This window comes from Pseudorca crassidens, chromosome 4 (assembly GCF_039906515.1).
Source record: "Pseudorca crassidens isolate mPseCra1 chromosome 4, mPseCra1.hap1, whole genome shotgun sequence".
In the NCBI taxonomy this organism is placed as follows: Eukaryota; Metazoa; Chordata; class Mammalia; order Artiodactyla; family Delphinidae; genus Pseudorca; species Pseudorca crassidens.
The window spans coordinates 4,515,790-4,633,901 of record NC_090299.1 but is presented as its reverse complement, the minus strand read 5'-3'; the positions used below and the strand labels follow the sequence as shown (position 1 = coordinate 4,633,901).

General features: G+C 47.6%; 3 protein-coding genes and 3 long non-coding RNA genes across 7 annotated transcripts; 5 read left to right on the top strand and 1 right to left on the bottom strand.

The window, feature by feature from the left end:
• Positions 1-1,133: 1,133 nt before the first annotated feature.
• RAB33B (RAB33B, member RAS oncogene family) lies at positions 1,134-17,580 on the top strand. The gene is made up of 2 exons (XM_067735041.1): positions 1,134-1,533; positions 14,770-17,580. Exons 1-2 carry the CDS (start codon positions 1,285-1,287, stop codon positions 15,208-15,210), a joined length of 690 nt encoding a protein of 229 aa, XP_067591142.1. The 5' UTR covers positions 1,134-1,284; the 3' UTR covers positions 15,211-17,580.
• A 13,051-nt stretch (positions 17,581-30,631) lies between these two features.
• On the top strand, positions 30,632-32,827 carry LOC137223385 (MORF4 family-associated protein 1). Of its 2 annotated transcripts, XM_067735040.1 has the most exons (3): positions 30,632-30,785; positions 30,903-31,337; positions 31,830-32,827. In XM_067735040.1, the coding sequence occupies exon 2, from the start codon at positions 30,941-30,943 to the stop codon at positions 31,322-31,324; it is 384 nt and encodes a 127-aa protein (XP_067591141.1). In that variant the 5' UTR covers positions 30,632-30,785; positions 30,903-30,940; the 3' UTR covers positions 31,325-31,337; positions 31,830-32,827. The 2 variants fall into 2 exon arrangements, with proteins under 2 accessions (XP_067591141.1, XP_067591140.1); XM_067735039.1 differs by lacking the exon at positions 30,632-30,785 and having other exon boundaries at positions 30,792-31,337.
• Positions 32,828-54,038: 21,211 nt separating this feature from the next.
• Positions 54,039-78,570, top strand: LOC137223383 (uncharacterized). Its single transcript, XR_010942844.1, has 3 exons — positions 54,039-54,968; positions 77,115-77,335; positions 78,343-78,570. It is a non-coding gene; the product is annotated as an uncharacterized lncRNA (long non-coding RNA).
• Positions 64,414-67,245, top strand: BLOC1S4 (biogenesis of lysosomal organelles complex 1 subunit 4). The gene has a single exon (XM_067735038.1). It carries the CDS (start codon positions 65,481-65,483, stop codon positions 66,132-66,134), a length of 654 nt encoding a protein of 217 aa, XP_067591139.1. The 5' UTR covers positions 64,414-65,480; the 3' UTR covers positions 66,135-67,245.
• A 296-nt stretch (positions 78,571-78,866) lies between the features above and the next one.
• LOC137223381 (uncharacterized) lies at positions 78,867-87,992 on the bottom strand. The gene is made up of 4 exons (XR_010942842.1): positions 87,677-87,992; positions 86,197-86,923; positions 83,150-83,272; positions 78,867-82,364 (listed from the first exon to the last, which is right to left on the bottom strand). It is a non-coding gene; the product is annotated as an uncharacterized lncRNA (long non-coding RNA).
• LOC137223382 (uncharacterized) lies at positions 87,945-96,037 on the top strand. The gene is made up of 3 exons (XR_010942843.1): positions 87,945-93,767; positions 94,252-94,310; positions 94,855-96,037. It is a non-coding gene; the product is annotated as an uncharacterized lncRNA (long non-coding RNA).
• The last annotated feature ends 22,075 nt before the right edge of the window (positions 96,038-118,112 follow it).

Here is a 118,112-nt window from a genome sequence, read left to right as displayed (position 1 = left end):
CTTCTGTGTGCGCTCAGTAATATTTAATGGCTCCGCTACCGTCACCCAGGCACGAAGGCACAACTAGGGCACAGTGGATTTTTTGTTTGTTTGTTTTGTTTTTACGGTATGCGGGCCTCTCACTGTTGTGGCCTCTCCCGCTGTGGAGCACAGGCTCCGGACGCGCAGGCTCAGCGGCCATGGCTCATGGGCCCAGCCGCTCCGCGGCACGTGGAATTCTCCCGGACCGGGGCACGAACCCGCGTCCCCTGCATTGGCAGGCGGACTCTCAACCACTGGGCCAACAGGAAAGCCCAAGGCACAGTGGATTTTACTCTCACCAGAGAGGCCGTCTAGTACCAGCTCCCGGGTTCAATGCCGCCAAAGGGTCCACCTGCTCTACCTCTTGGGCCGGTGCCCCGCGCCTAACGAAAGCCTCCGCGCGGAAGCGGCGGGCGGCCTCCAACTCCCGCCCGCTCACTGACAGCCATGCTCCTGCCAAGACTCAAGCTCCGCGCGGCCCGACGCTCGCTTCTAACGGCTTCCCGCGCCCGGCGGGCCTCCGGCGGAGCCTCACACCCCCCAGCCCTCCACCTCCCCAGCCCCTGTCACTGTCCCAACACCCACGGTCCCGAGAGCCCGGAGGAGGCAGGGAGAGCAGCCGGCCCCCAGCTGCAAGCCAAGGGAACCCGCCTCCACCTCCAGGTCCGGGGAAGCCCCACCGATACGTCGGTGAGAGCGCCGAACGCGACGCCCGAAGCTTCCGGAGACCTTACACGTCCTCAGCAGGCACACGCCCCCGCCGAAACGGCTCTTCGGCCCTCTCGCGAGAGAGTGCCTGGTGGCACCTCCTTCCCTTCAGCAGTCTTTCTCTCCCCGCCCCCAGAGTGCTCGCGCGGCTTCCTCCGGGGGGCGGGAGCCTTGGACGTGGCGGGGCCCGGCCAGCCAGGGTGCCGGGCCTGGGGCGCTCTGCTCGGCCTCTCGGCAGCTGGCCCTCCGCGCCACCTTCAAGCCCCCGACAGGCGCCGTCCCTTCCCAGGTAGACGGCGCAGGCCTGAGTGACGCCGGGGTGGAGCCGCGGGCCGGGCGGGAGGGTCGGCGAGGCTGGTCTGGGGGGACGCCACACCTGCGCGGGGCGGGGTGGGGCGGGAAGGTGCGCACGCGCGCTGGCGGCCCGGAGGGCGGTGGCTCCCGGAACGTTGAGCGACGGAGCCCGCGGACTGGGCGAGCTCGCCGACGGTGGCGTAATCTCCCAGCCTCTCTGCGTCTCCTTTCCTCCGCCTCGGTTTGGGGCGGGGCAGGAGAATGGCTTCGGAGATGGAGTCGTCGCTCGAGGCGAGCTTCTCATCCAGCGGTGCGATGTCAGGGGCCTCAGGGTTTCTGCCTCCGGCTCGCTCCCGCATCTTCAAGATCATCGTGATTGGCGACTCCAATGTGGGCAAGACGTGCCTGACCTACCGCTTCTGCGCCGGCCGCTTCCCCGACCGCACCGAGGCTACTATCGGGGTGGATTTCCGAGAACGAGCGGTGGAGATTGATGGGGAGCGTATCAAGGTGAGCGGATGACAGACTGTCAAGGAGGAAGGCTGTCCCGGGGATGACAAGGGTCCCAACCGCTGCGTGGGTTAATTGCTGGCCCGGTGCGGGGCGTGCGCTCCATCTTTTCAGACGCTGGTGTGGAGATGGGAGTTGGGGATTGGAAGGATCTGTATATAGCAAACTTCTAAAGCAGTGCTTCTCCAACTTTGATGTGCATGAGATTTGCCTGGGGATTTTTTTTTTTAAGTAAATACAAATGCTAATTCGGTCGTGTCTCAGGTGTTGCAGATGCAGCTAGTCTGTGGACGACACATTGAGTAGCCAGAGTGTAGGGCGTATCCACTGACTCATGGGCTGTGTCTCACATGCTGGGAGTTAGTGAAGTAAAACCGAAGGAAAAACAGTGAAATTTCTCAAGCATGGGAAGTTCATTTAGGAAATACTATTTGTTAAACATTCATGTTAGCACTGCCCTAGGTACTGTGGAAGTAATGCCCCTTTGCCTTTGAGGAAGTACTTAGATCTTCTTTTGCATACAGTTTTGTTACAGTAGTTTTGGTATGACACTGAGTTGTTGAGAAGAACCTGTTTTCCTGCAGAAACATTCTGTAATTTGTACTTGGTTTCTACTTGGGTTGCCAGAGCACATTCTCAGTGCCACCCGCTTTCAAGTCTTCTTTAAGTCTTATTGGTGGTTCCCGAGACTGGAGACACAGTAACAATGGAGAAGGTAGTAAGCCCAAGGCCAAGCCTGGGGTTCTGAGGGGTTGCAATGGGGACGTTGGAGAATAAGGATCAGTGACAGGGCTGAGGCCTCCTGATGATGTAATCCTTAGACACACTTCTTGAGTCTGAGCCACCACTAACCCCTCAGCTACCTGCTGATACCATCCCTTAAAACACGGGGACCCGAGGAACTGCTCTGCCTTCCTTATACTGCATTTATTTTTTCACTTTAAATTAGGATGTTCATCTTTACCTCAGTCCCCCATGGGGAAAAAATAGGCTCACTTCATTCCCATCCTCACATCCTTGAGGCACAAACAATTTATTTTTTAGTTGCCTAACCACTGCCTCACCTTCCCACCCCCAAAGGGGTTTTACTGCTAATGATAGTAAAGGAGAAATAGGGTTGAAAAGACGTCAGTCTTCTGTAGGCCCTTTTGCCTTTTAATCTTTTTTTTTTTTTTTTTTTGCGGTACGCGGGCCTCTCACTGTTGCGGCCTCACCCGTTGCGGAGCACAGGCTCCGGACGCGCAGGCTCAGCGGCCATGGCTCACGGGCCCAGCCGCTCCGCGGCATGTGGGATCTTCCCGGACCGGGGCACGAACCCGTGTCCCCTGCATCGGCAGGCGGACCCTCAACCACTGCACCACCAGGGAAGCCCCTGCCTTTTAATCTTCACTTTAATTTTTCATTGTCCCATTCAAGCTGTGAGTGGTGGTCCTTTGGGTGCACCGTATTAGTGAGTTAAGAAAGATTTGTATACATTGCAAAGAAAAAGCAGAATAAGAGGCTCGTTAACATCAGAATTAAGTTGGGCCCAGGAACCTTTAGGGGAGGAAAGTAGTGGGACTTCTTTCTGAGGTTTGAGAGGGAGTTGGTTTGGGAGAAGAAGGAGTTCTGAGAAAAAGTGCATGGGCTTTGGCGCCCAACTGACCTGGCTCAAATCTGAACCTGTGAAAGGGCTGTGTGTCCTTAGTAGATGATCAGCTTTGCCCCAAACTGTCCCAATTTTAAAAGTGAAGTCCCACATTCCCAGGAGCTCCCTCCGTCTCGGGCAAACCGGGGTGGTTGGTTACTCTAGTCGCTAGGCAGTTTCCTTAATCTTTCGGAGACTGTTTTCTCATCTGAAAAATTGGGATAATAGTACCACATCAGGCTAATATGAGGGATAGATGAGAACGTATATAAGGCACCTGGCTCCATAGTTGGTCATCTTAAGAAGATTCTTCTTCCCTGGTGGTTTAACATCACTTTTTCTCTTTGGCACCATCAGTTCTGCAGCTGCACAACCAGAGAGTGAAACAGAGATAGAGCAGGGCATAGGCACACAGCTGAAGGGAAGAGAAATTCCCCTCACATGGAAGCAGGATAATAACAAAATAGAGGGGATGGAGGCAAGGGAGGAGTTGGGGTTCAGTGGCCCTTTACCTGCCTCCGGGTTGCCATTTATACTTTAAGATCACAGATGAATCAGGTGCAAATTTAAGAAATACTTACAGCATATTAAAAGTATATAAAATATGTCCAGTGCGTAACATCGAAGGCTTAGCTACTGGGATTAGCTAAGTGAGATACTGTGTTAAATGTTTTGTGGCCTGGAAATTTTTCAGAGAGCATGTCTTACAGCAGTGCTATTTCAGAATCACTTAAAATGTTTTACGAAATGTAATTAAGTCTATATGTGTTAGTCTGTCCTAAGTGCTATATATGTATAATTGAAAGAGTAAGATCTTGTTTGCAGAATTTTGGAAGTTAAATAAAATTATAAAATTAATTCCTTCAATAAAAATACATTTGATTTTCAAATCGAGGCTCTAATCCTTATGCTCCTTCCTTGTGTGTGTATCCTCATAGCCGTACCCCTTTCGTATCAGCGTGTGAGGACGGCAGACACCAACAGAACCATTAAAGCCTAGTGTTGGATTTAATCTCTTTCTCAACTAGGGATCTTCAGTTCCTATTTGAACTTTGAGATAGCTTACTTGTTATTTGTAGGGATATGCAATTTTCCCACGTTAATATTAACTAAAGGAAAGCAACCAGGACTTCCTGCCCCATTGGTCAAACATTTAATGAGTAATTGTTGGAAAGAAGACATTTTGTTAGGCACAAAGTATTATGATTCAGTGCAGGAATCAGCAAACCATGCTTGAGGGCTAAATACGGTCTGCTGCCTGTTTTTTTAATTTGTTTTTCTGTTAGTTTTTTTGAAGTTGGAATATGGTTGACGTACAATATTATGTTAGTTTCAGGTGTACCACACAGTGATTTGATATTTGCATACTTTATGAAGTGATCACCACAATAAGTCCAGTAACCATCTGTGCACCGCTGCCTGTTTTTATATGGCCTGCAAGCTAAGAATGATTTTTACATTTAAAAAAAATAAACTGATTTATTTGGCTGCGCCAGGTCTTAGTTGCAGCACGCGGGATCTTCTAGTTGCGGCATGCGGGAGGAGCTTTTAGTTACGGCCTGAGAACTCTTAGTTGCGGCATGCGGGATCTAGTTCCCTGACCAGGCCCCCTGCATTGGGAGCACGGAGTCTTAGCCACTGGACCACCAAGGAAGTCCCGATTTTTACATTTTTAAATGGTTGGGGGGGAAAAAATCGAAGGAATAAGATTTCATGACAAGTGAAAATGTTATGAAATTTAAATTTCAGTGCCCCTAAAGAAAGTTGTACTGAAACACAGCTCGGCTCATTTGTCTACATATCGTGCTTGCTTTTGCACAACAGTGGCAGGGTTGAGCAGTGGTTGTGGTAGAGACTGTTAGGCCTGCAAAGCTAAGACACACAGAAAAAGTTTGCTGACCCTGATATGCTCCGTAGATGATTTGCTGTCCTAGATGGGGTAAGATTTATATACCTAAAAAGATGACTAGCAGGGCTTCCCTGGTGGCGCAGTGGTTGAGAGTCCGCCTGCCGATGCAGGGGACACGGGTTCGTGCCCCGGTCCGGGAAGATCCCACATGCCGCGGAGCAGCTGGGCCCGTGAGCCATGGCCGCTGAGCCTGTGCGCCCAGAGCCTGTGCTCCGCAGCGGGAGAGGCCACAACAGTGAGAGGCCCGCATACCGCAAAAAAGAAAAAAAAGATGACTAGCAAAATCAGGCAGTAGGTGAGCGCCAAGTTATTGGTTTGGTTGTCGGTGGAAGAATCGTTCTCACTTGGAGGGAGATTTTGATGGGGAACGCCAGCAGGATGCCCCAGCAGGGTTAAAGGTTCCCGTGGGCAAGTGGCAAGTGAGAAGACTGCGAAGGTTTTGGTAGCAACGTTTCTGAAGAGTTTGGAAAACAGCTAGGATGTAGCTTGATTTTGTGTGTGTGGCAAAAACGTCCAAGTGTTCTAGGAAGATAAATGTGGCAGCGATTGAGGATGAATCCTGAGAGAGACTCGCTCTGCCCCGTGACCTGTTTTTCTATCTACATCCTCTCCTTTGGAAGTCTCTTGACTCCGCCTGTCACTTCTATGAGGATAACTTCCAAATCTTTGTTTGGCCCAGACCTCTCTCCTCCTCTGTCATTCTGCGTTTCCTGTTGTTTTGTAGACGTGGCTATTTGGATAATCGCTCCCTCCCCTCAAAGTTCCGAAGTGAGTTCCTCGTCCCTGTCAAATCTGCCTCTGCTGTTTCTCCTCGACGTGACCTAGGTGGTCCTGGTGTTACCCTCATCCCGGAGGCCTCGCCTCTCTCCTTTGCTCCCTAAATCCACTTAGTTTTCTACCTGGATGATTTCTCTCATTCACCCTTCCTTCGGAATCCTAGTTCATCTTTTCTACCCTCTGCTGTGTTGCAGCGGCTCAGCTTCACCCAACCCCAGTCCTCAATTAATCTGTTTGCAACGTTGTTGCCAGATGCCAGCTGAGTGCAGCACTTTGGGGAGAGTATCTCCCCTGCCTCAGGGGCTCTGAGTTTCTCCATTATTTCGTAAAGTTCCAACTTTTAAAATGAACATAAGGCCTTCCTTCTCTTGCTCCAGACTTCTTTGCTAACTTAACATTTTTTCCCCATTAATTTCCTTCAAGTACCCTATAGTCCAGCCAATTATTTCCTGATCCCTATGTTTTCCTCTTACATTTCCCACTATTTGCCTGGAATATCCCCCCTTTCCATATTTCACCACATGTAATTCTTCCTTATTCAACTCAGTGTGTCTGTGTTAGGAATCTCCCTGCCTCTCATTCTCAATTCTATTTCTTCCTTCTATCAGCTTCCTTTAGCACCTTACCTGCGCCTTTAAACTCTCTCTCTTTCCTCATTGTTCTATATATGCATCCACCTCTTTTTTTTTTTTTTTTTTTTGCGGCACGCGGGCCTCTCACTGCTGTGGCCTCTCCCGTTGTGGAGCACAGGCTCCGGACGCGCAGGCTCAGTGGCCATGGCTCATGGGCCCAGCCGCTCCGCGACATGTGGGATCTTCCCGGACCGGGACACGAACCCGTGTCCCCTGCATCGGCAGACGGACTCTTAATCACTGAGCCACCAGAGAAGCCCTCCACCTCTTCTATTAGGTCTACTCCGTCTTGCTCAGGACAGGGCGTGTGTCTGATAACCCCGTAGACGTCTTCCAGTGTGTGGCTCAGTTTCTAAACTATGCAGGACTTGGATAAGTGCTGCCTACTTGGTGGCAGCAGATCCATTGGTAGGCTGCTCTGGAAATCCGACTCGGCGTGTATAAGGGAAGCTAGTGAAAGAAAGAGGCGGTAAGAGAGGCATTTTGATGATAAAGCCAAAGGCTTCAGTAACTGGCTTTTGGTGATGAAAGGACTCACATGGCTGAGGGTGTGGGTCTGGTTGACTGGAGGTAGGTATGCCTTCAGTAGAGATGAGAAATACAATGTGGAAGATGGAATTTTGAGAGGCTCCGTAAAAAGTTTTTTCCTAGTCATTTCTTTGTTGAGATGGTGGTGTACTCAAATGGAAATGTCACATTCGCAGCTAGAAGTGTGGAATTGGAGGAGATAATCATGAATATGAAGTTGAAGCTGGAGAGCATAGATAGATGAGAACGAAATGCCCGATTTGGTTAACACGCACAGGGAGCGGAGTAGAGCTTTGTGTCATGGCGCGATGAAGATGATACGCAGTGAATGCTGAAGCCAAAGGTACATCAGATTATTTCCGCTTCTCCATTGTTCTGTCATGATCTTTATTAAAAGTAATCTAATGTTTATAAGTCAAAGCATATTGTATAAGACATCATCTCATACCTTACCTTACTAGAATTAAATTGATAATTCATCTTCAAGCGTGGTGATGGGGCGTCCCTGGTGGCGCAGTGGTTGAGAGTCCACCTGCCGATGCAGGGGACGCGGGTTCGTGCCCCGGTCCAGGAAGATCCCACATGCCGCGGAGCGGCTGGGCCCGTGAGCCATGGCCGCTGAGCCTGTGCTCCGCAACGGGAGAAGCCACAACAGTGAGAGGCCCGCGTAAAAAAAAAAACAAAAACAAAAAACGTGGTGATGGTGGTTAGGGAGATACCAAATTGGTCCTCTTGATTTGATTTGCATTGGAATTCGGAGAATGAGAGTATTAACTGTTGGGGTACCCTAAAAAGAACCTTAATTTGTGACTCCTTAGCTCAGAAAACTTTAGGAGGTTTGGGTCTAGTCTGACAGAGATTCTGTATTGCAGTGGTTTGGTGAGGCCTGTATGGTACAAGCAATATTCATTTTCACAGACCCAAGCCGTTCTACTGTCTGAAGTGTCCCTGGAACCAGGCCGGAGGCCCATTCTCCTTCCAGCCTGATTGCAAAAGCCTGTGGTTCTTGTACCTCGTCTTTGAAGGTGGCAGCGTTGGTGTGTGTACTCAGGTGGTGAGATGTGATAGAATTATTTACTTTCCAGGAATCTTTAATCAGTAATCAAGATCTTTTGCTTTAGAGTCTGTGTCAGAACTCTACTCAAAGTAACAAAGCAAAATGAAAATTTATTGTTTCACATAACTGGAATCCCGGAAGTAAAGTTCTCTTTCTGCCAGTTCCAACACCAGTTCTAAAATGGAGACTCCTTGGTTCTGATTGGGGATTGTGACACATGCCCATCCCTAAACTGTGGTGGTGATGTGGAGACGGCAGTGCCGGAATTTACAACCCAGGGCTCCCAGCTCTTGCTTCCTTTCTCTCCCTGCTTACTCTCTTCCTATTCCTTTCATTAGGCTATAATTCAGTTCTTCCCTTGAAGTATTCCTTTCAAATAGTCACACAAAATTTGTTACTTCTCCTTGTTAGGGAAGCTAAAAACCCCTAAAATTTAAAATAAATTTTAAAATTTGCCATTTGGATCTATACATCAGATATACATATTTCTACTCTGTATACCCAAAGCAAAAAGAGTTCTCTTGAAATGTTACTTACACTCCTTATGATGTTGATTTACATCATCAAGTTGTTAATAGAAGCTTTTATGTAATTACCAGATGATCTTTTATATAGGCTGCTTAGAAGCAAAAATAATAAAAACGTGTTCTTTGAAAGAACAGGGGAAGAGGAAATTTGATAGCTGATCCAACAAAGAAAGGTCATCTGGGCTAATACCTTCATCCTTTTCAGTCAAGCAAAAAAAGCATTAAATCAGTTTAGCCAGGTCGTTTCTCATTTTGGTCATAAAACTACTAAAAAGAGCTTTCATGAACAGTAAGAATCTGCTCTTTGGGACTTCCCTGGTGGCGCAGTGGTTAAGAATCTGCCTGCCAATGCAGGGGACACAGGTTCGAGCCCTGGTCCAGGAAGATCCCACATGCCGCGGAGCAACTAAGCCTGCGAGCCACAACTACTGAGACTGCGTGCCACAACTACTGAAGCCCGCATGCCTAGAGCCCGTGCTCCGCAACGAGAGAAGTCACCGCAGTGAGAAGCCTGCACACGGCAACGAAGAGTAGCCCCCGCTCACCGCAACTAGAGAAAGCTTGTGCGCAGCAACGAAGACCCAATGCAGCCAAAAATAAATAAATTTATTAAAAAAAAAAAGAAAGAAAGAAAGAAAATAAGAGGACAACCTACAGAATGGGAGCAAATATTTACAAATCATATACCTGACAAGGGTCTAGTGTCCAGAATCTATATGTGTACATGCACACGCACACACACTTTATCAATAATAAAAAGAAATAATTAAAACTGGGCAAAGCATTGAATAGACATTAAAAAAAAAAAAGACTCTGCCCTTAGTATTTAGCAATTAGGTTGTCATTTTTGTTGGAGCTTGATATTGGAATTTAAAGTAGAGATTCATGAAATATTATTAATGTATATTTTATATTACCTTTATGATGTTTAAAATGGGAGTAATATCTTGTAGAACCACCTATGAGCCATTTTCTTTCTTAAGATATTATTAAACTGGGAAAAATTGCTTTGAAAATACTTCCTAACTTAATATTTCCCAGGACGAAAGCATGTCACTTCCTTAGGTTCCAGAGTGTCATTTTCTCTTTTTTTTTAAGCGTTGTGAACTACTCCACTCATAGCTAACGCTCAAGATGTTTCTAGGTTATCGTGAGGTTTGTTCCCCACTGGGTATCTATATGTGTCTCTCTCTTTCAGTCAAAGCTTTCTCTAGCCTTCTGTGGCTGACAGTTTTTATTAGTTGTCCTGTCCTTTCTTTGCCGGGTCTCTCACTGCTCCTTCCGCAGCCCGCTTGCCCTCACCTCAGTGTCCTGTGCAGACCTGAAAGGCAGCAGGCAGCATGACAGTGTGTCTGTGTCCTATGCCTTCACTGGTTCTAGCAATTCGGTGAGTGAAATTTTGAAGCTTCCTTTTAGATACACTCGGCCCTCCAGGGGCAAATATATCCATGGGGAAATAGTTGAGGAAAAAAAATTCCGGAAAGTTCCAGAAAGCAAACCTTGAATTTGCCCACTGCTGGCAAGTATTCACATAGCATTTACTTTGCATTAGGTATTATAAGTAATTTAGAGATGACTTAGAGTATTCGGATGTGTGTAGGTTAAATGCCAGCACTACGCCGTTTTATATAAAGGACTTGAGCAGCCGTGGATTTTGGTATTGGGGGGGTGCTGGAACCAATCCCCCATGGACACTGAGAGACAGCTGTACTTCTTTGTGAGTGCCTCACTTAACATAGTATTTACTTTTACGGTTCTCCGATAAAGTGTGCAGAGTTATTATTTATGACTTCTTGTTTCCTGGGAGTCTTGATATGGTTAGAATGTTTTGAGCAGGACTGATGGGAAGAGGGTTACGTTGAGTCAATCCTAGCCTAAAACAAGCAAGTGGTTTTCTTAGGGATAAACATCCTAATCGTCACCACTTGCATTTATTGAGGACTTCTACGGTTCTTTGAGGCAGGTCTAAATTCAGCATAATTTTTTTTTAAACTTTAGTTTGTTAAAACAAATAGAAAAAATGTATGTTTGTTGTGGAAAACAGAGAAAAGTAGAAATAAAGGGGGACATTGCCTTAAAGACAACCATTGTTAATGTTTTGGTATATTTCCTTTTTGTATGTTTTTTATTATTCTTTTAACTTAAAAATATACTCTGCTTAAAACATTATAAATCATTCTTCATCGATGAAATGATTTTTTAAAATTAATTTTTATTGGCATATGGTTGATTTATAATGTTGTGTTAGTTTCTGCTGTGCAGCAAAGTGAATCTATTATACGTGTATCCACTCTTTTTTAGATTCTATTCCCATATAGGTCATTCCAGAGCATTGAGTAGAGTTCCCTGTGCTATACAGTAGGTTCTTATTAGTTATCTTTTTATATATAGTAGTGTGTCTGTTTCAGCCCAAATCTCCCAATTTATCCCTCCCCCCTGCCCCCCGCTTTCCTCCTTAGTAACCAAAGTTTGCTTTCTATTATACATCTGTCATCTGTGACTCTATTTCTGTTTTGTATATAGATTCATTTGTATCTATCGATGAAATGATTTTTGAATACCTGAGCTGCAAGAATGTTACTAAAAGGGAAAAGATCTGTTCCAATTTCTCTGGACAGCTTTTATGTAGGTCATCCAAATTATTCCCCAAATCTCTTTCTGAATGTTAAAGAGACGGTTTGAAGTGGGTTTTGTTTTCTCATTCTAAAAAACTGAGATATTTAAGATTTGAAAATATACAATTCAGTGGTTTTTAGTATATTCACAAGCCTGGGTAACATCATCACTGTCTAACTCCAGAACGTTTCATCACCCCAGAAAGAAACCCTATACCCATGATCAGTCACTCCCCATTCCTCCCGTTCCCTCAGACCCTGGCAACCACTAGTCTACTTATTGTCTCGAGGGACTTGCCATATAGTGGACATTTCATATACATGGAATCTTACAGTGTGTGGCCTTTTGTGTCTTGGCTTCTTTGGCTCAGCATAATGTTTTCAAGATTCATCCATGTTGTAGCATGTGTCAGTACTTCATTCCTTCCTATGGCTGAATAATGTTGCATTATATGGACATACGTTTTATTGATCCATTCATAAGTTGGTGGACATTTGGGTTGGTTCCACCTTTTAGCTATTATGAATAATGCTGCTATGAACATTTGTGTACACGTGTTTGTGTGAACATATCTTTTCGGTTCTCTTGGATATACACCAAGGAGTGGAATTGCTGGGTCCTAGGGCAACTGTCTCTCTCTCTCTCTCTTTTTCCCCTAATTTGTTGAAGTGAAACTCAAATAACATCAAAGTAACTATTTTAAAGTGAGCCATTCAGTGCATTCATAATGTTGTACAACCACCACCTTTATCTAGTTTCAAAATATTGCCATCACTCCAAGTAAGAGCCCTCACGCATTAAAGTTTCTCCCCATTCCCCAGCCTCTGGCAACGACCAGTCTGTATTCTGTCTTTATGGGTTTGTCTATGTCAGATGTTTCATACAAGTGGAAGCATAGAAATGTGACCTTTTGTGTCTGGTTTCTCCTCAGCATACTTTGGAGGCTCATCCCTGTTGTAGCAGGTGTCAGCACTTCATTCCTTTTTTTTTTTTTTTAAGGTCTTTATTGAATTTGTTACACTATTGCTTCTGTTTTATGTTTTTTGGTTTTTTGGCCACGAGGCATGTGGGATCTTAGCTCCCCAACCAGGGATCAAACCCGCACCCCTTGCATTGGAAGGCGAAGTCTCAACCACTGGACCTTCATTCCTTTTTATGGCTAAGTAAAATTCTGTTTAACTTGCTGAGGAACTGCCAAACTTTTCTAAAGTGGCTGCACTTACATCCCCACCGGCAACGCATGAGAGGTTCCACTTTTCCACATTTCTGCAAACACTTGTTATCGGCTTGCATTTGTGTGATGGCTAATGATGTCGAGCAGCTTTTCGTGTACTTATTGAACATTTGTATATTTTCTTTGGAGAAACATCTGTTCACATCCTTTGCCGATGTTTTTAATTGGGTTATGTGTCTTTTTATTATTGAGTTGTAAGAGGTCTTAAATATTTTGAATACTAGACCCCTAACACATGTATTATTTACAGATATTTTCTCCCATTCTTTGAGCTGTCTTTTCACTTTCATGATAATGCCCTTTGAAGCACATTTTTAATTTTGATGAAGTCCAGTTTATCTGTTTTTTTCTTTTGTTGGTTCTGCTTTAGGTGTCATAGCTGAGAAACCATTGCCTAATCTAAGGTCACAAATATTTACCCCTATGTTTTCTTCTAAGATTTTTATGGTTTTAACTTAAATTTAGATCTTTCATCCATTTTGAATAAATTTTTGTATATGGTGTGAGGTAGGGGTCCAGCTTCATTTTTTGCATGTTGGCCCAGCACCGTTCATTGAAACGTCTGTGCTTTCCCTCACTGACTTGTCCTGGCACTCGTGTAGAAAATCAATTGGCCATAGATGATATGGATTTATTTCTGGACTCTAAGTTCTGTTCCACTGATCTGTATTTCTAATCGTATGCTGATAGTACACCGTGTAGCTTTGCAATAAATTCTGACATCTATAGCTTGAAACAGTTTTAGTTGTATGCTGAGTGTTTTTATTCTTAACATGTTAATTGGGATTTAAAAAAAGTATTTTTCTTAAAAAGGAAAGTTGTATTTTTAAAAAATTATAATTTAGGGCTTCCCTGGTGGCGCAGTGGTTGAGAGTCCGCCTGCCGATACAGGGGACATGAGTTCGTGCCCCGGTCCGGGAAGATCCCACATGCCACGGAGCGGCTGCGCCCGTGAGCCATGGCCGCTGAGCCTGCGCGTTCGGAGCCTGTGCTCCGCAACGGGAGAGGCCACAACGGTGAGAGGCCCGCGTTACGCAAAAAAAAAAAAAAAAAAAAAAAAAAAAAAAAAAAAAAAAATTATAATTTACTTTATCAGTTCTTCGCGTAGTTAGTGTAGCTAGTCTATGAATGCTTATTTTATAGGGTCTGAAACTAAATTTTACTTTTACTGTTGAGGAGGCAAAGGCCTAGTGGTGTAAGTAACCTACGGGTGGATACACAGTAGGTATTTAATAAATTTTTCTTGATTTAAATAGTCTTAGATGTTATTAGTTCTTAATTTGCTGACAACTGTTTGCTTCTACCTCTGATTTATTCGATACTGAGTCTTTATGGCCCATCTGTCAACTGTGTTGCTTACATCAAAAGGGGGTATTTTTTAACAACGTACTTTGTGAAGTGGTCTCTAGGAGTGCATCAAGGCAGAACCTGTACTTTCCTGAGTAAATGCGACTGTAAGCGGTAAAGGTTTTAAACAGTGTACATAGCAAATAATTTTAGGATAGCACTGAGCTACATGTAAGAGAAATTCAACTATGGTGATTTAAGCATGTAAGGTTTTATTTTTCTCACGTAATAAGGAGACCAGGGGCAGCAGCCTGTATGGTGGTACGCCGTCAGCAGTATTCTATCTATGCTAGACTTCTGCTCTGTCATTCTTGTGTGTGGCTTTCTTCTTTATGCTTACAAAGTGGCTGCTGAGCCTCCCAGCATGATATTCCATTCCAGGCAGAACGGGTGTGGTGAGAGAAGTGCAAAAGGCACGTGCCAAATGCTCTGTCTTTTTTTTTTTTAAAAGATTTTTTTTAATGCCAAGAAATTCCCATGTATTTTTATTTATTTATTTATTTTATTTGCGGTACGCGGGCCTCTCACTGTTGTGGCCTCTCCCGTTGCGGAGCACAGGCTCCGGACGCGCAGGCTCAGCGGCCATGGCTCACGGGCCCAGCCGCTCCGCGGCATGTGGGATCTTCCCGGACTGGGGCACAAACCCGTGTCCCCTGCATCGGCAGGCGGACTCTCAACCACTGCGCCACCAGGGAAGCCCTAAAATCAATTTTTGAGGTATAATTTTTCTAAACAAACTTGATTTACTGAAATTAAAGTGCTAGATTGAAGTCTTTGTTCTGACACTTGCATTAATGATGAGGTAACGAGACTAGTATCATGACATTTGGATCCCTTAAATAACACTGAAAAGGCATCATGGAAGGGAGCAAAGTAGTATAAGTGAAGAAGTAGGAAAGACCATGCAAAGGTGGTTAAAGTTTTCTGTATGTATAATTGGAATGAAACTTTCAGTTTTCCTCTTTTTTTCCCCCACTTCCAGATCCAGTTATGGGACACAGCAGGACAAGAACGATTCAGAAAGAGCATGGTCCAGCACTACTACAGAAACGTACATGCTGTTGTCTTCGTGTACGATATGACCAACATGGCGAGTTTTCATAGCCTGCCATCTTGGATAGAAGAATGCAAACAGCATTTGCTAGCCAGCGATATTCCACGGATTCTTGTTGGAAATAAATGTGACTTGAGGAGTGCCATTCAGGTACCCACAGACTTGGCACAAAAATTTGCTGACACGTACAGTATGCCTTTGTTTGAAACCTCTGCTAAAAACCCCAATGATGATGACCATGTGGAAGCTATATTTATGACCTTGGCTCATAAGCTGAAGAGCCATAAACCGTTAATGCTTAGTCAACCCCCTGATAACGGAATTTCCCTGAAGCCTGAACCAAAGCCTGCAGTGGCGTGCTGGTGCTAAATCACAGTCTTTATTGTGCAATCTAATTTTGACTAAAGAGGTACTTCGGAAGTGTGGCAGCGATAAGTCATAGAATTTAATCGCAGATACCACGGGGCATCCTGACACTTTACTGTTTACCGTCGCCATGCTCATTTTTGTATTTTGTGTCTACTTCATCAGGTTTGTCACTGCGACAGCACAAGGGAAAAGTTAGTTTTCAGAGGTTGGAGTGAAGCAGAGGTAGGGTGAATCAGAGCATCTTTCCATTGAGAGCCCCACGAGGAGGCTTCAAATGAGAGTATGGTGGGATTTTAAGAGTCAGTGATTGTTTAATCCTGTGTTCCTGCAATTGAAAAAATATAGTAAGGGTTTAGTATACTTACTCGTATGTGCTTTGAATGGGAAGTGTTCTCAATGGGGTAAAAACTGGTATTTGCCTCTCCCTAGAGTTCTTTCTTTGTATTATTAATGTACTTAAATGCATTATTATTGGTACATTTTAGAGCCAAGACTTTAGTTCCAGTGGAAGGAGAGAGCCTAGAATGTTTTCTGGTTCTCAGTCCATAAAGAATGACCTTTCCAACAGTTCTAGATGCTTAATATTTCAAATCACTATCAATCAGGTCTACAAATAAAAAAATCATTGTTATTTTTAAAAGAGTAATTTGAATTGTTTTCTTACTAAACTCTACACATTATGCAAAAGTAAATCAGATAGTAAGGTGCTTTATACTTTATTTTGATACCTTTAAACATTGAAAAACTAATTGAAAGATTTGAGGAGATGTAATTTGGGGGAAAATAGCTAAACATGGTTCCTGGCTACCACAAAAGACCTATTCCTGGCTTTTGGTCAAGCTGTGTGTCAGACATAGTATCTCTTGCTCTCCCCCGGCCCCCAATCAATTTAATGCCTAAAGGCTGAATAAACAAATCATCTTCCGTTTGGATTGTAACTCTGAGGGCATACCTGTAATTGCTCTGAGTCTACATTTTATTTCTGTAATAGTACATTACAGTACTTCTGTTGTTTAAATCTTTAAATTTTTATGGTCACAACAAACTGCTCCTCCTCAGTATAAAAAATAAATTAGATATTGAAAAATATCTAGTCTATCCCTTGGTGGTAGAAAGAATATTTCAAAAAGTTTTTTTAGCCTAATTACTTTTATTTTGAATTTAAGACTTTGCACATAGGAAATAGTAAGCTTGCATGTGAAGCTATTATGTGAATGGAATGTAAGCCATGAACTTTATCTGAAGTGTGCACATTGACTAATTCTGAAAGATTGCTGAACTTAATAATTTTAGAGGAAATTAAGCCAAAAGATGATTATACTTAAAATATTTTTAGAATGTGGGAAACCATTTAAATATGTGATGTAATCTAGTTTAGGATTTTTTGTGTAATCATGATGGTGGTCCTGACTGGATAATTTACTTATGAAAACAAGATAATTCTATTAAATGAACTAATGGAAAGTAATAATTACAGGAAATAATTATTCTGTTTTAAACATTAGAGCTTAAGGAAAAACAAATTGGCTTTGTTTGCTTTTAAGAAGATTAATCCATTTTTCTTATCATGGTAGAATTAAAAATGGTTTGACTCTGTCTAAATTAGTGTTGATTTGCAACTATTTTTATAGTAAAACAATGACAGCTGTTATAATTGTCATGGGCGGAGCAGTTTTTTAAAGAAGGGAATCTGTTTATTGCTTATCAAAACATTTTCTAAAGTGGGGGAAGAAAGTTTACAGACTTTCCAAGCACTTTTTTTTTCAGTGCTGTTATTACTCATGTTTTTAAAAAGGTAATTTAACTTTATTTCTTTTTGTAAGAAGTTAGTAGTAAGTATCCTTTAAAGTTCTGTAAAAGGACTTATTTTTTCACTTTAATATTTATTTTAAAATATTTGTATCCCATTTGTAGTGATTTATTGTTTTAATTTTTTCTACATTTGTTTTTACTTTTAAAAAGAACATACTGATCAGTTGAATGGGGTAAAGCTTTTAGATATTTTCCAGAATATTTATAAAACACAGACTATTGAGAAATCACTTACAAAATGGTGGCTATCAAACAACTAATTATTAATTTTTAAAGCACAAATCACACATTTTGTAACTCCTGTATGAATTTATTTTAACTGTGACCTTTAGTTGAAAACCTCAGCTATGTTTTGGAAAAGTCATAATTTGAGAACACCAAAGGAAACGAATCAGATTCTAGTGAAGTTAGCTATTCGTGACAATGCTGTATTGACAGTGTATTGCTAGTACATTTCCTCATGAAATCTAAACTAGAGTTAAATAATTTTCTTATGGAATAGCATCACTGTAACTTTACCCTCATGAAGTTCAATAAACCAGCTTTGGCATAAAGAAATTGTGGTTTATTTTCGTTTGGTTACTAGGTTGAGCATAAAATAAAACAAACAAACATCTCTGGTTTTCCTCTGGCTTCCAGGTAGTATGTAATCCATTAGAATCAGACGGACAAAAGCTAACCCATTTGGAAATACATTCAAGGTTAAAGAACTTTTCGGGAAAAAACCCTAAGTATTAAAATTAGCTGATAGGGTAGCTTTTTTATTTGTAAGGCTGAGTAATCCAACTTGTTTAAGAACAAACACTTCAGTGCAAACGGCACATATCACAAGAGCGGTCGGCATCTGTATATTTAAAGGTTGAAGAATTTAGCAGGATGAACAACTGTAAAAAGTGAGAAGGAAGAGAAGGGAGTAGGTGACAGGTATAAGATTACAGTTTCTGCATTCAGATTTCTGATTTAGTCAGGCTCTTTCGGAGAATGTTTTGTTTTTAGAGACTTTTTTTTGGCTGCATTGGGTCTTCGTTGCTGTGCGCGGGCTTTCTCTAGTTGCGGTGAGTGGGGGCTACTCTTCGTTGCGATACCAGGCTTCTCATTGGGGTGACTTCTCTCGTTGCGGAGCATGGGCTGTAGGCTCGTAGGCTTCAGTAGTTGCAGCACACAGGCTCAGTAGTTGTGGCTTGCGGCTCTAGAGCGCAGGCTCAGTAGTTGTGGCGCACGGGCTTAGTTGCTCCGTGGCATGTGGGATCTTACCGGACCAGGGCTTGAACCCATGTTCCCTGCATTGGATTAGGGTTAGGGACTCTGAAGTTCGTGCTGCTTTCCCTGGTCAGTTTATTTCATATATGTTACTCTTCTGTTCACAAACACAAAATTACATTATTCATGAAAGATTGCTTTTTAAATAATCAGACAATAGGTTGGTCAAATCTTTTGGGGGGCAGACTTGCTAGAGCCTGTGTGGCAAATACTAATTCACTTCATTTGTTGGAATAACCTGGTTTATCAAACATTTGTGTTAGGCAGTGAGCTACGTAGATGAATAAGACTGTCCTTGAAGAACTTACAACGTAATATATAAACAAATAGGAATTCTACAGTGTACTGTGGTAAATGTAACTAAAGAGGCAAATATAAAGGATGATAAGCACAGAGACTGGCGTGATCAGGTGGCTTCGATGCAGAGGAGGGAGTGTGCGGTGAGATGAAGGGGTGGTCAGAACACTGGGTGATGAAGCCAGCAAGGCAGGTTGTGACTGAACCGCCAAGTCGCCATATGCAGTGGAATTAGGACTGACTTAGGTGCAGGTATCAGGAACTCAGGTCACATCCGTCTACAAGGGGGGATTTATTGTCAGGAGTCTGACTTGTCTGACGTTAGACTCCAGGACAAGGATGCAACTAGACCCAAAGAAGAGCTGGGATTGAGGACTCGGTCTCCTACCTCTGGGCTCAGCTTTGCTGCCCACCTTCATTCTCTCTCTCTCTTATAATTGGATTTCTCCACTCTTCTGGTTCACTTGGCAGAAAACATGGCCAGTAACCGCTTCTGAGCTTTTGCACGCTGCAGGCATCCAAAGAGAAATCGACCGAGTGTCAGTCCCAAGTCAAAATGTCTAGGGTGGCCTGGCCAGAGTCAGGTGCCCGGCCCAAGGTCAATAGCCAAGAAAAGGTCAATTACGGAATTTCCACATTTGGGGGGAGAAGGAATTTGGGGGAAGGGAAACAAAAATGAGAATAGCCACACAAAAACATTTGAGCTTTACTCTTTAGACAGTGGGTAACTAGTGAAAGCATTTAAGCAAGGTAGTAAGTGAGACCGTCAGATTTATGCCTAAAATTCCAGTGGTGAGGGGAAGGCTATGTGGGAATGGAGCCATGGTGGCCAGTTTACTGTTATAGCCTAGAAGAAAGAACTTTCAGTGGGAAGTTGACAGAAGAATAATGCCATACAGCACTTTTCTTCTTCTGTCTGGCTTATTTCACTTCGCATGATGCCCTCCAGATTCATCCACGTTGTCACAGATGGCAGGATTTCCGTCTTTTTAAGACAATAGGGACTTCCCTGGTGGTGCAGTGGATAAGACTCCAACCTCCCAATGCAGGGGGACCTGGGTTTGATCCCTGGTCAGGGAACTAGATCCCACATTGCATGCCGCAACGAAGAGTTTGCATGCCACCATTAAGGATCCCGCCTGCCACAACTAAATAATGAATAAATATTTTAAAATGAATGAATATAAAAAAACAGTAATATTCCTCTGTGTGTGTGTGTGTGTGTGTGTGCACGCGCGCGCACACGTGTGTATCACATTTTCTTTATCCGTTTATTTGTCAGTGGGCACTTAGGTTGTTTCCATACCTTGGCTATTGTGAATAAAGGCTGCAATGAACATGGTAGTACAGATATCTCTTTGAGATAATGATTTTGTTTCCTTTGTACGCCCAGAAGTGGGGTTGTTGGATCATATGGTAATTCTATGTTTAATTTCTTGAGGTATCCCATACTGTTTTCCATGGTAGCTGTACCAGTTTACATTCCCAGCAAGAGTGTACAAGGGTTCCCTTTTCTCCACATCCTTGCCAGCATTTGCTGTCTCTTGCCTTTTTGTTTTTGTTTTTTTGCGGTACGTGGGCCTCTCACTGCTGTGGCCTCTCCCGTTGCGGAGCACAGGCTCTGGACGCACAGGCTCAGCGGCCATGGCTCACGGGCTCAGTCGCTCCGCGGCATGTGGGATCTTCCCGGACCGGGGCACAAACCCGTGTCCCCTGCATCGGCAGGCGGACTCTCAACCACTGCGCCACCAGGGAAGCCCTTGCCTTTTTGATAATAGCGATCCTAACAGGTGTGAGGAGATATCTCACTGTGGTTTTGATTGGCATTTCCCTGATGATCAGTGGTGTTGAGCACATTTTCATGTACCTGTCGGCCATTGGTATTTCTTCTTTGGAAAAATGTCTATTCAGGCTCTTTTCCTATTTTTAAATTATTTATTTATTTACTTTTGCTATTGAGTTGCATGAATTCCCTGTATATTTTGGATATTAACTCCTTATTGGACATGTGGCTTGCAAATTTGCTGGGATTCCATAGGTTGCCTTTTAATTTTGTTGATGGTTTCCTTTGCTGTGCAGAAGCTTTTTAGTTTCATGTGGTCCCACTTGTTTATTTTTGCTTTTGTTGCCTTTGCTTTTGGTGTCATGTAATCATTTTCTTAAAGAAGGTCCACCATGTGAAAAAGATGTCAAGTCTCCCCAAACCCGGATATTCATCTGAAATGAATATATTCATTCTGTGGGATACCTGAGATCCACAAGTGGTTTATTAGTGTTCCCAGCATTTATTTCTGCCAGTCTCTGTGCCATCGCATCTGCTCTAGGTTTGGCTTATTGACAGAACATCCAGTTTCTCAAGGCAGTAATTCATAAACTTCTTATGCAAGTGTAAGATTAGTAAATGTTGTCTGCTTTGTGGAATCTGTTATCTCATTGTATATCCACAGACATTATAGCACACATTTAAAAATTCTGAAAACTCTGGGAGCTTAATCACAAATGGTCACGTGTACCATAAACTAAACAAGGAGGCGCTCCCTAAGCCTTTGTCCTTCTTCCTCTTCTCTTCTGGCTGAACACCCTTTCCCTTTATGATCTCATCTTCAGAAGGCACTTGATTCCAGAACGCACTTCCGGGGCCTGGACTTTGCCCCCGGATTCCTGTGGGCCATCTTCCTTTGTGGGTACCAGTGACACACCCAACTAAACAATATCCAAACTCATAATCCTCCTCCCTAAACTTACTTCGTTTCCTGTGTTTCTTCAAAACCTCCAGGCTCTATTTGGCTTCCTTTCCTTCACCTCCCATATCTCGTCTTCCACCAGGATCTACTGTTTCCACTGCTTCTGATCCTTGCATTTGCGCTTTTCTTTCTGAGAGGCCACAGTCACTGCACATAGACTCTGAGGTCCGGCCATGTGGGGACTGAATCCCAGATGTTCTAACAGAGTTGAAACCTCTCAAGGCTTCAATGTCCTCTCATTTTTATTTATTTATTTATTTTTTGTTGGCGGTATGCGGGCCTCTCACTGTTGTGGCCTCTGCCGTTGCGGAGCACAGGCTCCGGACGCCCAGGCTCAGCGGCCATGGCTCACGGGCCCAGCCGCTCCACGGCATGTGGGATCTTCCCGGACCGGGGCACGAACCCGTGTCCCCTGCATTGGCAGGCAGACTCTCAACCACTGCGCCACCAGGGAAACCCTGCCCTCTCATTTTTAAAGGGGGCTGACGATAACTCATGGGGTTATTGTGAGAATTAAATGAGTTGATATACGTGTAATATCTAGTGTTGTGTAACAGATTTCTCCAAAGCTTAGTAGATAAAACCACACTTGTGTTATCTCTCACTGTTGCAGTGGGTCAGCAGTGGAGGTGCTGTCCGGCAAGGCAGTTCTGGCTTGGGTCTCTCATGAGGCTGCAGTCATCTAACAGCTGGGGTTAGAACAGCTGGCACTCCTCCCGATCTCCTTCTGTCTGGTATCTGAACATGGTGGCCTCAGGGTAGCCAGACTTCTCCTACGATGGCAGGAGGTGCCCAGAGCAGAGGCCCAAGATACACCTACAGAAGCCCCAGGGTCTTTTCTCACTTAGCTTATAAGTCCTGCTCTATTGGTCTTGAATGGTGATCACAAAACCCTGCCGGGGTTGAAGAGCAGGAGACATAAACTCCAGGTGTGCGTGGAGGCCTGTCAGAACACTTGCGGACCTTTTTTAAAACCATCAGAGAGTGACCATAGAAATGTTTTGTACCATTCAGATGACTCACTGCTTATCTCATGGCAGAGTCGTTAAAAGATGAACTGAAAGGTGTGCTGCACATTCTTCTTTCACAAAAAGACATGATGCACAGTATTGACCATTTCTATAATGACAAGTGTCTAGAATATATTTCATACTAAGGAATATGCTAACTTAATAGTTATTTTTAGGAAAACAAACACACTTTGTCTCTTCCTGGTGGGTGTTGGAAATGTTTCCATCTGATACGCTTTTCTTTCTAAAGTCTGTGTCACCTATAAGAATTCTCCTGTGCGAAGAAATAGAAAATATGAACAGACCGGTCACAAGTAATGAAATTGAAAGTGTGATTAAAAATCTTCCAACAAACGAAAGTCCAGGACCAGATGGCCTCACAGGTGAATTCTATCAAGCATTTAGGGAAGAGCTAACACCCATCCTTCTCAAACTCTTCCAAAAAATTGCAAAGGAAGGAACACTCCCAAACTCATTCTATGAGGCTGCCATCACCCTGATACCAAAACCGGACAAAGATACCACAGAAAAAGAAAATTACAGGCCAGTATCACTGATGAATATAGATTCAAAAATCCTCAACAAAATACTAGCAAACAATCCAACAACACATTAAAAGGATCATACACCATGATCAAGTGGGATTTATCCCAGGGATGCAAGAATTCTTCAATATATGCAAATCAATCAGTGTGATACACCATATTAACAAATTGAAGAATAAAAACCATATGATCATCTCAATAGATGCAGAAAAAGCTTTTGACAAAATTCAACACCCATTTATGATAAAAACTCTCCAGCAAGTGGGCATAGAGGGAACCTGCCTCAAAATAATAAAGGCCATATATGAAAAACCCACAGCAAACATCATTCTCAATGGTGAAAAACTGAAAGCATTTCCTCTAAGATCAGGAATAAGACAAGGATGTCCACTCTTGCCACTATTATTCAACGTAGTTTTGGAAGTCCTAGCCACGGCAATCAGAGAAGAAAAAGAAATAAAAGGAATACAAATTGGAATAGAAGAAGTAAAACTGTCACTGTTTGCAGATGACATGATGCTATACATAGAGAATCCTAAAGATGCTACCAGAAAACTACTAGAGCTAATCAATGAATTTGGTAAAGTTGCAGGATACAAAATTAATGCACAAAATCTCTTGCATTCCTATACACTAACAACAAAAGATCAGAAAGAGAAATTAAGGAAACAATCCCATTCACCATTGCAGCAAAAAGAATAAAATACCTAGGAATAAACCTTCTAAGGAGGTAAAAGACCTGTACTCAGAAAACTATAAGACACTGATGAAAGAAATCAAAGATGACACACACAGATGGAGAGATATACCATGTTCTTGGATTGGAAGAATCAATATTGTGAAAATGACTATACAACCCAAAGCAATCTACAGATTCAATGCAATCCCCATCAAATTACCAGTGGCTTTTTTTTTTACAAAACTAGAGCAAAATATCTTAAAATTTGTGCAGGGACACAAAAGACCCCAAATAGCCAAAGCAGTCTTGAGGGAAAAAAATGGAGCTAGAGGAATTAGACTCCCTGACTTCAGACTATACTACAAAGCTACAGTAATCAAGACAATGTGGTACTGGCACAAAAACAGAAATATTGATCAATGGAACAGGATAGGAAGCTCAGAGATAAACCCACGCACCTATGGTCAACTAATCTATGACAAAGGCAGCAAGGATATACAATGGAGAAAAGACAGCCTCTTCAATAAGTGGTGCTGGGAAAACTGGACAGCTACATGTAAAAGAATGAAATTAGGACACTCCCTAACACCATACAAAAAAAATAAACTCAGAATTGATTAGAGACCTAAATGTAAGACTGGATACTATAAAACTCTTAGAGGAAAACATAGGAAGAACACTCTTTGACATAAATCACAGCAAGATCTCTTTGATCCACCTTCTAGAGTAACGGAAATAAAAACAAAAATAAACAAATGGGACCTAATGAAACTTAAAACCTTTTGCAAAGCAAAGGAAAACATAAGACAAGAAGACAACCCTCAGAACGGGAGAAAATATTTGCAAACGAATCAATGGACAAAGGATTAATCTACAAAATATATAAACAGCTCATTCAGCTCAATATTAAAAAAACAAACAACCCAATCCAAAAATGGGCAGAAGACCTAAATAGACATTTCTCCAAAGAAGACATACAGATGGCCAAGAAGCACATGAAAAGCACTCAACATCACTAAGTATTAGAGAAATGCAAATCAAAACTACAATGAGGTATCACCTCACACCAGTTAGAATGGGCATCATCAGAAACTCTACAAACAACAAATGCTGGAGAGGGTGTGGAGAAAAGGGAACCCTCTTGCACAGTTGGTGGGAGTGTAAATTGATACAGCGAATATGGAGAACAGTATGGAGGTTCCTAAAAAAACTAAAAACAGAATTACCATATGACCCAGCAATCCCACTACTGGGCATATACCCAGAGAAAACCACAATTCAAAAGACACATGCACCCCAGTGTTCACTGCAGTGCTATTTACAATAGCCAGGTCATGGAATCAACCTAAATGCACATCGACAGATGAATGGTTAAAGAAGTTGTGGTACATATATACAATGGAATATTACTCAGCCATAAAAAGGATCGAAATTGGTCATTTGTAGAGACGTGGATGGATCTAGAGACTGTCATACAGAGTGAAGTAAGTCAGAAAGAGAAAAACAAATATCATATATTAACGCATATATGTGGAACCTAGAAAAATGGTACAGATGAACCGGTTTGCAGGGCAGAAATAGAGACACAGATGTAGAGAACAAATGTATGGACACCAAGGAGGGAAAGTGGTGGGGTGGGGGTTGTGGTGGGATGAACTGGGAGATGGGGATTGACATATATACACTAATATGTATAAAATAGATAACTAATAAGAAAAAATTATGTCTTTAATTAAACTGAAATATAATTCTGACAAAAAAAAAAGAGACCATTATCCTCTAGCACAGTAGGTTTCTAAAATGACAGACATCTGTAATGTTCCCAAAATTATCTGTAAAGCCCTTTGTTTCTCAGTTTTAAAAAGTAAAAAAAAAAAAAAAATTCTCCGGTCTGAGCATGTTGAAGGTTAGAATTTTTCATTCTGTTTAAAATTTTTCCAAATTAAAACTTACACTAGACTTTGGATCCATTTGTTAAAATGCAGCAGTTAGTTTGCAAGAACGAATTGGGGAGATGGATTTCTAGCAAATGATTTCCAGTAAAAAACCTTTGCATATCTGGTGGGTGGAACTGAGAACTCAGCATCAGGGCTTAATAAGGCTGGTGGATGACCTTCTTCTTCTATTTGGACCCAAGGATCTTTGTGAGGTTTGTTTTTTTCTTCTTAACTTCAGTAGTCATTAAATGCAGGTATTAACGTAAGCTAGTTATAAGTAGACCTTCGCCTTGCTCTATCATGAGGTGTTAAACCAAGGTTTTCAAAATAATGAAGCATATTTAATCCCACCACTTTCACTGAAAAATATTATCAGCTAACTAGGCCTATGTGTGTGTGAGAGAGAGAATAAAAGACTTTTTAGGACTATGTGAAAAGAAATAATTATTTAAAACTATTAAAACTACTTCATCTGATCCCTTAAATTTCTGTCTTGTGTATGTTAATCTACTTAATGTTACCAGTACAGATTGTGACTATAGTTTTAGGTGAACCAATGAACATGTACTGGAAGTGTTACTGCACCAAACTTGGGTCCACTCACCTGTGTGCAGTAAAGCCAAGCTACTGACACCAGCTTGTGGCGAAGGAAAGTGCAGCGTTTATTGCAGACGCCAAGCAAGGAGTCCAGGCAGCTAGTGGTTAAAAGACCCGAACTCCCTGAAGCCTTTCAGGGAAACGTTTTTAATGACAGGGTGAGGGAGAGGGGTTGTGGGCTGTGTGGTCAGCTCGTGGACATTCTTCTGATTGGTTGGTGGTGAGGTAACTGGGAGTCAACATCATCAACCTTCTGGTTCCAACGGTCTGGGGTCTACAGTGCTTCTTCTGGGGTCAGCTAACGTCTTCCACCTGGTGGAGGTTTCGGGATCTGCAAAACAGCTCAAAGGACATGGCTCAGAATATTATCTATAGACCCTGAGGAGGAACTAAAGGTCCTTGACTTTGTTGAATGGCTAAAGTATTATTATTTTGTCTGGCTTGAGTGTTTTCCTTTTTTTCTGCATTTTCTCACTTCTCTGATTAAATTTATTCTTTGACTAAAGTGTTTATACAAGCAAAAGGCAGGTGGAGGACGTGGGCGGGGATCTGTTTGGGGAAGGCCTCGTGGGGTCCTGCTGGGTCACAGGAGTGCTGGTCACACACTTTTTCTGATAAGGGCATCTGGTCTGAAGAGCTTGAAGACCACTGAGGTACACACTTCCGTCAGCGTCTGTGAAGTGGCCTGAGCCGATGGCACGCGTGTCCTCTTCAGCTTCGTGGCTTTGTGGCTACGTGTCTCTTTGCCACGTGGGAAGAGGCAGAGGCAGGAGCTTGGGGGTTCGTGCTAGGCATTCTCCCCTCGATTCATCCCTCCCTAGGTTATTACAGGGGGAAGGAGGAGGAACTACTTTCAGTAATTCCGCTGATGGTAGTCTTGAGTACGTGTGATAATCTCCACATCTTCGCAGTATCTAGTCTTTGAATGTCATTTGTTTCTTCCACAGTTACCCTCTTTTCCCAAAGTGTTCGCCATTTGAAAATCTCTCATATCCCTAAGTGATTCCTCTTGATTCGTTGATGATTTGGTTCCAAGGGCTTTCAAGAGGAAACTTATTCCTGATGTGATGTTTGACACCTGCTTGGTGAAATGAGCAATTCATGCCCAGCACGATGCTAGAGCAATACTGCATTAAGACTTTGGTGAGAACATGTGTCTTCTGGGAATTTTGTTACATGAAGTCACTCTGCTTTTAACTCCTTTGCTAAGCTTTAAAAAAAACCAAAGCAGCCTTTCTTAATTTCAATGAACCTAAAATACCGAAGTCCTCATCTTTTTCTCTTGTATCTGATGGCAAGCAAGCTTGGGTTCCGCCAGCTGAACCTGGACAAGACCCCTACAAGCCATGTTACATCTCCCCCAGCCTCAGTTTCTCCATCTGCAAAATGGGGCCAATAATGGGCCTATAATAATACCTGCTCCCTTTTATGCCTTAACACAGTTATTATTAAATTGATTTATGCTAGTGAAATTCTCTTAGAAGAGTGAGACTTCTTTCTTTTTCCATTGACGAAATCGTTTCTAATACGGGAACCATCATCCCTGCATTTCCCACAGCCAGAATCGTTTTTGGCCTTATGAATTGAATTCAGATCCGCTACTCCTGATGTCGGATATCCTCCACTGCAGAAACAAAACAAACAAAAATCCCTCAGACTCTTCCAAACTGGTTGTGTCAGTTTGGAGTTTCTGACCAGCGCAGAGAGCCTTGCTCAGGTTACATCTCGTTACTGTCTTACAGGTTGTTTCCCTCGGAGGTGACCCATTAACACTGGGTTGCACAGGCAAGACACTCTCACCCTTGCTTCCCCTGGGGTCTCAGGACTTCTTACTTCAGCCCAGTTTTTGGAACTTGGGCAACAGCAGCTTCCTCTGGAAGGGGGAGGTCCCGGGCTTAAGTGGGTTTCTACTGTGGAGGCTCTTCTCTGGGTCACCCTCTCCTATCTCCTGCCCCCAGCAAGCTCTCTTTACCCTTTAGGCGGCTGCTACACAGAGCCCAGGACGAAGGAGCTTTCTGAAGCCCCATGAAAAATTTTGAGACAAAAAAAAAAAAAAAAAAGGATTGACCCCAAAATATGAAAATAAAACAAAATTAAGAATAATTTAATTTGGACTTCCCTGGTGGCGCAGTGGTTAAGAATCCACCTGCCAATGCAGGGGACACGGGTTCGAGCCCTGGTCCAGGAAGATCCCACATACCACAGAGGAAAGAGGAATAGGGTTGAAAAGACATCAGTCTTCTGTAGGCCCTTTTGCCTTTTAATCTTTTTTTCTGTGGCCTCTCCCGTTGTGGAGCACAGGCTCCGGACGCGCAGGCTCAGCAGCCATGGCTCACGGGCCCAGCCGCTCCGCCGCATGTGGGATCCTCCCGGACCGGGGCACGAACCCGTGTCCCCTGCATCGGCAGGCGGACTCCCAACCACTGCGCCACCAGGGAAGCCCATCCATTCACCTTTTGAAGGATATCTTGATTGCTTCCAAATTTTAGCAAGTATGAATAAAGCTGCTAGAAACATCCATATTGCAGGTTTTCGTGTGGACATAAGTTTCCAATACATTTGAGTAAATATCAAAGAGCACATTTGCCGTGTGGTATGGTAAGAGTACGCTTCGCATGATGAGAAACTGCCACTGTCTTCCAAAGTGGCTGCACCATTTTGCGTTCCCACCAGCAATAAATGAGAGTTACTGTTGTTCCACATTCTCACCAGCTTTGGTGTTGTCATTGGGCTGGGTTTTGGCCATTTTAACAAGTGTGTAGTGGTATCTCATTATTTGAGCCATTTCTTTACTTTCACACAAAGAATTTATGAGCTAGCTGCCTCTGATATATCAAGAAAGCCCTGAAGTTGGATTTTTACAAGAGCAACCAGATATAAAGAACCGTGGAAAGTCAACAAAAAATAAGCACTTTACCTATGTCTAAGCTTGGTATTTACAAAACATTTCGTTTTCTTGTTATTTTGTGTGTGTTTTTTTTTTGCGGTACGCGGGCCTCTCACTGTTGTGGCCTCTCCCGTTGCGGAGCACAGGCTCTGGACGCGCAGGCTCAGTGGCCATGGCTCACGGGCCCAGCCGCTCCGCGGCATGTGGGATCTTCCACAGACCGGAGCACGAACCCGTGTCCCCTGCATCGGCAGGCGGACTCTCAACCACTGCGCCACCAGGGAAGCCCTTTACAAAGCATTTTCATGATTATTGTATCTCTTCATTATTAACTCTGCTATATTCAAAACTGGGAGTTGTGTCCATTTTGACTGGAAAACAGAAGCCAAACCAATGCACCTGTGCAAGCTCTCCTGACATTTTTATTGCTCTTTTGTGACTGGGTCAATAGGCTATGAAATTAACTTATCTTTCCTTAAAATTTTGTATTAAGTGAAGGGTAAAGCAAATTTACTAACATATGCCAAGTTCTGCTCCAGGCTTTAGAGACATAGAGCTGAATACGTCCCTCAAGGAGCGTTCGACCCGACAAAAAGGCGTAAAGACTAGGCCAGTGGAACCTCAGGATATAACAGACCAGGCCTTTTACCCTGGAGATGGCGGAGGGGGCGGGGGGGGGGGGCTTGGTCTGGTGAAAAGACACCCAGACACGTCTGACCGTTATCCGAAAAGGAACAAAAATAAGCCTGTAAGGGGCTTCCCTGCTGGCTCAGGGGTTAAGAATCCGCCTACCAGTGCAGAGGACACGTGTTCGAGCCCTGGTCCGGGACGGATCCCACACGCTGCGGACCAACTAAGCCCGTGTGCCACAACTACTGGCCTGTGCTCTAGAGCCCGCCAGCCACAACTACTGAAGCCCGTGTGCCTAGAACCCGTTCTCCGCAACAAGAGAAGCCACCGCAATGAGAAGCCCGCGCAACCGCAACAAAGAACAGCCCCCACTCGCCTCAACTAGAGAAAGACCTGCACGCAGCAATGGAAACCCAACGCAGCCTAAAATAAAATAAAAATATATTTTTTTAAAAAAAAAGAGGAAGGAAAATAAGCCAGTAAGACATTAGGGAGGGGTCCAGTCGTGGTAGTAAACAGGATGGGGCTATCAGCGATGGACCAGGAATGTCACATACTTTGAGTACATTATTACGTAGGGCTGTTCCCGTTTACTGTAAGAAGACAGCGTTGACATCTTCAAAAGATGGAAACCCTTTAAGAGAACCCCTTTAGGAGGAGGGAGCACCAGAAGGGCTCACCTCCAAAGCCAGGGTAGCGGCCAGGCTCAGCACGAGGGTGAAGCGAGAGGGGCAATATGAGAGTGCGCGCGTACGCGCGTGGGGTAGCCGCTAGGCGCACCACAAGGGTGAAAGGGGAGGGGGATAAGGGAGTTCGTGCGTGCGCGTCCGCGCGTGCGTGGGTAGCGGAGGCGAGCAGCACAGGGTGAAGGGGGAGGGGGATAAGAGAGCTCGTGCATTCACGTCCGCGCGGGCGTGGGTAGCGGAGGGCCGCAGCGCGGAGGAGTAGGAGGAGGGGAGGAAAAGGGAGAGCGTGCGCGCGCGCGTGGGTGTGGGTGTGTGCGCGCGCGGCCGTGGTAGAGCGGATTGCGTCGCCCTCTATTGACGTGCGCGCGCCCGCACCTAGTTCTACCAGCGGCGTGACCGTAAAGAGGCACGGCCGTGTCGTGAAAGGGGCCGCAACACGCAGGGCGCTGGTTGACGGCCGCGACTCCATTTTGTCCTCCGGTTCGTTGCTCGTAAGTCGCTTGTTTCCGTGGCTTCTGTGAGGCTAAAAGTTTAAAAGGGTAAAAGTTTTAAAGAATATTCTGGAAGTGTGTTGGTAAGCATAGCGAGTCTCCATTTTCTCTCTGCAGCCGACTTGTGTCCTGCGGTTCCGGAATAGCGGGGGAAGATGCGGCCCTTGGACATCGTGGAGCTGGCAGAGCCGGAGGAGGTGGAGGTGCTGGAGCCCGAGGAGGACTTCGAGCAGTTCCTGCTCCCGGTCATCAACGAGATGCGCGAGGACATCGCGGCGCTGAGCCGCGAGCACGGGAGAGCCTACCTGCGGAACCGGAGCAAGCTGTGGGAGATGGATAGTATGCTCATCCAGATCAAGACGCAGGTGGAGGCCTCGGAGGAGAGCGCGCTCAACCATCTGCAGAACGCGGACGACGGAGTCGAGGGCAGAGGGACCAAACGGTGCGAGAAGGCGGAGGAGAAGGCCAAGGAGATCGCGAAGATGGCAGAGATGCTGGTGGAGCTGGTCCGGCGGATAGAGAAGAGCGAGTCGTCCTGAAGGAGGGTCGGCGGTAAGGCGGGGACCGGCGGGAGCCGCACGGAGGTCCCAGGCGTTGCCCGACGCTTGGGTCAGCTTCGGGGACATTTATTTACTAATGATCCGCGGGGGATGGGAGTTGGGAGAAGAGAATAAAAGCGTGCTCAGTTTTCATTTTAGGAGGTGTTAGTAGGTACCGTTTATTTATTTTTGTTACGTCTGTGGTAATTGGGGGGAACACTTTGGTTGGTTGGTTGGTTTTGACTTGTACGTGTTTGGTTGAAACCAAAGGTCACGATCAATAGGATAACTGTAGGGTAATAACAAAATCACGGTACAGGCCATTGAGCAAAGGGGGGTAGAAATACAGAATTGTCAGAGGGAAGGCCATTATTGGACGCTTCCAGATTTTGCTGGAAGACTGGAAGGGGTCAGGTGGCATGCAGAAGAGGTGGTGTCCTGCGAGGCTGAGTTTGTGAGGGTTTTCTCACTTCCTAATGATGAGTTTCTCCCAATTGCACTTCAGGTTTACAGCCAGTGGATTCTGGTCAACTGATGGAGATTGGCTGACACCCTGGAGAAGCTGAAACCAGAGAGCCTTTTGTTTTCTCTTTTTTTCTCTGTCCACTCTGTCCTCACACTACGTTTCTGCTATGGTCTGTGGTTAATGACCTCAGTATGAGTTTTGACTGTTAAATGTTTTTGTTTGGGGAGGTACCTTTGATTTGGAAAATGCTCTCACAAGAATTAGGGCCTAGATTGTAAGCTGTCGCAGCAGTCACATTTGTTCCTGGGCTTTCGTTATTTCTAAATTTTTGAGGTGCTTTGCTCTTTCTTGTGTGACCTGATAGCTCCCTGGAACTTTGGGTCTGTGTGTAACAGATGAGACTCAGTTGGAGTTCTCCGGCTCTGAAGGTGTTGAAGGAAATGCATTATTTCTGGAAGACGACTCCATGCAGCGATTGCCAACGAAGCTGAAGAACGGACCAGACTTCAATTGGGAATGAGGAGGGGGCTGATCTGGCTGGGACTGATGAACCAAAAGAAGGTCTGCGGGATGGTGTTGTGTTTGGGGACTTTAATTTCTATGTGAGACCAAAGGAGGAGAGATGTATTTTGTTCAAATTTTAGGTTTTATGCGGCACACTGATGTAACTTGTCTGGTCAGATTGTTTGGACAACGTAACTCAGCTTTATGTGACATGGAACCTAGACTAGGAGACGAGATAGGTCTTGGTATTCTGTGTAATCGATGTAATATCCTGATGCATTTCAGGGGATTCTGGACATAAAATGAAAGCGATATTTGCAAAGGCCCTTGAGGGTCTGGGGAAGAAAAGCAAGGGCTGTCTGTTTTGGACCCTAAACTGCACAGGGACTAGGTGTCTTCAAGATTCATAAGTTGTCTAGCTGTAAGTTCATTTCAGTAGCAGACCTGACAAGTATTTGAGGTCAAAACCCTACCGTGTGTTTAAAAAAAATTTTACCATGTTAATAAAAGTATTCATTTGCTTGAAAAGACAAGGCTTAAAAGGTTATTGACTGAGAAATATTGTTTCTTTAAAAATGAAATTTTTCTCCTTGAATGTTACCTTCGTTAAATGGGGGGTGAATTTCTTATGGTTTTGGAGGCTCTCAGTAAGCCTTGATCGTAGGGAAGGTTCATCTCTCGTGCTGCTGTGGAAACTGGCTGAGGAAAGAGCATGCAGTTGTCCCTCCTATCAGCAGTGGGTTGGTTCCAGGACCCCCCCCCCTTCCCACAGATACCAAAATCCAGGGCTGCTCAAGTTCGTTATGTCAGATGACATAGTACAGTCGGCCCTCCAGTCCTCTGTGTCTACAGTTGAGCATCCCTCAGAACTTAACCTGTATGCTAATTTTCACCGTAAAGTCTGCTTCCTGGGAATCCAGCTGCTAGCAAGTGTGAAACGATAGTAACCATGTGTCTGTCCCAAGCTGGATACCGTGTCTTAGAGCACTGAGTGGGGGAAGGCAAGGAAAGTATTTCAGAGCAAGTAACTGATGACCTTGGCCTTGAAGGATGGGTACAGCTTCCAAGGAGGAGGAGAGAATGGGGGACATCCCACACATAGGGAACAGTAGGAGAAAAAGCCAGCAGTGGGGAGGAGTGGATATGATGAATAAAGAACCAGGAAAAACAACCACCAAAAGCTACATTTGCCAAAAGTGGGACCTGTGCTAAGTAGACTACACTTCGTTCTTATTTCACTAGTTTTCCAGTAATTCTTTTTTTCTGTCTCAGGATACCACATTTCATTTGGTAATTTATTTTTAGAAGATGTAATACAAATGGCACAATTCAAAAGAAAAAAGTGATCCCGGGCTTCCTTGGTGGCGCAGTGGTTGAGAATCCGCCTGCTAATGCAGGGGACACGGGTTCGAGCCCTGGTCTGGGAGGATCCCACATGCCACGGAGTAACTAGGCCTGTGAGCCACAAGTACTGAGCCTGCGCGTCTGGAGCCTGTGCTCCGCAGCAAGAGAGACCGCGACAGTGAGAGGCCCGCGCACCGCGATGAAGAGTGGCCCCCACTCGCCGCAACTAGAGAAAGCCCTCGCACAGAAACGAAGACCCAACGCAGCAAAAATTAATTAATTAATTAATAAACTACCCCCAACATCTTCTTAAAAAAAAAAAGTGATCCCCTCTTCTCTCTAGCATCCTAGGAAGACAGCCATTCACCAGTGTCTTGTATATCCTCGCAAATACTGTGTGTTTGCACATGTACATATATAACTCTCCAATCTTTTTTGTACGTAAGTAGAAACACACCTGTGAATGTTCTTCTTTTTTTCCCCCACTTAAAACTATAGTTTGCAAGTTAACCCTAGCCGAACATCCAGACCCGCTTTCTTTTTTTACTGGCTGCATGTCCTTCATTGTACTATAAGTATTCAGAGGTGATTCTTACACACCCAGAAGTTTTTGAGAACTATCGTCCTAGATTATTTTCACCCCTTAATTCCTCTTCCTTGTGATTTCAGTAACAATTGCAATGCAGCCAACAATGCCCAATTTCCCCTGCTCCTGAAATCAGTCTCGGCTTGCTAGCAGCTGGAGGAGCGACTGAATCTTGTGTTTTCTAAGCAGAGAATGTGGTAAGGATCCATTCTGAGAGGCAGTCTTACCGGGCTGTATAATATTAAATTGAGTCTAGCTAGAGTTGCCAGGATTTTTATTACAGACCCATATGTCCCTCATGGGCCCCAGGCTCTCTCCGTGCCCTGGCTGTTCAGAGGTCGGTCATGGAAAGCTGTGCAGAAAGGCCTGTTGCGGCTCTTGGACGGCTTCCTGACGCAGCAGAGGCCCCATGAAGCTGAGGTCTATCTTTGCTGTGACGAGTGTCCTCTTGCGTCAGAGCGCTATTACAGAAAGAAGCGCGGGGGCTGCGGGAGCGCGGAGGTCTGGGGAGGCGCTCAGGAAGAGAGGAAGTGGGTATTATGTAACAACCTCTGAAGAGACACGGATGGAGGCAAAGTGTGCGGGATGCTCAAACTCTGCCGGTGCCCCCTGATCAGAATCAGGCCCGGGAGTTCACAAAGTAGTGCTAAAGAGGCTTCTGCGTCTGCTTTCATCAGCTGAGATGACCCCTGGGAAGAAAGCCGATTTCACTCTAGTGGACACTACAGTAGGACTGGCAACAGCCACGGACGCATTCAGCTCTGGGGCCGGGGCCGTGGGGAGCCTTAGTGAAAGTCTGACTCCAGGTGAAGGGAGGTGAGTCTAAAGTGTTTTTAACCTTGCCAGAGATAAAGCCTCGGGAGCCCAGGGGGCTGGGAAACAGGAGACCTGGCCCCCAGGCAGCCTGCTCTCTGTGTGATCTTGGGCAGGTACTGGCTTGTCTCTGAGGTTCATTTCCATCCCTGGCATTCTGTATGACTTCTAGATAAAGCTCATCTGCGGTAAAAATGCCGTAGGTATCGTGAGTGCTGTTCACCAAATAAATTCCAATTCCTCATCTTTCACACGTCTAGTCAGATTGTACTCCCTTGCCCCCCAGTGGTGGTGGTGGTGGTGGTGGTGGTGGTGGTGGTGGTGGTGGTGGTGTGTGTGTGTGTGTGTGTGTGTGTGTCAGTCATTCTAGCCGTGAATTGTGAGGGAAAGTAACATACAGTCACATCCAAGCCACAGCCTCCAACATGAGACCCTCCAAGGTTCTCTTCTGACACAGGGACCAACAACCTTCAAGATGGTGGTGCTCCTTGCCAACCAATGCTGAACAGGCAGCACCAACAAGGAAGAACCTGCGTTATTTTAAGTCACTGAGATCTGGGTATTTTTTGTTAGGATGACACAACCGACACTGAGATGACTGATACTTTCATCCTTTTCCTATCCTGTGTTTGGATGAAAGGCTTGTCCTTCTCTCTGAGGCCTATATCCTCACTTTTCATCACATGTCCCACTAGCTCAGGGCATTGTCTGAAAAATGATCTTTCTTACTCATTCATTCGTAGCTGTTTGCTCTCCTCTGCCCTCTTTTTTTTTTTTTTTTTTTGGTGGCCGCGCCGCATGTCAAGTGGGATCTTAGTTCCCCGACCAGGGATCAAACCCGAGCCCCTTGCATTGGAAGTACGGAGGACCACCAGGGAAGCCCCTCCTCTGCCCTCTAATGACTCCAAGGCAAAAGAAAGCCCAACTTCACCCTCCCCCTTCCAGGCAGCAGATAAACACGAGATTCCACCATCTTCCAGAGATAAGGGGGGATTTGTTATCTGCTTAACACTGTAGCCAGATAACTATAAATGCAAACAGGGCTTGCTTCAGTCGCTGCCCAAAGTAAGACCCTCCCCTGGTCACTTCTGTTTTCCCCTTCTCTGATCCCCGTAGTGCTCTGTAGTTCCTTTCTCCTGATTTATATCCCTATTCCTCCTTCCTTCAAACTCTCTGTGATTCACAAATCCTCCCATTCTGTTATTCCCAAACTCGCCTGTATTTTTTGCCTCTTCAAAGAACGTTTCTTTACCACCTATAACAGTTGAGACTGGACTCCCCCAAGCCTTGGACTTTCCTGCAGTCTCACTGGTGATGGTCCCTAGCAACACCCAAATGATCAAGGGCTGCATTTTTTTTAAACATCTTTATTGGAGCATAATTGCTTTACAATGGTGTGTTAGTTTCTGCTTTATAACAAAGTGAATCAGTTATACATATACATGTATCCCCATATGTCTTCCCTCTTGCATCTCCCTCCCTCCCACCCTTCCTATCTGGCCCCTCTAGGTGGTCACAAAGCACCGAGCTGATCTCCCTGTGCTATGCGGCTGCTTCCCACTAGCTATCTATTTTATGTTTGGTAGTGTATATATGTCCATGCCACTCTCTCACTTCGTCCCAGCTTACCCTTCCCCCTCCCCGTGTCCTCAAGTCCATTCTCTACGTCTTTGTCTTTATTCCTGTCCTGCCCCTAGGTTCTTCAGAACCACTTGTTTTTTTTTTTAGATTCCATAATATGTGTTAGCGTACGGTATTTGTTTTTCTCTTTCTTACTTCACTCTGTATGACAGACTCTAGGTCCATCCACCTCACTACAAATTACTCAATTTCGTTTCTTTTTATGGCTGAGTAATATTCCATTGTATATATGTGCCACATCTTCTTTATCCATTCGTCTGTCGATGGACACTTAGGTTGCTTCCATGTCCCAGCTATTGTAAATAGAGCTGCAATGAACATTGTGGTACATGACTGTTTTTGAATTATAGTTTTCTCAGGGTATATGCCCAGTAGTGGGATTGCTGGGTCGTATGGTACTTCTATTTGTAGTTTTTTAAGGAACCTCCATACTGTTCTCCATAGTGGCTGTACCAATTCACATTCCCACCAGCAGTGCAAGAGGGTTCCCTTTTCTCCACACCCTCTCCATCATTTATTGTTTGTAGATTTTTTGACGATGGCCATTCTGACAGGTGTGAGGTGATACCTTATTGTAGTTTTTAGTTTTTTGTTTTTTTCTGCGGTACGCGGGCCTCTCACTGGTGTGGCCTCTCCCATTGCGGATCACTGGCTCTGGACGCACATGGCTCAGCCGCCATGGCTCACGGGCCCAGCCGCTCCGCGGCATGTGGAGTCTTCCCAGACCGGGGCACGAACTCATGTCCCCTGCATCGGCAGGTGGACTCTCAACCACTGCGCCACCAGGGAAGCCCTCTCATTGTAGTTTTGATTTTCATTTCTCTAATGATTAGTGATGTTGAGCATCCTTTCATGTGTTTGTTGGCAGTCTGTATATCTTCTTTGGAGAAATGTCTATTTAGGTCTTCTGCCCATATTTGGATTGGGTTGTTTGTTTTTTTGATATTGAGTTGCATGAGCTGCTTGTATATTTTGGAGATTAATCCTTTGTCAGTTGATTTGTTTGCAAATATTTTCTCCTATTCTGAGGGTTGTCTTTTCATCTTGTTTATGGCCTCCTTTGCTGTGCAAAAGCTTTTAAATTTCATTAGGTCCCATTTGTTTATTTTTGTAAGGGCTGCATTTTTGACAGAGAGGAGTGGAGGGGAAATAAAAGGAAACAGGAGTAAGAGGTTGGGGTTGTGTTGAGGGCGTTATTGCAGCCATGACCGTGCACAGTGAGTGGATGCTGGGGACGTGCAGAGCAGGGGAGCTGCAGGAGAAAGCCGTTCAAGGGAGCTGAGGGCCCAGTGAGGTTTTAAAAAGGGTGCCGGGCTTCCCTGGTGGCGCAGTGGTTGAGTCCGCCTGCCAGTGCAGGGGACACGGATTCGTGCCCCGGTCCGGGAGGATCCCACATGCCGCGGAGCGGCTAGGCCTGGGAGCCACAACTACTGAGTCTGCGCGTCTGGAGCCTGTGCTCCGCAACGGGAGAGGCCGTGACAGTGAGAGGCCCGCACACCGCGATGAAGCGTGGCCCCCACTCGCCACGACTGGAGAAAGCCCACGCACAGAAACAAAGACCCAACACAGCCAAAAATAAATAAATACATTTACAAAAGGTGCCAGGGGCTGCCCTGGTGGTGCAGTGGTTAAGAATCCACCTGCCAATGCAGGGGACACGGGTTCGAGCCCTGGTCTGGGAAGAACCCACATGCCGCGGAGCAACTAAGTCTGTGCACCACAACTACTGAACCTGCGCTCTAGAGCCCGCGAACCACAACTACCGAGCCCACGTGCCACAACTACTGAAGCCCGCGCACCTAGAGCCCGTGCTCCGCAACAAGAGAAGCCACTTCACTGAGAAGCACGTGCACCACAACGAAGAGTAGCTGCCGCTCGCCACAACTAGAGAAAGCCTGCACGCGGCAACGAAGACCCAGCACAGCCAAAAGTAAATAAATAAATTTATAAATAAATATACTTATTTAAAAAATAAAAAGGGTGGTTGCGACTGTAGTGAAAGCGATGGAAGGATGGGGTCAGAAAAGAGGAGGGCCGAGCAGGTACCGAGCAGATTGGGGGCAGTAACAAGCCCTAAGTCACCCTTGGGAATGAGTGGCCAAGGGGCATGGAGTTGCTTATTGGATATGAAGAGGCCAAGGACCTGGGGGCCCAGGTGTGGAATGGTGACCGTGTGAGCATGGAACTCACCTAGGATGATGGCGGCAGGATATGGGGCGGGAGGAGAGCCAGGAGCCAGCTGGGAAAGCCTGCAATGAACGAGGGGAATCCAGTGGGTTGGGGGAGGGGGGTTGGAGGATGACAAAGGAAGAGGGCGTTCAGATGAGCAGCAAGGCTCCAAAGGCATGTCACATTAGACAAGAGGGGGGACAAGGTAGTGTAGCCACTGCCAGGGGAGGAGGCTGGCCCCAACTCCTGAGCATACGTGAGGAACGCAGGGAAATGAGCAGCTTTCCCTCCACAGGCCTGAGTACAAAGTTGGCCTAATTCTCCGTGGACAGTCCAGCAAGCAGCAAGGTGGGGTGGAGGGCAGGAAGCCGGGCACCCGCTAGCAATGGCTCACTAGCTCCTACAGGCCCAGGAGAGGGCTTGGGGGTGGAGAGCGTTATGGAAACTTGTCGTGAAATTTAGCACCCGAGGCTCTTACTTGCTTCATCCACGGGAGAAACAGGAGTGACAGGCACTGTAAGTTTAGTCCTGAACTTAGTCTCTGAAGGAGGATGGGCATGGCCTTGGCACGAACACCATGATTGAGCCAAAGAAGCAGCAGCTGAAGGTCGTCGCTCAACTGTGCTTCCTGAGTAGCTTCTTTGAAGGAGGTCAAAGAGGCCGCCACTACTGGTCATTTGGGGTTGAAAATGGCAAGGATGTCTGCACCCCAACCTGAAACAGTTATGAGACGGCTCCAGAAGAAACTGTCTTCCAGTTGAGATGAGACCGAGGCCCCAAGATCTTTTTCAAGCATCTCCTTTAAAGATTCTTTCCCAGACAGTGAATGCCAGCCAAGCAGCAAAGACCAGATGATAACTGTCACCTTCCTATCAAAGCCACTTGTTCACATGGACACCACTGAGCTGAAAGAACCAGGAAGGACAGGGCACAGAGACCACTGAACAGAAAACCAGAGTCTTCATGAGATTTTTGTCTGTGATTACCGCACATTGGAGCTAACTGAAAGTAAAGAGACAGGAATCATCGTAGGGTATTGAAGAAATTACATTGCCAAAGGAATTCCAGGCCAGGTGTGGCAAATCCTGCAGTCGTCCAGCGTCTGGAGGAACTCCTGAGTCTGGCGCTTGCAGCAGCAGGAAGCAGGCTTCCAGAGCTGCCTTACCGGGACTTCCTTGGTGGTGCAGTGGTTAGGAATCCGCCTGCCAGTGCAGAGGACACGGGTTCAACCCCTGGTTCAGGAAGGTCCCACGTGCCACGGAGCAACTAAGCCCGTGCGCCACAACTACTGAGCCCACGTGCTGCAACTACTGAAGCCTGCGCACCTAGAGCCCGCGCTCCGCAACAAGAGAAGCCACCACAATGAGAAACCCGCGCACCGCAATGAAGAGTAACCCCCGCTGGCTGCAACTAGAGAAAGCCCACGCGCAGCAACAAAGACCCAACGCAGCCCCCAAAATTAAATAAATAAAATGAATAAATAAAAAAGTCTTCTAAAAAAAAAAAAAAAGCTGTGTTACCCCAAACAGGTGCACTTCCCAGGGCATATTTCATACATGGCCTGGGAAGATGAGAGACAAGGAAGAGACTCCCTTAGATGAAGCATGGGAAGCAAAAGCCTTCTGAGGTTCTTAGTCTAGTTATGTTATAAAGTTGAGAGTGGCCCTGTGTGCTGGAACGCTTAAACAGGTCAGCCGCCGTCACCCCATTTTTTCACACAGTGCCCAGGAGACAGGCTTCCAACAGGCCACTCTGAAGCCAACCTTCTTTGGCAGACAGGGAGTCTGTGAAGTCCCAGGCATTTAGGGCTGCGTGGGTGGGACTGGGACAAGGTGGTGGTTAGGGGTGGACAAGTGGACGAGGCTCGGGGCCCGGTCCGCCCACCCCCAGCTTTAATCAGAGCAGTCCAGTATTTATCTGTTTCTAGGTAGTAGCTGTGTGGCCTGGGGCCACAGCACGTTCCTGTGTGCCAGATACCACAAGTTCTTGAGATGTACTGGTCATTTAATCCTCACACAATCTAGGAGGTAGACAGATAGTATCCCTGTTTTAGAGATGAGCTCAGGTAATTTGCTCACGATCACAGAGTAAGTGACAAAGCCAGGACACAACTGCGCAACTCGAGTCCGAGCCCAAGTCCTTAATCTCTACCGGTTTGCCTCCCAACTGACATGGGGTTGCTCACACCCTCTCCTTTTCTCTTTTCCTTCTATTTATCTCCCACGTTGGCCTCTGCACTTCCCCTCTGGTCCTCTCCAGTTCATTCTCCACAGAGCGGCTGAGTGATCATGAAGTACACATCTTAGCATGTCAGTCCCCTGCTTAAAAACCTCAGTGGCCCCCATTTCTCTTGGGATAAAGGCCAAGGTCCTTACCCTGCTCCCTTCTCATCTCGGGCCACTCTCCTGTTTCTTCTCTGCTGTCAGCCACTCCGGTCTAGTTCAGGCCCTCAGGTGCTCTGTGCCCTCTCCCGCCCTGGGGTCTTTTTGCACACACTGTGCCTCTGCTTGGACGGCTCCACGCCGTCCTTCCCCTACCCCTACCCCTGTCCTAGGCGACTCCCGTTCATGCTTCAGAACGTAAATGTCTCTTCATGGAGAAACGTCACCTACTACTGTCTGAGAACATCAAGCCCCCGGGGGATATCCTCTCACAGATTGTCATGACTTTTTACGATAAACAGCATTTATCATGGTCTATGATGATTTATTTGTGGGATTATTTGATTAATATTTGCCTTTATGCTAGACTGTGAGTTCCTTGGGTTAAGGAGCTTCTTTGTCTTGTTAACAGTGTATTTCAAGCACATTGTCTGGTTTATATTAGATGCTCAATAAATATTTGGAGAATGAAAAAAAAAAAAAGGAAGAGCCTCCCTGAGTAGTTCCCCTTAGAGAGCAAAAGCAGGAGGTGCTGCATGGGCTGAGCTGGGTCTTTTCCCTCCCGCCTGTGGACTTTAAGGGCTCCTGTCAGCTAGAGGTGCTATGTGCCTCCCATTCTTCCCTTTTCTGAATGCAAGTCGTATACAGATGTCTTGTACCAACTCCTAGGCAGGTGGTTTCCCCTAAAGGGAGCGATCCAAGAGAGACAGAGAAAGCACAGGTGAAAGCTGTAATCTTTTTTTTTTTTTTTTTAATTGCACCAAGGGGCTTGTGGGATTTTAGTTCCCCGACCAGGGATTGAACCTGCGCCCTGGGCAGTGAGAGCGCAGAGTCTCACCACTGGATCGCCAGGGAATTCCTGAAAAGCTGCAGTCTTTTGACAACTGGGTATTACAAGTGAAACGTACCATCACTTCTTCTGTATTCCTTCAGCAAGTCGGGCCCACGCTCCAAGGAAGGGGAATCAAGTTCCCCCACCTGGGACTTCCCTGGCAGTCCATTGGTTAGGACCGGACGCTTCCACTGCAGGGGGTGTGGTTTCCATCCCTGGCCAGGGAACTAAGATCCCGCATGCTGCATGGCCAAAAAAAAAACATAAGTTCCACCTCTGGACAAGGGAAGTAGCAAAGAATTTGCGGACATATTTTTAAAACCACCACTGATATTATCATTACATTCCAATGTAATGTTTTTGAAACATCATAGATTTGAAAGAATCTAAAGATAAATTATCAGCATTACTAGTAGAGGTTAGCAAGTTTTCTAGAAACAAAATCAATACCTAAAAGTCAGTAGTGTTTCTATTCACCAGAGGAAATATATTTTCTTTTGTTTTCTTTTTCTTTTCTTTTTTTTTTTTGGCTGCGCCGCGCAGGGATCGTAGTCCCCCACCAGGGATTTAAGCCGGGCCCTCGGCAGTGAAGCCTTGGAGTTCTAACCACTGGACTGCCAGGGAATTCCCCAAAGAAATATATTTTCTAAAAGCTATCACTTGTAATACCCAAAAAGATTTTTTTTATTTTTTCACTGAGGTATAGTTGATGTATAATACTGTGTTCGTTTCGGGTGTATAGCAAAGTGATTCGGTTACATATATATTTTTCAGATTCTTTTTCATTATAGGTTATTAAAACATATTAAATAGCGTTCCCTGTGCTATACAGTAAATCCTTGTTGCTTATCTATTTTATATAATATATAGTGGTGTGTATCTGTTAATCCCATACTCCTAATTTATCCCCCAACCCCACTTTTCCCCTTTGGTAACCATAAGTTGGTTTTCTATGTCTGTGGGTCTATTTCTCTTTTGTAAATAAATTCACTTATATTATTTTTTACATTCCACATATAAGTGATATCATTCGGTATTTGCCTTTCTCTGTCTGACTTACTTCTGAGTAAGTCTGGCTGAGTAGTATTCCATTGTGTATATGTACCACATCTTCTGTATCCATTCTTCCATCGATGGACATTTAGGTTGCTTCCTCGTCTTGGCTATTGTAAATAGTGCTGCTATGAACATTTGGGTGCATGTACCTTTTTTGTATTAGAGTTTTTCTCCTTATATATGCCCAGGAATGGGATTGCTGGGTCATATGGTAACTCTACTTTTAGTTTTTTAAGGAACCTCCATACTGTTCTCCATAGTGGCTATACCAATCTACATTCCCACTAACAGTGTAGGAGGGGTCCTTTTTCTCCACACCCTCTCCAGTATTTGTTATTTGTAGACTTCTTGATGATGGCCATTCTGACTGGTGTGAAGTGATACCTCATTGTAGTTTTGATTTGCATTTCTCTAATAATTAGCAACGTTGACCATCTTTTCATGTGAGTGTTGGCCATCTGTATGCCTTCTTCAGAGAAATGTCTATCTATGTCTTCTACCCATTTTTTGATTGGGTTGTTTGGTTTTTTGATGTTGAGCTGTATGAGCTGTTTGTATATTTTGGAAATTAATACCTTGACGGTTGCTTCATTTGCAAATATTTTCTCCCATTCTGTAGGTTGTCTTTTAGTTTTGCTTATGGTTTCCTTTGCCGTGCAAAAGCTTCTAAGTTTGATAAGGTCCCATTTGTTTATTCAAAAAAAATTTTTTAATGGTGGATTATTTTCCTATGGATACCATAATTGCCACAAACTGGGTGGCTTAGAATAATAGAAATTGATTCTCTCACAGTCCTGCAAGGTACTAGTCAGAAATAAAGGTGTTGGCAGGACCATGTTCCTTCTGAAGCCTCTAGGAGAGAATCTTTTCTTGCCTCTTCCAGCTTCTGGTGATTGTTGGCAGTCCTTGGCCTTCCTTGACTTGTGGCTACATCAGTCCAATCTTTGTCTCTGTTGTCACACGATCATCTTCCCTGTGTTTCTGCATCTTTGCTTGGCCTTCACGTAAGGACACCCATCATGGATTTAGAGCCCACCCTAATCCAGTATGATCTCATCTTAACTAATTACATCTGCAAAGACCTATTTTCAATAAGGTCACATTCTGAGGGTCAGAGTGGACATGTATTTGGGGAAAGATCACTATTCAATCCAATACAAATGGTAAGTATGAAATTTTAACAAAATGGATGTAAAATCTTTATGCATAAAATTATAAAATTCTATTAAAACACAATGAGGAACAACTAAGTAGACTGAATTAGTATGGTACTTCTTCTCGAAATTGGTCCAATGAATCAATTCAATCCCCCAAAAATCTCATCAGGTGAGTCTGTTTGATCATTTGGGTCAAAATTTAAAAATTGATTCAAATTTTAGATGAACAACAAGCAAAAAAGTCAGGACATTTCTGAAGAAGATCCAGGAAGGGAATCTGCCATATTTAACCAGATATCAATACTTACTATAAAGCTAATTTAGTAATTGTCAGTGTGATCATAGCCCAGAGATAAAGACCAATGGAACAAATACAGACACAAGGAAAAATAGAGACTTGATACATGACAGATGTTACAATGCAGACCAGAGGGAATGGATAAAGTATTCAGTAAACAGGGCTAGGCTAACTAGCTATACATGTGGAGAAAACTGCAATTAGATTCCTGCCTCAAACCTCATTTCCAGATGGATTATCCATAAATAAGAAAAACCAAACACTAAATATTTTAGAAGAAACTATAAAGGAACATTTTTATGACTTCAGGGTAGAGAAGGATTTCTTAAAATAAGACCCAAAGAAAGCATAAAAGGAAAGCTTTATATTTTGTCTTCATCAAAATTAAAATATTAACTTCTACAAGAATGTTTAGAGCAGCATTATTCATAATAGCCAAAAGATGGAAACAACCTAAATGGCCATCAATGGGGGAATGGATAAACAAATTGTGGTATATCCATGAAATATTATTCAGCCATAAGAAGGAATGAAGTACTGATACATGCGATAACTTGGATGAAACTCGAAAATATTATCTTAACTGAAAGAAGACAGCCACAAAAGGCCACATATTGTATGATTCCTTTTATATGAAATGACCAAAGTAGACTGAATTGTGTCCCCTAAAATTCATATGTTTATACATAAATCTGTTGCACTTCTATACACTAACAATGAAAGGGAAAGTAAAAAAAAGAATCCCTTTTAAAATTGCATCAAAAAAGTAAAATACTTAGGAATAAACCTAACCAAAGAGGGGAAAGATGCTGAGAACTTGATAAAGGATTGATCAACATTGATAAAGGAAATTGAAGATGATTGAAAGAAATGGAAAGATATCCCATGCTCTTGGATTGCAAGATTTAATATTATTAAAATAGCCATACTACCCAAAACAATTTACAGATTTAATGTGATCCCTATCAAATTACCCATGACATATTTCACAGAATTAGAACAAATAATCCTAAAATTTATATGGAACTACAGAAGACCCAGCAATAGTGAGGAAAAAGAACAAAGCTGGAGGTATAACCCTCCCAGACTTCAGACAATACTACAAAGCTACAGTAATCAAAACAGCATGGCATTGGCACCAGAACAGACATGTGGATCAATGGAACAGAATAGAGAGACCAGAAATAAACCCACACACCTACAGTCAATTAATCTTAGACAAAGGTGGCAAGAATATACAATGGAGAAAAGACAGTCTCTTCAGCAAGTGGTGTTGAGAAAGCTGAACAGCTACATGTAAATCAATGAAGTTAGAACACTCCCTCACACCATACACAAAAATAAACTCAAAATGGCTTAAAGGCTTAAATATGAGACATGACACCATAAAAATCCTAGAAGACAACATAGGGAAAACATTCTCTGACATAAATCATAGCAATGTTTTCTTAGGTCAGTCTCCCAAGGCAATAGAAATAAAAGTAAAAATAAACAAATGGGACCTTATGAAACTTAAAAGCTTATGCACAGCAAAGGAAACCATACACAAAACAAAAACAACCTACAGACTGGGAGAAAATATTTGCAAACACTGTAACTGACAAGGGGCTAATTTCCAAAATATACAAACAGCTTATACAACTCAATATCAAAAAAAAAAAAACCCAAATGAAAAATGGACAGAAGACCTAAATAGACATTTCTCCAAAGAAGACATACAGATGGCCAACAGGCACATGAAAAAATGCTTAACATCGCTAATTATTAGAGAAAAGCAATTCAAAACTACAATGAGGTTATCACCTCACACTGGTCAGAATGGCATCATAAAAAGTCTGCAAATAAAAAATGCTGAAGAGGCTGTGGAGAAAAAGGGACCTTCCTACACTGTTAGTGGGAATGCAAATTGGTTCAGCCACTATGGAAAATGGTATGGAGGTTTCTTAAAAACACAAAAAATAGAGCTACCATATGATCCAGCAATCCCACTCCTAGGCATATATCCAGAGAAAACTCTAATTCAAAAAATACATTCACCCCAATGTTCATAGCAGCACTATTTACAATAGCCAAGACATGGAAACAACCTAAATGTCCATTGACAGATGAATGGATAAAGAAGCTGTGGTACATATATACAATGGAATATTACTCAGCCATAAAAAAGAATGAAATAATGCCATTTGCAGCAACATGGATGGACCTAGAGATTATCATACTGAGTGAAGTAAGTCAGACAGAGAAAGACAAATATCATGTGATATCATTTATATGTGGAATCTAAAAAAATGATACAAATGAACATATTTACAAAACAGAAACAGGGACTTCCGTGGTGGTCCAGTGGTTAAGACTCCGTGCTTCCACCTCAAGGGGCACAGTTTCGATCCCTAGAGGGGGAACTAAGATCCCACATGCCACGTGGCATGGCCAAAAAAAAAACCAGAAACAAACTCACAGACTTAGAAAACCAATTTATGGTTACCTGAGGGGAAAAGCGGGGAGGGATAAACTAGGAGTTTGGGATTAACAAGTACAAACTGTTTTATATAAAATAGAAAAACAACAAGGTCCTGCTGTATAGCACAGGGAAATATATGCAATATCTTGTAATAAACTATAATGGAAAAGCATCTGAAAAATAAATAAATAAATAAAATTCATATGTTGAAACTGTAATCCCAAATGTGACTAAGAGTTTGTCTAACATTTGGGCTGTCATAACAAAATACCACAGACTGGGTGGCTTATAAACAGCAGAAGTTTATTTCTCACAGTTCACAGATTTGAAAGAATCTAAAGCTAAATTTTCAGCATCAGTAGCAGCGTTTATCTAGGGTTCTAGAAATAAAATTGGATCAAAGTCCAAGATCAAGGTGCTAGCGTGGTCAAGTTCTGCTGAGAGCTCTCTTCCTAGTTTATAGCCAATGTCTTCTCACTGAGTCCTCACATGGTGGAAAGGGCTAGAGAGTCCTGAGGGCTCTCATTGATAATAGCATTAATCCCATTTATGGGGACTCCACCCTGCCAACTTTGACAATATAATAGCCAGTTATTTTATGAGCAAAACTGAGTTTATTGAGGAATAACCAAAGGAATTGCATTTGGTGTACCACAGGCAAATCCAGAGAACAAGGAAGAGGAACTTGCTTTTATAGGGAAAGAGGGATATTTGGGAGGGGCTATAATAACTAAAGAGTCCAGCGGAGGAGTTGGGAGTCCAATCCAAAGTATGGAGGCTTCTCATTGGTTGGGCTGCTATAGTCTCTGGTTGGCTGGGCTGTCATCTGGTGGAGAGAAGTTTTCTTCCTGCTGGATAGTAAAGTAGGCAACACCTTCCTGTCTGAGATGTAGGCATTGGTCTCTTCCTGTTTGGAGTTGTTGACAATGCATGGCCTGTCCTGACTCCAATTTCAGCTGAGGGTTCTTTAATGAATTCCACAACCCTCAAAGCCTTTACCTCCCAAAGGCTCACCTCCTAACACCATCACGTTGGAAGTTAAGACTTCAACATATGAATTTTGAGGAAGACACAAACATTCAGACCATAGTAGCCTTTAAAGAGGTAACTGAGGTTAAATGAGGTTGTAAGGGTGGGATCCTAATCAAACATGACTGGTGTCCTCATAAGAAGAAGAAGAGATACCAAGGATGGTCATGCACAGAGAAAGGCCATGTGAGGACACAGGGAGAAGACGGCCATCTACAAGCCGAGGAGAGAGGACCCAGAGAAACCAACCTGTCCTCACCTTGATCTTGGACTGCCAGCTGCCAGAACTGTGAGAACATAAATTTCTGCCATTTAAACCATCCGTTCTGTACTATTCCATCGTGGCGGCCCCAGCAGACTAATACACACAATATATCCAGAATAGGTAAATCGATAGTGACAGAAAACAAATTAGTGACTTCCAGGGGATGAGGGGAAGGGGAGTGTGGAGTGATTACTTAATGGGTAATGGGTGTTTTTCTGGGGTGATGAAAAAGCTTTAAAACTAGAGAGCTGTTGGTCACACAACATTGTGGATACACTAAACGTCACTGAATTCCACACTTTAAAGTGATTAATTGCATGCTACATGAATTTCACCTCAAGTTTTTTTAAAGCTAAAGCATTAAAATTCACAGACTTTACTGGTGGCGCAGTGGTTAAGGATCCGCCTGCCAATGCAGGGGACACGGGTTCGAGCCCTGGTCCGGGAAGATCCCACATGCCGCGGCGAAACTAAGCCCGCGAGCCACAACTACTGAGCCCGCGCGCCTAGAGCCCGTGCTCTGCAACAAGAGAAGCCGCTGCAATGAGAGGCCCGCACACCGCAACGAAGAGTAGCCCCCGCTCGCGGCAACTAGAGAAAGCCCGCGTGCAGCAACGAAGACCCAACGCAGCCAAAAATTAATTAATTAATTAAAAAAAATTCACAGACACAGAAAGCAGAATGGTGGCTGCCAGTGATTGGGGGAGGGGAATGGGGCGTTATTGGTTGACAGGCAGAGTTTCAAGTTGGAAAGAGGAAAAGTTCTGGAGATTGACGGTAGTAATGGTTGCACAACAATGTGAATATACTTAATGCCACTGAACTGCACACTTTTAAACGGTTAAAATGGTAGATTTTATGGTAGCCATACGTTACCATAATTGTTTTCTAATGTTAAACTACAATCTTGTGTTTATCAAAGAAACCTTCATCAAAGGGAAAAGTTGAACCACATACTCTCTACTATCTTCTCAACTTTTCTGTAAAACAAAGTGTTCTAAAAAATAAAGTCTATTTTGAAAAAACAGTCAAGTCTCAATTGGGAGAAGATACTTGCAACACACATCTTAGCAAAAAAAAGAGAGAGGGACTTCCCTGGTGATGCAGTGGATAAAATGCCACACTCCCAATGCAGGGGTCCAGGTTTAATACCTGGTCAGGGAACTAGATCCCACATGCAAGCCTCAACTGAGAGTTCACACGCCACAACTAAGGAGCCTGCCTGCCACAACGAGGACCTGGTGCAACTAACTAAATAAATAAATAAAAAGAGAGAGACACACACAGACAAAGAGAGACACAGAGAGAGTCCAAAATGAATGAAAAGAGAGGTCAGAGGGGGATTCCCTGGTGGTCCAGTGGTTAGGACTCAGCACTTCCATTGCTGTGGGCCTGAGTTCAATCTCTCGTTGGGGAACTATGATCCCACAAGCCGCTCAGTGCAGCCAAGAAAAAAAAGAAGAAGAAAGAAAAAGGAGAAAGAGGTCAGAGGAGAATAAGGCATGGGGATGGGTCTTTATTCCCTTTCCCCCACCCTTAGGCTCATGATCAACTTTCTTCCAACTTTCTATAAATGTTCTGCAGACTAGACTTCAAGCCCCACTTCCAACCAGACCCCTCCTGCACTAGTTTTCTATTGCTACTGTAACAAACTACCACAATTTTAGCAGTTCAAAACAACAAAGTTTATTATCACAGTTCTGAAAGCCAGGAGTCCCAGTCAGCTTAGCAGGTTTCTCTGCTTTGGGTCTGACAAGGTCAAAAGCAAAGTGTTAGCTGACTGGCATCTTATCAGGAGGCTCTGGGAAGATTCTGCTTCCAGGCTCATTCAGGGTGTTGGCAGAATCTAGTTCCTAGGGGATGTAGGACTGAGGTCCCCATGTCTTTGCTGGCTGTCGGCTGGGGGTCACCCTCAGTTCCTAGAGGCCTCTCTCTTGTCCTTTTTAAACTCTCAGATTTTCAGTAATGGGCATTTTGGGACTTCCCTGCTGGCCAAGTGGTTAAGAATCTGCCTGCAAATGCAGTGGACACGGGTTCAATCCCTAGTCCTGGAAGATCCCACATGCCACAGAGCAATTAAGCCTGTGCGCCACAACTACTGAGCCTGTGCTCTAGAGCCTGAGAGCCACAACTACTGAGCCCACGTGCCACAACTACTGAAGCCTGCGCGCCTAGAGCCGGTGCTCCACAACAAGAGAAGCCACCGCAATGAGAAGCCCACGCACCACAATGAACAGTAGCCCCCGCTTACCACAACTAGAGAAAGCCCGTGCACAGCAGCAAAGACCCAACACAGCCAGAAAAAACAAAAAAACAAAAAGACACATGCACCCCAATGTTCACTGCAGCACTATTTACAATAGCCAGGTCATGGAGGCAACCTAAATGCCCTTTGGCAGATGAATGGATAAAGAAGATGTGGTACATATATACAATGGAATATTACTCAGCTATAAAAAGGAATGAAATTGGGTCATTTTTAGACACGTGGATGGATCTATAGACTGTCATGCCGAGTAAAGTAAGTCAGGAAGAGAAAAACAAATATCGTATATTAACGCATATATGTGGAACCTAGAAAAATGGTACAGATGAACCGGTTTCCAGGGCAGAAATAGAGACACAGATGTAGAGAACAAACGTATGGACACCAAGGGGGGAAGTGGCAGGGGATGGTGGTGGTGGTGGGATGAATTGGGAGATTGGGATTGACATGTATACACTAATATGTATAAAATGGATAACTAGTAAGAACCTGCTGTATAAAAAAATTAAATAAAATTAAAAAATTCAAAAAAAAAAAAAAGAGTTGTGAGTTCAGTTTTATTTGGGGACCTTACTGAGGACTATAGCCTGGGAAACAGTCTCTCAGACGGCTCTTAAGGATCTGCTCCAAAGAGGCAACAGAGGAGCCAGGCTATATACGAATTATTTTCCTGGAAAAAAAACATGTTTCAAATATCAAAAGATTACCACTAATCACAAAGAAAGAGACATCTCAAGTTTATGACTTCAGTGCTTTTCTGTGCATGGGAAGATGCAAGAATCTGAGGTGAATGAAATTTTTCCTTAGATACGTATCTGAACTATCTCGGGGCTGGTATGTCCAAAGCACAAAATCCTTTCTATTTTTCCATCCCGAATTCCTCTCAGGGCACACCACAGTGAGGTGAGGGGGCAACCACAGTGGCTAATGACTTGATCCTTGTATTAACAGAACTGGAATGGCAGACAATATTTTTTTTTGTTTACATGATCCACCGGAAAACTGAGGCCCAAGTCCACAGCACTTGTGCAAGCAGGGCACACACACACACACACACACACACACACACACACACAGAGAATCTTTTTTTTTAATGGATCATAAATTTTATTCAAAATGTAAACGTCGCTAAACACGCATATACGTTAAAACAATAAAATTTACAATTCAGTTAATATTTTTTCTTTTTGCACAGGACATCATTACAATTTAGAATCTATGCCTTACAAAATACATACAAAGTTTTATCCGAGCAAGCCAAGGCCAGACTGGGAATAGTACAACTGTAATACTTCACTGTAGCGATCCAGGATAGACGAAACATGGCCTTCTGAAGCATGGTGTGGTGCTGGTTAAAAAACAACAACAAAAAGTTCCTACAGAAAAGGAAAACGTGTGCTGGATGCAAATGGTCTTGGACCCTTGGATTCTACCTTGGGATTTTGGCAAACAATTCCAGAGAAGCTCCATCAATGGCTTTGAGAGGAGGAGGGGCCCTTTGTGCAGAGTCCTGGGGCGGCCGAGACCCCGCGTGCACCCAGCCCACGCACACAGCCATCCCCGGCCCCCCAGGAGCCACAGCGGCCCGCGCCCGACAACCCCCAGCTGCTCAGGACAGTGACGCCTCCACCCCTCAGGGTCCTGGGCACTTGGCGCAAGGGACTCCCCAAGGCAAGGCGAGGCGAGGCGAGGGAGCAAAGCCTCCCACCCACACACCCAGACGGGCACCCGGACCCAGGAATGGACGCCTGCCCCAGGAGGGCAGGCTAGGGAGGGAGGGGTACGGCCTGGGACAGGTGCCCCAGGGCTGAGTGGGAGAGACGGCCTCCACCCAGATCTGTGGTTGCCCGGCAGGCATTCAGCTTGGTTCCCAAACGAGCACGTGCAGCAGCCTGTCGCCACGTCACTAGGAAGACGGCCCGAGCCCTGGGAGAAAGCTGCTCGTGCGGCCCCGCCGGCCTCCAGGCGTCCTGTGTCCCCGACAGGGAATGCGTGGGCACACGATCTTTAGTGTTACCGTGTCTAGGGGCCACGGGGCGAGAACACGAACTTATCACTCATCCCTGACACACAGGGTGCTTAGAGCTCTCCTCGCAGACATTAGTTTGGTAACGATTTCGTTTTAATAAACTCTCCCTGAGGACCCGCTCCGTGCCAGGTGGCTAGGGCTGAGGCGCCAAATCAACCTTTGCTTTGGGGAGTTCAGGGAGGTGGGGAAGGCGGGTAGCCGGGGGCTTCGCAGCCCCTGGTCACAGTGTCTGGTGTAAGTACTTCTAGCGTGGAAAAATCACTATCACAACTCAAGAGTTAAAACCCATGCCCTCAAGACGCAAGGGAAAGGCCGTGACCGGGAAACGGGAAGGGCGGCGACAACAGCACAACCGCCCCCTCCCGCGGGCACGCGCCTGCTCAGTGTTTCCACCCGGGGCGTGGCCGTAAAGGGGTCCCGGCGTGTCGTGAAAGGGGCTGCAAAGCAACAGAGCGTCGGTACACGGGGCGGGGGCCATTTTGGGTGTGGCTTTCGCGGCTTTCAGGCGAAAAGCAAAGCTTTATCAAAAACAAACAAAACTCAAAAACCTGTTGCCCGCTACAGCGGCGCTTCGCGGAGCTCAACCCCGCGCCCAGAGCTCGCTGTCGGCCGGCCGCCTTCCCGGGGGCGGTGAGCGGGCCCCGAGGCCGCGGGGCGGTGGCGGCGCGAGGCGGCCCGTAGACGGGAAGCTGGAACGTGCGCCCGACGACGCCTGGGAGAGGTTCCCAGGCCCCGCGCTCCACGCCTCCCGCCTGCCCGCCGGGGCGTCGCCGTCCGCGAGCGCGAGCACGTGCGCGCGCATCTGAAGGCGCGCCGGCTGCAGGAGAGGGAGGTGGGGGTCTCGGAGGCCCGCGCCCGGGACCCCGCCCGCAGTGCGGCGCCACGGCGGAAGAGAGGGTGATAAGCCTGTGCGAGGAGGTGGAGGAGGCGGAGGCCGCGCTGACGGCGAGGAGGGCCGCGGACTGCACCGGCGGATGCACGGGAGCGGGTGTGACTGACGACGCGGGGACGGGTGGGCACCAGCCCGCGGGGGGGAGGGGAGCCCGGCTCGCCCGGCATCGCAGCCTCCGTGCTAGGCGGCGGGGGCAGAACGAGGATAATACCCCGCTCAGCTTCTCGCTTAGATATCGTTTTATTTTTTTAACGTTGGCAATTAGAAGAAAATGATTTGATATGTTGTTGTGAACCGTAAAGATCCCTTCTAGTAAAATATTTGCAGAATGTGGACCAGCTCAGTCGCTGGGGTGAAAACCCCGGCCGTAGGGCCAAAAAAAGAAGAGGGGGCGCCTTAGAGACCGGCTGCGATGCGCCTGCACCGTCTCAGATGACCTTAGGGCAAGTGGTCGCATTTTGCACGGGTGGTTTCTTGTTTGCCTCCTCGGTATGAGAGTCTTAGAATTTACGTCGTGTTAATGAACTTCCCCCTCTCGTACTCTCGATTATCAGCTGATGGACTCCGTTCAGCTGGTAAGGAGGATGACTGCTTGGAGAGGCCGAAACCAAGAGTCTTTCGTTTTCTCTCCCTACGTTTCTTTCTGCGTTTTCGCCCTGTTGGACACTAAATCTCCAGTACCAGTATGGTAGATGGTTTCAGTATTATATTGTCATATGTGGATTTTGACTGTTAGGTGCATTCAGCTTGGAAAAGACAGCTTTTAAGTAAATGCCGTTACGTAAAGGAACAGGAACAGGGCCTAGATTGTAAACTGCTGTGTGGTCCTATTTTTGTTACTGTGATTTTATTGTATTTTTAAAGTTTGAAAGTGTACTGTTGTGCTTTGCTATTTTTTAATGCTTCCTGGAATTTGGGAGCCAAGAAAGAGACTTGAAGTCAGAGTTCTGCAAGAAAGAATGGGGCTTCCCTGGTGGTGCAGTGGTTGAGAGTCCGCCTGCCGAGGCAGGGGACGCGGGTTCGTGCCCCGGTCCGGGAAGATCCCACATGCCGCGGAGCGGCTGGGCCCGGGAGCCATGGCCGCTGAGCCTGCGCGTCCGGAGCCTGCGCGTCCGGAGCCTGCGCTCCGCAACGGGGGAGGCCACAACAGTGAGAGGCCCGCGTACCGCAAAAAAAAAAAAAAAAAGAAAAAGGAAGGAAGACACTACTTGGCTGCAGCTGCCGAAGCAAGAACCCAAACCCCAATCAAGGGTGTGGATGCCGCTACTTCGGATAAGATTGAGAAGGCCCAGAAGGCTGTTGGGCACGTCGAGTGGTGGCGTGTGAATTTTGGGATTTTGCAGTCCAGCACATCAGTGGAGGGGAGCTGTGTTGCTTTGGTTTTGTTTGTTTGGTTTTTCAGAATTATAATTTTTCTGTGGCATGTTAACTGGTGTACATCTTGTAACCTGTCTGGTGAGTAACCTGAAATGGGGGATGAGTTCTAGGTACTACATGTGTTTGCTGACTTGGGGCTAAAATTATTTCATATAGTATAATTATGGTTTGAGGGGCTCCTCTGCAGAAGCCTGGCAGGGTTGGGGAGGAAAGCATGCAGCTGGCCACGGTAGGCCCCAAACTGATAGTAGGAGGCATCCTCCAGGTTTAGGTGATGTCCAGGCTAGGTCATCAGAGCAGACGTCACAGGGATTGAGGTCAGAGCTCTAGCTTGTCATGATGAAGTTCATTGGCTCGGAAAAACAAATGCTGAAAGCCAGTTTTTAGAGTCTTTGTGCAAATGACCAAAGCCACTGAGTTGGTCAAGAAAAGTTGAGATATATAAACTTTTTTCAGAATGAAAGTGTCTCCTTGATTGTTGTCATTGTCAAAAGGAGGTCAGATACTTCTGATTTGGGAAATGTGTTCAAATTGAGTGTCCCCAGGTACTGGGGAACATCAGGGAACAAAGTGCTTGTACCCTTGGACCTCACATTCATAAGAAACTTAGAACAGTGCCTGACTGTAGTAAGGCAGGGGGAGAAATAACACTGATAGTGGTAAGTTCTGTAGAAAAAGCAAGAAGGGGGCTCTGGAAGATAGGGTGCTGGGGCCGCACTGCTGTCTTATAGAGGATGGTCAGGTGACATCTCTGATATAGTGACATCTGGGCAAAGATGGGTGTGTGGAATATACACAGGGCTATCTAGGGAAAGGACACTCCAGGCAGGCGGACAAGCAGGGCAGAGAGGCGAGGAACAGCCTGAGCCCCGAGTGCTGTGGGACAAGGCAGTAGACGGTGGGCAGAAGGAGCACTTTGGGAAGCAGTTTGAGGGTTTAACCAGAGGAGTGACAGGATCTGACCACATGCGCAGAGGCTGTCCAGCTGCCGTGTTGAAAATTGATCACTGTGAGTAGAGCAAGGATGAGAGTGAGGGAAGCAGCCCGCGGAGAGCTGGGGCACTTGGGGGCCGAGTGGTCGCTGCGGCGCGGGCACGTGTGTGGACTGCATCCCGAAGGCGGTGCAGATGGGATACGCTGAGGGCCTGGGTGTGGATGTGCGAGGATTCGACCATGGTTCTGGGCCTCATGGCCTGAGCGCCTGTTTAGGGCGGTCATGTCATTTGTCAAACCGAGGCAGTTTTGAAAGTGAAAGGTGTTGGGAACTCCCTGGCAGGCCAGTGGTTAGGGCTCCGAGCTTTCACTGCAGAAAGCACGAGTTTGATCCCTGGTTGGGGAACTAAGACCCCACAGGCCGCGAGGCACAGTGAAAAATGGGGAAAAAAGAAAAGAAAACAAAAGAGAGTGAAGGGTGGCCCTAGTAGTAATTAGTGTGGGGTCATAAGTGTAAACCAGGACAGCTGAAGGCATCGAAGAGGTTTGGATACCCCGTGTTTATGCTGCGGTGGGAGCACTGAGGAGAGAGTCACCTGAGCATCGGGGAGTCTGAGGGAAAAAGCTTTCAGACCCAAGGACTCTTGGTCTGGGCCTGGAAGCATAGGCACAACTGCCCAGGCCCAGGGACTAAGGGTACAGTACGGACCCTGGGGTCCATAGGCAGGTAGAAGCGTGGCATGGTGGGGAGGGCTTTGGGGTGTTGTGAGAGAACAGGGAGGCAATGAGGGACATAGGAAGTGTGGCTGTGGAGGTCTTCATACGGCTTTGAAGAGTTTAAACTTGATTCTGTGTGTGTCCATGCTTCTCCACCTGGGGTCTTGTGTTCTGTGCTGTACCTAGATGCGCTGTAGGGTACCTGTTGCCAAGGAATGTATTGATGCATTCTGAATAGTCAACTTACTTGAATGTTTGACAGAAAAAGTATTTTTTTAGTTTTTAAAATGACACACCACTGGCTAAGGAAGTTTCCCACTTGGAGCTGCTTCTTGCCCTGTCCTGAGCCTCTGGAGCAATGCTGATATTCAAACTTAAAGTGCATCTGAACCCCTGGGGCCTTGTTAAAATGCAGATTCTAATCCTGTGGTTAAGGACCTGACTTAGGCATTTCTCACAAGCTCCCAAGTAATGGCATTGCTGCTGGTTCAGGTACCATGCTTCGGGTAGCAAGGCCTTCTGAAGTTAAGGGTGGTTTGCTGAAAACTTTTGAAAAGCAGAGTAATGGAGACCCATGGAAAGGTTTGAGTAGGTCAACAACACTTTCCTGTTTGTGGTTTAGAAAATGCAAATATGGTCACAGAAAATGGACAGGGCAGGGGTGTGCAGTGAAGGTGGAGGTGTCACTGCGGTAATTGCACAGAAGGGAAATGAGGGCCTGACCCACCTCCCTTCCCTAACTTCCTGTACCTACTTGTGATGTCTGTCAGAATTGGAACTGCAGCCACCAGTTTCAGATCCATCCCGCCGCCCAAGTCTGTCATCCTTGCTTAGTGAAAGGGTGATTGTGTCTGGTGCCATGGGTTACCCAGTGAATAATACCCGGGACCATTGTGAACACAGCCAAACAGGGCGGGGGGTGCTAGAGTTGAGGACTGAGGGTCTGCACGTGCCCTCTCTAGGGGGGGACCCTACCCTCCATGGTCCCTGTCCTGGCCAGACAGTGGATGACGGTGCAGCAGTGTCAAGTGGAAAAGGGCAGCTGGTGGAAATACGGGGAATTCTTTGTGAGTCCCTATATTTGATATGGTGTCTGTTGAGGCAAACATGCTTTTAATTCAAAGAAATACTTTTCTTTTCTTTTCTTTTCTTTTCTTTTTTTTTTTGCGGTACGCGGGCCTCTCACTGTTGTGGCCTCTCCCGTTGCGGAGCACAGACTCCGGACGCGCAGGCTCAGCGGCCGTGGCTCACGGGCCCAGCCGCTCCGCGGCATGTGGGATCTTCCCGGACCGGGGCACGAACCCGTGTCCCCTGCATCGGCAGGCGGACTCTCAACCACTGCGCCACCAGGGAAGCCCCATTTCCTTTCTTTAATAAGTGGTAATTGGGATTGTTACCTTTGCTTTCAGCAAACTCATGAAGGGGGAAATCAGTCTTAGGATATGAGTGGCATGGGATAGGTCAAATTCGAAGATCACTCAAGGGGCCAAAAGTGAAAACAGCATTGATCCTGTTTCTGCTGTTACCCCCTGAGCTGAGTTCCTATACCTGCTGGCCAATAACAGGATATCGGGTGTGTGAAATGAGAAGCAAAAGTCTGTCTGAACAAGAATCTACTTGGGATCAGGCACTTAACACACTTACCTCATTTTCACACATTTCAGGTGTCATTTTATTATCATTGTTCGGGTGGGGAAACTTGGGCTGAAAAAACTCTCAGGAGCTTGCCCAGGAGCATTGAACTGACTGACGCCAGAGCTATTTCCATAACATCAGCTGGCACCTGGCGCACCTCTGCCTCTTGTCTCAGCAACCTGGTCTTCAGCAGTTTTCTAAACAGCAGTCCACGATGCTGAGCGCTCTATAGAGGGATGCAGCAGTGAGCACGGGTTGGCCTCGAGGATGTTGGGAATAGACTGTGATGGACCCTGTCTAGGCTGAGGAGAAGTGTGAGGAATCCCTGGGGCTCGGTGGGATTAGGGAGCCCAAATGCAGGTGTCCCTCCTTCTACTGAGGTCCCACGTTCCAGGTGTCTGCTGAGTCTCCAGCAGACACTGACCAGCTCGTTTCATAGAGTGCGTTCGCTTATGTATTTGTTCAGTTATTCATTCAGCAAATATTTTGCTGGCGATGTACTAGGTCCCTGGGACACCGCCAAGCAGTTGGTTCCCTAGTGAGAGTCACTGACCTGTTCATTCGCACACTGGAATATACATGGGAGAGCTAATATGTGCTAGACATTGTAGCCCCAACTCTTCCACAGCTGCTGCCTTCAAAGGGCTTGTACCATAGTGGGTGAGATGGCTTGTACCATAGTGGGTGAGATGGCTTGTACCATAGTGGGTGAGATGGCCAGTTTAACAGACCCTGCCACAGTGAGTGAGAAGTGCTGAGACTGAGCAAGTGGAGGGGGTGGGAAACAGGAAGGCAGCATTTAACCCAGCCAGGGCGTGGGGAAGGCTCTAGATGATGGAAACTGTATGGAGAGGTGGGCAGGGGAGAGGAGAAGGTGTGTGGAAGGTTCCAATCTGAGTGGCCCCCATCCTCTTAGTACAGAACTGCTGAGGCTCTGCATCTGGGTGTTTCCTCAGCTAAGCTAGTCCCTTGGACAAAGGCATTTTGGGTCTTGGGCACCATGATGGTGAACTGGCGACAGCTAGGTGCATGAAATTTGCACCTTGGGACCCAAAGGCAGTATCTGCTGTCTGAGCCCAGCAGGAGGGAAGATGCTCAGGGGAAGAGCTCCTGACTCAGCTGACGGTACAGCAGACAGTGGGTGGCGCAGACGGCATGGGTTGGGGTCGGAGGGCCAGTTCCACTCTCGGCTCTGCCCCTTGCTTATTAATGTGTCACCTTGGACCAGTGACCGTCTCTTTCTGAGCCAAAAAAAATGATGGTTTTGCACTGTCTTGTCTTTGAGCTTTCTTGGGGAGTTGGCATTCCATTTGTTCGAGATTCCTGTAAAGTAACCAGCCACCTCGTGGACAATGTTAGCCCTGCCCCTTGAGGCGGAGCTTGGAGAACAGGTGTCTCAGGCCCTTTCGTAGTCTCTCGGGAATTTATTTTTATGGTCCAGCTACACTGGGACTTCCAAATAGGTTCTGTATTTGGACTTAGAGTTTCGTTAGGTGGCAGAAGATGCCTGGGTTCCAGGGAGACCCTGAGACATTCTTTCCAACTGGAAAAAGGCTACTGGACAAATGCCGCCCCACGGTCATCTGGTAATACCCATGACTTCATTCTTGGTTAGTTAAAGGCATCCTGAACTTGGGGCAGGCTGCACAGTCATTCTTACCATTTATTCAGTGTCCTGTACGTCACACCCATTTCACCCACATTCCTTACCTCCCACAGCCATAGTTGCATAAATACTCAGAGAAGAATGGATGAGAGTTCCTTAATGTGGCCCCTTAAATCATCCCTGTCTGATGTCCCAAGTCTTCTTACCTGCCTGAGCAGTCAGTCACGCAGGGAGAGGCTTTGTGGTGGTCACCTACTCTAGTGGTGGATTTGTCCATCTCTCATTGTAGGTCTGTCAATGTTTTTTGGGTTTTTTTTTTAGTTTTTATATTTATTTTTTTGGCTGCGTTGGGTCTTCATTGCTGCGCGCAGGCTTTCTCTAGTTGCGGTGAGCTGGAGCTCCTCATTGCGGTGGCTTCTCGTTGCAGAGCATAGGGTCTAGGCGCGCGGGCTTCAGTAGTTGTGGCGCACAGGCTTCAGTAGTTGTGGCGCACAGGCTCTAGAGTTCAGGCTCAGTAGTTGTGGTGCACGGGCTTAGTTGCTGCACGGCATGTGGGATCTTTCTGGACCAGGGCTCGAACCCGTGTCCCCTGCACTGGCAGGCGGATTCTTAACCACTGTGCCATCAGAGAAGTGCAAGGTCTGTCCGGTTTTTGTTTGTTTGTTTTTAAAGACCTTTTTTTTAAAAAATTTATTTTTGGCTGCCTTGGGTTTTCGTTGCTGCGCACCGGCTTTCTCTAGTTGCGGCGAGCGGGGTCTACTTTTCGTTGCTGTGCACGAGTTTCTCATTGCAGTGGCTTCTCTTGTTGCAGAGCAAGGCTCTAGGTGCATGGGCTTCAGTAGTTGTGGCCGCACGGGCTCAGTAGTTGTGGCTCGCGGGCTCTAGAGCGCAGGCTCCGTAGTTGTGAGCACATTTATCCACAAAAAGATATATTGAAGATGGGACTTTCTTGGTGGCTCACAACTACGGAGCCTGCGCTCTTGAGCCAAAACTACTGAGCCCATGTGCCACAACTACCGAAGCCCATGCCCCTAGAGCCCGTGCTCCGCAACAAGAGAAGCCACCGCAATGAGAAGCCTACGCACCACAACAAAAAGTGGCCCCCTCTCGCCGCAACTAGAGAAAGCCCTCATGCAGCACCGAAGATCCAGTGCAGCCAAAAATATAAATAAATAAATAAATTTATTTATTTTAAAAAAGATGTATAGAAGAATATTCATAGGAGCTTTTTATAATAGCCCTAAAGCTAAAACAACATAAATGTTTATCAGCCAGAGAATAAGTAAAACAAATAAATTATAGTATATTCCTTCAATGGTAGATTAATTGTCTATTGCTGCATAACAGGTTACCCCCAAATTTAGCAGCTGAAAACAACAGATATCTATTATCTCACATAGTTTCAGCTTAGGACATTTAATTAGGCTGCAGTCATCACTGGGCTTGAATGGGGTTGAAGGATCCACTTCCTGTTGTTACTGGAAGGAGGCTGTTTTTTGCTGGCTGTTGGTTAAAGACCTCAATTCCTTGCTATGTAGTTTCTCAATAGATGTCCACAGGAAGTCAGAGCAAGTGATTTGAGAGAAAGAGATGAGACAGGCTGGGACCTGGGACCCTTTGCTGCTGTGTGCACACCTGGGCAGACATCTCCTCCAGCAACAAAATACAAAGAAAAAGTAACTGCATGTCCTGCCAATGCAGGGGACATGGGTTTGAGCCCTGGTCCGGGAAGATCCCACATGCTGTGGAGCAACTAAGCCTGTGCGCCACAACTACTGAAGCCCACGTGCCTAGAGCCCGTGCTCTGCAACAAGAGAAGCCACCGCAGTGAGAAACCCAAGCACTGCAGTGAAGAGTAGCCCCCGCTCGCCGCAACTAGAGGAAGCCCGCGCGCAGCAACGAAGACCCAATGCAGCCAAAAATAATTAATTAATTAATTTAAAAAAAAAAAGAAAACTGCATGCATGTGCAGTTGGGACAAATTATGGACAACAAGATACAAAAAGACCGAAAACCCAGCTGCCAATTCTGAAGAGCCGGGAGCAAAAGCAGGGTACCGAGCACGCCCCCTGCACTCAACCCCACCTAAGGGGTGGGCAAACCTCCTAAGCCACCCCTCCAGCTGACCCCAGGACACACTTCTACCCTCACCCTATATAAGGAAGCAGCTTGCCCCCTGCCCCACCCCGGGGAGCGAGCAAGGGAACTTGTTACTTGTCCTCCCTACTGCTGCAGCAGAAACCTCAATAAAGCCTTGCCTGAATTTCTTATCTGGCCTCTTATCAATGTCTATAGATCAAGGAGGCCAAGAACCCTGGTGAGTAACAATAACACAACTCCTCTTACGACCTAATCCCTAAGTCACACACCACCACTTCTGCGTTTTTCTATTTATTATGAACAAGTCACTATGTCCAGTACACACTCAACAGGAAGGAATACTCAAGAGTGTGAACAACAAGAGATGGAGATCATTGGGGCTCATCTTGAAGGCTGGCTACCACAGTCTGCTCTCTGGCCACTAACGATTCATGTCCCTCCCAACATGCAAGCCGCACCCCCACCCAAAGGCCCCCAAAGTTACATCCTATTGTAGCCACATCTCCAAGTCCAGAATTTTGCTCTGTAGGTCAGATGTGGATGATCGTAGTTTCTTAGCTCCAGCACCTAGACTACAGTGCTACTCGATCTGTAGAACTTTAAAGAGACAAGTTATATGCCCCTGACACATCCAGTATACAATTGTGGGACAGGCATAGGATAACCATTACAAACATTGCTACTCAAATAAGGGGTGAAATGGGAGGCACAAAGGAGTCACTGGGGCACAGTAATTCTGCAGTTCAGTCTCAGAGTCTACGAATGGCTCTCAACTCTATCATCTGGGCTCTTGGTTCCGCCCTTTGAATCATACTTCCTTTTTCATGATAGGTAGTATGTATTTACAGATGAGTAATTTCCTCAGCATGCTTCATGCTTCGAGAAATTTGGGGTGTCCAGAGGCGTTTCATTTTGTACCATCTCTGTCCCTTCTAGCTGCGGTGTTTCTTCTAATATGATGGTCTTAAAATACTTCATAGGTTTCCTTTGAATCTCATTGGGGTTCACTCTATTGGACCAAAGTCCCAAAGACCCTATTGTTTGAGAGTCTCTGAGGCACATCTTCAATCTCTTTAAAGAGTTGCTATTCTGGGGCTTCCCTGGTGGCGCAGTGGTTGAGAATCCGCCTGCCAATGCAGGGGACGCAGGTTCGATCCCTGGTCCGCGAAGATCCCACATGCCGTGGAGCAACTAAGCCCGCGAGCCACAACTACTGAGCCTGCGTGCTGCAGCTACTGAAGCCCGTGCGCCTAAAGCCCGTGCTCCACAACAAGAGAAGCCACCACAGTAAGCTGCTCACCGCAACTAAGAGCAGCCCCCGCTCACTGCAACTAGAGAAAGCCTGCGTGCAGCAATGAAGACCCAACACAGCCAAAAATAAATTAAAGTTTAAAAAAAAGAGTTGTTCTGACTGAATGGTACTTTGAGCTGCCATCTTTGATTTTTCTGAGTTTTTTTAAAAAGATTTTACAACATTTGCCTCTCTGTTTTCTAAGTTTTCCCCATTCAACCCATAATGATAGATCAACTGGAAAATGGGAGGAAATCTTTTAGACAAAGATGATGTTTTCTTATTTAACAATAAATTGGGCAATCAAAGGGGAGGGGCTTTGATGAATTACAATTACTTTTAGGGCAGGACAAGAAATTTTAAATACAGTTCTCTCTCTGCCTGTGTGGGCCACTGTCCCTCTTTAGTATGCATTGTGCACCTGCATTTTACAGTAACAAGATTCCCTTAGAAGACGCAGGAGTGCCTGCTTGCCAAAAAAATAAAAAAGCAATTTTCTCCTGGCACTAGCGAGGCAACTCCTTAGGAGAAAACATTCCTCTTCAATCCTGTAAGGCAGGGGTCCCCAACCCCACCGGTCCTTGGCCTGCTAGGAACCGGGCTGCACAGCAGGAGATGAGCGGCAGGCCAGTGAGCGAAGCTTCGCCTGCCGCTCGCCGTCGCTCGCGTTACCACCTGAACCATCCCACGCCCCCGTCCGTCTCCCATGAAACCGGTCCCTGGTGCCCAAAATGTTGCAGACCGCTGCCGTTAGGGGTCATGATGACCCACTGCTTGCCTTGCACGTGCACATCTGGGCTATGTAAACCGTCAATATGTTACTTTGATGTATAATCCTTTGTCTCAAAACCATATAATTGTGCTTTGACTTCTAAAAGGTGGAACAGTTCTCAGAGCTTTCTGAAAGACTGTCTCCCTGGTTATAATCCTCAGGTTGGCTCAGATAAAATTTTCCATTTCTTTCTTTGGTTGACTGTTGATTAAGAGGTATTTTACAGTCACAACTCCTTGTTTTTTTCTGGCAGTACCCTGGATTTGATCTTTACTATAAAGCTATTTCTTAATTTTGTTTCTTTTTTAAAAAGATTTTTTTGATGTGGCCCATTTTTAAAGTCCTGTCACAATATTGCCTCTGTTCCACGCCTTGGCTTTTTTTTTTTTTTTTTTTGGCCACAAGGCATGCGGGATCCCAGCTCCCCAACCAGGGATCGAACCCGCACCCCCTTCATTGGAAGGTGAAGTCTTAACCACTGGACCGCCAGGGAAGTCCCTAATTTTGTTTCTTTATTTTAGCCATCTGGAGAGGCTGAGAACTTTCAAAGTCATCAAGAATATCAAGGTTTGGAAATTCCCTGGCGGTCCAGTGGTTAGGACTCTGTCCTTCCATTGCAGGGGGCACAGGTTCGATCCCTGGTCGGGGAACTAAGATCCCACGAGTCGCGCGGCCAAAAAAAGAAAAAAAAAAAATCAAGGTTTAACAGACCTTCCTTTTGCTTATCTCACTTCTCTTTCATTTAACTATAAACAGCAAGAAGAAACTAGGGATAGCAGCCGGGAGACCGTCATGGTTCCTGGACATGTTCTATATCTTGACCTGGTTGGAGGTTATGTGGTTGTATGGATATGTAAAAAATAATCAATGTGTACACTTAAGATACACAAACTTTATTGTATTCCCGTTACACGTTCTTATTTATTTATTTTTGGCTGCATTGGGTCTTCGTTGCTGCGCGTGGGCTTTCTCTAGTTGCAGCGAGCAGGGACTGCTCTTCGTTGCGGTGCACAGGCTTCTCATTGCGGTGGCTTCTCTTGTTGCAGAGCACGGGCTCTAGGCGCGCGGGCTTCAGTAGTTGTGGTATGTGTGATCAGCAGTTGTGGCTCGCGGGCTCTAGAGCGCAGACTCAGTAGTTGTGGCGCACGGGCTTAGTTGCTCCGCATCATGTTGGATCTTCCCGGACCAGGGCTCAATCCCGTGTCCCCTGGATTGGCAGGCGGATTCTTAACCACTGCGCCACCAGGCAGGTCCCAAAACGTTGGGTTTTTTTTTTCCCCCAACACGTTCATGTTTTTTTCCGACACGCTCTGAGCGTGAGCACCTGTGCGCGGGAGAGCGCCGCGCGCGTGCATGAGCGTTCCGAGGCTGGAAGCAGAGATGGGTGCGCGTGCACATGCGCGGGGCAGAGGAGGCCAGTAGCAAGGGCGGGTGTACGTGCTCGCGCAGAGGCTGGAAGTAGTGCTGCGTGCTCTGCGTGCGCATGCGCGCGCAGAGGCTGGAAGCGGGGCTGGTGTTCCGGGTCAGTTGCGAGACATGGAAGGTTTCGCGGAGGGCAGCAGGCTGCCGTGCGAGGGGCCGGCCGAGGAGGCCGAGCCCCAGGTGGCGGCCTGGAGCGGGGACAGCGGTAATGTGTCCCAGAGCCACAGCAGCGCGTCGGTGCCGTGGGAGGATGAGGGCCCGGAGTCGGGCGCGCCCAGCCGGGACTTGCCGCTGCTGCGCCGCGCCGCCTCGGGCTACGCCGCCTGCCTGCTGCCTGGCGCGGGGGCGCGGCCCGAGGTCGAGGAGCTGGACGCGAGCCTGGAGGACCTGCTCACCAGGGTGGACGAGTTTGTGGGCATGCTGGACATGCTGCGCGGCGACTCCTCCCACGTGGTCAGCGAGGGCGTGCCTTGCATTTACGCCAAGGCCACCGAGATGCGGAGAGTGTACAGCAAGATCGACCGGCTGGAGGCCTTCGTCGGGATGATCGGCGCCAGTGTAGCCAGGCTGGAGGAGCAGGTCTCCAGGGCGGAGGCCGAGCTGGGGACGTTCCCCAGTACGTTCAGGAAGCTCCTGCGCACAATGAATGTGCCCTCCTTCTTCAACAAGGCGCCCTCCAGCAGGTCCCAGGGGACCAGCTACGAACCCCCCGTCGTGTTTCGAACCGAAGACCACTTTCCTTGTTGCAGCGAAAGATCTCAGGTCTGAGTCCGCGGGACAGCGCTGCCAGAGGACGGGTCTGAAATTCTCTCGAGTAGTAATCAAACCAGTTGAAAATCCTGTAACTAGACATACATGATGTTGGAGTATGGAATTGTAGAGTTTATTTTTTGCACACTTGATTTCTCAGTATCTTCATCATTTCACGAAGGATGTGTGATTTTCTGCGCCTTCCAGTTCAAACTTGAAGCTTCAAAGCTGCTTGGTGGGGGGCATCGGGGAAGCAAAATGAATGAACTTACCCGGGCACTGTGGCAGAACCGTTATTTTTATGGATTTTACAGCTCAACTAACAGTATTACCTTTTCAAGATTTGTATATTTGTATATCCTTAGGGAAACTGAGCCTTTAAAGCCTTGTTAATTCGATCCTAATAGTGATTCAGTTTTCAATAGCTTACTCCTAGGATAGGTGGTAAGTTATTTAAAATTATATTAAACTTTCCATATAATGGATTGCAAACCGAAGGAAATTATACAGTTTCTGAGAAAACGTATTGATTTATTGCAACTCATTCTGAAGTTTTTTTGAAAGTATGACCTCACAGTCTAAGTCTGTCCATAGCAAACGTGTCTATATATGATTCCCAACGTTTGGTTTATAATTAAATATTAATAAAATTTAAATTTTATTGGAAAGGGTTTCCATCTGAAAACGACTGTACGTACTTTCCTTTTTGCTTGTTTGAAAATAGACATGTTGAGTATGCGATTTAAGGAGTGGGATAAAGAAAGTTCACAGCATTAAATATTTATTTCTCCTCAAAGTGAACAGTTAAATTATTTGTGTGGTAATATGACTGGTATTAGGATTTTGTTCTTTCACCCTGACCACGTGGAATCTTAAAGATCCCTTGCAGGTACAACAGGCTTTGATGTTGATTTTAATCTCTTTTATAAGGTGGTCCTCCTAGGTAGTAGAACTCAAGCATAGAGCTTAGGTTGCTTTTGTGTCATGTATCATAGATCTTTGAGGTTTGTAAAGTAGGTGTATTCTCAGCTGTGCATCGTGAAAAATCTGATTGTGTAATCTCCGACCTTAGCTTTCATGGATCTTCTGTGTCACACATTTATATATATATATATATATATTTTTTTTTTTAATTTATTTTATTTTCGGCTGCGTTGGGTCTTCATTGCTTTGCGTAAGCTTTCTCTAGTTTCGGCGAGCGGAGGCTACTCTTCATTGTGGTGCGCGGGCTTCTCATTGTGGTGGCTTCTCTTTTTGCAGAGCACGGGCTCTAGGTGCGTGAGCTCAGTAGCTGTGGCTCACGGGCTCTAGAGCGCAGGCTCAGTAGTTGTGGCACACGGGCTTGGTTGCTCCGCGGCATGTGGGATCTTTCCAGACCAGGGCTTGAACCCGTGTCCCCTGCATTGGCAGGCGGATTCTTAACCACTGCGCCACCAGGGAAGCCCTGGAAGATAATTTACATCATTATCTGTGCACCTTATATCTAAGGGACCTTGGGTTCTGAAATTCTCTTAGTTGTTCGGTGTTGTTTCTGAGGTTTCTACTAGAGATTAGTGCAGGGCCTCATTGGGAATGGGGACTGAAAGCTGGTTTGCATAGTACAAGACAGATGTTAGACCCAGGTCATTTTTCTGTCTCCAGAATGGAGGTTGGGGGAGCCAGGCACACCCCGCTCTGTTTGGCACTGCCCCCTTCACCTTCTCCTGGTTCCCTCCTCTCCCACTCCTGACCAGCTGGAGAGTTAAGAGGGCCCTTCTGGATCTCAGAAAACTGTCCTTCCACCTCTTGTGAAGTCAGTAGCAAAGTTGGGAGGGAGGCCCCCAGTGCTGAGGCTGGGGGAGAGCGGGGTGTGTTGTCATTCTGGTGACTCCTGCAGACTGTGTCTGCTGCCGGGGTCTAGAGTTCCCCCACCTTCTAGAAGAATAAGCAGGGATGGGCATGGGGTCGCATAAAGGCTGAGAGGAGCACACCACCCGTCACCCTAGAGACGATTAGCTTTTTTTTTTTTAATTTTAATTGGAATCTAGTTGATGTACAATGTTGTGTTTCTGCTGTACAGCACAGTGAATCAGCTATACGTATACATAAAACCACTGTATTTTTTAGATTCTTTTCCCATATAGGTCATTACAGAGTATTGAGTAGAGTGCCCTGTGCAATTAGCTTGTTCTTCATTCCTACAGCCAAGAGCACAGTAGCCACTTAGAGATTTCAGGAGTACCTAGGACATCCCCTCGTGCGTCCAAAGGCAGCCTCGGGCGTACAGGAGTCGCCCTGGAAGCACACATAAAATTGGGTGCTATTTATTCACACGTAAAATTCACACATGTGGGACTTCCTTGGTGGCGCAGTGGCAAAGACTCCACGCTCCCAATGCAGGGGGTCCGGCTTCGATCCCTGGTCAGGGAACTAGATCCCACATGCATGCTGCAACTAACAGTTCGCATGCCACAACTAAGGAGCCCACATGCAGCAACTAAGACCCAGAACAACCAAATAAAAAAATAAATAAAATTCACACGCGAAATAAGGTGGTTAAGTACCTTGTGGCTTTTTATCCTCCAAGCCAGAACTTTCAGGAATATGAGCCTTGGACCATATGTGAGGAGGTGTGTCCATCATGAACCTGAGAGTAGGGGTCCTGGAGTCACACAGCTCGGGACATACGAAGGACATACTGAGAGGAAAAAACTAATAATGGTCTGAACTTAAAGTTTTAAACTAGCTTAGCTAAACAGCTGTCAGAAGGGACAGCATAGGAAGAGGTGAAGCGTTATTTTGTAAGGATTTCTTCCAACTGCTGAAAGTGACTAAGGAGAAAGGTGGGCTCAGGGTGGCAGATGGGATCCACGTCACCAGCCGTCCTTGGCTGTGACACAAGTAACAAGCAAGTGCAGCGCAGCTGCAATTCTCAACTTGTTACTGACTTAGGAAGAGGTGGAAGGACAGTTTTCTGAGATCCAGAAGGGCCCTCTTAACTCTCCAGCTGGTCAGGGGTGGGAGAGGAGGGAATCAGGAGAAGGTGAAGGGGGCAGTGCCAGCTAGAGCGGGGTGTGCCTGGCCCCCCCCCAACCTCCATTCTGGAGACAGAAAAATGACCTTGGGCCAACATCTGTCCTGTCTGCCTCGTCACCCCTGCTTTCTTTACCAGGAACTTTGCCTCATGAACTCATGGCAGTATCTTCTGAAGACTTTGACTAGGAGTGATGTGCTGTGAATAGTAAGAGCGCACATCCAATTCATCAATGTGCCTCCCAGCACCCCCGAAAACATCCTCAGTGCGTCCTCTGTGTCTGTCCCCACCGCCGCCCCGTCTCACCTGGGCCACTCAGCCCTCTCTTAAGTGGTTTCCTGCTTCCCCCATCCCCTCTCCAAGCCACTTTTCATATAGCACACAGCGGCACAAGGGGTCTTTCCAGAAATCAAATACACTTGAGTTTTGCCTGAAACGCCCATCAGTGTCTCTTGTTATGTTTGAATAAAATCCAAAGTCTGTCCTATGGCCGGCCAGGCCTGCAGGATCTGGCCCCTACGCCCTCACTGGTCCTGGGCCTCTCTCCTCTCACTCATTCACATCTCTCCAGCTTCACCTGGATCCTGGGAGATGCCCAGCGTGTTCCCCTCATAGCACTCACCACCACTGTGTCTGGGTCGTTATTAGATGGCTGTCGGCCCACCTCCAGGCGGGCATGGGCTCTGGCAGTCCCACTTCTCCTCGGCTGTATTCTCACCGTGCCCGGCACACTCAGATACCTGTTGAATGAATGACTCACACTGGCGGAGAGGATGAACATCTAGACGAGAGCCAGGCACCCCAAATGGAATAGGAGGCAAAGCAGATACGGTAACTCAATCACATGTTTGCTGGGAAATCAATCACCACAGGTGGGCGGAGGACCCCAAGGGAAATCTCCCAAGAGCTTGACAGGCCAGTGGGAGACAAGGTCAGACACCAACCTAATCCAATCCAAATTTCATGGACGGAACTTGCTAAACCCGTACAAGCAATCCTGTGGGCTCCCGTGCCTCAGGGATATTGGTATAGAACTTGCAGAACTATCTAAAGAGACTCTGAAAAAGTAAAAAACTTAAAAACTATTTGTTAAAAAAAATATTTTACAAAGTGACCTAAATCCTTAGTCCCAGTAATAGAAAAGGAAATGCATTTCTTTTAGAATGAGAGATTTTTCGTTACGATTTTCATCCTCAAAGGGGAGGGGTCAGTCTGTGGTCACATGAGACCCTGGAGCCAGAGGAAGGGAATAACCGGGAACTGTCGCCCCTGTAACTACGGGATTGCCCTCGGCTGCAGGAGCAGCTCCTTTCCAGCAGAGGGAGCTGTGGGAACAGGAACAGCCGCCTGAAAGCAGCTGGTCCAGCCCAGCCTTCGGGAAATAAACACACCAGCACCGGGCAGTCAGAGCCACCAGGCCCTGTCTGCCCAAGGGGCTCACAGTGTGAGGACCACAGCTGTACTCCAAGGCACTGCTGGCTGCTCTTCTTGCCCGGGGCATGGGAGGGTGGACGTGGTAGCTGAGGGCAATGCCCCTCACCCTGCTTGCTGTCCTCGCAGCTCTTCTCTCTACCTCTCTACCGGAATGAGCATCCTCCTTTGTTTGCTTGTTTTTTCTGTCTCCCCTGCTAGGGCAATCTTTGTCCGTTTTGTGCAGCCCTGGATCAGTGGCCACCATGCTGGGTGCAGGGTAGGCACTCCAAACGTGTCTGCTGGATGAATGAAAGGGGACAGACAGGAGGATGAGCAAGACGCAGAGAACCAGGAGGGCGGAAATGGCGAGGGCCACATCCTTCAGGTTCCTCCGATGTTAATTCAGCTCCTTGTCCTGGCAAAACCAGAAAAACGATTTCAGTCTTTTCTCGGGAAAAAAAAAAAAAGCAGACCCCCCCACACACACACACACGCTACCTTCCTTCCCCCTCACCCCCAAATATCTGTCACTTTCTAGATTGTGAAAATGCTTACCCATAGACTTTCTTAATAGCACATTGTTCCCTGTGACACTATTAATTGAGACAGGAACCAGCAGGATGGGAGGTTTGGGGGGGTGATGTGCTATTAGTGATGTCACAATTCTCAGTAGTTTGGGACACCTGAGTTTCAGGTGCCAGCACTATTGCTTTATAAGATTGTTCAGGAAGGCATCTGAGTTGTGAATGTAAGTGTTCTTTTATTTTTGTTAACTGATTTTTTAGTTCAATCATTGTTTTTATTCTTTTTTCCAAAAAAAATTGTGGTGAAATACACATAATATAAATCTACCATCGTAACCACTTTTCAGTGTCCAGTTCAGTGGCATTAAGTACTTTCACACTGCTGTGCAGCCGTCACCACCATGCATCTCCACAACTCTTCATTTTGCAAAACAGAAACTCTGTCCCCATGAAACACCTCTGCACTCCCTCCCCTCCCCAGCCCCTGGTGGCCACCATTACAGTTTCTGTCTCTGTGGACTTGACTGCTCTAAGGAAGGATCTCATACGAGCGCATTCACATAAGTATTTGTCTTTTTGCGACTGGCTTGTTTCACTGAGCATAATGTCTTCAAGTTTCATTCCTGTTGTAGTGTGTGACAGGATTTCCTTCCTTTCGAAGACTAAATCATATTCCATTGTATGGGTAGACCACACTTTGCTTATCCATCCATCTGTTTTTTTGTTTTTGTTTTTGGCCATGCCGTGTGACTTGCGGGATCTTAGTTCCCCAACCAGGGATCGAACCCGGGCTCACAGCAGTGAAAGTGTTACCGAGTCCAACAGGCCAATAAATCGGGAGATGAGGTGATGAGGCAAAAAGAATATGACTTTATTTGGAAAGCCGGCAGACTGAGAAGATGGCAGACTAATGTCTCCAAAACACCATCTTCTCAGGGTTTGGATGCCAGTTTCTTTTAGAGAACAGACAGGGAGAGGAGGTGGGGAAGTAAGGTAAAAAGACCATAAGTCTCGCAAATATCTCCTGGAATGGCCAGCTTCGGGGAGGGGTGTGTTAATTTCATCTTTCTTGCAGCCATTCACAGATGGACAGGGTCAGGACGCTTCCCTGACCAAAGGCACTTTGGTTTAACATTCAGACAGAGTGGCAGGGTTCCCCGAAGCAGGCCATTATGTAGAGGCTGTATCCTTTTAGCGAACAAAAGCAACGGGAAGCAAAGGTTAAAGTAAATCAGATCCAACATGGAGCCAGGATTGGCTCTTTCCTGTTACAAAAACACCAAGTCCTAACCACGGGGCCTCCGGGGAATTCCTGATAGCCATCCACCTGTGATGGGCACTTGGGCGGCTTCCACCTTTTGGCCATCGTGAATAACACTGCTATGAACATGGGGGTATAAATATCTCTTTGAGATCCTGTTTTCGATCTTGCGGGGTAAGTACCTGGAAGTAGAACTGCTAGATCACATGGTGGTTCTATTTTCAGTTTTTTTGAGGAACCACCATACTGTTTCCCACCCAGCTGTTCTATGGACATCCCCACCATCAGTGCACGAGGGTTCCAGTTCCTGCACATCCTCACCGACACTTGTTCTGACAGTGGCCATCCTGATGGCGTGAGGTGGTGAGGAGGTAAAGGTTTCTCAGGGTAGATGGTGATGGTGATGATGGGGAAGCGCCACCAGGGATAACAACCACCGTAGCGGGCGCTCCGTGCGCCTGTCTTCCTGTTCACCTTCTCCCCCACCACCCAGGAGGAGGAGTGATTTATCAGGGTACTGTGTGCGAGCCTCGGGCACCCCTGGTTCATTTCTCAGCTGGGTGGAGTTACGGAATTACAGCCATTCTGACCGGAGTGAGGTGATATCTCACTGTGATTTTTTTTTTTTTTTTGCCGTACGCGGGCCTCTTACTGCTGTGGCCTCTCCCGTTGCGGAGCACAGGCTCCGGACGCGCAGGCTCAGCGGCCGTGGCTCACGGGCCCAGCCGCTCCGCGGCATGTGGGATCTTCCCGGACCGGGGCACGAACCCGTGTCCCCTGCATCGGCAGGCGGACTCTCAACCACTGCGCCACCAGGGAAGCCCCGCTCACTGTGATTTTTTTTTTTTTTTTCCCTCACTGTGATTTTGATTTGCATTTCCCTGGTGACTAGTGATACTGAGCATCTTTTCGTGTCCCTGTTGGCCATCTGTGCTTTACTCTGGATTTTCTCTTCTTTTTCTAAAAGCTGAAATGATTGATTTTAGATGTCTTCTAATAGATACATTCAATTCTATAAATTTCCCTCTGAGAACTGCTTTCATTGCATCCCACAAACTCTAGTAAGTTGCATTTTCACTCATTTAGTTCAAAATCTTCTAATATTTCTCTTGCGATTTCTTCTTTGACTCACGTGTTATTTAGAAGAGTGTTGTTTAATCTCCAAGTATCTTGGCCTTTTCCTACTATCTTTCTGTTACTGATTTCTAGTTTAATTCCATTGAGATCTGAGAGTATACATTATATGATCTGTATTCTCTTATTTTTTTAATCTTTAAATTTGTATTTATTTATTTTTCTAGCCACACCGCACAGCTTGCAGGATCTTAATTCCCCGACCAGGGATCGAACCCATTCCCCCCTGCAGTGGAAGCATAGAGTCCTAACCGCTGGACCGCCAGGGAATTCCCAATCTGTATTTTAAATTTAAGGTGTATTTTGTGGTCTATCTTGGTGAAAGTTCCATGTGAACTTGAGAAGAGTGTATATTCTGCTGTTGTTGGATGAAGTACTCCTAGCATTTTTATTTTGAAGTAGTTTTAGACTTGCAGAGAAGTTGCGAAAATAATTCAGAGAACTCTCCTGTGCCCTTCACCCAGCTCCCCCAGTGACAGCATCTTACAAAACCATAATGCGATGGCCAAGACCTGGAAATTGACACTGGCATGATACTACTAACTAAACCACAGACCTTACTTGGATTTCTCCTGTTTTTCCATGCACTTACTTTTCTCTTTGTATATAGTTCTATGAATTTTATTGCACATAGATTTGTGTAACCACCACCCCAATCAGGACACAGAACTGCTCCATCATTCCAAAAAAATCCCCTTATGCTATTCCCTATGGCCATGCCCCCCCATCCCAACCCCTGCAACCACTGATCTGCTCTCCACAGTACCATATACATACACACACACACACACACACACACACACACACACACACACATAGTTGTTGTTAATTTTGAGAGTGTTATGTAAATGGAATCACAGCATGTGCTCTTTTGACGGTGGCTTTGTCCACACCGCACAAGCCCCTGAGCTCCACCCAGGCTGTGTCCAGAGTTCATTCCTTTTGGTCTCATGAGTCTGTCTTCCCTTCTAGGGAAGAGGCCTTGACCCCTTTCCTCTCCCCCAGGTTCCAGGCTCTGTGCTGGCTGGATGCTCTGCTCCAGGCACCAGAACCCTGGGCTCTGTGGCCTCAACTCCCAGGGGCCCTGGCCAGCGATTCCCTTCTGCCTCTCTCCACATTCCACAGCCAGCATAGACTCTACCAGCTGAGGACCCAGAGGTGATCCCCACTTTTCAGATGGGGAGCAGAAGCACAGAGAAGATGTCATTCGCTTCTGATCTGGCTGTGAGCGGAAGTGCCCTGCATACTGGAAAAGCACTCCAGCCACGCCCCCGTCCCCCCACTCCCGGGATGGCCCAGGATGGAGAAGGCCTCTGGCAGGTGATACCATCCATGCTGAGACCTGAACCAGGAGAGGGAGACAGCCCGAGCGTGATGGGGAGCAGAGCAGGGAAAAGGGAACAACAAGGGGTGGCACCAGTGCCTCGGTGAGGTTTCGAGTGAGGACGGAGACGAAGGCCCTGGTGTCGGGTGTTTCTCCCCTGCGTGTGGGGATTCCACTTCCTGGCCATTTGTCCTGACTTTCGCTGGATAAACCTGGGACAGTGACAGTGGAGCTCACCCAGGACCCTTGCACAGAGAGAGAGGACAGAAGGCCACACTCTTTCAGGTGGAGATACACGCACGTGTGCGTGTATGCGCATGTGCATGTGTGTGTTGAGACACAGTCCCCTGCATACTGAAGTATAGAGGACTGTGAGGGCTGTGGGAGACCCAGCCACGGGGAGCGAGAGGCTGAATCTCGAGAAGGCAGGGAATGGCAAACAACGGGTGGTACAGTGAAACGTCTGAGTGACTGGTTCAAGGGCCAGACTGCGTGGGTTCAAATCCCAGCTCCACCACCTTGCAGCTGTCTTCCCCTGGGAAACAGTTTCCCCATCTATAAAATGTCAATGATCATACTCATAAAGGATCACGGGAGGATTCAATGAGCTAATCGATTTTCTGGCCCGTAGTTAGCACTTCAGGAGGGCAGGACTTAAATTTCCTGGAAGGGAGCAGGGAGGGGACCTGCTCTCAGTCACACCCAGCTACGTCAAGTCTCCGACTCCAGGGTGCTTTCTGCATCTCAGTGTTCCCATTGTATTTTATACTTTTTTATGTTTCCTCCCAGTCTTAGAATCAGCTGGGATAAAAAAAAGTACTCACTGCTGGATGAAAATGCATGGATAAGAGCTGGCCCACTCGTTTCAGACTCTCCTAGCCTTTGAGATGATTGAGGCCCAGAGAAGTCAAGGAAAGTATCTAAGGTCACACAGCCTATTTATTAGTGGCAAAAATGGAAGTTGGACCCAGGCAGGCTGGTTCCAGCATCTGAGCTCTTAGCCACGCCCCTGGATGGTCTCATTTCTACAGGCAATTCTTTATTCATTCACTCAACAAACACTGTTTTGAGTTCATAACACGTGCTGGGTGCTGGTCTGGGCATGGAGGACACAGATGTGAATAAGACCCAGTCCCTGACCTCAAGGGACAGTGAGGAGAGAGACAGCTAAAGAGTCATCTAGGTTGTCACAAGAAAAAACTTGGCCTTCTATATGAGGTCCGGGGTTGGGGTGGGCAGTCAGGGAAGGCTCCCTGGAGGAGGTGATGACTGAGCTGAACCTTGCCGGATGAGTAGAAGAGAGAGATTTGAGGGGAAGGGCAGTCCTGGCAGAGGGAACAGCAAGTGCAAACACACAGAGACAGAGACAGAGAGAGCATGTAATACAGTGGGGTCATAATTGTGCAATCAACTTATGATAATTCAGTTTGGCAAACTGCCTTTTACATTCTTAAAAGAAAAAGAAGTAGGCTAAGCACGAGATGGGAGCAAGGAGCCTGCAGCTGGGCTGTTGGTCTGGCTCCCACAGGGCTGCAGAACCTGGGCCTCTTGTTCTGCTGTTGCTGGATTTAAAGTGGTGGGAACCTCTGGGCTCTTGACAATTTGAGGTTGAGGGGGAGGATGGGGGTGGGTGGGGCCTCCCAAGCCACTTCAAAGACTGTGGCCTTTATCCTGGAGACCACGGAAGTCACTGATGGCTTCCTCAAATAAGTCAGAGTGGACTTTAACCCTGTGACCATCCGGTCACCCCACGGCCACTCAGCAGGTCCAGTCAGTACCACACTACCTCTAGTGGAGATCTCTAAGGATGTCACTGATGGGAGGGTCACCAGGATGACCGAGACTGACGACATAAATGTGCGCTGACCCCAATCTGCGGAACCTGCGGAGGTTCAAGAGTTTGCCCGCTGGTCCAGGAGAGGCAGGGTCAGCCCCGCCCCGGCCCCCCCCCCCCCCCGTCCCCCCACCGCCGTCCCCCCACCGCCGTCCACACCGGCTCTCAGGCCTCGGCTCCTGGACATGCCGCCTCTGGCCACTAGGGGGCAGTGTCCTGCAGTGGAACTGGCGTCCCACACGTGAGGGCCTTGAGCGAGTACCCTGGGCCTCAGTTTCCTCTTCTGGAAGCTGCAGCGGGGCTATGTGGGCTCAACAGAGCAGCAGAAACGTCCTGAGAACCTGCTGGGGGCTGGTCCTGTATCTTCCTAAATGACCCTCCCTACACAGCTCCCACCAAGCAGTCGGGGGGGGGGGTCCATGCCCCCCACCCCTTGGAGCGCCCCTCCACCTGTTTTTTGGCTGATGGCATGTGGGATCTTCGTTCCCCCACCAGGGATGGAACCCGCACCCCCTTTAGTGGAAGTGCAGAATCCTAACCACTGGACCGCCAAGGAAGTCCCAGACCGCCTACATCTTGAAGTGGGTGCTGCCCCCCCTGCTAGCCCACGTGGAGGGCCCACTGGACAGCCAGCATCGACCGCGCGACCTGAACAAACCTCCAGGTGACTCCAGCTGAGGCCCCAGACAAGCCCAAACTCCCAGCCCACGGAATCTGTGAGTTTAAGAAGTGGTGGTTTCAGGCCACGAAGTCTTGGGGTAATTTGTTCCACAGCCAGAGTAATGGGACCCCCATCCTACCCTTGGGAGGGGAGCAGCCCAGGAGTGGGACAGCAGAGTCACCCGTCCCCACTGTGACCAGCGCTGGGCAGGGGAAGCGCAAGGGCCTGGGAGCTGGGCGGAGGGGACGGGACCCTCCCCCTCCCCCTCCCCCTCCCCCCTCCCGGTGGAGCAGCCGCGGCAAGGATGCCGGCAGAGAGTCCGCAGGAGCACAGGCAGGGAGAGATTCCTGAGAGTGCCAAGTCCAAAGTCGGGGGAGGCGGGAGGTGAGGGAGAGAAGGGGCGGGCCCAGCGGCCTTGGAATTTGTCCCCAGGAAGCTCTAAACAAGGCGAAGGGCGGGGCGGACTGGGGTGGATTTGATTGAGAGACTCTCTGAGGACGGGAGAGGGAGTGGGGGGAGTGGGGGAGGGTCCCGGTCAGAGGCCAGTGAACTGTGAGGTTACAGCCCCATAAACACTGGATCCCCCTTCCCAGGTAGGTGGGTCCGCCTTAGGGTGGGGACATTCTGCAGGCTCCCCCCCCCTCTCTCCCCTCCCCCCTCTCTCCCTACCCCCGCCCCCCAGGCTCCGTTCCGTTTCCTGCCCAGCAGCCTTCCAGGGGCTGACCCAGCTCCCCAGACCCTTGACCCCATGAAGGAAATGCCCCAGACTGAAGCAGGCGCTCTGTTCTGGTCACTGACAGGGGGCACTTAGAGGGTACTTTTCCCCGACAGTTGCAGGGAGTAAGCCCACCCTGCGCGTCGTCCTGACCAAGTCGGATTTCTCAATGCCCCCTGGAACAACCAGACACACACGCGCGCGCGCACACACACGCACCCCATGGTGGTGAAATACATGGGGACAGGGCTCAGACAGGCCTGGGTTCCATCCCTGTCCATCATTTACCAGCTGTGAACCCGGCCAAGTCCCAGACCCTCTCTGACCCTCAGTTTCCTCGTCTGCAGAGTGGGGTTTCTAAAGGCAACTGCTTCATGGGATTGTTGAAGAGCACCTGAGCCCCGGGGCACAGAGGCCCTCACGTGGTCGGCATTATTCACCAGCCAGCACCTTTCAAGGAAGGATTTTAGAAATTCTCTCTGAGCTAGCGGAGGGAGGAGGAGGTGTTGCCGAAGTATCAGCTCCCCTGGGCACCGGGCCGAACAGAAATAGAGACAAGGATTTTGGAGGAAGAGAGAGATGGCTTTATTTTTCTGCCAGGCAGAAGGGAAGACACAGCAGGCTAGCGCCTCCAGAGCTGTGCCCCCCCTCCTTGGGAATCAGGGAAGATTTTATGTGTGAGGCTCGCAGTCCGGGGGTCTGTGATAAGGATCAAAGTAGTGAAGGTCTCGCATTCTTCCTTTCCTTTGCATTATTTCAGAACAGTCATAGCTGGCGTCACAGCCCCATTAACACTGGATCCCCCTTCCCAGGTAGGCGGGTCCGCCTTAGGGTGAGGGGATTACCACACACTATAGGGTGGCAACAATTACCATACAGTATAACCTAAGAAGATTGATTACACGTTTGACAACACTTCCCATGTAATTTTTTTTTTTTTTTTTTTTTTTTTTTTTTGCGGTACGCGGGCCTCTCACCGCTGTGGCCTCTCCCGTTGCGGAGCACAGGCTCCGGACGCGCAGGCTCAGAGGCCATGGCTCACGGGCCCAGCCGCTCCGCGGTAATTGGGGTCCGACAGTCTGGTAATTGCGTCCGCTTGCCTCTGGTTTATTGGCCGGTGACCTTGTTTCTGAAATGCAAAAACTATAGGGGGTGATTTCTTACGAGGGACATATAGAACGTAAGTGCCGGGACATAATAAGGTTAGGGGGTGAGAGGCACGGGATGTAACTCACACAGAGTTAGGGGTGATGGGTACCGAATGTGAATTACACAGTGTCAGGGAGTGAGGTTAGCTTCCTAAAGTACAAATCTAGTTACTACAAATTAGTGACAGTTAAAGTAAACCAAGGCGTGATTAACTCTTTCAGGCCAGGTTATGTTTCTTCTCTAGCCTATTCACTGTTCCCTTTATTTTCCTTGTTCTCAGGGGAGGGAAAACTTCATTTCTATTTTTGCTGCAACAAATTCCCCACTGCTAGTTCATTCCCTCCATATCAATGGAGGAAGGGAAGCGGGCGTCGTTCTTGTCTGGCTGAGGACGAAACTTCAGTTCTGCTCCACTTGACAAACTCCAGCTGTCCGGCCCAGGGGCCCACCTATCTCCTATTTCAAATCCCCCCCTGAGAGACGTGAACCCCAAGAAATCTTTACTGGGAGGATGAGGGACGACGGTCTGTCTTCTGTCGCTTCCTCAGGCTGGCAAGGGGTTCGTAGACCCTACCTAGTTGGGGTCACAGAGCTCTCGCCCTGTCTTATTAAGGGCCCCAGGGTGACTTCTGTTGTTTTGGCAGCATCTATTCTGAGAAATGGCTGGAATCTTTGCGTCATCATTATCTTGATGTGAACCTATTGTAATCTGGAAGAGACAGAACTTAGCAAGTAGTTTAAAAAGACAGAGGCCAAAGATTAATAAAAGAATCATTGTAGCTGGGGGCCCAAGCAGGATGAAGAGCCATGGAACGTTTGGTAGTAATTTCGATCCTGATCTAGATAGAGACGGCGCTTGTGTTACCCTGTCTAAAGGAATGGAGTCATTTGGTGATATATATATAATTCTGTGTCCTCTTCTATTAGCCCATTGTGGTTGATGTAGGTGTAACAGACCCTGTTAGAAGTATTTGGAGGCGTGACAACCTAAACGTTAATAGACAAAATAGATCTCATTTCTTTTTAGGAGAATAAGCCTGAAACCCAGTCTAGGCCTGGTGCTTTGGGGAGACTTGTAGCCAGGTAGCCGGTTATCTAGTTTCATCAAAGTAGGTTTTAACCTTTGTTGTGGTATTAACATATAGATAACAGGAGCTATTGGTCACTACATATGTGTCTTGTCTTTTTGTTAACATATGATCTAAAGCAATTTTATCGTCTAAAAGTGTAATAGCTACAAGAGGAGACCTTTAAGAAGTAAGGTTGCAGTTACCAGCTGTCAGCAGACATTGTTTTGAAATTGGCCGGTGGCATCCCATATCTAAAACAGCTCAGAAAACTCAAGTTCTTAGCAATAAAAGGACTTGCTTAAATCACACCATAGTGTCACCGTTAATGGTGTCAGTGTTTCTCTGGGTATGAGAAGATGCAAGAACTGGGGCTCGTAAAATCTTCTCCTGAAATTATTTAACTATCTCAAGGCCTGTCCTGTCAGTTTTTCCCAGCGCACAGAGTCCGTCGTTTCAGCTCTCCACCCGGAAGTCCTTGTAGAGGGTGTTGGAGGTCACCAGCTACAACAGCTCATGATTTAATCCTTGTAGAAGTAGATGGCAAGTGTCAGTTTTCAGTCAGCAGGGCCCCTTTATGGTCGTAATTTCGACCATGGTTTGGGGCATTTCCTGACCATTTTGTCCCATGGTGTTAGGAATGCTCCTTCCCAGGTCTGGTGAAGATTTTGCTGATAAGCCACTCCATGGGCTATTACTGGCCTAGGCCTTTCCTGGTATCCAGAAGTCTCTGGACCACCTGTCTTCCTAGTCTCTTATGGTCCAGGACAATACTCCCTCTTGTTGCTTCTTCTCATATCTAGAGTTAGACTATTGCAATCACTGATCTCATATGGAACTCTATATCATCATTTTATCAGAGGCCCAGTCACACACTTGGTAACATAAGAAACAATCACTTTTTTTGAAATAGGCAGAATACAAATAACATAGCTGGCAGTATTCATAAAGTCATAAGGAAGAAGTCAGCCAAGAACTTCCATTAGGGGCAGCCCGGTATATCCCAGGCTGTCTGACTTAGTCTGTTCTGTACCAATCCCTATTCTTCAGGGAAATTATATACTGGCAGTGTCCACAAGGTACTCAGCCCAGTTTTTTAGTGTTACTAAAAGACTGATTATCCTTAGTATGATTGAATTGTTCCCAGCCTTTAGAGGAGCCTTTAACCTTAAATTACCGTAGCCTGGTGTTAATTACATAAATCCATCCCATAATTGGGGGAGGTTTTATTCCTCGGCTGAAATTTTGCTTGTTGCTCTGATTGAACTTTGAGTAATAGAGGAAAATTCGTATGTATGGTCAGGGTCAGAGCAGGTGTTATTAATTGGTCAGGTGAGGGGATCTCATCCAGTCATATCAGTAGTGGCCTGAACATGACTATAATTTTCCTTTTAAGATAAATTTCCTAAGAGGCAGCCAATTAGAGCCTTGGAGTGGAGAAGTCCACTCAGGTAACCCAGAAGTACTAGACATAGGTAATTGGCCACAAACCCAACAACTGGATTGATTTTTAAAACTAGCATAGGGGCTTCCCTGGTGGCGCAGTGGTTGAGAGTCTGCCTGCCGATGCAGGGGACGCGGGTTTGTGCCCCAGTCCGGGAAGATCCCACATGCCGCGGAGCGGCTGGGCCCGTGCGCCATAGCCGCTGGGCCTGCGCGTCCGGAGCCTGTGCTCCGCAACAGGAGAGGCCACAGCAGTGAGAGGCCCGCGCACCGCAAAAACAACAACAACAACAACAAAAACTGTCATAGCATCGTGCCTACGATAGAAAAACATTTGATTCATATGCAAAGGTCCAAGAAGTCGAGAAAACATTATAAATGAGCGTATGAGTCAGGTCCAGGATCTTGGGGAAGCTGTCCACTTCTGATGATGTCTTTTTCTCATCCTCGTGTGAGTGTAGTTTCTCCTCCGTTTGAGCGTTGTTTTAAGGTGATTTTGAGGTCAGCCATCCTCTCTATAGGCCAGTCCAGTGCAGGGGCCCTTTGTGAGTGGAAATTAATCCAAGAGTTAATTCCCTTTAGTTTTACTGTGTATGAGCTAGTTAAGAGTACCTGATAAGGGTCCTTCCATCCAGTCTGGAGATAGTCCTTTAAATTATGTCTTTTCCAGTATGTATAATCCCCTGGTTGTAGGTCGTGGGGTATCTGATCTTCATCCAAAGAAAAATGACGGAGATAAGCTTTAGAAACAAACTTAGAGTGCCCTTTAATAATTCAATTAAACTTTTTAGCAATATAACGTAACTGCAAGGAACTATCTGGGAAGGGAGTCTTGGTAAACACAGACCTTAATGAACAAACCTAGAATTTAATATTCAGTAAAACATAATTGATTTTCTTCATTGTGAGGGCATTAACCCCGCAACCAGGGAAGGCTTTATCCCATCAAATAAAAAATGAGGTTTATCAGGGAGCGGGAAAAAGCCAGGCAGCCCTCTTGGATTTTCCATAGCCCTGACTGTTTGATTGACAGCTATTGTTTACCCATTTTAAATTCCCTGATTTAGGAGTGGACTGTTGTCATGTTTAAGGACAGTCAGGATAGCAAAAGTCTGACAATGAGAGGTTAATTTTTGTAGAAGCAGAATGAATTTTATCTATGGGTGCCAAGATCTTCATAGATCATTGTGAGATAGTACTTATTTACTTTACCTAAGTAACAAAAGATTTTAAAAGCAAATGTGAATCACTTAAAGGCAAAGAAATGTACATAGTCTGTTATTAAAGCAGCATCCCAAGAAAACTTTGTTCTCTAACAGAGAGAGAGAACCAAATTTCAGTCTGGTGTCAATAAACTTGGCCTGATGATTTATACAACTGTATTGTATCATGTAGGCTTTTTGCTTCCTGAAACTTTTATAAGGAGTCTCAGACTGAACTTTTAAAAGACCTCTCAGGAAAGTCCCACCAAAGGCTTGTCACAGATTTCGCTTACCAGATACAGGTGAATTCCTCCCTTTTCAAGGTCCCGAAAATACCTTGAGATTTCTGTACCTGTTAGTGAGGTAGCCTTCCTAATTTATCTGATAAAGGTGCTGGGGACCTAAGAGTTTCCAATCTGTGGAGGGAGCAAATAGAGAGAAAAGATAAATGTTTTAATTTTACCCGTAGGTGTAAATTACCAAATTGTTGTAAACCATAAGTAGCTTGAGGAGAAGAGCTTCTTTATACCCAGTTTAGCATTATGGTCTGAACGTCAGAAACTTGTATTTATCCAAAAGTTCTTTTTATAAATCTTCTTGAAGAAGAAGCATCTTTGCAAAAGCTTCAGAGTGAAACTGTGTCTCTAATGACAAAAGACTTATGGCAAGTTTAAAACTCTGATTACAATGTAATTTACAAGGTAACTTGGTTACTGTTGTGCCATATGATGCTTAAGATAATAACTAGAATTATGACTGATAACATTTTACCAGGACCTCAGAATTTTTTTGAAACTCCATATGATTTCTAGAATATCTATATTAGTAACAATTACCATACAATATAACCTAAGAAGATTTATTACACATTTGACAACACTTCCCGTGTAATTTTAACATACCAAATGAACCTAATTAGTGTAACATCTCTCTTTGGGATGTTTCAGAGGCTGTTTGAAGCACCCCAAAGTTAGCTAGAGGTCAAAGAAACTTCATTACAATTTGATTTGGGAAGTTTTATCAAAAACACAAAAGGGTTTAGAACACTCAGTCAGATAAGATAATACATCACTGTGAAATGATTGCTTTTCACTTACCCAAAGGACAATAAAAGATTTAAAGGCAAATATCGAACTGACCACTTAAAAGGTAAAGAAGCTTAAAATCTGTCATCCAAGGCAGTTCAACACCTTAAGAAAACTTGTACCATGCATAAAACTCTTTTCCCAGGGTCCACTTTCCACAAACCTTTTTTATCACTTTCTGTATCCATCACTTTATTTTCCCATTCAGAAACAGCCACCTGTAAATCAGACCTGCTTCCTTTTCCCTTAATAAAATGCAATTCCATTGCTCATACCTTCTTTACTAAAAACACACATCCTACTTTCCTTAAGCAACCATGAACTGTCCTTTATATCAGCACTCTGTAGACCGGTAAACGTACATCCAAATAATATTTAAGGAATGTGCTTTCTTATAGAAAATATCTCAGTGTGGCACCAAACACATTTTTTAATAGTTCTAAACCTTTTGTTTCTCTGTACAAGGAAGCCGAGGTTCAGTAATTAATGTTTCAGTATCTTATTTTATTTGGAAATGGCCTAGTTATTTAATGACTTGCATCCTTTAACTTAATTTAGCACAACCCTAAATTTTCAAGTTGTCAGATATCTGGAGAGGTCATTCTTAAGTAAATATTCCTAAAACGTAAGTATTCCTAAAAATTTCACCCAAAGCTCTTATCTCATTTGCAATTTTTTTTTCTTAAAAGTTTCTTCACATCGAGTTATTTTCATTGCTGACAAATTTGTAACAGATATAATAAGATCTTATTTAGTTTATATTAAACCTAGGCACAATAAAAGTATTATCCCTAATGCTGATGGCTCTAAAGACATGTCTATATTAATTAGATTAACAAACATTAATACCAGGTATTTTAATATTGAATAATTCCCAGGTCACGTGAACCTGAAATTTATTTAATTTTTCTTGTATTTAGAATTGTTTGATTTGTAAGTGCTTTTCTTTTAAGCCAATTAAATAGAGCTCATTGACAAATTATCCTCAGCAATATTATCCAAAGACAGAAACATATACTGAGACATACACAGGTATCCAGACAGACAGAGATCTCATGGTTTCCACTTGAGATTTAAAATGTCTCTTTGCCTCTTTTTTTTTTTCTTGGCTTGAAGTTCTACTAATTAACCCAAGGCTGAAGTCTCAGGCAAAGTGGGCTTTGTTTGTAGCTCAAGGACATGATAACAGTTAACTTCAAGCTTTGTCCTAGGCATATTTTTGTTCTCTCAGGGTCAGAATTTTGGAGAAAAGTATTTTAACAAGCTAGCTTTTTCTAACTGCACATGCAAAAAGGACTGGTTTTGCAATTTTAAGAAAAGCTTTATTGTAACCAGTTTTCTCCAGAGTCTGAAGAATATTGTGGCCATACTGTCAAAAATCATCTTTCTCTTTCTGTGGTCACGGTTGCACAGCTAAAATTTAAACCAGAGAGTGCTCAAATTGGCTCTGATAACAGGAGCAGACTGGCTGATAAACTTGTCCCAGCAGGGATTGTCCTTCTGGGGAGGTGCGGTCTTAGTTTGATCAGAAGAATCTGGGGGTGAGGGAACTTGCAGGACTGGGGACACCTTCCCACTCCCCTGAGAGTTGGGAGAAGTTAGAAGAGGATCCTTTAGAATGTCAGGAGAGTTTCGTTTCTTTTCTTTTCTTTTCTTTTCTGATTCCTCAGGCTTTTGATTATGGGGCCACCTAGAGCAGGATTATAATAAAAGGGGCATAAAGTCCTGAACATAAGGGAACCTCAGTCCATTTTTCCCATCCCGTGGCCATAAAGATCTAATTGTAGGAGACCCATTTTCAGGCCATTTCCTTTGTCATTGGATCATAGCTATAGGTGGACCAGTCATTTAAAATTTTCCCTAAGTGTTCCCAGGTGGGTGGAACCTTAGAGGAAGCGCTTCCCATTTTGGCTCGAGCAGTTGGTAACAGACATTTGATATTAGCACGCTCAAATCAAAACAAACCTTCACCTCATCAGCTGGAAGTCACACATAAAACATAAACCATAAAAGGAAACAGCAAAGGGATGCTCAAAAAAGAAAAAGAGAAACATATGGAGGAGACCCGCCCAAACGTGATTTCCGAGTCCCACTCGACCTGGACCGTTGCCCCAAGGCGGCGTCTTACATCAAATCTCCCTTTGCAGGGAGCATTCCACATCAGGATTTCCCTTTGCACGAAATCCTCAAATTGGTACCTTAGTTCCCCTTAAGGGGACCGTCGAAGGTCACGGAGCGCAGTCCGGGAGACTCACCGTAGGTGCTGACGGGTGCGTCGCGACTTCCCTACGTCCTCTTTCTGATCCTCCAATATTCAGTGTTTTCTCGGAGTGGAAGTCCAGGCCGACGCGGCCAAGAGAAGAGAAGGTGTCCTCAAGGCAAAATGAGCCTCGGCAGCTGCTAGGTCAGCCTCTCCCCCGTTCTCCGCCGCAGCCGACAGGCCGGGTGTGATGCGGCACAGCCCTGCGGCAGGGAGTCCCTGGCGATCTGGCCTCAGAGAAATCCTCCAACCCTCCGCTCTCCCGAAGGAGCCTGGCGTGCAGAGAGATCCCCGAGCTTCCGATCAAGCCGAGGGGCCCTGCGGGGCTGCCTGTACGCGAGCAGACCCCGGACGAGCCCCCATTTTGTTGCCGAAGCATCAGCTTCCCTGTGCACCGAGGCCGAACCGAAATACAGAGACTGGGATTTTGGAGGAAGAGAGAGATGGCTTTATTTTTCTGCCAGGCAGAAGGGAAGACACAGCAGGCTAGCGCCTCCAGAGCTGTGCCCCCCCTCCTTGGGAATCAGGGAAGATTTTATATGTGAGGCTCGCAGTCCGGGGTCTATGATAAGGATCAAAGTAGTGAAGGTCTTGCATTCTTCCTTTCCTTTGCATTATTTCAAAACAGTCATAGCTGGCGTCAGGCCACCCCGGTAATTGGGGTCCGGCAGTCTGATAATTGTGTCCGTTTGCCTCTGGTTTATTGGCCAGTGACCTTGTTTCTGAAATGCAAAAACTATAGGGGGTGATTTCTTTTTTTTTTATAAATAACAATGGAATTTATTTATTCTTTTTACATCTTTATTGGAGTATAATTGCTTTACTATGGTGTGTTAGTTTCTGCTTTATAACAAAGTGAATCAGTTATATATATACATATGTTCCCATATCTCTTCCCTCTTGCGTCTCCCTCCCTCCCACCCTCCCTATCCCACCCCTAGGGGGTGATTTCTTACCAGGGGCATATGGAATGTAAGTGCCGGGACATAATAAGGTTAGGGGGTGAGAGGCAGGGAATGTAACTCACACAGAGTTAGGGGTGATGGGTACCGAATGTAAATTACATAGGGTCAGGGAGTGAGGTTAGCTTCCTAAAGTACAAATCTAGTTACTACAAATTAGTTAAAGTAAACCGAGGGGTGATTAACTCTTTCAGGCTAGGTTATGTTTCTTCTCTCGCCCGTTCGCTGTTCCCTTTGCTTTAGTTGCTCTCGAGAGAAGAAGGAAGAAAAGTCTCACTTCTATTTACATTGCAACATGATTAACTCTTTCAGGCCAGGTTATGTTTCTTCTCTAGCCTGTTCATTGTTTCCTTTATCTTCCTTGTTCTCAGGGAAGGGAAGACTTCACTTCTCTTTTTGCTGCCACAGAGGGAAGGGAGCCAGGCGTGTGTGTCTATGTGTGTGTGTGTGTGTGTGTGTGTGTGTGAACCCCCCTGTGGATCATAAATGTAGACTCGCTGTGTCTATACTCGCCTGTGGCTCTGTGTCCAGTCCCCACCCCTGTGAAGCCTCGGGAAGGTTGCAGATGGACAGCCCGGCGTGTCCTCCGTTTCAGGCCGTGCCGGGCCTCCCTGTAATAAAGACCTGTTTCTTCCTGGCCGCGCACTTGGCCTGGAGACTGAGGGTTCACTGAGCAATTCTGAGCTCCCGCCTGCCCGCCCCGGACACACTCGGGCCTTCTGTTTGCCCACAGCGGCCTGTGGGACGCTCACAATGCGGCCCTGTTCTCCCCTCCGCTCAGCCGCCGCCCCTCCGGGCTCTCTGGGAGGAGGCTGTGCACGCTGGGGGAGGCTGCCGTTACCGGTTTCCAGGAAGACACGCGCGCGCGCGCTGTGTGTGGCTGGAGACAGGGCACCTCCCCGTTGGCAGCCCCTTGGAATTAGGGGGTGATTTGTTAAGGGCAAAACACGTGTTCCTCAGGCAGGGCCGCCGGTCAGCTCGCTCAAGGGCAGGCTTCCCTCTGCTGAGCCCGGCACGTGCTGAGCCCACTCGGACACTGGGCCTCGGCATGGGCTGTTCCTCTGATCGCGGGGCTGCCTCTCGGTCGCCTGCAAGCCTGAGCTTAAGCGGTTCCTCCTCGGGTTGGGATCTGCCGCCATTGACCGCTGTCTGTCTCGCGGCCCTGTTGGATTTTCCCCATATATTTAGCATCTCTCTTGTCCCTCGAGAGGGTGAGCTTCACGGATCACAGAGCTGTCTTGTTCATGCGCGTCCCCAAAGTGCAGCACAGTGCCTGGCTCGAGAAGGCCACAGTCGAATCTAAACTATGACACAGATGAACCTATCTACGAAACAGAAACAGACTCCCAGACGTAGGGAAGAGTCTTGTGGTTGCCAAGGGGGAGGGGGTTCGGGGAGGGATGGAGTGGGAGTTTGGGATGAGCAGATGCAAACTATTGTATAGAGAATGGGTCAACAACAAGGTCCTACTGTAGAGCCCAGGGAGCTATGTTTAATATCCTGGGATAAACCAGACTGGAAAAGAATATGAAAAAGAATATATATATTTGTATAACTGAATCACTTTGTTGTATAGCAGAAATTCACACATTGTACATCAACTATACTTAATTAAAATTTTTTTTTAAAAAAAGGCCGCAGTCAAGATTTACTAGATGAACGAATGAATAAACCAACCACCCTATTGAGAAATCAACCTATGAGTCAGTGAGGCCAGGATTCAATGGATCAATTACTGTGTTAATGAGATCAGGGCACACAGGCCGGAATCCTTGTCTGATACGTCTGTCTTTAATCGTCTGATCTTCCCCACTTCACCTCTAAGCCCTTCCAGGGCAGTGGAGGGGCCAGGGGATGGCACAGATGGAGCTAAAGCCATGAGAGAAGGAGACAGGCAGGAAAAGAGGCCGGTGCTTCCCTGGAGGCGCGGGGACTGGGAATGGGGCTCTTAAGGGAGGGCTGGTCAGGGAAGGCTCCCTGGGGGAGGTGAGATAATCCCTGGGTGGAATCCCAAGAGAGATACTGCCGTTCAGCAGGGGGTGGGAGCTGTGTGGCTCTAGCCTTGGGCTCAGCAGGGTTGGTGCAAGAATGAGGCCTGGATTTGCTCTGCACGGGTCTCAAGAAAACCAGGGTCAGTGGAGGACGCCCAGGAGGACCCATTTCATTTCAACACAGGGGAACTTGTCCCAGGACAGAGCCATGCAAAGATGGAGTGAACTGTCAGAGAAAGGAATGAGCTCTCTGTCCCTGGAGGTCTGTAAAGCTACATAAGGAGAGGAGGGAGGGGTTAGCCTAGGCAGAAAAGCTGCAAAATCTGTTGTGATCCAGAGAATCTACAGATCTCTAATAGAAACCTGTCTAATATAGGCAGAGGAGGTATTTATCAGGTAATAAGCGTACACTACTAATATAAATACGCATACAGATGATCATTACAGTTTTTTTTATTTTTTTAATAATGGAAAACATCCTGTCTCCTAAATTCCACCTTTTGAAAGTTATCTTTATGCAATCAGCATGTGTGTATTCAGGCCCTTGGCTGTAAGAATGCTCAATGCAGTATTGTTTGCAACAGAGGAAAAATTGGAGACAGCCTGAAAGTTCATTTATATGTTCATTTTTTGTCTCCCTCTAGATTGAGCTCCAAGAGGGTGGGCCCTTGTCTGTCTCATTCACTGCTCTATCTGTCATATCTAGTGGGTATACGAGATACAATGCAATCTTTTTTTTTTAAGTTTTGTATTCTTTGATGAGAGGGAGGGAAAGGGAGAGTGGGAGAGAGAAATGCAAGAAGTGCATCAAAATGTTAACAGCGATTGTTCCTGGGAGATGGAATTAAATTTTGTTTTATGCTTTGTTGTACTATCTACAAAAAACATGTATTATGTTTATAATGTGAAAAAACTTTAAGTAAAAATAGAATGACATCAGGGTAAAAAAAATTTCTTCATTTGCTGAGCTCTGAGAATAGATTTTTAAAGCCAAACTGAATCGCGTAAGACTATCAGAGCGTCCCTGGTGGCAGCCTTTTGCCATCTGGCTAGGATAACACGAGAACAATCCAACTCATCTGGGTGGGGAAGAAAATAATTTGCAGTTTCGCAGTGGCCGCCCCTAAAACCATGCCCTCCTCCCAAGGTGGCTTTTTTTTTTTTTTTTGCGGTACGCGGGCCTCTCACTGTTGTGGCCTCTCCCGTGGCGGAGCACAGGCTCTGGACGCGCAGGCTCAGCGGCCATGGCTCACGGGCCCAGCCGCTCCGTGGCATGTGCGATCTTCCCGGACCGGGGCACGAACCCGCGTCCCCTGCATCGGCAGGCGGACTCTCAACCACTGCGCCACCAGGGAAGCCCCCAAGGTGGCTTTTTTATAACCTCCTTTGGGTGCAGACTTGACATTTATCTGTGCAAACAAGGCATCCATGCTGTTTGGGTATTCCAAAGCACTTCTGCTCAAGGCAGATAACAAAACACAGATAACTCCACTAACAGGTCTCTGCCTTTGAATTTGTCTTCCAAAACAAGCAAGCTCTCTCACTGTTTGGGGAGAAACCAACCTGTTTTGAATTGTTCAAGACTGTGAGATGGCCCTCTCCATTTCTCCAGGGCCAGAGGGATTAGCTTCCACACAGGGCGCTCAGAAGGATGGCCGTCACCCGCTGGAAGTCACCATCACCACTTACCATCTGGGAAGGTGCAGAGCTCCCTATCACTGGAGGTGTGCAAGCCAAGGCGGGGAAACCCCTTGTCCGGGGCATTATATAGGGAATTCGAGGGTCAGGTTAGGGGCCGTGCCAAGGGCTGAATTGTGTTTCCTCCAAATCCAGATGCTGCAGCCCTAACCCCCTGTACCACAGAATGTGACTCTGGAGATGGACCTTTAAAGAGGTGATCAAGTTAAAATGAGGTCACTAGGGTGGGCCTTAAGCCAATAGGACTAGTGTCCTCATAAGAAGAGATTAGGACCCAGACACACACACAGAGAAGGTGATATGGAGACACAGGGAGAAGAGAGGCTTCAGCTTGATCTTGGACTTCCAGCCTCCAAAACTGTGAGAACATGAGTTTCTGTTGTTTAAGCCCTGTCTCTGTGGTCCTGTGTTATGGCGGCCCTGGCAGAGAGGGTACTAGTGTCTCCACTGTCCGGGTGAGAGAGCCATGCTGGTGGGGCAGGGGGAGGGCGAAGTGACACGCCCAGGGCCCCACAGCTACTGGCAAGTCCAGATTCTAGTCCAGGCAGACCTGCCCCAAGTCTTTCTGCTGTACTTGTGATTCGCCATGACGGACGCCCTGGCAGGACTTTGTACAAGATTCTAGAACTGTCTAGAGGAGGAAGGGGACTTGGGGACACCCAGGGAAGCCTTCCTAAAAGAGGTGTCGCTTAAGCCAGGCTTGGAGGAAGAAACCCTCAGCAGGAGAGAGGAGGAGGCCGTCATCCTCCAGGACAGCACAGAACCTCCTACCAATCCCAGGGCTCGGCTCCCGGGAGCGTGTGCATCCCGACAGGATGTCCTGTCACGTTGCACAGAGAGAAGCATGTGCAGACACCACCCACCCCGGCAGTGGGCTCCCAGGTTCTGACTCCTGGAAAGAGACCTGGTTCTAATCGCAGCCCTGCCTCTTTCTGGCTGTGTGCTCTCAGAGGAGTTATACAGCCTGTCTGAAAAAGCTGTTGAAAGTAAACGCCCCTCACAGGATGCATTCATTCCTCAGGTGTGTATTTCTCGTGCACCTGCTGTGCGCCAGGCGCTGCTGTAGGCACTAAGGAAAGAACAGGGGACAGAGTACTGCTCCGGACCTATCATTCTAGCCAAGGACCCACAGGGAGGAGGGGAATGTAGCCACGTGGCCAGGGAGGCCTCTCTGCAGAGGGGCACTCTGCAGAAGTCTGTGGGTGGAGAAAAGAAACAGCGATGAGGGCGCGGTGCTCACCGCCGGCCTGCTTCCGTGCTGTTATTTCTAGACACGCCCCCTCTTCCTGCCGCTGCAGCTTCCGTCCGGCCACTCCTAGGATCGACCGTCCCAAGCGCCTCTCCAAACCACCTGCTACTTTCTTGACATCAAATCCAAGAAACAAGCCCTCCTCTTGGCTTAAACCTGAAGTGCTAGTGACCAGAAGGGACCTCAGAAAGGACCGCACGTCTCTCTCACCTCCAATGAGCTCCTCGTTTGCCCCGACCTGGGGACCGAGGGCCCCTGTCTGGTGTCCCTGCTGTTGAAGAGATGGCTTCCCAGGGAGCTGGCACCCCATATTGGAGGGAGGCTGAGGCAGCCAGCCGGCTCTGATGAGCCCTGCTCAGATCCAAGGGCTGGTTCCCCTGCCAGGGTGACAGAGCCATTCCCGCAGCTGGGGGTGTGCAGAGTCCTCCAGGGGAAGCTGGAACCAGGCCAGTCAAGGAGAGGCAGGCAAAGGAGCCCACTAGCTCTCTCTGGGTTCTCACTTTTCTTTCAAAGCCTCCAGCCCATTGCCCGGGGGTGGGGGGTGGGGGGCAAGGTGCACTCAGCCTGCTGGAAAAGTCCAGGCTTCCTTCTTGCCAGCTGCCTCCTTGGAGAAGCCTCCGTGACTGGAAAAGCCAGGGTGCTCACAGCCAGGTGGGACCTGAAGATCAAACCTACCAAGGCCTTGCCCTGTTTTTACACCAAGTTGTTCGGGAACTTTTGGTTGTTGAGTTGTAATAGTTCTTTATATAGTCTGGATTTTAATTTCTTATCAGATGTATGATCTGCAAATATTTTCTTCCATGCGTTGTCTTTTCACTCTGTTGATGGTGTCCTTTGATGCATAAAAGTTTTTAATCTTGATAAAGTCCAATGTACCTATTTTTTCTTTTGTTGTCTGTGCTTTTGGTGTCATATCCAAGAAATCATTGCCAAATCCAATGTCATAAAGCTTCTCCCCAATGTTCTCTTCTAAGCGTTTTATACTTTTAGGCCTATGTTTAGATCCATTTTGCAAGCTGTGCCGTGTTGCAATCAGGCTTCCGTTTGAAAAATAATCTTCTCTATAGCTTTAAAGTGATACCTTTGTACCGGTGATGCTTTGTACCGGCATTGTACCGGCAATGGTGTTAAATAAGGGTCCGGCTTTTTTGTTTGTATGTGGATATTCAGTTTTCCCAGCACCATTTGTTAAAAAGACTGTCCTTTCCCCATTGGATGCTCTTGACACTCTTATTGAAAATCATTTGCCCATGTATTCGAGGTTTTATTTCTCGGCTCTCTATTCTATTCCATTGGTCTACATGTCTTTCTTTAAGCCATTACCACCCTGTTTTGATAATTGGAGTTTTATAATAAGTTTTGAAATCAGGAAGTGTGAGACTCCTAACATTGTTCTTTTTCAAGATTGTTTTCACTATTCAGGGTCTGTGAGATTCTATATGAATTTTAGGATGGATTTTTCTATTTCTATAATAAATGTTATTGGGATTTTTGTGGGAATTGCACTGACTCTGTAGATCACTTTGGGTAGTATTGATGTCTTAACAATATTAAAGATAAATTTTTTTAAATGGCCTTTAGTCATGCAGCTGCTGTGGAAAACAGTTTGACAGTTCCCCAGAAAGTGAAACAGAATTACCAGATGACCCAGCAATTCCACTCCTAGGTATGTACCCAAAAGAGCGGAAAGCAGGAATCCAACAGATACTTATACACCAGTGTTCAGCATTATTCACAACAGCCAAAAAGATGGAAGCAGCCAAAGCGTCCATCAGCGGATGAATAAACAAAACATGGTCAATCCATATGATGGAATATTATTCGGCCATAAAAAGGAATGAAGTTCTGACACATGCTACACAATGGATGTACCTTGAAAACACCATGCTAAGTGAAATAAGCCAGACACAAAAGAGCAAATACTGTATGATTCTACTTATGTGAGATACCTAGAACAGACAAATTCACAGAGGCAGAAAGTAGAGTAGAGGTTATGTGGGGTGGAGGGCAGGGAGGAGCGGGGAGTTATTACTCAGTGTGTCAGAGTTTTTGTTTGGGTTGATGAAAACAGTTGCGGAAATAAATAATGGTGATGGTTACACAACATCAGGCTATTATAATTTTTTTTTTAACTCTTGTTTTTCTCTTAGGCAAATTAAAAGTTCATCAAAATGCGAATAAGTGTGCTCCTGCTGGGGTGAGATTAGAGGTGAATTTTTTCTTTCTTTCCCTATTTTATTTTATTTTTTATTTTTTATTTTTTGGATGTGCCACCGGGCTTGTAGGGTCTTAGTTCCCCGACCGGGGATCGAACCTGTGCCCCCTGCCGTGGAAGTGCGCAGTCCTAACCACTGGACTGCCAGGGAATTCCCTTTCTTTTCCTATTTAAAAAATGTCGATGTGCTTTATTGTATTGCTTTTATGATCAACTCTATGTACATGTAATTGTCAACACATCCAATGGACCTACTTTCCTTATCACCTTCCCACCCTTCCAGCCCGAGCCCGGATACCCGGGACCTGAGCTTATCCGGGGAGCACGGTATGCAGTTGACAACTGTCCTTTCTTGTTATTCTGAGTCAGCAAGATTCAGGCAGGGAACAAGGCACCCAGGTGAAAGCGCAGGGCTGACCTCCCCACATCTTGGGGACTCAGTGGCTGTAAGCGCCTCTCCTCCTCCCAGCCCCTGCCCTGCACAGATCAGCCTCCAGGCTGGAGAGGATGAGCACAAAGAATGTCTGTTTCCCCACAGGCCGGGAACGGCCTTCTCCACCCAGATGCGGATTCCTGAAAACTCCGTGGCACGGAAGCTCTAATGAAACGGGAAGGCACCCTGTGTCAGCTATCAGTGACGCCACCACAGAACAAGATCTGCAGGCTCATCAGCCCCGTGGCTTCCCGATCAGGGGAGGAGAAAAGGTTTGGGAGTCCATTTAGGGCTGCTGACTCTGTTCCTCCCCACCAAGGACATTTTGTTTAAGACTTTCATGTAGTGGCTTCCCTGACGGTCCAGTGGTTAAGACTCCACACTTCCACGGCAGGGGGCACAGGTTCGATCCCTGGCCGGGGAGCTAAGATCCCACATGCTGCCTTGCCATGCGGCGAGGCCAAAAAATAAATAAATACATAAAGACTTTCCTCTAGAGTCACCATTATTTCCTAAAAGAAAAAAACATTTAAACATAGGAAGGACTTAACCTCAGAAGAGGGAAAATAAGAAAGGAGAGTTGTCAACTGCACACTGTTTCCAAAATTATTTTGGAACAATGTATCTTAAAAGTTTGTTTGGGGGCTTCCCTGGTGGTGCAGTGGTTGGGAGTCCGCCTGCCGTTGCAGGGGACACGGGTTCGTGCCCCGGTCCGGGAAGATCCCACATGCCACGGAGCGGCTGGGCCCGTGAGCCATGGCCGCTGAGCCTGCGCGTCCGGAGCCTGTGCTCCCCAACGGGAGAGGCCACAGCAGTGAGAGGCCCGTGTACCGCAAAAAAAAAAAAGTTTGTTTGAAACAACCCAAGTAGTCATTGCCAGATGAATAGGTAAACAAAATGTGGGATAGCCATACAATGGAATACGATTCCCTCAGAATCCTGATACATACGAAGGTGTGCAGAACCTCAAACACCTGGTGCTCAGTGAAAGAAGCTAGACACACAGGGCCACATACTGTATGATTCCATTCATCAGAAATGTCCAACATAGGCAAATCGATAGAAACAGGGAGTAGATTGGTGGTTGCCAGGGGCTGGGGGAGGGAGGAATGGCGAGTGACTGTTCATGGGTACAAGGTTTCTTTCGGGGGTGATGAAAATGTTCTAGAATTAGACAGTGGTGGTGGCGGCACAGCCTTGTGAATATGTCAAAACCCACCGAGCTGCGTACAGTGCGGTAAAATGACAAATTGTATGTTTTGTGAATTATACCTAAATTAAAAGTACAGTTTAAAAAAGTAAATGTAGGAAAACAGTTTTGAATGTACCAAAACGACGGTCTTGATTTATCTTGTGGTCCTCGGGGCACAGAGCGCTGGGGGCCCTCTTCACTGACCGCTCATCTTGAGCTGTCCTGCTGCACGGATTTTGTAACTTACAGATCCACCTTCACAGATATGATTCATCGGAGTAGAAGTGAGAGAGCTCACTTGTCCACTCAAGGCAGAATATTCTGAGCTGCCAGTGGTCGAGGGCTGGTGGCGTGGGGTCAGCCCGGCAATTCTGGTCCGCCCTGAACTTGGCAGAGGGCAGAGAGGGGTGGCCAGGTACAGACCATGGCAGCGGTGTACTCGGACGTCTGCGTCTGGACGTCTTCAGCGTGGATGGTGGGCCCTGCTCCTTTGGCCCCTTCTGCCCGCCCCTCCCCGGATCCCCTGAGGCTGTCCACGGATCCTCCGTCCACGATCCTGTTGGGAGTGGATTTTTGGTGTCCAGCGTAAACCGGGAGCTGCATGTCGCACGGGGACCAACAGGGAGCAGCAGGGTCGCACAAGGCAGTGGGCCCACCGCGCAGAAACCCTGGGTGGAGGCTTTCTGAAGGCTGGGGCCCTGGCTGCCCGTCTGGGTTGCGGAATGAATGCGGGGGATGGGGGGGGAGGCAGAATCAGCTCTGAAGCAGAAGTTGTGCAGCCCCTGCAGGCAAGCGTCCACCCTGCTGAAGCTCTAGGAGGTCCCAGGACCCCTCCGGGCGATTCAGGGGTACTTGTGGGCCACGGCACCAGCAGCCTCAGGGGACAGAGTCCCAGGCATGCGCCTGCCTGGTCTGTTCTCGCCTCCCGGCAGACGGGAGCCCCAGGTCATGCCAGCCACGTGTACGCGGGGCTGAGTGGAGCACGGGCACACGTGCAGTTGTGAGTGATGGTGAGTGTGTGTGAGTGTGTGAATGCCGCGTGTGCATGAAGGGTGTCGGTGAGCACGTGTGTGTTTGCTGGGGAGCGAGAGAGAGTGTGAGGGTTTTCCACGGCTTGGGACAGGGCTGGGAACAGGGAGGAGGGGGCTGCTGGTGGGCTGCAGGGGGTCTCCCCACCTCCGGCAGCCGCCTAGGCTTCTGTGTGCTCTGGTGGGGCTGCCCAGCCCTTGGTGGCCAGGCTGTTCTCTCCAGGCTGCCTCTCCCTCCTCGCTTCCCCGCCTACGCCCCACCTCCACCCCCGGGCGCCCCCGTAGTCTCTCTCTCTGTCTCGCGCCCTGTCTGTGGGCCTTCAGACCTCCATCTCTCTCCTTTCCCCCCCTCCCCGCCTCCGTCTGCCTCTCTGTGTCTGTCTGTCTCTCTCATTCACCTCCCTGGAAGGAAGGGCTGACCCAGGCCCTGCCAGGCTCTCTGGCGGCAACAATCCGGCTGTTCGCAGGTTTTAGGGGGCCCCAATGATGCATTCAGGCGGATGGGCCACTCTGGATGTGGGGACAGACACGATAATTAAAGACGGTGCCGGCAGTCAGCACAGCTGGCACCGGGGTGCCCGGGAGAGTGAATGAAAGGGAGCTGTCTGCTCCGGATGCCCCACAAGCCCGCCCACGGAGCCTGGGGGCTCCAGAGAGCCCAGACCGAGAAGCTGCAGGAGCGCAGCCTTGTGTCTGCTCACCCAGCCACAGAGCCCTGTGCGCGCCCCCGGGCACACTGCGGTCACAACCCCATCTCATGGGTGGGAAGACTGAGGCCACACAGCACAGTGAGGGCCGTTGAGACTGGGGAGAGCCCCACTCACCTCTTGAGTGAGAGGAAGGCCTGGTAGCCAAGGGAGACTGTCCACCCTTCAGTCACCAAACGTCCCCTGATGCTTCCATCACCACCTAAGAGGCCCGACTACGTAACCTCCCAGAGCTGAGTTCTCTCCCTGGGAAGAATTCTGAGTCGGATATAAAGATACTGAAAAGTTCTCCACCCTGTCTCATTCACTCACTCATTCATTTATTCCATGAACACGCACTGGGCCCTCCCAAACCCCAGGCGTGCGTTGGGCCCTGGGGACCCACAATGAACCTGGACTTGAGAAGTGGTGATGGGGGGGCCATGGGGCCCTCCAAGGCCCAGCCTAAGGCCGCTGCCTCAGGAAAGCCTTGCCTGACCCCTCCCCAAGCCCCGGCCCTCCCACCTGCCTTTTGGTGGAGGGCGTTGGCTGCGGCTGTCCATCTGTGTCCCCTGGCCTGTGGCCTCGTGGGCCCAGCATGGGGCCTGCCCATGGCAGCAGCTCAACTGTGCTGTTTGTATAAGCGGTGCTGACAGCATTTTCTAGGTGAAATGCGAGGGTTCATGCACTGGTGAGAGGTTATGAGAGTTAGCGCTTCAGACTGGTGGGGGGAGGGCGGGGAAGCAGGGGCAGGGGTGGCGTCGGAGGCCAGGGCAGTGGCCTGGCCTTGGACCGCGAGGACGCTGCTTCTGACCTGGAGCCGCCCCAGACGGGCCCTGCCCTCCTGGGCTGACCCTGGCCTTTCCCGGAGGCCGGCCACCCCACACTCCAGAGCCTAGGGATGCACTTGTGCTAGATGTTCGCAGACGGGGAAGCTGAGGTTCAAAGAAGTAATCCGTCCAGATGCACAGCTGCCCAGAAGCAGAACTGGAATTCAAATCCAGATGCGTCTGACTTCTCCCACTGAACAAAACAGCCTCCCGTGGGTCAAGCCTAACAAAGTAAGAATAATAGTAGCAACAGCAACAACGGTCCTCTGCAGATGAGCTTCCCGTGTTTAAACGCACTTTCTCTGGGACTTCCCGGGTGATCCAGTGGTTAGGACTCCGCTCTCCCACTGAAGGGGGCCCCGGTTCGATCCCTGGTCAGGAAACTAAGATCCTGCACGCCGCATGGTGCGGGCAAAAAGTTAAAATTTGAAAAGAGAAATAAACACAGGCACTTTCTCAAACTTTATCTCCCTGGAAGCTCACTGCAGAGCTGTAGGGAAACAGCCTCAGAGGGGCCGCACTCTTGGCCCATTCCCTTGGCAGGAAGGGGCAGATCCAGAGCACGTGAGGCCAGCCTGGTTCCTGGCCGGAGCTGCGTCAGGACCGCTGGGCGAGGAAGGGGGAGCAGCCCTCCGGCTCCCCTCAGAGGCCAGCCAGCCACGACTGCCTGCAAACTCACTGGGAGGCCTGGACATCAGGGTGGGAGTAGCAGCCCCTGGGAGGCGGGGGAGCAGCCCGGTCACACACTCCTGCCCAGCACACCCCCTCCTCCGCTTGGGCTACGTGTCCCAGCCAAGCTCGCGTGCAAAGCCGCCAGGGTCCATCCCACTCTGACCTGTTTTCCTGTCAGCTGTTGTCGGGGTTAAGTCAGGCCAGCTCTGGGTGTCCTGCCAAAGCAGAGGTGGCCGTGGTGTCAGATGCAGCGTCCTCTGCCCTCCCTGCCGTTGCACACCCCATCCCGTCCACGGCCGAGAAGTCTTTCTCCTCTCAGCTCTCTTGTCAACTCTGACCCAGCTGTCGCAACACTGCCGGAATGACACCGTCTCCAGGAAGCTTCTGGACTCCCCCAGGTGGAATTATCCTGGCAGCTCTGTCCCTGCTGTTATTGCCATTTTGGGTTTAGCCAATCTCTCTGACCGTCGTGGTTACAGCAGAGGTCCCCAACCCTGTCGGGCGGCTTGACTCACTCTTTTTCCTGGGGGGGGGGGGTCACTTTAAATCACGGCATGTGAGGGTATGGGGGTTCCAGACTCAAGTGTAGGTCACGCAGAGAGAGAGAGCTACGGAGATGTCCAGTCAGATTGAGAGGCTCAACGGCCACTTCACGATGGGAGGAGGCCTGGCTGCCACCACACGGCCCAAAATCCAACAGCCTCTGCTGCGATGGGTCAGGCTGCCCTGCTCTGCCCGGCAGCTCAGCTGACCCCTTAAGAAGCTCAATTTCCTTGAATAAGCAGACATCAAACATACTCTGGACCACGCATGGTTCACTTGCTCCCCTTGGCAGTCATGCAAGGTGGGTAGCACCATTGTACCCATTTTACAGATGCGGAAACTGGGGGCACAGAGACGTCAGGAAGCTTGCTCGAGGTCACATTGCTAGTATGTGGCAGAACTGGGATTGAAGCTCTGGCCCTGTGGTGCTGCTGCCCGTCTCCTTCACAAAAGCCCTTTGTTCATCACCGAGGACCAGCTCCCCCTGGCAATCAGAACCCAGGGCAGGGAGGGCAGGCGTGGGGGCCAGGAGTACTGGTGTCAAATGTGACAGTCCAGCCTCCATCGGCAAGCATCCTTCTGCCTGTGTGGCTTTAGGCAAGTTGCTTAACCTCTCTGGGCCTCAGATGTCTCCATTCTAGAATAAGGATAGGACAATACCATCCATTCAGCGTGCACTGAGCACCTCCTGTGTGCCGGACCCAGTTCCAGAACCCGGGAACACAGGCGTGATCAGGACAGGCAATACTGTCTCCGCAGGAGGTAGGAAGGACAGAGCTGTGGCCATACCTCGTCCACCGCAGCCAGGACAAACACCTTCAGAGGCGGACGGCTCTGTTTAACGCTCTACCGGGTCTTGCTGATTGTGTCTGAGGAGAGTGAGGATTTGGAAGATGCAGCGGGGAGGGGATGCCAGGTGGGAGCAGTGCATAAGTAAAGGCAAGGTGGCCGGGATGAGTGGGCAGCCCAGGGTGAGGTGCCCCTGCTCTAGGTACTGAACGTGAGGCCCTGGGGTTGCAGTGTCCTCTCTGCATCCCTGGGTTGGGGGTGAGGTGACAAATGGCAGCGACGGGCTGGCAGTCCCTGGGCATGTCCCTCGGTGCTGGAACCCCCGTCTGATAGCTTCCCCATGTGTTCCCTGGACTGTTCCCAGCAGATCAAACCCACCTGCCTGGCCAGGCCCAAAGCAGAAACACCCATGGGTCCCAGCTGAGAAAATCTGTCTTTTGTTTTCAGAATCACTTTCTCTCTGAATACAAAAGCAATAATTGTTTGTCGTCAAAATAAAGTTGGAAAAGCTAGAAGGAGGCCAAACTCATATGAAAAATCACGTGATCACCCCATCCAGACCCCCAGAGACAAACCTTATTAATATGTTGGCAAACAGGCCCTCCCCACCCCACACCGGGTGTCTCCTGTACACTTTTCAAGACGGTTGAGATCAAGCTGTACCTGGAATTTTGGGTTCAGCTCTTCTCACATAACATATAACACGTCAGCATCTAAAATCATTCCTGATTCTTTCCGATTACAAAATTATGATCTTCTCATTGCAAAAACAAATCAAGTGGGACTTCCCTGGTGGTGCAGTGGTTAAGAATCCACCTGCCAATGCAGGGGACACGGGTTCGAGCCCTGGTTCGGGAAGATCCCACATGCCGCGGAACAACGAAGCCCGTGCGCCACACTACTGAGCCTGTGCTCTAGAGCCCGAGAGTCACAACTACTGAGTCCACGTGCCACAACTACTGAAGCCCACGCACCTAGAGCTCGTGCTCCGCAACAAGAGAAGCCACCGCAATGAGAAGCCCACGCACCACAACGAAGAGTAGCCCCCGCTTGCCGCAACTAGAGAAAGCCCATGCGCAGCAACAAAAGACCCAACACAGCCAAAAAATAAATAAATAAAATTTAAAACAAAACAAAAAAAAATCAAGCACTTACAGAGATGTGGAACAGAGAAAGCCCAAGAGAAAAAGGAAAGGGAAAGTTTCACAGTCCCCAGCCGGGAGGCGATGTCCCTAAGGATAGCTGTGTCAGCCCCCCGCGAGTGTACACCAGCAGAGGCATCAGGATCACGTGGTCTGGGTTCAGATCCTGCCTCCACAGGCAGCTCATTCGCTAACCTCTCTGGGCCTAGTTTTTGTTTTGTTTTTTAAAGTTTGTCTTTATTTTTTATTTTATTTTTGGCCGCACCGCGCAACTTGTGAGATCTTAGCTCCCCGACCAGGGATTGAACCCGGGCCCTCGGCAGTGAGAGTGCCGAGCCCTAACCACTGGACGGCCAGGGAAGTCCCCTGGGCCTAGTTTTTTATAACGTGGAATTGATCACTGAGACCTACCTCATAAAGTTGCCGGAGGAATTAATGAATGGAAGACATTTCCATAAATGACTGAAAACAGGTAAGCGCTGAGAACAGTACACAGCAGGTGCTCAATCAACGTTAGGTTGTTTAGTGAACACCCAACCGAAGCTGTAGTGGAGTGTCGTGGTGTGCCAGGTAATGGCTTTACATCCATAAGTAATTTCATCCTCCCCAGAACCCCACAAAGTAGGTACTTTTGTAAAAACTTTTCAAAAATTGAAGTATAGTTGCTGTACAATATTCTATAAGTTTCAGGTGTACAATGTAGTGATTCACAATTTTTAAATGTTAAACTCCATTTATAGTTATTATAAAATATTGGCTATATTCCCCATGTTGTGCAATATATCCTTGTAGCTTATTTCATACCTAATAGTTTGTACCTCTTAATCCCCTACCCCTATACTGCCCCTCCCTGCCCCCAGCGGGGAAAGGGAAGGGGGGGTACTTTTAGTATCTGAATTTTCCGGATGTGAGAACAGAGGCTGAGAAAGGGCAATGTCATAGCAGCACTATTCACAGTAGCCAAAAGGTGGAAACAGCCCTAATGTCTGCAGACAACGATGGATAAACAAAATACGTGTTCTATTCATACAGTGGAATGTTATTTATCTGTTTCAAGGAATGAAACCCTGACATACACGCTGCAACATGGATGAACTTTGAGAACATGATGCTCAGTGAAAGCAACCAGTCATAAAAGACCACGTATTGTACGATTCCATTTATATGAAACGTCCAGGAGAGGCAAATCCACGGACACAGGAAGCAGACAGGTGGCCGCCAGGGGCTGGCGGGGAGGGTGTTGGGGAGTGACTACTTCAAGTCTTCCTTGGTGGTGATGAAAATGTTCTGGAAGGGGCTAGAGGGGGCAGCTGCACATGAATGCACTAAAGGCCACTGAATCGGACACTTTGAAAGAGTTAATTTGGTGTTACATGAATCTCACCTCAATTTTTAAAAACAAAGGGAAAAAAAACGAAAGGAAAAAGAAAGGCCAGTGACTTGCCCAGGCTCAGGGTCACCCAGCCAGTGACAATCGAAGCGGCCACAATGACGAATCTGGGGATGTGTGGGCACCTGGGTGGGCGGGAACAGGGGCACTGGCCTGAATCCAGAGAGCCTGGCCTGTGCATTGATCCCAGACCCCTGCGGGTGGAGGACGGCCTGCCCTCCGGCCTGCACTTTCTAGTGAAGCTGGGCTTTTGACACTCACCTCCCGCCTGCCTGGGTTATCTGTTGTCCTGCTCTCTTCCAGAAACCAGGACTTGAGGACACTGTGGCTTCCCTCTGGCCCCAGAGCCCCACTTGGTTAATCAGGGCATGGAATTGCCTCTGGTTGCCATGTGGACTCAGAACCCCACTGTGCTTTTCTGGGCCTCAGTTTCCCCATCTGAAAATTGAGCTAACAGTAAGTCAACCATAGGGAGGTTTCAGGGGAATCCAGGCAATTCTGACAAAGGCAGTGGGAAATGTTTCTTCACTTGCCTCCCAGGCTACTTTTGCAGCATCTTGAAAACCTGATTATGGATGAAGAAATATGTCAGAGATATTAATTGAAGAGAGCAAGCATCATCGTTGAGGCTGGTACCTAGGAAACACTCAACAGCTAGGAGCCGTCATTATTATTTATTTGGGCTTTTCATGTTTTGCCCACATAGGTTTCCACGCACATAGAACATTTCTGGAAGGCTACACAAGAAACTGTGGACCTTAGTTCCTTCCAGAGATGAGCAGGGAAAGAGACATTTCACCTAATACCTTTCTGTTCTCTTGAAATTTTTCATCAGGAGCATGTATTTATGATAAAATAGTTTAAAACACAATTCTACTCCAAAATAAAAAGAAAGTTATTTTAGCCCTCTCCATTAACAGAAGAGGAAAATGGTGCCCCGACCTCACTTCCTCCAAGAAGTCCTCCTGATGCCTAGGCACACTGCCTCTCAGCTGCAGAAGGATCCCACTGCCTGTCACTGCTTCCTGGGCTGCCTCTCCCATGAAACTGGTAGGGCCTGTAGGGAAGGGCCTGTTTGACTCATTCCTGAGTCCCCAGGGCTCAGCCTTGAGTACAGCTGAGTGAAGGAATAAGCCTCGGAAAGGTTAAGCGACCCACCTGAGATGACACAGTAAGTGGTTTTGTAGGGCGAGACCCAGGTCTCTGGACTTGGATTCCACGGCCCTCACCATGCCCCTGCCTCTCTAGGACAGGCCTCCTCCTCTCCATTGCAGGAACGCAGTTCCTGCCCAGTCACCATAAATTTCCAAAAGAGGCCACCTGGGAATCATCCCAATGGCTGCTAGCCCTGGTGCAGCTGCTATGGTATTTGGGATTGGGGAGGGAAGGTTCTCAGGCCCCAAGAGGCAGCTGGGGATGCCCCAGGCGTAGAAAATGCCAGACCGTGTTCCGAGCAGAGCCAACTACGAAAGCCACAAAAGTGAGTGTGGTCTGTCCTCCGATGTTATCTTATCTGACACGCCAAAATTGAGATTTCAGCCTTCTAATTTTAGGCACCAACTTTTCTGATAGGGCAGAGTCCTTCCCAGGCAGAGCAGCTGCCACTGCCTGGACCATTTTGCTGATGAGAAAACTGAGGATCGGAGAGGGTTAATGCCTCACTCCAGATCACAGAGTTCTAAGTAGAAGAGGTAAGAGTTAAATCGCCCCTTCGGAGGCTAGAACGCGTCTGTATTCACGGCGGCGCCTCATACACGATGCGGCGCAGAATCAGGCTGCCTGGGTTTCCGATCACTCTGCCCTCACAGGCTGTTTGAGGGTTAGGTACAAGTGCTTAGGTCAGTCCCTGGCACAGAGGAAGCCAGTGGCTCTTGCAGAGACAGAAGTTTGGGGTCCGTATGTCCTTTACGGGTGATCTTCCCAACATCTGCCCAGCTGCCCTTTGGGAAAATCAACATCTCACCCTCCATCACAACACGAGTAGGGACTAGACTCCAATCCTGCCTAGAAGATCAGGAGGCTTCCAGGAGCTCTGCCTGTCTCAGGAGCAGCACCTGGCCTGGCTGTGGCCCTTCTCCCTGCTGGCCGGCCAGCCTGCCTGTCCAAAGGCCAACAGCCAGCCTGTGGCCCACCAGCGCTGCAGGAGAGCCAGGCCTGTCCAGAACAGGCTGACTCCAACCTCCCTGCGCTTAGCAGATGCGTTCTCAGCTGACGATTCCATTGGCAAGCGTCACCTGCGTGCTTTAAAACAAAGAAGCGCGAAGCACAAATCACAGTCCTGACTGAACGGACTTCAGGAAAACGAGCTCATCCTTCTGTGGTCTGCTTTTTTTTTGCCTTTTTTTTTCTTGTAACATAAGTCAATCTTTATTGAAAACTGCAGTATTAATATATAACAGTTCTTGTTACAGTAAATGTGCTTTGAAGAATTTTAAATCTGAGCTCATCTCCTCATCAGATTGCATTAAAAATTAAAATAGTATGAATTTACACACAATGGAATTGTCTCAGGATGTATGTTCCACTCCTTTGTATTGATTGACACCTTAAGTTCAATGCAGAGGTGAGGGGTGCCTTTAACACTGGAAGACAATGCTGACCTAAGTTTTTAAAAACTACTAAGAGAATGGTCTTAAAAACAACAGTACTGGACTTCCCTGGTAGCGCAGTGGTTAAGAATCTGCCTGCCAATGCAGGGGACATGGGTTCGAGCCCTGGTCCGGGAAGATCCCACATGCCGTGGAGCAACTAAGCCCGTGCGCCACAACTACTGAGCCTGCGCTCTAGAGCCTGCAAGTCACAACTGCTGAAGCCCGTGCACCTAGAGCCGGTGCTCCTCAACAAAAGAAGCCACCACAATGAGAAGCCCGCGCACCGCAATGAAGAGTAGCCCCCACTTTCCGCAACTAGAGAAAGCCCGTGCACAGCAACGAAGACCCAACGCAGCCAAAAATAAATAAATTAATTAATTAAAAAAAAAACTATTAAAAAAAATTTTAAATTTTATTTTATTTTTATACAGCAGGTTCTTATTAGCTATCCATTAGCTATACATATTAGCTATACATCTTAGTCTATATATATTAGTGTATATTAAAAAATCATTAAAAGGGCTTCCCTGGTGGTGCAGGGGTTAAGAATCCGCCTGCCAATGCAGGGGACACGGGTTCGAGCCCTGGTCTGGGAAGATCCCACGTGCCGCGGAGCAACTAAGCCCGTGCACCACAACTACTGAGCCTGTGCTCTAGAGCCTGCGAGCCACAACTACTGAAGCCTGTGTGCCTAGAGCCCGTGCTCCACAACAAGAGAAGCCACCACAATGAGAAGCCCGTGCACCACAACGAAGAGCAGCCCCCGCTCGATGCATCTAGAGAAAGCCCATGCACAGCAACGAAGACCCAACACCGCCAAAAATAAACAAATAAAATAAATACATTTATAAAAAAAAAAAAGAAGTCAGTAACAGTGGCTAGTCAGTAACAGTGGCTCCCTAGGGTCTCTCTTGAGTGGCCATCGTAGCAACCCTGCCAGGAACACCGAAGAGCTGGCCTCAGGTCCAGCCCAACTATTATACCGACCACTGGTCTGCACGAAGACCTAGAGAAGACTTCAAGAGGGAGGGCTCAGGAGGCCAAGATAAGACACTTGTCGTCTCCAACACACCAATCCTGGGAGCACAGCATCCCCTGAAGCTCACTGCAGCCTCCCTGCACAGAGATGCCACCCCCTCTTTGATCTCCCTGTCCCAGGAGACTTGATGTTGGTCCTGGGGATTCAAATAAGATTACCCCAGAGGTTTTCTGTTCTTCAACGGAATAGGGTTGGGAAAGAGACAAACCCTCTGAAACATGTTAAGATCAACTCTGCAACTTTCTACCTGAAAAGATCAGACCCTCCTCCACAGCATGTCATATGCAGGCTCCTTTCAAAAAGCTCAGGTTGGGTAATAAACGGCTCAGGAGAAAAAAACACACCAACATTTGAGAGGAGATGGGAGTGTGGTCCGCTGTTGGAGAGCTATCCTTCAAGTCGTCATCTCAAAACTTTTCTGCTCATCTAAGCCTTAAAAAATTTGGGAGAGGGACCCCCATTGTACTCCCTTGTGTATTTTGACTCTCTCAACTTTGTATAAGTTGGTTCTCAGTTTTTTACCCTAAATTTACACAGTTGCAAATAACGTAACTTCCAAAGTATTGAAAATATTCACATTTTAAAATAAAATTGTTACTTCACTCTTTTAAATATAATCAGTGGGGACTTCCCTGGTGGCGCAGTGGTTAAGAATCTGCCTGCCAATGCAGGGGACACAGGTTCAAGCCCTGGTCCAGGAAGATCCCACATGCTGTGGAGCAACTAAGCCCTTGCGCCACAGCTACTGAGTCCGTGTGCCACAAGTACTGAAGCCCGAGCACCTAGAGCCCATGCTGTGCAACAAGATAAACCACCGCAATGAGAAGCCCGTGCACCACAACGAAGAGTAGCCCCTGCTCGCCACAACTAGAGAAAACCTGCACGCATTAACGAAGACACAACACAGCCAAAAATAAACAAATAAATTTGTATAAATAAATAAATAAATATAATCAATGTAATCTAAATTCTCTAGAAATTTGACCCCCACTTACCCTCCACTTAAAAACTTGTGAACAAGCTCTTTGACAATCGAACATACTGTTTTGTTTCTTTTCCTCTGTGGCTTTATATTTTCATTCTACTCCCTCCAGAATTTTATCCTAATTTAATAGCATATATTTGTATGACCAAAGTATTTTACTGTTACCCAATCATTAGTTTTTCTCTAACAAAAATCCTTATATAAATTGAAATTAATCTCCTTTCACTCCAAGGCTCTATGGGCTTAAAACATTTACTTTTGGATTGAGTTACCATTACCAAAAATCTCTTATGTTACACATTCTGATACTTATTGAACATAAAAGTAAAAATTTAGTTGAAATTTTTTGAGGTCCCATCCAGGCCTTGCTGTCTGAATTAGCTCATGATATCCATGGATGAATATTACTTATAGCTAAAATGAGACATGGTTCAAGGTAGGTTTTATTCCCCTTTTTTGTATTTATAGATATAAGCATGGAAATAATTCATTAATATAAATACATCTATGGGAAGGGAAGCACTTTTGTTATAGAAATGTCACTTAATTCTCTGAACTCCTTCAAAGATATGTGCCCCCCCCCAAAAAAATCACATAATAATGATTCATTGTCTAAAATATTTTTACTGATCAGTCAGTGGGTGACTTGGTTAGATTCTTCTCAATTTGATGGAAACCGCCTGGTTTGCACAGGGGTTCGTCACCTGGTTTTTAGAGTCCTTCACTTTCTCAGTTCCTAGGAAAGTGTGCCAAAAAGGGTTGACCAAAAGTTAACCAGGAATATCATACCTGTTATTCTTTCATTTAAAGACATCTTGTTTAACCTCACATACACAGAATGAATCGGGAAATTTTATTTATTTATTTATTTATTTTTAATTTTTGGCTGCATTGGGTCTTCGTTGCTGCGTGCAGGTTTTTCTCTAGTTGCAGCGAGCGGGGGCTACTCTTCATCGCGGTGCGCAGGCTTCTCTTGTTGCGGAGCACAGGCTCTAGGCACGCGGGCTTCAGTAGCTGTGGCACGTGGGTTCAGTAGTTGTGGCTCGTGGGCTCTAGAGCACAGGCTCAGTAGTTGTGGCGCACGGGCTTAGTTGCTTTGCGGCATGTGGGATCTTCCCGGACCAGGGCTCGAACCCGTGTCCCCTGCACTGGCAGGTGGATTCTTAACCCCTGCGCCACCAGGGAAGCCCCAAAAGTAATCTTTTTATGTTCCACTCCCTGGTCTTTTTTGCAAAAACTCCTCTGTATCCTGGCTCCTCCCTTGCCTCTTCAGAGCAGTCTTGAGGCAGGAGATAGATGGGCTCCAGGCCGGACATTTCCTTGTCTATAAAAGGAAGTGATGGAGGTAACTTCCTTAGGGATGCTGGTAAGGATTTAAAGGGAGTAAGCATGGGTCCGTGCCAGGCTGAATCAGCACCCCTTGAGGTACTGCCCTGCAGCCTCCCCAGGCAGGGCTGCCCCTGTGCCCCTCTGTGTTCCTCAGCCCACACTCGCCCATACTCCCTTTTCCTCTCTCCTGTAGCACAGCCTTTACACATACACACACACACACACACACACGCACACACACTCCTACAATCAATCATTCAACAAGTCTTTACTGAAGATGTGTAAGCACTGGAGCAAGCTACACCTGGGCATGTGATGTGACCATGACACACCTGACCTCGTGTGTGTGTGGGACACAGGTGTTGAATAAAAATAACACCACCGGTGATTTCATCACGATTGCGCTGAGGGTGTTGAAGGAAAGTTCGGGCAAGGGGAGCACACAGCAGCCGGTGGGTCAGGGAACGCTTCCCAGAGAGACAGCGGGTCAGTGCTTGGGGGAGGCTGGGAGCACGGCTGGCCGGGAAGGAGAGCAGTGAAGTGGACATGCAGCCCTGCCGCTGGCGCTGGGCTGAAGGACGCGCCGTACAGATGGCGCTGTGCCTTTTGTTCCCTTAGCCGACAACCCCTGACCACAGCCCTTCCCCACATGGCCCTGGATTCCCCACGCCATTTGTAAGGAAACAAAACAAGCAGCCTATACATGAGCTGAATCCATGTGTATGAAGTTCAGACACAGGCAAAACCAAACCCACAGAGGCAGGAATCAGAACAGGGGTTGCTTTCGGAGGGGGAGGGGAGTCGACTAGAAAGGGATGGGAGGGCAATGGATTTGGGAGGTGGAAATGCTCTTCATCTTGATGGGAGCAGTGGTTACAGAGTGTATACGTTTGCAGAAACTCATCAAATACTTAAGTTCTGTGCATTTTACTACGTGAAATTACTGCTAAAAAAAGAGAGAGGGGAGGAGGGAGGGAGAGAAGAAGAAAGCTTAAGAGAGGGAGGGAGGGAAGAAAAAGTGAGCGATAGGATAATACGAGGTGAAGAATCAGAAAAATAAAATAAAACGGAGTCAGCCTAGTGACCTCAACCAGGTTGCTTAACTTTGTGAACCTCAGTCTCTCCATCTCCAGAAATGAACCATCACCTGGAAATCTGTGCACAGTGCCTGGTGCCCGGGGGCACATACTGGGCCATCTGGTCCCCTCCCTCTCCCCCTCTCTGGACCACACCGTCCTCACCATGAACAGGAATAAGGGGCTGATGGCTGCTTAGAGAGGCCCCCCGTAAGCTCTGCAAGCATCTCTGCCCAAAACTGGCCTCTCCATGCTGCCGCCTGCCTCGGCAACGTCAACCTTGAAAACATTCCTTTGTTTGCTTCCTAAGTGCGTGGTATGGTTCAGAGGCATCCGCAGCTGAGCTGTGTTCACCTCCTGGGACCATGCAGCCGGCAGCTCCTCTGTCGAGGGGTCGTGGCTCGGCCATCCACCCCGATCTCTCAGAGCCCTCGGGCTGCTTCCATCTGCAGGGGCAGGACCTCGCAGTGACGGTGGTGACACCGAACAGAACTGCTTCTCATATGTCGCTAATAACCCTGGGGTTGTGCACAGCCCTCGAGAACACCTCAACACCTATTCCTTCCGTACGTCTTGGCCGTGGCCTGGTGCCAGGCCCTGGTCAGGGCACTGAGGACACACGGAGTGACCACAACGTGACTTTCACCTTGGGATGAGAATCAGATCTGGGGACAGGAGAAGGAGAGGCCTGGGGAGAGGTGGAACTGGGCAGTAGCAGCTAGATGGTGAAGGGTTTGCAGGTCAGAGAAGGAAGTCTGAATTTTACGTGTCCACACGAGGGGCGTGGGGAATCGTTCAGCCAGGGAGTGGGAGGGCCGTGGGAGAAAGACAGTGTTGCTGACATGGCTGCCTCACTTCTTCCCTTCCAAGGAAACCCTGTTTTAGATGTGTCCCCACCAAAGACTACATTTCCCAGCCTCCCTTGCGGCCAGGTGTGGCGTGTGACCTAGTTCTGACCAGTGAGACACAGGAGAAGTTGGAAAGGAGAGCTCATCAAAAAGGAGACCGAGAGCTGCCCATTCCTTCTTCCTCCTGCTTTACGCCTGGGATGAAGACATGAAGCTTGGCGTTCCAAGTTATTTTGGACCCTGAAGTGACCTCTAGGTTAGAGGCCAGGACTCAGGAGGGCAGAGCAAAAAGATATGTTAGTTGTTCCTGATCCCAAGCCAGTGGCCAGTAGTCCAAGGCTGTCTGGCAGACTGCTGACTTAACCCTTTAACTGCCCCGAGCAGAAATGCATTCAGCTTTTCACAGCCAATTCAGAACCTGGGATACCCACCCCCTAACACCTATGCCCCTACACACTCCCATCTCTGTCAATGTACCACTGTCCCCCAGTTTCTTAGGCCAGAAACATGGGTGGCATTCTCCACCCCCTCTTTCTCATCCATAAGCCCCACGAGACAGGGTGGGGTGAGGAGAGCCCTAATTTGCAGCATCTGACAATGTCCGGAGTGTAAATACACCACAGCCAATTTCAAGTCACCAGCGTGACATCATTGAACGCGGAGTCAGGAAGGGATGTGTCAACTCCACGAGCCACGGCGCACCACAAAGGCAGGAATCACCGCTTACACGGTGCGTGTCTTTTCCCTGCTGGCCTGGAAGGTGTCGGCTGTGCTCACCATCACGTACCCGGGGTCTAGTACGGTGTCTATTGCATCGTGGGCTCCGAGGAATGAATGGAAAGAAGGAAGGGGAGGTGAACCTGGAACTGGACATCTGTTTCCTCCGTGTCAGCCGGGGTTCAGCAGAGAAATGGAGATTCATTTTAAGGAAGGGGCTTACGTAGTTGTGGGGTCTGGCTGGGCGTGTCTGAAATCTGCAGGGCAGGCCTGTGAGCTGGAGACAGGCAGGAACGGCCGTCCACAGGCGGAATTTCTTCTTTTTCAAGGAAACCTCAGGTTTGCTCTTCACGTCTTCAGCTGATTGGATGACACCCACCCACGTGATGGAGACGACCTCTTTCACTTGAGTCAACTGATTGTAGAAGGAACCACATCGACAGATGCATTCGCAGCAACACCCACCCTCGAGTTTGACCTAATAACTGGGGAGAGAAACCTGGCCGAGCTGACACATAAAGTGACCAGCACACTCGTCTCAGGTGAGGATTGTTTTCCTCTCTCTCGGAGGTCCCTGCTGTACTAATTTCTCCCCAGAGCATGCCCAGTGCATTCAGAGTAAGTATCTGGGGTGGCCGGTCACCCACGTCCAGGGAGCTTCCTGATGCCCGGTGGGCCTGCATCCTGAGAGCACGGCCATCCTCTCCTCTCTCCCAGGTCTGGCAGGAGTGGCCCATCTGGCTGGCATGGCACCGGGACTTTGGTATCTGTGTGCAGAGCCCCAGTTGGAGCCCACAGGGAGCAGATATGGGCAGAGTCCAAGGTTCAGGGCTTTCAGGGTCATTGTCTCCACCGTCGGCCCCTCTCTGAGAGGATCCTGGACCCATCCGAGATTGCCGGCTTTTCCTTTCATAGCCCTGAGCCTGTGAGGTCTCCCTCCCTCCCGATCCGTGCCCTTCCTCCTATGAGACCCTCCCCTGGGGCAGGTGGAGCTCATTGGCACAGGTTATGCTCCTCCAAGTCCGCTTTTCTCAGTTTCCACATTTGAGACCTCCTCGCCAGGCAGCTCCCATCTTTGTGAACGCTCGGTCTGCCATCCGGGTTGCCTCCTAAGGTCTTGGGCTTCTGTCCAGGATGATGCTTTAGCCCTGGTACCCAGAGCCAGGTGAGAAAGGGCCCACCTCCTTGGAGATGGGCGGAAAATATTCTTCCTGTGTTAAGCTCGACACTGACACTGACTAACCTCTTCCAGGGTGATGAGTTATGCCATTTTCCAAGAGGAATCGGGCTCGGGGAGAGTAAGTAGCTTGCCCTAAGTCACACAGTGGAGTCGGGACTGAATTTAGCCCTGATGTTTCAGGCCACTTACTGACCCCCCCACAGGTCTGCTCCACAGTGGAAAGAGGTGCATCAGGCTGTCCCACCTTAGACATGAGCTGGGCATAAACCCTGGGCCCTGGGGCAGCAGGGAGGGCCGTACAGAGCTCCGTGCCACTAGGCACTGAATCAAAGTCAGATGAATATGAGAGCCCTACTGGTCATGCAAAGTTCTGAGGATGACCTGGCTTCCCAGTAAATCGCTCTAATCAAGTTGAGTGACGGTAGCAGGCAGGACCATCGGGCACCCGGCAAGGAAGTGGTGTTCCCACCTGGGGATGCCTGAAGAATTGCTGATCTGCTGTCCTTGCTGGAAAGAGGATTTTCTGGAAGGAAGGGCTTCACAGGCTCTTTCTTACCTAACACAGCCATGAGGAACAACTGTCATTATGCCCATTTTACAGATGAGGAGACTGAGGCCGAGGGAGGTTTTTATTTGTCCAAGGTCACACAAAGGGAAGCAGCAGAGGCAGGTCCATACGGCAACAAAACCCTTACTGTTTGAACAATATCACACAAACTCCTTGCAGAAGCTAGCCCCAAGCCCCCCAGAGGTGATCTTAATTCCAGAGGAGGCCTGGAAGTCCACATCCAAGCTCATAACCAGAATTTGATTCTGGACCCTATGAGTCAGCCTTCCAGGGCGGAGTAAGGGGACAATCTAGAACTGCAGCCTCTAACAGGATGGGGTCCATGCCTGGGCGCAGCAGAGGCAGAGGCAGGCTTCCAGCAGTGCCCCTCCCTTTAGGCTTGCTCCCCACTCCTGTCTCCCATCCTGGGCTCCCGGCCAGGTCTGGAGCCACCTCTGCTCCCTACCCAGCCTGGGCCAGAGCAGCTGCAGCCTATACAGACCAATACAGGCCAACCTGGGTGTGCCCATTTCCAGGAGCTGAATGCGGTTCTGATAGCAGAGTCCCCAGGCCAGGCCTTGCCCAGGATGGAGCACCCCTACACCCCAACTGTCTTGGGAGCCCATCGCTTGGCCTGGCTAACTCCCCAGCCGTGGCTGGTCTCCAGGTGCAGCTAGTGGGGCGCGTGTGGGTGGTGGACAGAGCCTGGAGTTTAGCAGGGTGACTGTGGGTGAGTCATCTCCCTGGACCTGTTTCTTCCTAGTATTACGGATGGTGTTGCTGACAGCTGACATTCCTCTCTGCCATGCACTGTGCTAATCACTTTACAGAGATAACCTCATTGATTTTTTATAAATTTATTTACTTATTGACCACATTGGGTCTTCGTTGCTGCGTGCGGGCTTTCCCTAGTTGTGGCGAGCAGGGGCTACTCTTCATTGTGGTGCACGGGCTTCTCATTGTGGTGGCTTCTCTTGTTGTGGAGCACGGGCTCTAGGCGTATGGGCTTCAGTAGTTGTGGCGCACGGGCTCAGTAGTTGTGTCTCGCGGACTCTAGAGCTCAGGTTCAGTAGTTGTGGCACACGGGCCCAGTTGCTCCACAGCATGTGGGATCTTCCCAGACCAGGGCTTGAATCCGAGTCCCCTGCATTGGCAGGCAGATTCTTAACCAATGCGCCACCAGAGAAGTCCAGAGATAGCCTCATTTAACTCTCAATAACAACCCACAAGGCAGCTACTATTATCACCTCCATTTTACAGACAGGAAACTGAGGACCAGAGAGCTTGAGTGACTTGCCTGAGGTTACACAGCTAGTAGGCGGCCGAGCCAGGCTTTGAAACCAAGCAGTCTGGCTCCGGGGCCCACACTCTGAGCCCCTCCACTCCCCGTAACTCCAGAGGCAAACTGTGGTGGGAGGACCGTGGATGCGGTGTAGAGAGGAAGCCACAGCAACCTATCTATGCCTCAGTTTCCTCATCTGTAAAATGGGAAAGCGTATGTCTCCCTTACCCAGCTCCTGAAGTGAGCATTCATTCAACAAATCCTTAACAAGCAGGTACCATGTGCTGGCCAGGCAGGCTCCAGGAGCCTGGGGTGGAATGGTGAACAGCACAGATAAGCCCCTGCCCTCCCAGCCCTGGCATTCCAGTGCGGGGACAACAGACAGTGAACAAGCTAGCAAGAATATTCTAGGTCAGGTGATTGAGTGACGTAAGAGGTCTGAAGGCTCGCAAACCACAAAGGTTCTATGAATGTCCCTGTCCTGCACCGAAAGGGGGCCCAGTGTGTGTTAGGGTTGTTGTGGTTAATAAGATTTTATCCTTATCTGCCAGGTGCTTTCACCTGTACTACCTGATTTTGCCCTCCCCACGATCTGTACGGTAGGTTTTATTACTTCCGTCTTACACATGAGGAAACTGAGGCTCAGAGAGGTTAAGCACCTTGCCCAATGTCACACAGCTGGTAAATGGAACAACTTGAATTCAAAGAAGCCCCCTGATTCTAAGTCCAGGGCCTCCTATGCCTGAGGGAACACAGTATGTTATGGGATTTAAACACACTGAGAGTTCTTATTTTAAGAGTTTAAGATTCAAATCAGTAATATCCAAAGTCAGGGGAGTAGAAGAATTCTTCTGTGCATGAGTTCAACCTTGTTCCAGGCGCCATCCCAAGAGCCCTGGGTGGGGGCCGTGGTGGAAAGGGGCCCCTGGAGATGAATGAGCTGTAGGTGGTCCTGCCATCCAGAAGCTCAGGGTTTAGTGAGGGCAGCTTAGGTGGGAACCAGAATCCCAGTGACGCTTTGAGGTGTCCCAACAAGTTACGGGTGAGCACTCTTTCCACACTGGCATTTATTAAACGCTTCCCATATGACAGGGCAGGACGGGACTGGCCCTGCATTCTGGTTCTGGGCCTGTCACTTCCTTGCTGTGTCACTTGGAGCAAGGCCCTGCCGTCTGTGGACATTAGGGCACCACGAGGGTGTGGGCTGCCTGGCACGGGGTCCTCCAGCCTGATACTGCTGACACCAGGAAGAAGGTGGGGCTCCATCGGTTGTGTGGGAGGCGGGGCAGACACATTCATCCCTAATGCTTGTCCAGAGATGTGGGGCCCTCACGGGGACAGCCTGGGTGTGCCTGTCACTCCTGGAACCTGGGACACTTGCCCAGGGCCAGGTCATCAGAAGCCAAGTGACTCTGATCACAGGCTTTGGGGTCCAAAACCAGGGTTTGATTCCTGGCTCTGCCACTAGCCAGGTGTGTGAACTTGGCCAAGTCACCCAGCCTCCCTGAGCCTCAGTTTCCTCATCTACAAAATGGGAATAATATTTTCAGGGAACCTAGCACAGAGCCTGGTAGCTGAGCAGTCAATAAACAATAGTTGACACTGACAATTATGAAGCTGGTGATGACAGAGGGTGAGACATCAAAGCTAACATTTATAAGCACAGCTATGTGCCAAAGCACATAGCTCAGGACAGCTGCTCCGTAGTGGGGTGTGCATGCGTGTGTATAAACATAAATGCAAACATATACATTCTCATAACCTCTGGCTCGCTCTCTCCGTCCCTATCTATCTACCTATCTATCTTTATCTATCTATGTAACTATACCTGTATATCCATAAAGAGACAGAGAGAGAGAAAAGGCGAGAGGGACGGAGGTAGGGAAGGAAGAAGGGGAGAGAGAGAGAACAGCCACACTTGTGACTTCAGGGAGGGTAGCTGTCTGTCTGGGGATAAGGTCTGGACTGGCACTGAGTAAATACCCCTTTCTATATTTTAAATTTCTTTTTTTTTTAATTAATTATTTATTTATTTGGTTGCCCTGGGTCATAGTTGCGGCAGGTGGGCTCCTTAGTTGTGGCATGGGAACTCTTAGTGTGCCATGCGTGTGGGATCTAGTTCCCTGACCAGGGCTCGAACCTGGGCCCCCTGCATTGGGAACGCGGAGTCTTATCCACTGCGCCACCAGGGAAGTCCCTACATTTTGAATTTCGAATCATGTGATTGTTTTGCCTATTTAAAATCTCATTCAAATTAGGCATATCTATTTATCATATTGATCATTCTATCCTCAGGATGACCTGCAAGAGAGGGCTAGACTCCTGCCCACCTGGCAGATGAGGTGACATGAGTTGCTCAAGGTGACTCAGGGAAAACGTGAGAAAGATGGGCGCTGAACCCAGCTCCACCTTATGGGACTCTCCTGGGGCATCAGGTTGGTGGCTCTGAGCCTACAGCTCCCCAGCTGAGGTCAAGGGGCTGTGCTCTGTCCAGAGGACAAGCCCACACGGCCACTCCTGCCGGCCTCTGGCTGGGGCAGCACCGCGAGTGTCTTCGCTCCATCCGGCAGGTCTCACTGGCTCAGTGTGAGAACCTGCCCCAAAGGCCTCAGCTCTGCAGGGGGAAGAAATAAAAATAGCCGGGGGCTTCCCTGGTGGCGCAGTGGTTGAGAGTCCGCCTGCCGACGCAGGGGACACGGGTTCGTGCCCCGGTCCGGGAGGATCCCACATGCCGCGGAGCGGCTGGACCCGTGAGCCATGGCCGCTGAGCCTGCGCGTCCGGAGCCTGCGTCCCGCAACGGGAGAGGCCACAACAGTGAGAGGCCCGCGTACCGCAAAAAAAAATAATAATAAAAATAGCCGGGCCGAGCGGCCAGCGGCTAGACTGTGGGCAGCAAGGCATGCCTTTCCCATGACCTGGGTCCTGCAGAGCAGAGGACTTCCCTGAGCCCTCCTGTGTGCCGGGCCCTGGGCCGGGTACCTGGGAGGCAGCGCTGAGTCAGGCACAGCTGCCTGGGGCGGGACACGTCCGGGGTACACCGTGGCGGGCGGGGCCGGGGAGGGGCTAGCACTGGCCAGGTGCAGTAGACTGTGCAAGAGAGACCTCTCACCCAGTCACAGGGGTGGGGCAGGGAAGGCTTCCGGAAATAGGTCACATGGGTGAATGCAGGAATTAAGAAGAGGTGCGTGCAAACGTAAAATAGATAGCTAGTGGGAAGCAGCTGCATGGCACAGGGAGATCAGCTCGGTGCTTTGTGACCACCTAGAGGGGTGGGGTAGGGAGGGTGGGAGGGAGGGAGACGCAAGAGGGAGGAGATATGGGGACATATGTATATGTATAACTGATTCACTTTGTTATAAAGCAGAAACTAACACAGCATTGTAAAGCAATTATACTCCAATAAAGATGTTTAAAAAAAATAAAATTAAATTAAAAAAAGAAGAGGTGTGTGTACGGGGGCGCGTGCCAGGCAGTGGGAACAGCATCGGCAAAGGCA

Coding starts and splice junctions, on each gene's coding strand:
- LOC137223385 (XM_067735040.1), top strand. CDS start 30,941: ATGCGGCCCTTGGACATCGTGGAGCTGGCAGAGCCGGAGGAGGTGGAG.
- RAB33B (XM_067735041.1), top strand. CDS start 1,285: ATGGCTTCGGAGATGGAGTCGTCGCTCGAGGCGAGCTTCTCATCCAGC. Junction 1,534..14,769: donor TTGATGGGGAGCGTATCAAG/GTGAGCGGATGA, acceptor CCCCACTTCCAG/ATCCAGTTATGGGACACAGC.
- BLOC1S4 (XM_067735038.1), top strand. CDS start 65,481: ATGGAAGGTTTCGCGGAGGGCAGCAGGCTGCCGTGCGAGGGGCCGGCC.